Genomic DNA, 126,850 nt, shown 5'->3' on the forward strand with positions numbered 1-126,850 from the left:
CGGATTTGAATTCCCGTCACACAAAACATGCTCGCCCTTTCTGCAGTGGGGGCGTTATAATGTGACGGTCAGTTCCATTAATTGTTGATAAAAGAGTAGCTCAAGAGTTGGCGGTGGGTGGTGATGACTAGCTGCATTTCCTCTAGTCTAACACTGCAAAATTAGGGACGGCTAGAGCAAATAGCCCTCGTGTAGCTTTGCGCGAAATTCAAAACAAACAAACAAAACCGTCCAGGAAACGGATACATCAACTAGTATTACAATAGCCCCCCGCTAGTACAGCGGTATGTCTCCGGATTTACAACGCTAAAATCAGGGGTTCCATTCCCCTCGGTGGGCTGAGCAGATAGCTCGATGTGGCTTTGCTATAAGAAAAAAAACACAATATTACAATATGATTCTCCTTAAACGTATGAAGATCTTATAAAGTTTCAGCTACACCACTTACATGAAACGTAGATGTATTCTTGTTGTACTTCTGGAAGCATCAGTTTAACTGCAACATAATTGTATTTTCCAATTATACCAAAAACTGTCTGTAACCCTCACGATCAACATACATTCGATGTCTTTACACACAAAATGTTGACAATTTCACCTTTTTCGATTTCTGAAGAAACAATTTATAACTACACTAATGTTATGTTAGTCTTATAATTTGTAAACGGCATGAAAATTTGTTGCGCTTGGTCGTCATTTTTCATTTATTTGATAGATATCTCTTATATGACTTTGTTCAATTTCGGTTTGTTTTGAATTTCGAGCAAAGCTGCACGAGGGCTATCTGCACTAGCCGTCCCTAATTTCGCAGTGTAAGGCTAGAGGGAAGGCAGGTAGACATCACTATCCACCGCCGACTTTTGGGCTGCTCTTTTACCAACGAATAGTGGGATTAACCTTCACTTTATAAAGCCCTCACGGTTGAAATGGCGAATATGACTGGCATCTGCAACTCTCAGATTACGACTCGAGCGCCCGAACCACCTGGTTCTCCCGCGCTCATTCTGTTTCAGACCAAGGTTGTTTCATTAAATATAGGCATTAAGGGTTTTGTTGTTTTTGTTTTTTAATTTCGCGTAAAGCTGCGCGAGGGCTATCTGCGCTGGCTGTTTATAATTTAGTAGTGTAAGACTGGAGGGAACACAGTCATCACCACCACTCACAGCTGAAAGGGCGAGCCTGTTTGGTGTGACGAGGATTCGACCCTGCGACCCTCGGATTACGAGTCGAGTGCCTTAACCACCTAGCCATGCATGAAGGAAGCATAAATCTCTCTGATTAATTCTTTATAAACAGCAGTTAGTGCTATCATATCAAAGAAACATAATTAGAATCCATATGCTTCAGTTATTCTTTCAATACAGTTTCTTCTTTCTTGTTTGTCAGATTCTTTTGTAGTACTTGTTAGAAAAAGTGCAGACTACAATCTACTTAATGATGATTAAACTGTTTTATTTCTTGGACTACAATGTAGCTTAACTGATGTTTTATTGATACACATTTCTACAAGTTAGCTTAACAGTCCCTGTCACACATAAACATGCTCGCCCTTTCAGCCATAGGAGTGTTATAATGTTTCGGTCATGCCACTATTCCTTGACAAAAGAGTAGCCCAAGAGTTGGCGGTGAGTGGTGATGACTAGTTGCCTTCCCTCTATTCTATTCTTACACTGTTAAATTAGGAACGACTGTTGTAGATCGCCCTCGTTTAGCTTTGCGCGAAATTTAAAAACAAAGAAACAGCTACCTGACCTGACGTTTCACTGACAGGCTTAAGTTTATGCCAACCCAACAATTTTGCTTGTTAATTTCCTATATCTATTTCTTCGTGGAAACGTAACCATCATATTTACACATTACAACTCGTGACTAACTTATTATCTCTATAACTCTCTTAATGGATTCAGTGTAATTTACTAAAATACTTAATAATCAATAAACACGAACACTTGCCCAAACCTAATATACTGCTCAACTGTTTTAAAACTTTTAAAACCTTGGATAAATTTCGGTCGTTAAACCACATTAATGACGCTTTGTCACACCTTTCTCCGGCCAAATATACAGTAGAAAGGTTTAGTCTAAAAATTAACGCCACAGCAAATAGATCGTACATATATGTATAGTATACATTCAGAATGTTTAGTATATATTGCATACGTGGTGGATGTAATATTTCTTTGCAAACATTGACAGATGACCTTCCAGTTGGCTACTATCTTACTGTTGTAAACTAGCTTATTTATTTATATTTTGAAAGGCACTCTTCCAATTCTTCATCAAGTATCATCATAACTTTCATTTTCATCTTACTTTACATCACTAACAGTTTATTGAATATATAACTTATATTATGAACTACCTGAATCCTCAATAATACTTTAGGCACCATAGATTTGGCAGTGTAGCTCGTTTTGTTTTATAAAATGTTCAGAAGGAAGCCGAAACTGAGATGAATTTCACACTAAAAGCTCTAGCCTTTTTTAAAGTGTGAAAGATAACTAGTGTGATACTATAAGAAATACTACTCAATCTCATGATTGTTGAAACACTCAGCGTAACTAACACACGCAAAATATTTAGGTTACATCACTATTAACTGTTATTCAACATAAGTTATATATATATATATATTGTAAGATTAATTGCAACATTTATGGTACATTTGCTTAATTTGTTTATGTGTGTATATGTGACATATTATAAGAAACCATGTTACCAACAAACTTGTGAACCCACAAATAATGTGATAATATATTAAGACTCGGAATTAAAAAGCTAATGGGATAGGTTATTCTTGGATTAAGTATATTTTATATTCCATACCAACCACTTACATTTTATTTTTCAATACAATTTGACCCAATAGGATACGATTGAACGTAAACAAGCAATACAAAATCAGGTACTGAACGGAATGGACATTCAGACACCAGATGTGAACACACATACAACCCCAGGTAAGACATTAGAGTATATTAATAAATATACTTTGTATATTTTGATAGTGTAAACATCATTGCTGTTATATTCTTATAACAATCTATTGTTTCTATTCATAAACAGTATATTACAATTTTTATAAAGGAAATAAGTGTATAAACTAACAATTATGTTTAGATAATTAGAAAAAATGAAAATCGAAGGTGAATTAATAACTTGTTTACTCTCATGAGCTGTATATGTCCACGTGCACTTTAATATCACACTTTTGAAACCTATAATTCATGTTTTAACATTCAAAATTGTGATATTAACCACATGAAAGTTTGGAATTTTATACTATCACGAAGAAAGAATGTACCCCTTCTAACTTCTCAAAGTTTAACAGCTTCAAAACAAATAATGGAATATTAAAACGTCTTATTTTTATTGTACGTATGGCAGAGTTATATATAAAAGTGGCAATAAAAGAAAGTGTCAGTGAAACTCTAACTTATACACAGTTAATTTTAGGTTTGTGTATTTAAACTACAACCTATATTATTTTGTTAAGATATAGAAACGCAATTAAACAATTTCAGTTTTATTTAGTCACACATAGTTTGCGATAGAAATAACTTGTAGTTAAAATAATTTTTCCAGGTTTTAGCATTACAAACCCATGAAAACTTCGTTGTTAGGTGTCACGAATATCATTTGCTTTCTCTATATACAGCAGATTAACTGTAAATACACTTGTTACATCATTTGAGATGCTCAAACTGTGCATCACCAGCATTCAAATAATAATGGCATACATGAAGGAGCACATGTCGTGCTATTACACAGTTTTTAACTCTGATTCAATGTAAAGCATTCGTGACCAGTTGTTGTGATGCATCAATGGTTTAGGTTTACTTTTACACATTCTTTAATATTATCTGAGATAAAACGTTTAGAATCGATATACATAATCTGCATAACTTAAAGAATGGGTACATTTTTGGGCTACCCAGAATATATAAGGCGGTTGATGATTTAATAAGTTACTGAAATTAAGAGCGTAAAACCTAATTTTTTCATTCCTTATTTATATGTACGTTTGTATAAGTACCTGATGTTTCTTTGTGCTGATTGAAATAGATATGGGAGCTGGAATTCCAGTTTCAAAAAATATATGATATATTTATCACCCCTAACGATGTGTTTTCGATACTTTTTAATGCTTATTTCTGTTGTTGTTGTTTCAATAAAAGTTACTGTTTTTTTTTCAGAAGTGGCTCCAGAAAGTGGATAGTGAAGTTGAATGTGGAATACTGTGTGATTGAGCGCTATTATCTGTTCCTAATTTTTAGTATCAAATTAATTTCGTTTGTGAGGGTTACCAATAGAGAGTAAACTCGTCAGACACTGTACCTCAACCACTGTTCAATCTTACGTAAATGCTTCTGCATTAAAATATTTTTTATTATTATTACTTTCTAACTTTTACCATTATTTTATTTTATTGTTTCGATCTCGTTTTGGAAAAAAATGTTATACATGATTTATTTAATTAGGATACATTAAAAACGCAGAAATATTAATCAACAAAAGTCATCACAGTTCTTAGTCGTCTAAAAAAGCTTGTTTGTTTATTTCATTCAAGAGCAAATTTTTTCATTCGAACTGTGAAGCAGGGACATATTAAAACCATGCTTTTGAATAACATAAGAAAGCTAGCTAAGTGTATTCTAACTGAATACAATATTGTAAATTATTCAAAGGGAAGCCTAATTACACGAACAGTTTTTCAATAAACCTCTTTCCTTTTGATAACCTTACTTTCTTCATTTCTAAGCTGCATAAGAGAAGTTAAAAACCTTTGTTATTAGTTAAAATAACCTTTTTTTTTCAGAACTTGTTTCAGAATCTATGACAACGTTTTTGTACATACTTTTTAAGTGATTGTTCAAACCAAAACATCAATTGAACGATATGTAGTTTAAATGGTTATTGCAGAAGAAGAGATAAATTTGATTTTTTGAAATGTTTCGAGCGTAAATAGGTTATACAGAAAGGAAAATTTGTATTTCTCATAGGTGTTTCATCTGTGATTTATTTTCCTCTTACTACAACAACTTCTAATGCTAGTATGATATCTTCTGGTCAGACGTCGGATGTATTGAACAAAATACAAAAATGGAACTCGCCGAACTGCTCCTTAAATCAAGGCAATCACATTCAATGTAAACAAATCCAACCCTCAAACACTTTCCAAGAATCAGTTCAGTTATTTTGTGGTAATGGAACCTCATGTTCAGAAGCTAATAATCAAGTAACTCAGTCTTCTTTGATCAACGCTACAGTAAAAAATAATGTAAATGCTGCTCAAGTATTTCAACTGAATCAAGACCTTCTCCCAGAAGTATCACAAAAGAACGACGCCCAACAAACGATAAAGACAAAGTTAATGAAGACCTCATTAAAGCCTGAAATACAATATTATGATTTTCCTTATACTATATCAACCAACCAGCCTCTTGCAAAATCACAAAATTCAGAGCGAGCAGATACTATTAAAAGAAACATCCAGGTAAAGTCACGAGCAAATGACACTTATATGTTTCAAAATGGAGACGTAAGCGGTTGCGCAGCTAACAAAGGTTACCCGTGTGAAGATATGGGAATGTCAACAGGTACTGCAAATGTGAGACGAACGTTTGTCTCGACCAAATCAGATGAAATACCACATTATATTGAAGGTAACGTAACATCTTTATAGTGTTATTTTCTGTTATTATTTACTGATTTTTGGAAGCAGGGTTTTCATACGAAAAAGATTAACGACAAACACGTACTGTAATAAGACTACTGTTTTTTGAACGAAATCTACGTGCAGTTGAGGTAAAGGTTGTTTGTAGTTAAACACAAAGCTACGCAAAGGGCTATCTAGATATCGAAACCCGGTTTCTAGCTGTAAGATATACAACTGGAGGGATGAAATAAACTAGTCGCTGTGGTGTAGATTTTAGATTTATAGCTAAACTAATTAAAAGCATTAAGTTGCGGTGTGTCGCTCAAGTCACATTCTTACCCAACCGCGTTAAATCTAACATTTGGCCACTAAGATATATTCTATCTGAAAGTTAAAATAAAAATAACTAAAAACTGGCAATGTTGAAGTTACTGCTACTCACCCAACATCAGAAATTTCAATTAGTTAATCCTGTTTATGTACTTGTTGAAAGGAGAACGACTTTATAAAACCCTTATTTAAAAGTCTGAATTACTCATCCACATTTTTGGATTTATTAACAAAATTATCAGAAGTCTTGTTTGTTTGTTTTTAAATTTCGCGCAAAGCTTCACCAGGGCTATCTGCGCAAGCCGTCCCTAATTGAGCAGTGTAAGACTAGAGGGAAGGTAGCTAGTCATCACCACCCACTGCAAACTCTTGGGCTATTCTTTTACCAACGAATAGTGGGATTGATGGAATATTATAACGCCCTCACGGCTGAAAGGGCGAGCATGTTTGGTGCGACCTGAATTCCAACCCGCGCCCTCAGATTTCGAGTCGAACGCCTTAACCCAACTGGCCATGCCGGGCCTATCAGAAGTCAACAAAACATTGATTTTTAAACAAAATTTTAAATATTTATGTGCAAAACCAATTCTAAAATAAAATAAAAACAAAAAGTGTTCGAACATGCATTTTCATAAATATGCCAGAGAATTGCATAAAAATTATGATTTAAATATTTTGCAGCAGAGAAAAGGTTTTTAAATTTTGCAACACATGCACACGTAAACTAACATTTATTCATACGAATTACGTTAATAGGACTTAAGCTATAAGTATAATTGTTTTTGTATGTCTTTTGCTATTCTTCATATTCAAACGCAGTGGATGGACGGACGTCTCTTTTCCCAAAGTATATTATCGATCTAGTAGAACGTGTTGTTCGACAAATTATATTGTGTTGTGGTATTTAAAGACGCTAAGGATTATCAAATTTATATTGAAACAAACTTCCTTGTGAACATTTTCGATATTTGCACCTCCACAGAAATAATTATTTTGCGATCGAATGAAGCTATCTTTGATAGAGTTGAACCTGAGAAAAAATTGGCTCAGCCAAGTACAAGTAGTCTTATATTTTGTTAGAATATGTTTTGTAAATGTTTATATAAATCGATAGTCATGGTTTGGAATTTCTCGATTTTATATAAACACATTTTGAGCTAACTCTGTAATTTGCTTCCCACTGTACTACCTGGTTCAATGTGATCAGAAAGGTTTATGTGCATTCATCTATTGTGTTGCTGGTAGAAATACTTAATGAAGGGTTAGTCAAGTAAAGCAAGCAAAATGAAAAGTTTCAAAGACTCTAACAAAAATAATGCTAGACTTTTGATACTAAAGTTTGAGATAAAAATCACTTTAACTGCAATCCCCCATTCGCATATTTCTCTAAATTTTTGACGGATTAGTATCTAATGTTGTGCTAAGTTTCACGTTTAAACCGTAACTCTTAAACTACTAATATAAAAGCCTGTCAAAAACGACGGAATATATTGTTGGATGGTTAATGAAAATTACAGAATTTAACTAAAACCTAATTGTATGTTTCTCCCATTCTTCACTACGCATCAGTCTTGAAGAAATTCTTTAGTCAACACATCCTAGGTAAAATATACTCAATAAAATGAAATGTTATCGCGAACCAAAATACCCGTGCACTCTGAAGGAAACTAGAGTAGCACTGTTGAGTTTTCTCAACGTCGGACATTCCGACACAAATTATCAATTATTTCAACCATACAAAGGATAAAAGATATTGGTAATAAACGTTTATTTTTGTATTATATGTGTTAAAATACAAAATAATGTTTATTAATTAACATTTATTCGCCACCTAAAGGTTTTAAACACCGACACAAATTTTTAACTCTTTCGACTGTACATAGGATAAAACATACTTAAACTTAATTTGCAGCAGTATAAGTCGGCAGACATGACGCTGTGTCAATAAGGAGGTGTAGTTGCTCCAATACATAAACGTAACTTACGGCTTAGCTCAAACACTATTTTTCTTTTGGCTATAACTTAGTTTTATAAAACGTTTGAATTAAATTATTTTCCTGTAAAATCACCGAATTTGTAAAGAAATAAAATAAAACAAAGAATAAAAACAAACATTTCAAACAAATCAAAATGAATAGTGAATATTGAGCATTCAATATGAACACTGTAGTTTGCCTAAGAACAATCAGGTGATAGATAGTTTTGTCCCTAAACAACAATGTAATTTGTTGTAGGAGGCAAAATGTAGGTCTGAAGTGCAATTTCTACACACATCTGTTTTTCGTCCGTAATATACAAATTAAAAAGGTGGGAAAAAACTTATCTGAGGTTAATGTGACTTTTATGCAAACTTGTAAGTCTATCGGTTTATAAAGCTTCTTTAGCTTTCGGCGTTTAAATAGGAACCTTTAATGTATTAAATTATTATCGTAATTTTGTAATTTTTTATCATCTTCTGTAATGAAAAGTTAAATAACATCTTTATTTATGTCCTGAAAATAACGAAACATTACAATGGTGGCAAAGTTAGATTAACACAGTTTGTATTTCAAGTAACCATTTTTTTTTTTATAAAATACGTCTAAAGTGTTAAAGTTTGATGTTTGTGGGAAAGAAAATCTCTTGGAATTTAGTCGACCCTAAAGGAGCTGTTATTGCTTGACGTTATTTGTCGGAACGAAACTTCTCTGTATAGAAGGGAAGAAGAAAACAGACTTCAAAACTTGATACAAAAGTAAAAATAATACGATAGACACTTATGTTGCTGTAAAAAATCTGATTCATGCAGTTTTACTTCATTTATTTTGTTTTTTCTTCTTATACAACATGCGAAGTTAAAACAAAGCACTGTAACGTGAATCCAATGATTAATAAAAATTTGAATTCAAAACAGAGCATTCTTTTTGTCTGCTGTTGAAGTCATAAATATTAATAGTGAAACTTTTAACATTGCTGTTTGCATGTTAACATAAGTTGTCTTTTCTCTGAAATGAATTATTTTCATTGTCATATTGTATATTTTTAATTCTGAATACTTTTTTTTTCCTTTGATTAATCCTGGCAAAATACGTCTATATATAGCATAGTAGTTAACACTGCATTATCAGATGTAAACATTGTTGATTCTCTCTTGTAGAAATAATTTTAATTTTTATCTTTTTTTTCAATGTTAGGCCAACAAATTATTCTACCTTCTGGGCAAAGCACGTTTACGCAGTCCAGTAGAAAGACTCCAACTTGCTACTGGGCTTGGAGATACTGGACTGAAAAAGGCTATTCTGTACCTCCACAAACTGCTACAAAATGTTCGTGCAACAGCTGTTATAAAATTCCTTCTTTCAGATCCTGTTTTCAAAACAGATGTCACCATCCCCATCCACACCGAATTTACTGGTCCAGTGGAACGCCCCATGGAAAAATTCCAGAAGCTTTTCTACCAGGAGAAATAACCCCTGAAGGCATCAAGGCTGTAAGCACAGTGGACGAAGGAGCTAATAGAATTAACCCAGTTCATTGCAGAAGAAATTCAACATTCGTAAACCGAGACACTCCCAGTACATCTTATTCCTTTCCATACTCTACGGAAAATTATTATGACACTTATTGGTACATGTATTCACCTATATCTCAAGGACCAGTATACCCTGATTGTACATCGTACAAGGATGGAAGAGCTGAGGGCTACAAATATCAGACTCTCCAACAATCCGAACAAGAAGGAGTGCCCATGAACCAAGTAAACTTACAAGATATATCAACACCTCAACAGTACCCAGCTGTGAGTGAATCACTGTACACACAACTCACTAATGTCCATTACTTGGATAATGACATTGGTTGCCAAACAAACGACGATATTTGGCAGGTATCTCAAGGGATTGATGCTGTTGTCCAAGGAAAAATAACAACCGACTTTGGAGATCCAGATAGTGCCAACGCTGAATATAATACTTACAGCAGAAGGAATATTGCAAGTGGAAGAGATGGAGATGAATCAAATACTTCCATTTTGCCCACTACTTTAGAAACAAACCATGTGCTCGAAAATAAGTTGGAATATACTGGACAGGTTAGAAATGATGTTAATGGAGTTGATTCAACTGCCTTGCAAACATTCGCCTACTCTGGAAAGAGTGGTAACAAGGAGACTCATCAACCAATGGATTTAACTGTTGATGTTGCCCCTGAGACCTTAGCAGGAAGTCAATCTAGTGAAAACAGGCTTGTTATCGATCTTGAGTCGCGCTCGCCAGTAGCCAGAGCAGACCAATAATAGAACATGTTACATTTTTGTGAGATTCTTGCTGTTCAAGACATTTTCTTTTTTTCTTTTAACACGCCTTTTTATTATCTTCATAATAATCGTTTAGATGCTTAGTGCAGTGTTATTATTAAAAATTGTTTATGTTTTATCTTACAAAATTTTTACGATATGTTTGCTTACCATGGTTGTTTATTTTTATTGGAAATTAATGTCCCGTACTTGATTACTTCATTCATCTGATCTGTTGCACGAGTGAGTGTAACGTGATATTTTAATTAACTAATTAATAAATACAACTTGTTATATTTTCTGACTTGGTTTTACTTTGCAAAAGTTTTGATATACTTTATCCTAATATCAATCTAATTATTACTGTAAAAAAGTAACAGAATTTCTTACTTAAAGATTTGTTTGCTGCTGTATCTTTTAAGTACCTTTTTTACAGCGAAACAATTAGAATTTTACCCCGCTGGGACAGCGGTAAGTCTACGGATTTACAACGCTAAAATCAGCGGTTCAATCCCCTTTGTGGACACAGCTGCTAGCACGATGGGGTTTTGCTACAAGAGAAAAACACATACGCACAATTAAAGCTAATGTTTTATTTGATCCTGTCTTTTGCAGGCATAGTAAACGTAAAGCTACACTGCTGAACAAAATCTTAAGCCCAATGAACATAAAGAAAAAATATGCATTTTGTGTTGTTAGACTCAACCACTTATTTGAGTAGAGCTTTGAAAGATGAAAATAAGAAAAGGTAAAATAAAAAAATTTTTAGCATTTAGTAGGGAAAATGTGAACACTGAAATTAGCCTAAATACTAGCTGGTCAAAAGTTTAAGACCGTACCAAAAAGAAGTCTTAAACAGGGTAGAAAATACCCAACAAGAGGTCTCAGTAGTGAATTGCACATCCGTCATTGCGAATATCTGAAAACATTCGCTTTGGCATGGCCGATATAAGCGTTTGCAGAAGGCTGGATGGAATGTTATTCCAAGTGGTGAAGATGGCTTCGCGAAGATCATGCACTGTTTGGAATTGACGTCCATTTCTATAGACTTCCCTTGCCATCCACCCCCAAACATTTTCAATTGGGTTCAGTTCGGGCGAACACGCTGGATGGTCCAAAAAAATCACGTTATTCGCCATGAAAAAGTCCTTTGTCGTACGGGCATTGTGGATTGCAGCATTTTCCTGCTGAAAGATCCAGTCATTTCCACACAAGCGAGGGTCTTCAGTCAATAAGGACGCTTTCTTCAACATGCCAATGTAGCCAGCTGCTGTTTAACGTCCCTGTATAACCTGAAGCTCCATTGTTACATGGAAGGAGAAAGCATCCCACATCATGATGGAACCTCCTCCTCTGTGTCGTGTAGAAAATGTCTCCGGTGGGATATCGTTATCGTGCCAGTAACGTTGGAAGCCATCTGGACCATTCAGGTTAAATTTTTTCTCATCAGAGAACAAAACCTTCGTTCACTTTTCCACGTCCCATGTTTGGTGCTTCTCAGCAAAGTTTAACCGAGCTGTTTCGTGGTGTGGAAGGAGGCGTGGCCTTTGAAGACGTTTACGGTTTTTTAAAGCCTCTCTCTCGTAGATGCCGTCTTATTGTTCTTGAGCTGCATTCTGCGTCTGTAAGGGCCTTAATCTGTTTCGACGATCGGCTGGTGTCTTGCCGGACAACACATCGAATCCTCCTGCTCAACGCGTGAGATTTTCTTGGGCTGACCATTTGAAATTATCGTTCCGTATCCATCAGGGTCTTTTAAGAAATTTGCAACAGTAGTTTTACTACGACCAATCTCACCAGCGATGGCACGTTGAGAGAGACCTTGCTTTTGCAGCTTGACAATTCTGCCACGTTCAAACTCTGTCAACTTTTTAGCCTTTGTCTTGTTTTTACCCAATGTAACACAGGAGATGTCAGTGGGAGATGTTGACAACGCTAATGCTTGAACACGACTAAATTTCGTTACGTGCTAACCGATTAACGCTTCGTTTCAGTATGGTCTTAAACTTTTGACCAGCTGGTATTTAGGCTAATTTCATAGTGTTCACATTTTCCCTATTAAATGCTAAAAAGTTTTTTATTTTTATTTTCCCTTTTCTTATTTTCATCTTTCAAAGCTCTACTGAAATATGTGGTTGAGTCTAACAACGCAAAATGCATATTTTTTCTTTATGTTCATTGGCCTTAAGATTTTGGTCAGCAGTGTATGTACTACTAAACTAATTTTGACACATTTTATTTTCTCTGTATATGAGAGTGTATTGTATTATAGCTTGAAATGAAGTTATAGTCGTGGTCTTCAGATCCTTTCTTGGCTGTATTAGAAGCTATAATTAGTTGTATATGTAATGCCATTTAAGGAAATAAGTCATAAACTTAACCTATAAGTTACTGAAGGACATGAGGTATTCCAAATAGTTAGCAAGTCTAATATTATTTTGGTTACCTTCCATGTAAAAAAATAATAGTAATTGGCATTACACATATTAACGTCAAATTGCATGTATTTTTTCTCGTCACTAAAATTGTTAATTTCAGCAAGAAATAAATTCAAAGCACAATATTTTATCCGACTTTATCCTTTAAAATTGTGTTGCATATTGTTTTAAGCAAAGAAAACTGACTGCAATGCAGTATTGGCAAAAATATTTGGGTTTCAATGGAAAGGAGGTACCCTGCACAACAGAGTACTCAGCTTCGCTAAGTAGACGGGGGAAATTATTTTCGCTGGTTGCCACCATTCCTTGTTGTTCTACTAAGCGCAAGAATATACCGTTACCAAAATGAACGCTGTTTTGACACTTGCCATATCTATAAGAAATTTCAAAGGGGATATATTTATTTCATCTCAATGCATGTATACATAATACTGGTATAAAACATATACATATATAAATTGAACAACATCATATATACACTCAAAGACATTCTTCTCTTTATCCTTTTTCGTTTGTTTATGTTCATCTTTTTTTTTAGATATTTGTTGTACTCAGTTGATGAGAAAGTTCCTCTTTTTAATAAAATTTCCTTATAAAAATAAACGTATTTGTTGTTGATGAGTTTATTTATTTTTTTCTCCAGAACATGCGAAGACTTACAGATCGATCTTGCTTTGGATACAAAATTTTAGGAATTGTAAAAAAATATGAACAATTTTCCAGTAGTGTCCTCTTGAAAATGAACATTGATAGATAATTTTATTCTACAATTAAACGTTCAGGAGATGCAGAGCGTGACAGTTGTTTTGTTATGTTATACACATTTTTCCTCTATGATCCTAACGCTCTGTTTACGAAAGAAATTCGTGCGTCTGAAGTAGACTACTATTCGAAAATTTCTAAGGTGGGAAAAAATATCTGTGTGTGCGTGTGTCTGTGTATATACTTGGCATATAGATTAAAAGTGTTAAAATCAGTGAAATACATTATTATTTACAAAATATTGTGCACGCCTCTGTTATAGACTTATAGGAACTATAAGTGCCAAGACTGTAAATAACGGTAACAGTACCATTTATTATTAGCAGTAGTAAAATTTGATGTATTCTGCATTTATTTTACACGCAACATTTATTTAAAGTAAAATGTGTATGGAATTATATTTCCCAGAAATCTTTTATATTGTATTCATGATTTTCCAAACATATTTAAATTAAATTGGTTATAGTTATGTATATTACTTAGAGCTGTCAGGTTTCATATTTTTGATGGTACCGTGTTTCTCCGATAATAAGACCTACCCATAAAATAAGACCTAGTGTGATTTTTGGGGATAGTTTTAATATAAGCCCTAGTTAAGAGTGGCAGGAAGAGGAAAGAAATAATAAAAAAATTAATTTATTAATTAGTTTAATAGTTAGTTAATTAGTTTGTTTAAGTATTAATCAGTTAGTTTAATAGTTTAATAATAGTTTATTTTAAATGGTTAGTTTAATAGTTTTACTTTGTAACTTCATTTTTTTAATATATCAAAATAAGACATCCCCCGAAAATAAGCCCTAGTGTCATATTTTGGAGTGAAAATTAATATAAGCCCTGTCTTATTTTCGGAGAAACACGGTATACTCCAAGTTTGTTCTCATTAACCTAGCTCATGACAAATCTAGTAGACTTCTAATGTTTTCGAGGTATACAGCTTTCAACATGAAGATCTGACATTAAGTATTTATTTAAAGATTTATATAGACTCTCAGTTTGATAAATGTTCTTAAATTTTTGTAAGCTTTCTGAAAATGATATAGCTTGTGTAGAGTAATTTTTGCAGTATTTATCAGATAAGTTTTTGTTTGTTGCGATTCAGGACGTTTTTTAATTGTTTCAACCGTGAAAATTTAGGCAAAAAAATCCAGAGAGCTTGTTTACCTAAATTCAGAAAGAACTTTTAAAAAATGTCACGCAAATTGACGCGATTTCACATGACATCAGAGTAGCTCTTGAAACTTACTTCTATTACACACTGTGTTATTGTTATTGTTAGAAACACAAAAACACTTCATTAAGAGTGTATTTTCGAAATGTGCACAACCTATTAACTACTCCCCAAATTCAATTAACTCCATAGATTTAGAATCGTTGAAAAGTTTTAGAGAAGTCCATGCACCTGATTGCATTGGATGAAAACAAATGAAACTAATTATTTTTTTCAAGTTGTTAATCTACGTGTAGCTTTGGTATTATCCTGATCAACAAGGAATGGACCTATTCGAATGAACAATTTCTAGCTTTCAGATATATATTTATATTTGTGTGTGTGTTACAAATCTAATGAAGTAGTACCTTGGTAAGAGATCAACGATTTAATCACACAGAGAAAAGTCCGTTTCTAATTCAAAGTATTGCCAAAAACTGGCAGAAAGAATGGCTTATGAATAAAAATGAAATTGGATCAGCTCAAATTTCTTGTACAAGATAGATTGGATTAAAGTAATTTTGGAATAGTTTGTGTTTATTTATTTAGTTGTTTTCACGAAATCTGAGTAGTTAAACTCTAAAATTTGAGATAATCCTCCAAGTTCTACAAAACTTTGGAAATTAACTCGTCAAGCAGCTACTAGATGGCAAAACTTGCGTTATTCTCATGAGGCAAAAATTTTGGACACGTCTCTCTTGTAATCGTTTACACGACACGACAAAAACAAAAAAATAGCATTAACCGAACCAGAAAATGGTCCTTAGATATCAGGTGGTATTTTGTGTTGCAGGTTAATGTTTAATTACATAAGTAAAAATACTGAAAGAGAGAAAAAAATGTTCGTACTAATATGATTCACATATTTATCTGCTTTCTGTTGGAAAGTATTTGCAATGTTCCAGTAGCTTTTTATTTTGTGCTCGTTCACTTAATTTAAATAAGAAATGCACCGCATTAAAATCTTGTTTTGGATAAATTCTAAGGATTTTCAAACTAACTGAAATTGTAAACCAGCATCTATAAAGTTTAAGATAAGGAAGAAACGTTATTGCACAAAAGAACCTTGTTTGTCAGACAAGGTTATCTTTCTCTTTATTCAGTATATGTATATATATATATAGATCTATACACTATCTTGTGAGCTTCTTTGTAGCTCATATTATCAAGTCATTTTTAATGTTGTAAAGAATATTATATTAAATTCAAGTTGCATTTGAGGAGATTATTTGTTTTGAAGTGTAACTTTATGATTAATCTATTTAAACACTGATTAAAGTATACTGAACTTTATGTACAATTATTAATTAACCTAGCCATACAGAAATAATCAGCATAATTAAATACTTCTGCTTCTCTGATAATTAGATCAGTTTAATAGTACCACTACAGAAAATTTCACTTTATTACGTCTCGCGAAAAATACTATCTTAAAGTGACGAAAAAGTAAGTTTGAACAATATTTTCATCACTTTATTGACTTAATATACAGTAACTCCATAGCTCTAGGTAGAGTAACTTAAATCTTTAATACGTAAGAAATTACTGATTCATGATTTAATTGGATTTGAAACTTTAATATGCATAAGGCAGATGTCACGTCAATATAAAATTAATAAGATAACGTCTATGACGAATAATATTTAATTACAATAAGTTTTCTTTTTCTTTTTTAAAAATTCGTAGGTAAAAATAAATCTTATAACCAGCTTTTTTTCTGGAAATTTATTTTTCTGTATTATAAATATTTAATTAATTTAAAAGAAAATATGTACTTATCAAACTCGCCGCTAGGGGTCAAAGATTAAGTCAAGAAACAAAATCAAACTCGTTATATGGGTAGTGTTAATTTACGTAACAAGTGTACAAACATACCTAAGTAATCTGAAATGTATAATTTAATTATTAATTGCAAGTCAAAAGTAGTGATAAAAGATAAATGCTGGTTACCATATTTTATTATTCACACATGAATGAAATAAATCTAGAAGGCTCAAAAATTTGGATTTTCTAAAGCTAGTACTTCGAAGTGGCAGTTTTTATACATTCTTGAGACACTATAGAGTTAGCGAGCTACGCCATAAAAAAACTTTGACTTTTTTTTACGCTTGTATCCCTCCGTAATGGTCAAAGAATCCAGAAAATAATCACAGTATAGGCATATCTAAGATTTAATTATTTCTTAACAACGTATAGACTTAATATAAGGACGATACCAGTTTGTGTAAGCTTTGGCGCCCGTCCAAAATGACTGGGAGAACCTGTAAGTTGACTGGAAAACGATCTAATTAGCGTCCTCGGTAGCTGAAAGTAACAAAGCAAGAAGAATGGTGTTGTTGAAGTCAGACGCTTCCACGATTTTTTTTTTTCTTTTCTGTCGTCGTTACTTGAATGTACTTTCATTTACACTGTAGCTCAGCGACAATGATCAGTAAGTGTAATTACGTACCAGCTAAAGTAGAATTTTGCGCCCAGCTGCGATCCTCCTTCTTGCGAGCAGCAGAGCCCGCCTACTGACAGTGGAGCGCTATCTCGTCAGAGAAGATGATGGTAGGGAGGAGGGGGAAAGAGGTTCTGTTGGAGAGGATATTGTATCCATAGTGTTGTCGAGTGACTTCTAACTGAAGATGTGTGGAAGTGTGGAAAGCTAAACATCTAACTTAGTTTATTTGTGGACAGAAACTTCTCTCTTAAAGTTACCCATCATCTCGAGACACGATATAAACAGTTCTGGAACCATTTTCCACGCCTCGACCAAGCTGATTCACGGCCCGTTGCCCTGCCGGGAACCATACCGCCCTCCCTGATAGCCGCTTTAGTCAACCCGTCGGTTTTACGACAGTGCGAGTACGACCAGCTGGTGTAGCTGTACGATCGAGTAGCGGGAAGTGTTGAGATTTATACGTATCAACAGTATATCACCATTGAGGTGAAATACCTTACTTATGTGGTATCATTGTTCAATAAAGTTCACAGTTGCGGTAAAGGGTGAGTACGAAACATTTTATAATGGTTTACGTTCAACAAAGTTTTTATTAAAAACAAAACTAGCCAGCCACAAGTACATTTAATAATAATGATGTAACGAGAGAAGATGTCAGAATTATAAGAACTGCGGATAATATTAGCAACTGATGTTAATTGATATTAACTTCCGATTACAACGTCCTATTTACTTAGAGAAAAATTAAACATCGGCCTGGCAGTCGGTATAGTTAATTAAAAATGCTTATTTTCTATATAAAAAAATTAGAATGCATTGGTTCATCATTTTGGTGTTCATGCTATTAAGGATATTTTCGGCCGAAGGATAGACGCAGTTTCTTCGTACACACATTTTAAAAACGAATGTAATATATAAACATCATATTGTAGATATTTTTGAAAAGCACTTGTTGTTTCATAAAGCTGTCTTTGTGTGTGTCCGTAATCGCCCGTTTATTTGTCTTATAACTCATCCACAGATTTAATATATGTTTAACGTTATTTTTAAAACTATATTTACTATATGTTAAATTGTTATGCAGTTACCGTAACTCAACAATAAAGTCATGAAACGGCCTACTTCAAACGAGAGTATACAAGTATATTTAAGGTAATTTTATTTGGTTTTTAATATATTTTGAATTTGTGTAAATTTGCTTTCTTTCTTTAGTTTTATTACGCATTACTCAACATGTCTATCAATTAATGCAGCGAAGCCAAAATATACAGATATTTATTGGATTTTTTAAGGCTTTTACATTCGGAGTTATCTTCGTGAAATATATAATATAATGTACTTCAAATTGTTTGGTAGATGGCGCTCATAACGTTATACGAGTAACAGATTTTGGTTTAAAAGGATTATTATCTTTTCAAAACAGATATTTGTATGTATGAGACAAAAAGGAAATTAAGCATTTAAGACTGAAATTTATTGTTGCATAGTAAGGTTTGTTCTTAAATATTTATCATTTTACAAAGGCTCTTGTTTTAGACTTTATGAATAGAAGAAGCCAGACTTTATCTTATAACCACCGTTTATGTTTATTTCTTCTTGTTGTACTTTAACCTGCATATCTTCTTGTGCTTATTTTAACATTCATAGTTAAAGCAAGCACTTTAAAAGCCAATGAACTCAAGCGCTTGTAAGTGGTTATGATTTAAGCATAAATTACTTTGTTATTTGTCAGGTGTCAGTAACAGCGTTTCTTAGCCAGCTCTATATATGCGTACATATATGTATGTACATGTCTATGTTAGAACTACAGAGCGAATACAGTTTAGCATAATGTGCTTCACATGTCATTAAAATGTTGCACATACGTTACCTTCATCCGGAACAAAGAGACCGAAAATTATGAAAATAATTGTACAAAGAAAGCGAAAATTATGAGCGCGATTATGGACGGCAAGAATCTTGTACCTCTTATCACCCTGAGGCTGTTTAGCTCATAGAAAAGTTTCTCTGTGGTCTTAGTATGTACAGGTAAATTATACGTGAGCTCATATGTTGCTCAATCTTAGATTTCGTGGAAATACAGCGTTATCTTTATAGACTTTGATGCGAAATTTCTTATTTTCAACAACTAGTTTCTTTCTGGCTTCCTTATGTTAAGCTATATTGAAGTACCTTTACTCTAATGCAATTTGTCTCTGCCAGCATTTTTAAAGTTTCAGTCGCTTAGCTACACCTCGAGACAAACTTCCGGAAGCGTCTGTTTGTCTAAAACGCGAGCGTCACAAACTCGCAAGACTGAGAAGTGACGGGAACGTGCGAATGCTTCATCACTGCGCAGTCTTTACAGGAAGTCAATAAAAAACATGGCGGCGCTTCGTAGGCGAGGGAACATGTGTACAGGCGCTCGCGATGGAAGGAGAGCGAAACCTGATACTTGTGATATATTATCCTCTCACTTTTCACCATTTTAGACAAGGTTCTCCTGTGAAGAGCCCACATCAGGGCCAATCGGTCCAGGCTACCGCTGGAAAAGAGGAAACTCGCCAAAATCCAGCTGCCCACAAAGGCTCTGCCAGGAATGAACGCCTCTGAAACTTCGCCTAAACGACGTCGGATGCGGGGTGAAGCCGGAGAGCCGAGCAGTGTACGAATTAAGCAGGAGCCTGAAGAAGATATAAAGGTAAACGTAGGTGATTCTAGTACTATCATAAGTGTGAACCTGAGAAGTTTTCACGTATATATAGGCTTTATGAGTATACCATAAGAGTAAACAAATTTTGTGTGCTCGGAAAAGAAGGAAGTCCACTTCATACCACTATAAGATTCAATACATGTAGCCTACTAGTGTGTGTGAATGTGTTTACTTGGAGCTAACGTAAGAATGCCTGTTCACAGATTTAATCTGTTTAAAGATACCATAAGTCTCTGTAGATTTGTTTTGCTACTAAACGCAAAGCTGCACAATGGACTATATTGTGATCGAACTTCGAATTTTAGCATTATAAGTCTTCACGTTTATTTTGTCAGTGGGGTAGTTTTAATAGATATAGCATCGTTACAGGTAGAACCAGCTTATACAGCCATAACAGACAGCTCAGACATATTGTAATTCAGTAATAGCATAAGAATGACCACTCGAACATATTTATTGATGCATTCAGTGATAGCATAAGAATGACTGCTCAGAAATATAATCCTCTCAGTGTCAACATGAGAAAGAGTGCCCAAGGATATAACTTTGCTTAGTGACAACATAAGAAAGAGTGCTCAAGGGTATAACTCCGCATAGTGACAATATAAGAAAGAGTACTCAAGGGTATAACTTCGTTCAGTGACAGCATAAGAAAGAGTGCTCAGAGCTATAATCCGTTTAGTGACAGCATAAGAAAGAGTGCTCAGAGCTATAATCCGTTTAGTGATAGCATAACGAAGAGTGTTCGCTTAATCGTGCTTCAAGTTTCAGAGGTATAGCCTGAAAAGTAAAAGAACAAATCAAAATAATATTGTGTTTCTATATAAGTATCGTATTGTACACATGTGGCAGAAACAAATAATCTGAAATAGTCCGATAGTAATATAATGCGATGAATTAATTTGAATATGTTCAATGTAACACAGATGGTACTTTTGTTCCATACGTTTACAATACATTGAATTCTTTCCTACCACATATTGTCTGGCTGTCAACTGTGTAGCTCATACTCTAAGAAACACATTCGTTATTAAGGTTCTTTTTTGGGGAGTAACATAGGTTTATTCAACTAGCGTTATTAACCGTAACTACTCTCTGTATTTGTTGGATTTTTACAGATTTGCATCGCCTTAAAAACACGCGTCTCATCTAAAAAAATGAACCCACAGAAGAGAAGCATGACTGAGCTCATTCTGTTAATTGTTCTATAACATTCTTCATATAAACCTATCTCCAGACTGTGTTTTTAGCTTTTAAGGGTTATATCTGTTAACGTTTCGTCTTTTTGTGAATTCTAAAATAATTCATTAGTGTAGAATATATATATATATATACAATAAATGTAAAATACTTTAGGCACATACATAGACTGTTTATAAACTGTACTTGTTGTGTAAGTATAACTAATTGAAATAACTACTTATTTATATATCATATTTGTTAAATGTAACTTTTAACGAAGTTTGACTTTCATTTTCTGTGAACTGGGAAAACTGTTATGGTGTTTCTCTATATACCATGTTTTTAAATAAAAATTAGCAAAATAAAATAGCTAGTCTTACTTCATTAAATGTTTTATATGTCTGAAGATATTTATTTGTAAATGTAGAATTTTCAGTAAACACTTTAACAGTTTACTCTAATAACAAAAACTGAAATCTTAAGTTGTTTGAAAGCATAAAGTATCACTCACAGTTTTAGTTTTAACATTAATATTTCACTTGCACAAAAACAACATCTTTACGTTAACCTTCCTTTGACAGTCTCTGTTTAGCTACTTAGTATCAGTTTTTAATATATGTTTCTTATTACATCTGGTGTGGACATCAAGTTATATTCATAAACTATTATTACCCACACTTAATTATTCCTTAGAAGAACAAATATTACTACAAGTAAGCATATGATATTATCACCAAGAAAATTTTTTATCAAAGTGTTTTGTATCAAAGTCTGAAAACGCTAAATCATGCGTACTAACTATCATTTCTACTTGTTCTCTGTTCGGACGAGGATATGTTTTGCCCCCTGCTAGTACAGCGGTATGTCTCCGGATTTACAACGCTAAAATCAGGGGTTCGATTCCCCGGGGTGGGTTGAGCAGATAGCCCGATGTGGCTTTGCTATAAGAAAAACACACTCACTTGTTCTCTTCACTTCTCAATAAATGCCCGTATTATGAACGCAAACTAAACGGTTTTCTCATCAACAAATACCGTAATTTTCTCTTCTTTTCCTGGTTATGATAAAATTTCAGTTCCTTTTACTGTGTACACATACTTATAAATACATTATCTTAGTTAGATATTCTTACGAAAAGCTGAAGAAAACCAACAACGTCGAAACCTCTGTTAAAAGAGTTAATACAAAGATAACGAACAGATTAACGTGGTCTCTATGTGTCGGGTAAAGAGTTCTGAACGAATGATGCACATTCGGAAGTCGCATTGTGACAATCAAAATATAGTGATTTGATATTTGTTTGTAGAGTTTTAGTATATTTTAGTCAATAATGTGCTTAGTTTTGTGATGTAACTTCCGAAAATAAACCCTTCGAAACAAAAAGAAATTCTACGTGCCAACGATCTGTGTGTCCTGTTTACCATCTTTAACGTTTCTATATTTATCGGGTCCATATTCCTGTGGTTTACTTTAGTGGCAATTTTCTTTCTTTTTTTTTTTTCTTGTAGTTCATGCTAAATTGGCTCTTGAGCACTCAGAGCACATGTAAGGTATATTCAAAATGAAGGGAAAGAAAGCTTTAGTATTTCTGACAAAGTGGGTTAAGTTGATTTTCCCACTGTTATAATAAGCTATCTTTTAGAAAGCGCTTATGGTACAAAAAAGCATGTACAGTAAAGTAATGTTTTCGTTTATCAAGCAATCTTGCGACGTTATTATTTTGTGTTTTGTTACTAGCAAGTCGCTACCATAATTTTTTGTTATTAATATTAACTAATTATGTGAGAAAGAAGAAGTTTCATCTCAAAGTCGTTCTATTTAAATAACAAGCACCAAATTAAACAGAATATTTGATTATCATAATGTCAGGAGATCTGTTCATGCATGTATTCAGCGATAGTTTTACTGACTAAACAAAGTAGGAAATATCACAGACAACCCTTAAAAATGACCATGTACTTTGTCATCTGTCCATTTTTTTCTCCCAGTCCTCATTTTAAATTAAAACATTTCTATAATCTGTTTGTTTATCTATGAGAGTAGAATCTCAATAAAATTATTAAATGAAATATGCGTTCAAAATCAGTTATTGGGTGAAACGTTTTCGATACCTTATCGGTACATACTGGCCCTGTGGTAGAGTTCTACATTACAAAGCTGGCCAGTCGAGCTCAAATACAGTCGATACCGCAAAAATATCCCACACTTTTAAGTTTTTAGTGTGTTATAAGAGTAACAATCAATTCCTTAATATAGATAATGGGTGGTAGAGTGCTATTGATTGGCCGCCTTCTCTCTGGTCATTAGTTCATTATTATGAACTACAACAGATATCCTTGGTACGTTCCAAATAACATTAATATAGCTAATTATGAACAGCGACAAACTTCCTTGATAGCTTTACCAAAAATGCATATACAGTAAATTATAAACAACGACAGATAGCCTTAGTAGCTTTACAAAAAACACATATACAGTTAATAATAAACGGTGACTAATTGCCTTAATAGCTTTACCAAAAATACAGATACAGTTAATTATGGACGACGACAGATAGCCTTAGAAGGTTTATCTAAAATACAAATACAGTTAATTATCAACATCGACAAAATGCCTTAGTAGCTTTATAAAAAATACAAATACAGCTAATTTTTGACAGCAACAGATAGCCTTAGCAACTTTACTAAAAATACAGACACAGTTAGCTATGGACGACGACAAAATCAGAGAGAGATTTAATTATAAACGACGACAGATAGCTTTAGTAGCTTTACCCAAAATATAAAAATGAAAAGACCTTAGTGGGTTTACCAAAAATAACAATACAGTTAATAATGGATAGTAACAAACAACCTTATTAACTTTATCAAAAATATAGAAATTAACACAACCACAGAAAACACCCAGATACTAAGTAGGGAAACAAATACAAGCAAACGCAAAATTAAAGAAGCGTTACTTATACAGCAACTAAAACCAATATAAAGGAACACCTTTGTACCTATACTAATTAATAACCTAACATCTAACTGCAATGCCCCCTACAATCCCGTAACAGTTTATACGCTAGTCTCTAAGACATGCACCTGGCAACGGTCACTTGCAAACTCTCTCTTTCTTAACCTGAAAATGACCTAGAAAGGTCGAAACGTTGTTCTCTCCTTATCAATAAAAGTGCTAACACCCATATCAGCCATTCTGTAATACATTTTTATTTCAAGTGGGTTTATCGTCATCAAGAAGTATAGCACATTATTGTAAATATCTGATGTTGCTTCTGTATAAATCCTTGAAAGGATAGAAACTGTATGAAATTTAAAAGTCCGTTACAATTTCGTATTATTGTTGGGAAAAATACCAAATATATACATATTATTTGTACTTTTTAATTGAACTTCAAATTAACACCGCATTGACTCCAGGGAAATGCCCTCAACAGTTTGTTGTTGAGACGAGAAGTGTGCTTTCATAACTGTACGAATATGTGCCAAATTTTGTCATTCTTTATGGATGTTGTCCACGCCATAATACTAGTTATACATTTTACTTGATTTATTATATCTGTTTATTCTTATTTAAACTTTCCAAATAACATGTCAGATACAGTAAACATCCTACTTAAGTTTATAGTTAAAATTGCTTCTCACATTACATTGCTTGAACTTGCTGAATATAATCAAATTACATTCTGACCTTTATAGACGCTTAAGTTATACAGCAATGTTGTAGTACCACATTATGTAACAATTATATTTCTGTATGTTTAACTGCGTATACTGTTTGGCAAATAAAAACTTCACATTTGACACAAAACAGAACAGCCAGCGTCGATATACGAAAAACATACATTCACAAATACATAATCACGCATTGTCATTCCTGGTTAAAATATTTCAATCATACAATGTTTAAATCAGTACAATAACATTATTTCACTCCCTCTGGAAATTGTTTTATTGCGCTGTGTGAACGTTTGTTGTTGTTTTTTTTCAATTTCGCACAAAGCTACTCGAGGGCTATCTGCGCTAGACTTCCCTAATTTAGCAGTGTAAGGCCAGAGGGAAGGCAGCTAGTCATCACCACCCACCGCCAACTCTTGGGCTACTCTTTTCCCAACGAATAGTGGGATTGACCGTCACATTATAACGCCCCCACAGCTGAAAGGGCGAGCATGTTTTGATGCGACCGGGATTCGAACCCGCAACCCTCGGATTATGAGTCGAACGCCTTAACACACTTGGCCATGCCGGGCCCGTGTGAATGTTAACTACGACTGTGATCAAAAGTATGAAACGCAGATTAGGAAAAGCTTCTTTTAGTCCTGTGAATAAGCTGAAACCTTTTTTTTTATTGTACCACAATGTATCTGTTTATCTACAACTTTTTATAGAATTCCTTAGATGATTCTCAGTATATACAAACAAATATATATAATGACTATCGAAACCTCAGTTTTGCATTCCAGTTTTTTTAGAAATGTGCAATTGATACAAGAAAGCTGAATAAGTTGCTTTGGGGCTAAAACTGACTGGCACTTTTCTGAAGTTAAGCTAAGAAGTGTAAAAAAATCACTTTTTTTAAGAAGTGTAAAAACACTTAAAGAATCACTTCTTTTCAGTGAATTATTAAACCAAAAGCTAAGTTACTTTTTTCACCTTTGTTAGTTCTGATGATAGGGATTTGAAATGTGTATCGATGTATATTATTTGTGGAAAAAAATCCTTCATCGATTATTTATCTCACTGAATGAAACTCAAGAAAAGCATAAGATTCAATTCATTACTTTTCATCTGTTTCACGTGTTAATACAAGACTTTGTTTTAACGGTACTTCTGTTATTGACTTTTCGTCTTTTAACACACTCTATCAAATAATGGCACTAGTATCATTCTGTATTTGTCTGTTAACACAAAGTATCTGTTATCATGTGTCAACGCAGGGTTGTCTACGTTAGTATAATGTGATGAGTTCTATTACATGTTAACCGGCTGTGAACGTGTTAGTATTGTAAGTCCTATTGCATTGTTCGTCCATTAGTTATTATTAACTTATGATCAAAACAAATACGTGTGGATACATAGACCACAAGTAAAAATGAACCCAAAAATAAATACAATTAACTTAATATATCATTAATTATAATTATTCGAGTGTATTTATTCATCAATTAGGTATCCTCGCTATGAGTGACATTTTAAGCTGTAGTCCAGTATCTTACGATGTTCTACCAGCCTTTAGGAGCTAGATTAGCCCTAAATTTGTAAAATAAACTATGATTATAAAATAGGCCTCATAATAAATAATAATGTCAAAACTATAGTAAACACAAAGTATCCAGTTTAATTGGTTAAGCCCTGTTGTCTGTTCATTTATTAAAACTCATTTCTTGTCGTAGTGCTGTTGTCTTTTAACACAGTATATTATGTATTGTATATCAAGAGGTTTTCTCTGCATCTATAACGTATTGTTTCCTTGCTGTTGTCTGTTAATCTAATAAAACATATTAACTAATATTATCTTTAGCCATGTAGTGTATTTTGTCTGTTATTATATAAAGTACCAAGTTTCATGTGTTAACATACGTATTGAGTATCATGTTTTCCTGTTTGTTGTCTGTTCCGCTGATCATGTGTTCACATAAAGTTTCAGTATTCTTCTGCCAATATGAGATATCAATCCATGTGTCATAGTTTAGTTATTTGTTCAACTGTCATAGTTGCTGAGAAGTACTTATGTGTGTGTATTTGCTTATATTGCTGAATTACTGAATGTGTATGTATTTCACGAGGTTCGACCACCTAGTAGGGTTAGGTTAGTCCTAAATTCATATACTTAACTAGCATTGTAAAATAGTTCCTATAGATTTTGTTTATGTTTAAATATCTATTTGTTCTTGTAATTAATCTGTAGTCTTTAGTACCTAAATTCTCCTTAGAAACGAGTTTTGTAGAGGTATTAATCTTGCTAGAAAAATAATGGATTAAAAGTTATAAATCCATATTTGATGAGAATATCAAGACTTTCGAGAAAGTAAATAATTTTATAAAAGTTTGATTTGTTTGAATAGACGAAATAATAGATTTAATTATTGTTATTTTACTTATATGTATATATTTCACAAACAGTCATGTTTGGGTGTAAGTATATATATTTTTCCACAAACGTCTGAACATATAGTTATAGATGAAGGTCCTAGTGATGACCATCTTAATATGATGTATCCATTGCCTGTTTCTTGAACAGCCTTGGCTATTCTGTGAAACAGGCTTTCTTCTAGTCTCGGACTACCTACTAGTGTAATTTGTTTCATTTGCAATATCGAAAGCTTATTTAGTTTCTGATGGCTTAAGAACTGTAGTAAACTTTAAAATTGTTCTCTGAAGGGTGAAATTAAAGGTATTTTAAAGGAGCAGACCTAGGAACTTTGTTTACTCTTCTTTTTTGTTTTCAGTTATTGATATTTCGAAATCATGCGAAAGAGCGAACTATCGTGTTAGAACAAAGGAATGACATGTGGTTCGAAACATTCCACACGAATTATAAAATGGATTTCTTAAATGTATTCTCATCCACGGGCATTAAGACTGCATACATTTCGCAAGAGAATCCTATGTGCACTGTGAAGAAGGTGGCCAACTCACTATCATGCTTACTCCAGGCCCAAATTTGGTCATCTCTTCAAAACAGATTAAAGCAGCTCTCGTCACTTCACATACTTTTCGACCAACTATCGTGACTACAAAGCTGGCAGAATTTACACACACACACACAAAATAACTGATTATTTAGGAAGTTATAGACGATTTGTCTATCTTGTTTCAACCCTCCAAAGTACCCAAATTAATGACAATTACTATGGAAGGACCACGCAGATGGTTCTCTTTCGTGATTTTGGAGCGAAGGTGATTTCAGTGTTCTTAACGTGTGCCGACCCAAACTTTTGTTTACATGATACGTTATCTTGTTTACAATACAACTGAATGGTTCGCAAGCGCAATAAATAAAGCGGATTTATGGTCTACAACTATTTGATGTACAGGTTTTCCACACGACTAGTAGTTTACAATTTGTTCTCTATCAGCTTATTTTAATTCACGAAACACTGGCGTACACCGAAACTCTGTTAATCTACGTACTGGTTAAGTTTGTATATACAACGTCCCCTTACCACAGGTGGATAAATTCTTTCTAAAGGGGAGTGTGTTATATATATATATACATATATATCACTTTGTTTTCTTTCCAAGTTATGGCTTTCTGTGTCAACCAACAGAACGTACCTTGTGAAGTATTAATAACTAACATAGCATAATGTTTATTAATTTTTCGAAAATTAAATCAGTTCTATATGTGACAATTATTTTACTGTAATTACAACAAAGGGTAATCACAAAAAAAAAAGTCATTTTATCTATGTGTGTTTTTACTATAACTGGAAATTTTAACCACTAGATTTCTGTAGAATAAATGAGTAGCTTGTCTTAATATTTTCAGAGGACAGCCTTGCCAAAGTTTATTCGATTTTTAAGAACTGGACCATTGTGCTGTTTTATTAAACAATCATATGATTTTCGTTTGACATAATAAACATTTAAACAAATTATAATCACGCGTAGCAGCTGAATAAGGTCCAATTTTTCCACTACAACATCATGTATATACGAATTAGAAAAATGGTTATTTTTAGAAAGTTCAGTCGCAAAGTCATAGGTAATTTAAAAATTCTTACAAAAATCTTTCATGTTATTTAAAAGTAAAAAAATAATAATATCATCATAATAATATGAGAATCAATAATGATATCACAATTTTAAGTTGAGAATGAATAATAATATCACAATGATAAGTTAAGAATGAGCGATTATATCAACATGATAAATTAAGAATGAGTGATTATATCAACATGATAAGTTAAGAATGAGTGATTATATCACATTTTAAAGTTAAGACTGAGTAATATATCACAATTTTAAGTTAAGAATGAGTAATATATCACCACGAGAGATTAAGAATGTAAGTGAACGAAAGTAGCTTTATGGTTTGGTTTCGCGTCGCGTTTTTTTAAATACATTTTATATTGGTATGAAGTAGCTTTTAGATTCAACCTTTTTCTGATTTAAATTGACCCATTTCTTGTATAACTGATTGAGCAGCTGTTGTTATCCTACACATATATATATACTTATATTCTCTTCCTATTTAATATTTATTTTACTTTTGGTTCTGAGTTTCTTGTTTTCCTTCGCCTCGCCTACACTGGTATATGCTGTCAAGGAGGTTGACATCCTTTATATTTCCCCGAATTATAAAAAGCTATCATACAAAATAATATGCATGCAATTTTATAATTATACCCTTAGCAAAACTGACCTCACCTTTGTCGAATTTAACAAAGAACCTCTACTAGGTTGTGAAATTAAATTTTAATATTTTTTAATCCGTCGTCTTTAGATCAAACCTGGTCTAATATTGTCAAGAAATGTGTTTTTAATATGCCGTTAGTCGTGACGCAGTGTAATTGGATGACCTATTTATGAGAGGAATGTAATATACTCTGTGTAGTGCAGATCAGCATGCCTTAACTTCTAGAAAACAAAGTCTTGATGTCTCTTAGGGTGTTTTATATGTGAACAGCGTATGTAGCTGCACTTCTACAATTTAATGGGGGGGGGAGAAAGTAGTTATAACAAAAAGAAAAAAATGAACGTGTGATTGGAACACGAATACTTTCACATAATCTAACGGAAAAGACACCTTCTGAAGATGAAAATTTTCTTTCCCCGCAACATTCATGAAATCCCATTTGTTTCTATTTAATGAAGTAGGTTAATTACTATAAGGATATTTATTGATCACACTGTTTCTTCCCTCTAAGGTACTACGTAAAGATTGTCATAATAATTCATATATGCAATAACTCCTGGGAAAATTCCCACACAGTGTGCTGCATATCTGAGTAGCAACCACTGGATGGTGTTGTATACTATGATAAAGAACAATATATGTGCATAGCCAGGTATGTAACTAAACATTACTACTGGGTGAAAAATACGCTTCACACCCTTTTTTTTCATGAAGATATGTTAGTTTTTCACATTGTAATTAAGCTAGAAGGAACTTTTACGTCGTTCTCTTTGTAAGTCTTAACACTATACACCGTAGCTATTAAGTGATTGAACGTAAACGTCCATTTGTCACGGCCTTAGCATTTAACAATAGTCATAACGTGACATATTTTTTGCATCGGTTTCAAAAAGTCTCAGTTTACCATAGAAAAGTGGATGTATTAAGTAATGGATTCCATAGATGTTTGACTCATTTTAGCACCAGAGTGCAATGAGTATTATATAACTAATTCTGTATTTTCGTTGGTTACAGGTCTTGAAGTCGTACAGTGAAGTGCATTAACTGTTAATTCTGAAAGTTAATTTATTTATTCCTTCACGTGTTTCAGTTCGTCACTATGGACCTGTAGTGTATTAACGTCCTGAGTGCAATCTTTAACTTAACTGACGGCCTGGCATGGCCTAGCGCGTAAGGCGTGCGACTCGTAATCCGAGGGTCGTGGGTTCGCGCTCGCGTCGCGCCAAACATGCTCTCCCTCCCAGCCGTGGGGGTGTTATAAGGTGACGGTCAATCCCACTATTCGTTGGGAAAAGAGTAGCCCAAGAGTTGGCGGTGGGTGGTGATGACTAGCTGCCTTCCCTCTAGTCTTACACTGCTAAATTAGGGACGGCTAGTACAGATAGCCCTCGAGTAGCTTTGTGCGAAATTCCAAATTCTATCTATCTTAACTGACAGTTGGGTACGAGATGATCTTATCTGTGTTTACCTTTGGCACCATCTTAACATTGTGTATGACAAAGGGTATTACGTGATTTATCCAATTTATCCGTCTGTGTGACTACAGTGTAGAAAGGGAAGTATGTTAACTGGTTTATTCTGTTTAACAAAGTATTTATAGTATATTCTATAATGGTATTTTTATTTCAACATGTATCCCGTATAATACCTTAATACTGTATTGCTAACCGTATATCCTGCTCCACTGGTTTTTGAACATTGTATGGCAGGCAGAACAATGTTATATAAAAGTCTCTATATGTTCAAAGCATCTTACGAGTTGGTATCACCTATGTAAATGACATGACGTAACGCCATATGAAGCTATTTCTTTCAAAATTATGCATAAAGTTACACAACAATTACCTGCATTTAGATATCACTAAATTTGAACTGATAGACTAGTTAACACCGTTTATCACATACTGTTGTCTAACTGTAACCGAATAGTGGAGATTGACCGTCATTTTTCTACTCATATGGTTAATTAATCAAGAAGCTTTCTATTAAATATTACAACTTAGCCTTCATTGTGTATATACTGTTTGGTTTTGTGAAACAAAAAGAAGGTAAAAGCACGTATTTCAAAAGTAAGAAATCTCGGTGAATTTTTGAATCGTTTATACCAAGTTATTAAAATTCAAAGCAAATAATCGAATTTATCCCATGATCTTTATTGTAGGATACTGATGTTATAAAGAGTATCCGTAATGAAAATGTTTACATTTTATATTTTTTATCCAGCATGAGTTTTTGTAATAGATTCAAACTATCAGAGGTGAAGGAAAATAAAGAAACTTCGCGTGTCAGTAGACTTCATTAGTAGAGGTACCATAAAAGTGCTAATTAATACAGTCTAATTATCGTTGTCGCTACTGTTATTGCAGCTTAGTTGCAGAGTGATGGTGGTTAATTTAGCTTGAAGTTATCAAGTTAGTTATTCATCATATGTCGTTTCCAGGTGGGTTACTTTTCATGTGAATCGGAAGTCTTTTCATTAAAGAACTTAACCATGCAAGAACAAATGTATATTTATATCCGAAAAATAAAGGCGACGGTGAACAAAAACCCTTTAAGCAAGCATAATTTTGTAAAGTGTTCATCAGCATCGTTAAAAATACTGTAAATCCTCGTATGTTCATTTCATAAAGAATACCTATAAAATCTTCTTAAAGTAACCTTGATTTCGTCATCTTGAATGCATTATCTGTTTGTTCGAAGTGGAAGTTGTTAGCATAGAAAAAATATAAACTGCCTTTAATATTTCAACATCCGTGGCATACACTGTAGCAATTAAACGTCAGTACTTTACCAATGCGTGTTGCTTTTATGCATTATACCAAACGAAGACTATTAATGGAGTAATTTAAACACCAACCAGAGGTAAAAACTTAAGCATTATCTTTTCTCTTACCGGATACTCTACTTATGTAAGGAAACATTTTTTGGTAATAGATAAGTAGATAAAATGTTCTTATGACCTATTTAGGGATGAGGATATTATTTTAAAGATAGTTTAATTCATTTATCCTGTTAAAAGTTACACTAATACAACCCACATGGTGAAAATATTAGCTTGAAATCGGTTGATATAAGTACTTGAGCAAGTATCTTTTATGCTAGGTTAGGAAAATAATCTTAAAAAACTTGATATTGGTTTTAGAGTAAAGTCACATTATGCTATCTGCGACGTCAGATGCAAATAACACTATGTAACAAAATATTTACTTTTTGTTGTTCCTGGGCAGAAAGTGTTATTTCCCTATTGCTTATGCCTAAAGTAAATCGAAAAGACCTATTTTTTTCTTGAAACTTTGCTTTTGTGACCTGGGAGCGTATAACAAAAACATGATAATAGACTATATTTGGGGGCTGATACGTGAAAGTGATCTACGTTACAGTCGCAAATCTTGAAAAACTACTCACTTCTAAACATTTTTGTTCATTTTTGTGTAATTTGGTATAAATAGGTGTAAATCTTGATCCATATGTTTTTTATTTAGACCTTATGTAAATGAAAATGTGCACATTTGCCCGCTTTTACTTAGAAAACAGGTTAATTTCTAAATTTTATTATCCAGGTGAAAAAAGCAAATTTTAAAGGGAAATATGGCAATTTTCTGTAGTTTTACAATATAAGCAATTAAAAAATAACACATACTATCCAGGAACGAAATCTGTGTTACATAGTGTAATTGAACCCGCAGTTTTGCGTTGCAAGTCCATAGACTTACAGTGTTCCACCAAGAGACTTTGATGCTGGATGTCTAAAACAAATGTTTGAATAGGCTAGTAACTATTTAAATACATTGATAAAAAAAATTGAATTACCCAATTTCTTTTCTCACTTTTTTAAACTTCTGTATTTTTTACAAGATTTTTGTGCTGTGGAAGTGTCGAGACTAGTGTCAAATGGTTATGTAAATTGTGAGATGTAAGCTGACTTGTATTTCATTCATCCAAACACATAGATACATCTTTATTACCAAACCAACCGTGACAAACGTATTACAGCAGATGGTCAACAAATACTTGACAAATACGAAAAGAATTCCTGAATAAGAAATCCTAGATTTAAAAATTTAATGTAATCAACCAAAATTTACCACAGAGTGTCTTTCATATTTGATATTTGGTTGTACCCCTCTGGCCTTAATAAGTAAATGACATTGCCGTGGTATAAATTGCACAAATGTCTGAATGCAGGCAGTGGCGAGTTCGTGATGCAACATGTAGATTAGGGCTTCCTGCAGTTCCAAGATGCTTCTCAGTTCCTTTCTTGCAGTCTGTTACACATTGTCCTCCAGCGGCTTTATACAAGGTTTAGATCTGGATTATTGCCTGGCCATCATAATGTTTAATCCTCTCCCTTCGAAGACAGCCTTTCACTTGAAGCATTGAAATAAAACACAAGAGTATTTTTATAGACTTAGGGTGAAATTTCCTTTCATGTCACGTTTGCTTTATAAAATGCATGAATATTATCAACTCTGTTATCCTTGTGGCAACCACAGTCGTCCTGGAACGTGCACTGATCAGCCCAACCGAAGTGATTCCGAATTGGTGGCTTTAACCGGAACTGTATGATCTCGATGTACTTTTCGGTATTGAGAATGTCTTTCATAAAATTCCGGTGTCCAACACCCTGGACAGAGATGCATCCCAATATAACCTCGCCCAGTCCAGTAAATATTTCACAGTTTCATTCAAACAGCTCCGTTGTACAATGTGCATTCCATCAGACTCATGCAGATTAAACTTTGATTAGTCTGAAAAGGTCACTTTACTCCATATATTTTCAGTCCAGTCAGCATGCTCTTTGGCCCAGTTGAGCGTTATTCACCTCGTTTTGTTGGTGAGGAGAGGTCTCTCATTTTTTGGTCATCTTGTTGGAAATACTGGCAAAACCATTGAAGATTATTTCCATACGTATCATTTTGAGATCTGTAGATGAGAGCCAATGATTCTGCAGGTTCGTTTGTTTCAGAACACGGTTTTCAGCTGCTGTGGAACCTTTCTTCCTACCCACTCCTACTCGCCACCCACACAACAAGTATCTCTATATTTCTGCACCCAGTGGCTTACAGTGGACTGGTTAAATTGAACTTTTCTAACAGTCTGCATTGTCGAAATCCTCACTTTGCTCAAAGGAACAATGACTACTTTTTTCCATGGGGTAACTCGCAATTCTTGGACGTAGTAGCATCACACGGATGTTGTAACAGATAAGAACCTCTATGTATAGCCACAAGCGGCTGATGCAATAAATACACAGACAGCCTATAAACTTGTTGATATAATTATTAGATGGTATTGCATCATCCATGAAACAAACTTGCACTTACATACTTTAAGGCCTCAAAACAGGTGATAATTCAGATTAAAAATGAAAAAAAGGTAGTGCATTTTTTTACATCAATTTCTTCCAAGCATGTTGTAATGTTCTTAAAAATAATACTTTTTGCATTCTATTGTTAATATAAGTCTTCAAGTAATTTTGTTCTCAGAAAAATCCTTTTTCTAAAGCCATCGGTATATTAACTTCAATTGAAATGGGGTGGCCTAATTTCTACAAGGGAAAAATAAGCTTTAAAAAAGTATTCGTTCATTACTGTTTTAAAGAATGGCCCTAAATTACATCTTAAGTACTTATGATAAGGGTCTGGCGATCGGATATCTGTCGTTGTCATGGTTAATGATCACCTAAATCTAATTATTAATTAGCTATTTTTTATTATCACATAGTAATTACTAACTAGTTTATATTTCATGTTATATATGTTGGTGTCCTTCTGTCTTCAAATTAATTCTGAGAAGGAATCTATGTAGTTGTATAAGCTGAGTTGCAATCCTTAGAGTTAGTTGAACCCATTTATTATACTCTTACCTTACTTGGACTTGAATCAGGTTTTACATATTTCTGTGGTACTACAACTGAGTACATAAGCAGTTAATTGGATGTAAAAAGCTTTTCCCTCTTTAATTTTTCCTCATGGGTTATACATACCCATATTCTTTCGGCGTTTGGTATTAGAGGATATTTTATGTTCTTGAACATTTACTCTCGTTAGCTTTTCAAATCCATATTTCCTTGGGCGTCGTATGTGATATTTTTGCCTTCTTTGGATCTTGTGAAGTGTTTTTTTCTGTTTTCTTATTATCTTCTACATTTCAAATTTCATTTTCTTAACAAACATTTTCTTTTAAAGGTTAAAGTTCTTGAATTTTCAAAAACGTTGTAAGTGACTGTAAATATGTATTTTTTTAAAAGAGTGATGTCTCCATTTAGTACCCTTTAGAAATAAAATGTATGTTTTTTTATACCAAAGCCACATCAGGCTATCTGCTGAGTTTACCGAGGGAAGTCGAACCCCTAATTTTAACGTCGTAAACCCGTAGACTTACCGTTGTACCAGCGGAGACTATAAATAAAAGCTGGACTTGTAAGTCTAATATTAAAACAGTGTTGAAGAATTACAAAGTAGATTAGGATTTCAACTTACCGTATCTTAATATTTAGAAGTTTATTTTGTTTCATTTAAAGACCTATCTTATTTTCTCTCCCCTCTTCCCTGTTGCTCAGTTGAGTGCTGCACAAGGTAGCCAATTGTGTGACTTTGCGTTCAACAACAAATACTCTTTGTTTCGTAAAATTTTAAAAGAATATTTTCGTTACAAAAATTCTATTTTACAAGTCGTTATAGCAAAGTTTTGTAATTTTTCTCAATACTTCTTATTAATAATGTAATTTTTTGTTTTGAAGAAAAATACTCAAAAACAGATAATTAAACAGAGCACGCACTGATTGTTACAAGTATTACCCTGATGCGTGTTATTCACAATACAGCATACGTATTCTTTCATTTCATAATCATTAGCCCTACATTGGCGACCTGGTGTGGCTTAGTGGTTAGGGTCACGGGTTCGAATCCCCTTCACACCGAACATGCTCGCCCTTTAAGTCGTTGGAGCTTTATAATGTGACGGTCAATTCCACTATTCTTTGGTAAAAAAAGAATCTGAGAGTTGGCATTGGTTGATGTTGACTAGCTGTGTTTCCTGTAACCTATCACTGGTATATTAGAGACGGCTAGTTTAAATAGCTTTCGATAACATTTATGCCAAACACAAGACAAACCAATGGCTCAGTGGTCAGTCTCTCTGCTTATTACGCTAAAAACTGAGCTTTATTACCTGTATTGGGCACAATACAAATTGCTCGTTGTTTAGCTTTGTGCTTATTGACAAACAAACGTATTTACTGGATTTTATGACAGTTTTACCCCACCTGCATAATTAGTGGGCGTCTTTTAATTTTACTTTGTTCACAAGATTTAGATAATTATATATAATCTAACTATGAACCTTTTTTTTTCACTTTAAAGGAACGTTTAATCAGTATTACAGCAAAACATATTTGTATAGCAAAGACTTAAATTAGGTTGTTAAAAGATACACCAAAATATGGAAAAAATAGAAATACTTATATTTACATAAAATTGATATCATCAGTCGTTTTGGTAGGCCTGATATGTTGAGACACTCTACCCGTAACTTCAGAGATGAGAATTCGGATTTCGTTTCGGAATATGGTCTTTTTTGCTTTGTGTTAGCGATAGATGTTGAATAGCAACATTCCCTTTAGTCTATCATTTCAAACTTTGGGACGGCTGGCACAGATAGACATGGAATAGCTTTGCGCAAAGTTCAAAACAAACATTGTGAATTTTTTTCACCAGCTTAACGAAGTATTATAATATAATTTTCGTTATTTCAATTATTCCCTTTTCTTCCGACAAGAGAAAAAAATGTCGTTAATTTTACATTTTACCTTGCTTGCAATCATTCACTTTCGAAAGCTACAACCTCTTCTATAATGTTTAAATAAAACAAATATGCAATCAGTACAGACAGCTAAACACCATTAAAAAGATATAACCCCATTTTATTCAAGTAGTCACGGTAAAAGTCACTGTTTTTCTTTATAACTGTTTATTATTTCCCATCATATTGAAAATACGGTGATAACAGGTAGCACAGAAAATAAAATTAATAATAATATAAACTGGCCGCATGCTGTATTATAAACAGGTTGTCGAAATACTAAAGGTTTAAACCTACTAGTCTGTGACTGTCCATTGAACCAGAGAGAGACTGATGGAGGTATGTGAAAGGTGTGATAAACCTGCTTCAAACACTATTGTAGCTCGCTAAATTTATTAAAACACGGAATGTAAACTAAAATCTATTGTACTTTTTTTTTCGGGAGTCAGACGAAATGTCTCTTAACTAAATTATAGAATATCTCTGGAATTAGACTTTGAGTGTTATCTGGAAAACTGTTTTGTCTTTCTTGCTAACGTTATATACTTAATGTGTTTATCGTATAGTTTTTTTCAGTCATTTTACCACAAATGTTTAGAAAGTAAGAATTAATTTATGTTGACTGTTGTTATGTAATGAATAACATAGAACAATTCAATTTTATGATATAGAGACTTTCGTTGTTTACACCCTGTTTTACCCATTGAGGAAATGTAATTACACTTGTCTATCTATACCCGGATACTCCAAGAAATTTTTTACCACAAAGTAACCTTTATTTATGGTTACGGCTACTTGTTTTTTCGTGTGTGTGTATATGCGTATATGGTTACTCTAGGCGGAACATTGACAGCTGTCAGAAAACTTAGTTTGATGTTGTATCTGTTTACCTGACATATAATACACGCCCACGTGCATATTTTTACCTCCATCATTGAAAGTATAACGAAAGGTAATCATTCACTTCTATAAGTGTGTACGTATATGTTAATTGAATATCTCAGAAATACTTTCATGTATGTTGTTATGAAGTTCTACAGACGTGTTAGTACGAACCACTGCTCTGAGTACGTTTGAGTCAAAACATACTATATCACATATAACAACAGCTTTGTATTTTTCTATTAGGTTTTTTATACATTTTGTCTTTTTGTTGGTGGGAAGGCAAACAACATGCATCCTTTGTAAGAAAATCTAATAATAAAACGCCTTTGTTTAGACGAGGGAGAGATAGGACAGTGTTTTGTATAATACCCAGTAAGCTTCGTTATACAAAAGGGTTAATGGAAATACATTTCTGTAACGCAAAAAAGAAATTACAACTCACGTGGAAGTTATAACTGCATCGAATACATTCGTCAAAGTTGTGGATTCTACTTTCTTTTCTCTTCCTTTTTTTTTTTTACAATAAACTCATATACCTCTAATATTTAGGAAAATAAATGTTTGTTGGTTGGTTGATTTTCGCGCAAAGTTACACGAGGGCTGTCTGTACTAGCACTCCCAAGTTTTGAAGTGATACACTAGCAACTACAACTAAATAACATCTACCACCAACTCTTGGACTATTCCTTACAAACAAATAGTGGTGGGCTTCGATGTTACTATAAGACTCTCACAGCTGAAAGTATGAACACATTTGACGACTCGTTTCTTTCTCACAATTTGAATATTTTGAGTCAAACGCCATATGTTAAAGTAATATGGAAAAATATGTGATAAGTGCACAATATAACATTATCAGCATTGCTGTTATCACACTTTTAATATTAAGATAAACAGTTTAATATAACGTATATCAGTGTGTGTATAGTATACAAACATAAAATTTACTCAATTTCTTGATATTACACAATAAAAATTGATTCAGATGACATATACGGTACATGAATGTAATATTTACCTGCATGTTAACTTTTATCAAGCTAAACCAAAATATTTATAGTCCATAAAGATTAATGATCCTACATATGTAATTTTTACTGTCACATTCCCAAGAGGCATCGAAACACAATATAACGTGTTCATTTAAAGTTACCGAAGGTTCATAAATCAAAAGATCACAATTTTACAGCTACAATTCAAAAGTAACATTTTTTTATATAAACAGTATAGAAAATTGAGTCATAGTAGTTCCGTTTAATCGTATACCTTTCAGATCCACTGAAACAGCTACAATAAACTCTGGGGACCTTGGTCGGCTTAAGATAAGTTTTAGGATGTGACGTCCACATACGGTAGAGTTTTGTGGAAAATTTATCAAGATGTATGGACTAGGACTGCATCACTGTACTTCTAAGAGTTTTGTTTCGTTTGTTTGTTATTAAGCATAGAGCTATACAATGGGCTACCTGTGTTGTGCCCACAGCGAGTTTCAAAACTTGAATTTCAGCGTTATAAGCCCTCAGACACTAGAAGGTTAGGATCTTGTTACAGTCGACACTGAATGGTCAAGTAATCATGGCTATCAAACTATAAGCGGTCAACAATGATGGCAGTTCAAAGAAGAATCTTGGGTCCAGAAACATCGTTCTTATAGCACACTGTTAATAATGTCTAGTATTAGTTATTAATACATAGAAATACTTGAAGTGATGGTGTATACGTTAGTTAATTATCATTTATTTCGTACGTATTTCAAATAAATAGTGTGCAAAAGTGTCATTTTAAAGGCACTGATCGAGAAATTTGTTGTTATTGCTATATCTCTAGAAATTGTGTGAAATAATCCAAGAAAACTGTTCTTTCTTAACTTGAAACAGAAAGAAAATACTTATTTAAACTGTTTCTCCAAGTTATCATCATTATTTAAGTTTTAAACACAAATGTGGACATTCGACAATTGTTAAAACTTCCCAGCTATTGTGTCTTGTACATCAATGATGTAGAACGTCAAGATACTGTGATACTTAGGTTAGTAGATGAGTACTTAAATAGAATCATATTCAAGTCACTAGTGTGGAGTAGAAAAGTACTAAATCATTAATGTATGGAGAACATGAGATTAGTGTGTTAACAAGAGTATTAAATAACGTCAAACTCGGGTACTTGATGCAGATGGTTAAGATGCTTCTATACTTGTGTCAGCGATGTAAAATATGATAACATCAGCCTTTCTTTTTTGTATTTAATTGTACCTTAACAAAAGAATTCCATACATAGACTGAAATTGCTTAAATTTCCATATAAATCAAGACAATGAAATTGCATTTTGGACACTTTCATATATTAAACAAATCAGCACATTGGTACAGACATCAAGTTGTTGAGACATATCTTTATCACTCTAATCATTCCTGTATCCATCACACAGAGGGAACGCTGTCATGAAACTTACAGATAAGATGGTCTGTGTTAAATTATTAGGTTTACTTTAAGGACTAAATAGAGGAGAAGTCACAATTGTCAAAAAACTTCATATTCACTGTGCAGTAAAATATAATTACTATTTTATAAGTTAAAAACCGTCCACTCAATGGTGTAAGATGTTCTTTAGTTAACTCAGGTGTTGTTAAAGCTAGGAGATAAACAAATAAGATAAACCGGTTTAGAATTCTTTCTCAGTTGAAACTTAGGCATATTGTTTATATAAAAATACGGAAAGGTTTTAGTACATGGAAAGAAAAATTCCTTAAATCACAAGACACGACGAATAGGTTTGAAGTTAAAGGGAATATTTTCAAGAGAATTTATGAGGTGACATCATTGTATGTGAATAACTATATTTCTCTTTTAATCAACTTTGCATCAGGGAATTGTGTAGACCCTGATATCTTTATCAGTAACCGAACAAAAATTCTATATAACAAGTACCATAAATTATATCATTTTTTGTTTGATTGTACCCTATGTTGACCAATAATCTAGAAATTAGAATCAAACATCATAATGTATCTCAGAACGGATGGTATAGGTATTAACACTTTTCCTATTAAAGAAAAGAACAAAGTTTCGACCTTTCTAGGTCATCTTCATGTTTTTGTTAATCTGAAGATGACCTAGGAAGGTCGAAACATTGTTCTCTTCTTTAATAGTAAAAGTGTTAATACCCATACCAGCCGTCCTAACATACATTTTTATTTCAAGTAGATTTTTTCTCATCAAACATTCTAATTTTCTTCTTGGTATTTTTTCTTTCGATCGTTTATATCTTTTCCTGTTCCAACAGAGAAAACTGCAGTGAAACTTTCTAACTAAAAAAAAAATTCAGAATCCCCACGTTCACAACTGATATCTATCAATAATATTCATTTGTTTGTTTTTTTAATTTCGCCCAAAGCTACACGAGGGCTTTCTGCGCTAGTCGTGCCTAATTTAGCAGTGTAAGACTAGAGAAAAGGCAGATAGTCATCATCACTTACCGCCAACTCTTGAGCTACTCTTTTGTCAACGAATAGTTGGATTGACCAACACATTATAACACCCCACTGCTGAAAGAGTGAGCATGTTTGGTGTGACGGGTACTCGAACTTGCGACTTTCAGATGAGGAGTCGACCGCCTTAACCACCTGGCCATGTCAGGATATTCGTAATTCAGAGATTCATTATTATTATTTGCAAACATCACGTACTTGAAAGTGAAACAGTACTATATACATTAATGTACAAAAACTTTTTTTAACTAAAGACGTTTGCTTGTTCATTGTTAAACACAAATCTACACAACAAGATAAGTGTGATTTCTACAATGCAGAGATTATGTCCCGAATTTTTAGAGTTTTATATCTTCTAATTTATCGCTAAGCCAATTGGAGAGCTTAAATTAAAAAAATAAATATCTTTATTCTCATATAACTGAATTATTTTTTTATTTTACAAGTTGTTTAGGTTAACACATACAAATACAATAAAAACTCATTTTTGGAGGAAGTGTTTAAAATACCACAGTAAAAGTTTGAAAATAAAAGACTGAGAAATGTGATGTTGCTAACATAATCTGATAACCTCCCGATGGCTTAGCTGTAAGTTTGACAATTTATAATGCTAGTAATCGGATTTCAAAATCTTTGGTGGGCAAAGCCTAAATAGCCCGTAGATTTTTGCTAAAAATGTAAAAAAAGCTAAACTAATCTGATGATTTCTGATCTAATGTCTCCTTTCTATATCAACTCCCATTTTAACCTTATTTGATGTTTGATTATCGAGATCAAACGGGAGTCGAAACGTTGTATGTCCCAACACCAGTTGTATGTATTTATGTTTACAAAAGCACATAAGCTAAATTCATGTCAATAAATTACTCTCATTGTTATAATATTTAACAAAGCTATTTGGTCGCTGTTTTTAATTAATGACCTATAGTTTATTCTAAACTACAAAGAAGATATTTACACTATGATAGATCGTACACCAGGTGTGAATGATGAGTCATTCATATCTCTTCGAATGTGTAGTAAAATATGTGAACTGTTTTAAAATGCACGCTTTTCTTTCTTGCATTTTCACTCAGATTATGTGTTTTTTATCTATTACTACATAAATTTATTTATACAATGATATGTTTACAATAAACTATTAAAGATAGAGTTCAGTAATATTGTAAGAGCTTAAAATGTCTTTATATTATACTTTATTATCGCTGAAAAAAGGCATGCACACACACGCGTACAAAACGTTATATAATATATTATATAATAAGTTAATTCTATGCAATGTATTGAATGTTCTTAACTAATCTTAGGACTTGTAATTTTTAGTTTTAATAAGTACGGTAAAGTGCTTTTATTTGCGAATGGAAGTGTGATGTACGAAAGATGAAGTCATTCAAAATTTTCCTGAAGCATATTATTAAAACCCTCACTAAAATTGCATCGTTTAAAAATGCTAATAATATACGACCTGGTGCTCCATCTCAATATAGTCACCTATCATTCGCAACGACTTCACATATACTGCCACCTATCATTCACAACTACTCCGCGTGTATTATCGTTATACCACCTACAGTTCAGAGACGTTCTTCAACTGAAAGTATATTTTCACAAGTAATTTTCACTCTCTTAAAATAAGTCTACACCCTTTCTGCTAAGTAGGGTGTGCATTTTTTGCCTTTTATTTTTTTACGCCCTGCACCATTACATTGCTCCGAAAAGTTGTTTTTTAACAACGGCTGACCTATCATGATGCTGATATATATGAATAATGCATGGTTTTCCAATAAATAAAACTTTGACTTGGTTCGACATACCGCTATATCCTCTTTTAAGATGTGAAAGAAATTCATATATTTTCGGAAAGTTTATTATTCGTGACACTTAGATGTGCTAACGTGCTGATTCTATTGGACACAAGAACCTACGTCTGATTCTTGTACTAGTTTTAACCGCTTGACATGTACGACTTCTATAGAGAATATGAATGCAGGTATTACCCGAATAGAGGCCCAGCATGGCCAGGTGGTAAAGGCACTCGACTCGTAATCTGAAGTCGCGAGTTCGAATGTATGCTCGCCCTTTCATCCATGGGGGCATTATAATTTGACAGTCAATCCCACTATTCGTTGGTAAAAGAGTAGCCCAAGAGTTGGCGATGGGTGGTGATGACTATTTGCCTTCCCTCTAGTCTTACACTGCTAAATTAGGGACGGCTAGCACAGATAGCCATCGTGTAGCTTTGCACAAAATTCAAAAACAAACAAAAAACTTCATAGATTTTTTAACACTGGAAGATATTATTTTATCTCAAAGTATTTTTAGTATTCATTAATTAAATGACTAAGTAATTTTTTTCCAAAAATTAGTCGTTTTCAAACGTTTCTTAATAACATTTTACAAAGTTTAACTCGGTGTCTCAGTTGTGTGATTTAGGACTTAAAATAGTAAAATTCAGGATCCGATCCCTGTAGTGAGTATAGAAGATACAATTAAGTTATTCTGCAATTTTATGCTTAAAAACAAATAAATGAACATAGTCTAAAGAACCATTATTTAAAGATTGCAACCTAAAGCCTGGTTTTATGTGCTTGTATTTAGTTATACTACTAAATAATACAATACAATATATATGTATATAGAGGTCTGAATTCACCTGAAAATTAACTATTATAAAACGTATAAGTATATAGATTTGAATTTGTTTGAAAACTAGCTACTACAAAAATTAGGAGAGTTATACCCTGAAAGTAAAACCAAAGAGTGTAAGTATTATTCTCAAAACATTACATTTTTGTTTGCAAATAGCACACAATAACGGCTTTAACAGCCTTCAATGACTCAGCAGTAAATTTGAGGGCCTGTAATGAAAAACTTTTGAGTCTCCATAAAAAAAACCAATGTGTAGTTTTGCACTTTAGAAACACACTTATATTTTACTTTATTGTTTATTGATATATAAGATATCAAATAAACATTAATTTCTGCATCTAAAATTATTTAACGATTTATATGTGTGTGTCCTTGTGTATACCATAACTGCTATTCATAAACAAATTTAATATGAAAAGCTGCGTAGTGTATGAGCTGAAATCTATTGTGATATTCAGCCGCTAAAGAATAAATAACAGCTCACTAACGGTATACGTAGACAATATGCAGTGTAACATACTTTCTTAATAAATTATAGGTCATCATCTTATAATACCTTCTATGGAAACAAAAGTGTAGCGCTAGTTGAGAATTTCAATAAAATTATCATGTTGTTATCAATTAAAACATTAATTGTTGTTTTTATTTTCCGGTCTAGCTGGTTGTTTAGTACTATGATTCATTTGATCACATTCTCATCAAATTTTTCACAGTTTTACTTCATTTAAATGCTCTTTAAACCTATGGTTTTGATCGTATAATGGAATTTTGATATCTCAATTTCAATGTATAAAATAACAGCTAAGTGTAAATACAATTATGAGTTATAGATAGAATGTTATCGGGAGGGAGGGAAGTTAGTAAGTTTTTTGTGTGTCATATTTTTAATGTGGTTAATAAACAGTTATCTCAAAAACTATCGCTTTTACGCTTTAATTTGAAACTTTTGACAATCCTTGTTAAGGCCTCTTCTTAATGTCACTATTTTCGCCTCCAGAAGGATTTGTTACACAGCGCACCCTATAACCAAGGGAGGATTTTATTTGAGGAAAGAAAAATTGTTTTGCTTTCTTAATTGAACTGTACTGTGTAAAGAAAGTTTCTCTGGCTTTATAACTTTAGGAAGGCAACTTCTTTTGATATACTTCTAGCAGGATGTCCATGTTATCAAGATTACCTTACTAATTTATGTTTCACATTAGATTCGTTGGTTCTCATAAACGACACCAGTACTGTAATAAACATATATATTACGTAAGAGATGTAGGAGAAGTTAAAATATAAACAATCTGAAATCATTAGGTATCACAATGTTTTTATGAATTAATTATTGTGAAAGTGTCGTCTTCTCAAGAAGAATATGAAGGAACATCACGTTTCACTGCATTAACTGCTACTTCTTTATTTTTAAAAATTGATAATATTATGTCATTTTCTGATTTAAGTACGTCTCGAGGCCCGGCATGGCCAGGTGGTTAAGGCACTGGACTCGTAATCTGAGGGTCACGGGTTCGAATCTCCGTCACACCAAACATGCTTAACCTTGCAGCCGTGGGGGCGTTATAATTTTACGGTCAATTCTATTATTCGTTGGTAAAAGGGTAGCCGAAGAGTTGGCGATGGGTGGTGATGACTATTTGCCTCCCCTCTAGTCTTACACTGCTAAATTAGGGACGGCTAATGCAGAAAGCCCTCGTGTAGCTTTGTGCGAAATTCAAAACAAGCAAACAAATAATTAAGTAAGTCTCAATATACGTTAAAACAATACATAATAGATTAAGTTTTACAATAAAATATTCCCGAGGTTGTCGGTCACCACCAAACAAAAGAATGGGAACATAATTAGAGGTTGACTTGTAACAATCTGTGTTATTCATTTGGAAAAATAACAAACAAACGTATTAATGTACAAAACAGTAAAAGCGATATATATAAAAATACTAGATTGAGGTATAAGTTTATATGTAGAATGATTTTTACTCAAGTGAATCACACCTACAGTTGCTAATCGTGGAAGGGCTTAGAAAGTAGAAGCCCTTGTTCCAATCTCTTTAGAAGTCTTCTTAGTTCAAAATTGCAGAACAGGAGAAAGAAACGACTTACAGAAGTGTATATCTCGAAACCTATGTGAAATAAAACAATTAAAATATATGTTTCCCATTAATATACTTGCACACTGTTTAGATACACTTTAAAGAAAAAAAAAAGACATAGAGGACAAGATTTTCGGAAAGTTAAACTCAGTTGACTTTTTTGACAGAAGGAGTCTGTGACACGAATCAAGATTGGCTAGATTCCAAGGGTTTCTGGGGAAGTACGCGAACGATCTGAATGTAATACTAACACGTCAAACAACCAAATACATCTTTGATTCAGGGAAATTAGTGGTTTAAAAAAACTGGTTCAAGACAGTAGGAGTAAACGTTTTATAAATTGTACTATTCTAACAGTGTGTCTAAGTTTAAGTTATAACTGAAATTTGGCCAAAGAAAGACTTCACTAAACGTGTTTTGAACTTGTTAGATATTAATATTAATAATAATATAAAAAACATTGAGCAATTCCAGATTCATGGACAGTATGTAAGTTTATTGGACTAAGGATTATGTTCTTCACTATATTCATGTTTTGTTTCGTCTTGTGAAGGCTGATACAGATATGCGAGAATACATCCATTTCTGTTGGCAAACTTACTATAGCAAAATGTTAGAGTCTTTCAAAAACATAAAATAGTTCATTTTTCTCGTTTATAATATTTCAGAACATCACATAAACCTTTGCATCGATATAATATGAAGAAAATGGCATGATTGAAAATTCATGTGGCTACTCTTGATCTTGCAATTCTATAAATAGCTATGTTTAATTCCCTTCCAACACAGTTTATCTGTTTTAACTTTTATACTGTTTTGTAACATTAACTGTATAAAAAAGTTCATTGATTTCAACACGTATATTTTATAATACATTTTATTAACAGAGGTTAACCACTAATTACTCACTCAGATTTGTTTATTAGCCACTCACATTACTTGCATATCACTTTTATAACTGCTGACCACAAATAATCCTTGTATGTTACTTTATTAATTTCGAATTACTCAAATTACTTGCGAATTGCCTTCATAACTTCTAATTACTCAAACTACTTGTTTAATGCTGTGTATTATTTCGAAATGCTCCAATAACATTTGCGTTATACTTATAACGTTTCATTAAACATAGTACTTAAATATTGATTTGCTAATTTCATATTACTCAACTTTCTTGCTTATTACACTTACATATTCTCATAACTCAGCAGTATCTTACTAGTACTCTAATAATATTCTTTATATAATAGGTATTTAAGAGTAATAACAAATCTGAATCCTTTAGGTTGCTTACAGCCTGAAATTCATCAGAACAAATTTCAGTTTCTAAAGTTAGTGACTTCCGTAAAATATCACAGTTGGTCAAATGATTACCAATGTGATTTCAACAGCAGTGAATTATTTGTATGATTGTGGTTGGTTTACCTGTGAAAAGTATGTTGGTCAAATGTAATGCTTTTGAATTGTAATTGCTCTGGATGTTTTAAACGGAATAGAAGTTAATAAAACAATTGTCCCATATTTTTTGGTACACTTTCATTGCGTTCACAAATAAATATGCACGTTAACAGTACTTCCTTTAGGAGTTTTTGTGAGGACTGCCTAACTAGATTTCATAAAACATAAAAATAGACTTTGTGGCCATATTCAAATTGCTCTTGCCAGTGATTATTCGGTCAATCTAAGTTTTTTGACGATTCATAAATTCCGGTTAGCAACAAGGCGTGATAATTAATGTATGTACAGTAAACTGGATGGCGTGTGCTGTGAAAGATTTTCAAAACTAGATACTGAATATTGAGGATAAACTTCATTTTTTTTACATGGTAACATTTAATACACTGTGAGCAGCACAGAAATAGAACATAAATGATAACTTCGTGAAACCCAAGATGAAATAAATGTTGTATCTACTTTCAAACAGCCCAGTGATGGCTCAGCGGTGAACGTGAGGATTTATAACGTTAAAAATCTCGTTTAGATACAGGTGATGAGCAGATCACAGGTATGTATGAAGTTTTGTGCTGCTTGGGGCTTAACAGCAAATAAACTGAAACTTCCACACAGTATTTAAAGTAAGAACATTTTATTTATTGACTATGGCTGGGCATGGATGTACTGTGGATCCGTGAGTCCATTGTTTGCATCCGTTCTGGAAAATTACGCTTTTCACTTTGGGGCCGTGGATGTATCATAAAAGTAACGGTCAAATCGCACTATTCGATTAAAATAGAAAATAACTGGCGCGAGTTGCTGCTCACTAGAAAAGATCACTCGTGGATACATGATCTATATGAGCAAATTTGTACGAACTTAGGTTTAATATATAAACTAAAATTCCTCTGTTGTAGTTTGAGTTACGAGCTAGACAAATCTTGATACTGTCTATGTACCATAAAGAAAGAAACTTTTTATAAGGTAGTTTGGACCCAGATAATCATTGGCGCATATATTTTGGACACACACACAAAAACGAATATGGATTTTTTGAAACTGCGAAAAATGAGATACAAACACAAACACTCATAAATAATTACGAGCAGCTCATAATTCAATACGGTTTAAAATAACAGTTAAGAAAAGGTTCACGGGAAGAATCGACGATTCGCAATATTTTTGTCTTTACGTAATATTGTTTCTTCGTAACGTGATCGACTTATAAATCAATTATTTTATCATAGCGATATTGTTCTATATACTAAATTCATCAGATTGAATATCGTTTACTTTATCACTTAGACTTTGTGTTATAACTCCATAACTCAAAATTGTACTTGATTTATTGAACAATACATCTTTAATCTTAACGCATGTTACACGATATGATTACAACGATGAAAATGTCACTGTTTGAAATACAACTGATCCTTCAGCCTCGTGCCACTCCAGGGACCGTTCAACAAACGGTGGATTTAGCTACTATTTTTTAAAGCAAGTTCCTATAATATTAAAGTTTTTATTATCTTCTTGTCTAACATTAAGGAGCAAATTTTACTCTCCACTTTGAAGTACGTTTTTTTTTATTTTTCGCTAGTATAAAGAAAATTCAGGTATTAAACAACAAACTAAGTGTGATTCAATATTTTAGAGGTAGCAACTGTTACAGTAAATCATGTTCTGTTCAAAGCAAGTTCAACCATTTTTGTCTCTATCTAAGAAATCTTGAATATTGGAACTAGGTGGGGTACCTGTACCCTGGATGGAAGTTATGTAAATTCATGATAAATAAAAAGTTATCATAGGACATGAAAATTTCTTTCCTTTGTGTACAATTTGAAAAAAGACAAACCCAAAACGCCCATAAAAACACCAAAACTCAAAATGTGAAAAAATAAATTTGTATTTATCTCCTCATTGATCAAACAAACCATCATGCCAAATTTGGTGACGATTTCTAGAGTGGCGAAGTAGTGATTAAAAAATTATAAAAACAATCACAAAACCCGCAAAATGTAAAATTGAAAATTTGTATGTATTTCCACATAGACCTAATGAACTTCCATAACAATTTTGATGAAAATACCTTCACACCCTGCGAAGTATTTACATAGGCATATAACAGACAGTACTATTAAATTTGTATTGATAGTGACAAGTGCATCAGATCCTCGTATGATATATTAATGACGTCATATCTGCACCCTGAGTATGAAGAAGAATAAAGTTCTCCGTGATGAGAAACGGAGGCGAAACAGAAAATCGTGACCCCATTACAAATCTGCATGCACACAAGATAGAAAGTTCGCGAAGCTAGGGTTTGCACATCACGTAATAAAAAGGTTTTTCCAATATCATATAAGCAAGAGTTCCATTATATTATGATTTGTTACTATACGTTGAAAGAAAGTGAAACTATATACTATAAAAGAGGGTTAATAGCGACACATCATGCATGGATCTCAATAACGCTAAAAACCAGGTTTCGATACTCGTGATAGGCACAGCGCATTTTGCCCATTCTGTATGTTTGCGCTTAAGAATAAACACTTATTTCTCACGCTAATGCTTTAAAGATTGGTTGTGTTACTGTCTTTTATTGATAAATCTTTACCTTCAGATAGCACTTCTAAAGAAATAATGAGATGGGTCAGTACTCTTTGTTTTGTAAATTAAAACAACATGATTCTAAGAAACCATGAGTGAAAGCAAAGAAGAATATATTATACCTAGATAAATACTCATTGAAAAGTTCTTGATACTAGTGGATTTACTCGTAATTATGGAAAGGGTAATAATTTATTGTTCGATGTTAAAGCAGGGCATTGATATTTTACGCGAGATGCATAAATTTAAAGTGGTTAAACGCCCAAACTTTTAAGTGCTATCTTGATGAATAGAACACCTTCACGAGGGTAAGCGACGTATTTCTCGTTAAAGCAAACCCGTGAATTTGATGTTGTCATGAAGCAACGTCCAAGTTCTCCATCACCCCTGGTGGGGCTCACACCTGCACAACACGTTAATCGTGTCAAAACACGCATGGAAGAGTTCTCCGCCTTCCTCACGTGGCATTTCCATGATCTTTTCTTCTGCTATTACTTCTGCGATCAGCTTGGTTGCCGAGGGGCGGAGAGATACAGACTTCATGGCAGAATCCACTGAACTGTTCCTCCTAGACCTCGACCTCCGCACGCACTTCACGCGGAGCCAAGATTTTCGTTAGAACAGGTTAAAACTCTATGAAAAATTAACCAATCAATTCTTTTGGCTATTGTTTTCGATCTTTGTGTTTATAATTACCTCATTGAAAGAAACTGATGTTTTGTTAGATTTACATTATACTTTATGGCAGATTATTTAAAACAAGAAACAGAAAGTAACTGCGGAAGTTAACTTGAAGTATTTAGTTAAGTTTGTATGAAAAGTTACTGAGTTTATTTTCATAGCTTGATAACCCCTAGTTGTTGACCGTAAGAAAAATCTAATGTGATTACATAAATTTTGTATTAGTCGTGTAGTTTTAAATAAACCAACCGTGGAGTTATATTGGTATAATCGAGAGTATAATAATAAAAGATATGCATATCCTAAAAGAGAGAGATATAATTTAAAGTGGTACGTTAAGAATACGTTTTAGCAGATACACTGTGTGGGGTGAGAAACCGATATTGAGGAAAAGCAAAGAAGTAAAAAAGGTTCATTTTTAGGGAACTACACATTTGTTCCTGTGACACATTCACTGTTCAAAACTTCCTTGTGAAATCTGAATAAAGTATCTTAATTAACTACGTTTTACTTGTATTCGTATTAAGATGAATCTTTTGGTAAAAGTAAACATCTCACAGAAGTTGTATGGAAAGTGACAACATCTTGAACTTCAGAGCAAAAGACAAACCTTTTTCATCCATGTTTCTCGTATTTTCGTCCTGAAATATATATATAATTTTAATTATAATGTGTTGATTTTATTTATCGCTACTATAAATATTGGTGAAAAGATGCATATGTGTATTCAGCTTTCTGCTAAACTAAGTAAATACATCATATTCACACACCACACCACTGACGTCGGCACCAACCAACAAGAACAGCAGTGGTTACCTGTGACTATGTAAGAAAATATAACATGTTGCTTTTCTTACTTTCGTGCTTGTGTATAATTACAAATGTGTTTTTCTAATATTAAACACACATTTCAACTTTCGTACAGTCTGAAGATATGAATAACATAAATCTATTGTTTGTTTTGTGTTTGAATTTTACACAAAGCTACACGAGGGCTATCTGCACTAGCTGTTCCTAATTTTGCAGTGTGAGATTAGAGGGAAGGCAGCTAGTCATCACCACTCACCGCCAACTCTTGGGCTACTCTTTTACTAACGGATAGTGGATTAGCCGTCACATTATAACGCCCCCACGACTGTAAGGACAGATGCAACGGAGATTCGAACCCGCGAACCTCAGATTATGAGTCCAGTGCCTTAACCATCTGGCCATGCCGGGCCCATAAGTTTATTACAGATATATTTTTACCTTGTGTGAAAGGTTGCTATTGAGATAAAAACTATGTTAAATGAAATCGGTTTTACTGATTAACGAACAATCTTGCTAATCGTTTGTTTTCGTTCATAAAGAATGTTTTCCAACTCTCCGACCTCTGATCATCATTAAATTTTTATGGGTTCTTCAGTATTTCCTAGAGGAACTCTTTAAAATCTTATTTATTCTTCCAATTATTGAGTTTGACAACTATTTCAATTTTTTTCCCTTATTGCTTTTTCAGTGCCTGCAAAGGACGCACACGCAAGCCATCCCGCTAACCACTGAAACTAATAAAATAAGTGCCACGCCTGATGCGAATATCTTTGCTTCTGGTAACAACACTAGTGAAACATTAAGGTTATATCGAAGTGAAAGCGACGAACAAAGAGGACAATTTAGTAGGGAGGTGTATAAGAAACTTATAAACAAGTATGGACAAAGGGGACTGACTGTTAACATAACTTGAAACACGTTATCATTCCTACACTTCAGAGAAGTTTATTTATTTCGGGTATTGCTACACAAATATTCTATGCGCTAGCTGTTCCTAATTTCAGACTGATAAACTTGAGAAAAGGCAACTAATGAATAACTTATCATGAGTTCTTGGGCTATTCTAATTAAATACTGGGATTTGACCATCACTCTTGTAATGCACTTACGGTTGCTAATTGTCATGCGAAGTTCTGCACAACAGGTCGTGAACCAGGAATCCGCAGTTAGCAATTATTTACTTGTTAAATTACAAATCATGTGCAGAAATATTAGTCTAAATTGACACTTGAATGTTAATCTCTGGCTAGAAAAAATTGTTGCTATCGATAAAAAAGGAAAACTATGTATAAACTTACTAAGAAAACAGATTTGCGTCGCAAGTTAAAAGTAATAAATTCTTCGGTTACATTGCACGTTGGTGGTTAGATTACTGTAGAAAGAAAGATAAAATTTTTATTGTAGGTCAGTTTTTGGGGCGAACACTTTCTTAAGAAACATATTTTGTATACATAAGAAGTAAGTTTTACCTGAGTCAAAATGAATGATAATTTATGTGTGTGTGTGTTTTCTTATAGCAAAGCCACAGCGAGATACCTGCTGAGTCTACCGAGGGGAATCAAACCCCTGATATTATCGTTGTAAATCCGTATACTTACTACTGTACCAGCGGAGGACATTTGTAATTTAAACAGATGATAAATCTTATTGAATTAAAGCATTTTTACCATGAAAAACCAAAAATTGTAGTTACCAGCTCATTAAACCCTATAGATAAGGTATGATAAATGCTATCTGACTTAATTTCGTGTATACTTAGATTTTCAAACAACCTTTTCTTGTACTCTCTCATATTGAAATTATTTAAAACTCTTTAGCTTTCATCTCTGTTTAGTACTGGAGTTGTTGTTCACCTTGTCGTGGAGACCTTTAAAGACTTTTTCGTTTATGAAAGAATACCAAGTTGTTTTGCATAAAGTCTACACCACACTGTTTCCCACACCTAAAGGCATATGAATAACATCGTTTATTATCATACCTTAACTTGGCAAATGCAAACTGATATGTTTAGAAAATCCATTTTTTAGCTTGTCATAATATAGATACGTTATCCAATACCAAAAAATATTTCACATTTCGGATTATACCACCTTAACCTAAGAAATAAATCAAGTTGTAAAAGTTAATAGCCTCAAACTTATAAAAGACAAAGGTGTACGTTTAAAGTTAATCTACACTGGCCGATTAAGTTCTAGTTCTAGTAATTTGCCACTAGAAGCAGTTGTGCGCCATAGCTTGTAATATCGTACATAACTAAGTATCAGATAAGAGTTGTATTTAATTTTGGTACTTATTACATTTACGAAGAATTATACGTTAAACATAATCGTAGACATTCTGAAATAACTGGAAAAGGTAAGAGAAAAAAGTTGAAATTTAATGACAAAATATATGTTTTTGTATTAAATAATACAAAATATATATTTTTGTATTATTAATAACCTTAATACGAAGTTATAGGACAAGTGTATTAAAATGAATTTTTACATCGTAAATTTTTAGTTCACATTTCCATCAAGAAATATTGTTGTCGTATTTGTTTTCCTGTATTTCATTTTGATTATCATTATTGTTTCGCCAATGAAGATAATTTATTAATTTCTTTGTAAAACTTTTTTTTTTCATATTTTATCTTTTATAAACTTTAAAGTTTTCCATGAAATGTTTCCATACTAACTTGAGAGTGTTTGTGTGTGTGTTTTTCTTATAACAAAGCCACATCGGGCTATCTGCTGAGCCCACCGTGAAGAATCTAACCCCTGATTTTAGCGTTGTATACTTACTTGAAACTTAACCATTATTCACCATAGACTATTTTCTACACGTTTATAATAATATTTTTTTTTCCATTTTATTTATTACTGTCCAGTGATTATAACCTGTATAACCTTTCAATATTCTTATCTCAATGACAAAAATTAGTTTTTGCTATATTCAGTAATTCCATACAATAGGTTTTGACTCTCAATGAGACATCGGTTAAACTTTCGCTTGATGTAATCGATTTATGTGTTTTCTGCAGTTGCTAATCATTAAAATTTAAATGTCTTCATTTTTACAATTTTCTGTGAGTTATATATTTAGAACTATAAAAGTTCAGTTTCATCACGTGGCTGTCTTTCTTATCGCCTGCAACTGGCGGAATACTAGACAGTTTTTCCTGCGCCCCCGCCCTTTTTTCCTTTATACACTGTATTGTTTCAAACAGTTTTATGACAAGTTGTGCACAGTCGTTTTTAAATACTGTTTTATACGATAATAGTAGAAGGATACCATATGGAGTGACATAACTGATAAATCTTTCCTAGAAATTATAAAAGGTTTTCTGTAAACCGAACACTAGAGTACTTGATCAACCACGCCATCTCCACGTCATATGTGAGCACAAGCTTCTTGGTGTCGGGTATATTTGTTTGAAGCCGAGCTGGCACCCAGAGAGGTGTCCTCTAGTACAGCACCCCTCTCATATTACAAGTAGTGCAGACCGACTCTAAAAGGTGCAATCCAACCCCTCCCATGAGCCTTCAAAGTGCAAGACTCAGCTAACTAGGTATACAAGCAACGAGCAACCACTCCACAGAAAATAGATCCTATAAAAGAAGCGGTAATACGAGCCAGCAAGTGCTCGAAATCTGTCCGATAAGGTTTTTATTACAAGGCCTATAGCTCTGGATTCTCGTAGCGTGTTGGTGGGACAGTATTCAGTATAGTGAAGGAGTTATGAAGAGATGGAAAGTTCAGGTTCCATAGATTTCCCTGAAACTGGGTAATTTGATCTTGGTGCTTCTTGAAGTCAAACACAGACAACCCTACTACCTCAGTAAACTAATGAGATACCAGATATGCCCGGCTTAGATTTCTGTGCAGAAGATATTGGCAAGGCCTGTGTCGTTAACTGAGCGAGGTTCAAGTAACACAAACGTAAGAAAGGCAGCTGTAAAGACACAGAGAGAAACACTAGCTCCTTCAGAAATGTGACTAGAAGTACAGAAAAATTCTAAAGAATAATGACAGTAAGATGAATAGAGCCTAGAAGAGAGAAAAAATAGAGATGCAGAATCAAGATGATAAATTAAGTAAAAACCCTGCAGAAAAGAACGGAGGATCTGAACTAACGTTTCTTGATTGATTAACTATGCAACAGATAGGTATGTTGGCGAAATTATAATGCAAATTAATTGTTGTAAAGAGCAATGGCCCAAAATTTCATGTAGTCTTTTATATACATTTCGTTTTATAAATTAGCGGGTTTTATTTTAGTTGGATGTTATAATGTTTTATTGAATGTATTACTGGCATTCAAAAGAGGGGCTGTATGCTGTCGTTAAATGTTTCTTTGGTAAATGAGAATAAAGCTCATTTAATGAGATCCTAAACTGACCACTTTCAATTTGAAGCTTTTCTTTTTCCGCGAGGCATACCTAAAGATGTAAATGAACTGAATAAATGATGTTTTTAAAATAATATATTTACATACCTAAAGATGTAAATGAACTGAATAAATGATGTTTTTAAAATAATATATTTACATACCTAAAGATGTAAATGAACTGCATAAATGATGTTTTTAAAATAATATATTTACATACCTAAAGATGTAAATGAACTGCATAAATGATGTTTTTAAAATAATATATTTACATACCTAAAGATGTAAATGAACTGAATAAATGATGTTTTTAAAATAATATATTTAATTTTCAGCTCTGTTGTTCATTTGGTTGAAAAATAATGTCGATTTGGAATACTTTTATGATTAAATATCAGCGAGGTTATAAATGTAATTACTTGTGTTTATATGTGCTATGTTTGTTGCTATAATATCTCAAAAATGCTTTTACCTTTGAACCACAAATTCTGTATATATGATACTCCAGTCATCGCTATGAAAATTAGCATTAGTTCCAAGGTAAACGTTTTTACAATGTTGTATAAGTGTTTTGCATATGTTATGAGTATTTTAGGTAAGTATTTTTAAAATATTTTTATATAGGTTCTTCACTCATTACACAAGTCCATAAGCCTTACAAACAGAATTTGCGAATTCAAATAATATGTTCTCGTCATCTTAGCGTGGCACCACTATTCTAAAATTATATAGCAAATGTTAGCGAAAGATGCTTATTAACTTATGGAAAACAGTTTATAGTGAATTTTAAATTGCTATTTATGTAAAAAATCTGTTTTACGATAATGCTTAATATTTAAACTTCCATAAACAATGAACACTTGAAATCATTTCCTCTTTAAATCTTCACAGCAGCTTTTCAGAACATTAAATACGAACAGGAGGATCTATAAATATATGAACATTAGATATTAGAATATTCATTTTAGCGAATGATTTTATAACATCTAGTAATATAAATATCAGAACAGCTCGTATAATTACTCGATTCTGTAAAGTTCGTTACCTAGTGTCAAACTATTCAATGCCTACGCCTCGTTTACAGAGAATATCCTTTCTAAATACTCAGTTTTCTAAATATCGTTAACATTTGTCAAACTATTGAACGTGAGTACCAGTCAGGTTCCAAAAACTCCATTAACATATAAGATTGAATCATCAAGTCTAAACACCTAATATTTTGAAGTCAGTTTACACTTGACATAAAATTTTCCAGTTTAATCACATTGCTTTGTAACATCTTACGTCAAATTATTAACTGGAATACATGGTTCTATAAATTTCACTAAAACCTAAAACAGTTCCATATTTAGTTCATAATTTAACAAATTGTTTGTTTGTTTTGGTTTTTTTGAATTTCGCACAAAGCTACTCGAGGGCTATCTGTGCTAGCCGTCCCTAATTTAGCAGTGTAAGACTAGAGGAAAGGCAGCTAGTCACCAACACCCACCGCCAACTCTTGGGCTATTCTTTTACTAACGAATAGTGGGATTGACTGTAACATTATAACGCCCCCACGGCTGGGAGGGCGAGCATGTTTGGCGCGACGGGGATGCGAACCCGCGACCCTCAGATTACGAGTCGCACGCCTTAACACGCTTGTCAATGTAGTGATGGACAATACTTGTTTGTTTGTTTGTTTTGAATTTCGCGCAAAGCTACTCGTGGGCTATCTGCGCTAGTCGTTCTTAATTTAGCAGTGTAAGACTAGAGAGAAGGCAGCTAGTCACCTGTAATTATTTTCATCAGAACAAACTCTAATCCAATTAAAGTAGAAAAAAAAGATCAGGTAACTTGGTCCAATATCACGTCAGTAGATTGTGAATAACTAATTCATCCCACTGAAATAAAGTAAGATATTTAAAACTATACTGATCTTCCCACACATCATAACTCATGTATCACATAAATAAGTTCATATTCCAAGAGGTTGCATTAAGCCTTACGTTCATTTCATCTCTCTCCATACACATAAATGATAACCATTTGGTGAGGATATGAAATATTAAGAGTAAAGACGTCTCTGTTAACTCTAATTTCGATAAAAGTTCTAATGAACCGTGCGGTGAAATAGCGGGACTGAAGTATATTTCCTTGACCTTAAAGTCTGGGCCAAAGAGTCTATTCCTATCCAGTCGATCGATTACACCAATGACTTCTCAAAGTTCAGCCTAGTAATACCTAACACTCATGTTATATGATGTCAGTCACTATCTGGTGCATAGATGAACTTCCATGATCTTGTATAAAATTTTCTAAAGTATATAGACCAGTTTTCCATTAGCTTGTCCACAAATAACCTACTACGAACCTCAGTACATTACAATGAGTTGGCTCTTTGTACTCTCTTTATCCGATTTCAAACTGTTCTTACAATGTGCCTAGAACCTCTGTTTGTTACCTACAAATGACATTATCATACGACAATATGTATGTTTGTTTAGGAATTTCGCGGAAAGATACATGAGGACTATCTGTGCTACCCGTCCATAATTTAGCAGTATAAGACTAGAGGGAACGCGGTTTTTTATCACCACCCACTGCCAACTCTTGGGCTACTCTTTTACCAACGAATAGTAAGACTGACCGTCACATTATAATGTCCCCACAACTGGAAGGACGAGCAAGTTTGGTGCGATGGGGATTCGAACCCGTGACCCTCATATTACGAGTCGAGAGCCTTAACCATCTAATCATGCCGGGCCACAACAATATGAAAACAACAGCCAAAACTGAAGTTTCTCCAGAACAGTAAATAAAGAAAAGTATCAAAGCTTAAGAGGAAGTCAAGCAATGTGAGGGGCAAGGAACTAGTCCGTAGTTTTCTAGATTGTTTTAGATTTATTCCTACATTTTAGTCTAAGTGATTAAGCGATAAGTTTCGGAGCTTATAACGTAAAATATGTGTGATTGAAAATGTATAAAGCTAAAGATGCAAATGTTGAAAAAAATGCCTATCTAATTAAATATCCTACAACATTAAAAGAAAGAAATATATAGATTTAAAACGAATTGCAAAGTATTTCTAAGAAGTATTATTATTATTTCAATTAAATAACTATCTGTAAAATAAGAGAAGTACATTATGGTGTTATACTCTATATAAACAATTTTCTTAGGATGAATCATACTCATTAAAACTAGGAAAGATCTGAAAAACTGACAAGAACGAATTTAATGAGGTTTGTTCGATATCATATTACACATATTTAATTTCCTTTGAATATAATCTGACAAACTTAATGATATGCATCACATAAAATACATACATAGGTACACATGTATTGGGTTTAGTATTTGTTCTTATGGTATTAAATTTCTATAGCCTACGCTGATTCTGATATTTGACTGCTTTTTCTGTTATCTCTGAAAAGGTTTGACCAGAATCAAGTTTCGGGCATTTCATGTTGTGCGGGAAAAAATCATTAGTACTTCACATAAGTATAGATTGAAATTGTTTCAGATGACATAACACGTAGGTTTCGCACATCACGTATGTAATAGTAAATGTCTCGTGAGTACCCGGTGTCACCTTATTGAAAAGTGTGTGTGATTCTTATGATGTGTATGACGCAGTTGCACTTGATTGTTCAGAGTTCTAGATTACATCTGGCCTCTATTAAAAAAAAAAAAACCAGCTTGAGTCATCAAAACACGTGTTAAAATAAGCTGAAAACCTCTTGGTCGACATGTGACAAGTATCTCCTGATGGGATTGGTCTGCAGCCATTCAACGTTCTAGTCTTCTTGGCCGCCAGTTGAAAATGATACCTGGAGATTGGATTACCAAAATAACATCAGATCGAGAGTAGCCAACTTGGTTTAACACTCTGTACGACCACAGTACGTAGCCCCAACATCGTTTCCCTCCTGTATTCTAACTCAAGTGAGAACTCTGAGCCCTCTCCTATTTCCCCCTTCAATTTTCCTCAACTTCGGTGCTGCTTATTTCTTGAGAAGACAACTATAGATCTATTGAGGTTGTACTCAGGTGCAACAAGTTGATTCCCATTATTGGCACTGATCTGGTATGGTAAGATGTAAATATCTCTATATGTATAATTGAATTTTTGCGTGGGCGGATAAAATTTTATCTTTGAAAATATAGGAATAATGTAAGTTCAGCTTGTTAATCAGACCTTCACTTAGATAAATCGCTTGATTGGATTTTCCGTTTACTGTACGTATATGGATGTATTAGAAACATACCCCGGTAATTCATAAATATTGGTAAAACTGTTTATTGTCAATAAAAACGTCGACATATTTATAGGTTAGCAACTAAAACAATGTGTATATGTTTCTTATAGCAAAGTTACATCGGGCTATCTGCTGTGTCCACCAAGGGGAATCGAACCCCTGATTTTCGCGTTATAAATCCGAAGACTTACCGCTGTAACATTGGGGAACAATTAAAATAATAGAGATAAGTAAAGGACTATCTCTTCGATCAGTTAGGGAGGTGTATTAACTTAAGTTATGTTGTGCATGTGAATCTGAGAGTTTCATGTAATTGCAAAACACTTTATTTCTCTACCCAGTAACTAAGAAATAAGTCTAAGGGCTTATAACACTGAGACTTCCAGCACTGGACAGATCGCTGAAAGCAAATTGTGTAACTTTGCGCTACAAAGAAAGCAATAACCCAAGCAGTACTTATTCAAACATTCAGTTGAGCTGGCATTATTGTAATTTTAATATATAAAAGTGTGTAAAAAATTTTTCACAAGAAGGTGATAATTTGTATAATTTATTCTGAAAGTTTTGAATTATGTTATAATCGACAGAACTTTTGATTAAATGCATTTTTCGTTACAAAAATTTAAAAAAATTACAAAAAGAAACACGCTGAATATTGAGTATTTCAGTATTTAATGATAAAAAGATAATTGTGTAATATTGCTACCAGGGTAAAAGAAACCCTTAAGCGGGTTTTGCGAATAAGATCAAGTTAATAGCGTGGATAAACAGACTACATCATCTGTACCCATACGGACCTGTTAAACGTAATGAAGTCTGTATGACTCACTAAGTCTGTTAATAACGGAAGTGTACACTTAGGACGGAAACAGGCTCTCACAACATCTCTTAGTTGTTATTTTTTATTATTCTATAAAAGTAAGCACAGCTTACATATTCTGTATAAACACATGTATTTGTTCTTACATAAATAAGCAGATATGCAGTCAGGTGGATGTACAAACAAAGGACAGGCACTTGAAGGCAAAATGCTTAGCAAATCTGGGTACATTTTGTAATAATTTTATTTTAAGTTGCACAGCATAATACAGAATTTCTTTTAGTTATAACATTCTTTCAAACGTAGGAGGATGCGAAATGTTTCACGCAGATATTAGCAACAACGAGGACGGTTATAATTATAAAAGTATTTGACTCAGTAAAAGAGAAATCAATTTTAGATTACACAAAGAGTTAGGGAGATATGAATAAAGTTTTCCTCCATCATTTGGATTTTCTTCTAAAAATACATTGATAATTATCAGGTAATTTTCGCTTACTCAAAATAATCTCTCATTAGAAAAACGAAAAAGGGTTGTTCAACCCGTACGGCATAGTAGCAGTTACGTTACACGTCATCTCTTTTTTGATTGATTGTCAAGTTACCGGGAATTTCTTTTGAATCACCATATTGAGTTTCGGTAAAAGTGTTAACACGATTTCAACTCACGTTCACTGGTAAGTCACGAAGTTTTAAGTCAAGGTTGAACTAAGAAAACATGTTAAAGTAAACAGTATGTGTTTTGAAACTGTGCGTAGTTTCATTTGCGTTAGTTCTACAATTAACCCCACCTGAGTTAAAGCTCGTGTTAACAGTCTAGTTTTTGCTGTTTTATTAATGAAGTTTATAAGAAACAGTCGATGCTTTGAAACAAAACATTACTGAAAATTTCTCTAAGATCACCTCTAATATGTGAAGAAGAATGTCACATCGTACATGGACATTTATCATCTTATGTCACGAACAATGAAGAAGACATTTTGGTTTGCTAATCAACCTTTTGTTAGTCTGTGTCACTATGAGTTATGTAAGCGTATCAATATGCAATAAATTATTTTTTTCATGTGCAATATCTTTATTTGAGGAGGATGCAAAGACTTTTTGCCCGCACTATACAATGATGCAGTATATGTGTATCGTATTCCTTTATGTGATGCATGTAACAACACACAAATCTATACACATACATATGTGTGTGTGTTATATACATAGAGATAGACGTAGAAAAATAATTCAGGGGAGTTGATTTTTGTATTTTAACCGTTATTTTTGCGCAAAAAGAAAAATATGAAACAACATAAGACGGTTGGCAAAGTTTAGGAGTAAAAAAGTATACAAGCATGTTTGTATATTTAGATTATTATATTTTGTAGTGTCATTCACACATGATCTTTTGATTTACAATATTTTAACATTTGTTTTTATTGTTGTCATATAGTCATGTATCATGGTCTTAAATGAGTCACTTTTGAGTGATGTTGAATCAAAAAGTAACACTTTAATTGTTCTTTGTGAAACAGTACCTTAATGCTCTTTAGTTTCTTAAAAGTTTGATTGAAAATAAACTAAATTTATACTTGTGTTGCCAAACCTTTATCACAGTTATTTAAGACTTTTTATATATTTGTATATATCTAGGCTTTGTGTTAATTAATTTTGTTTCAGACGTGGTAATGTGTTTAAAGTTATTACCCGAGGAAAGTTGATCTTCAGTTGTACTTTTGTTTTCAATCAGAATGATGTACAAAAACTTCATCTCCTTTTATTGTAATGCAAAAATGGAATTATAGAAGTTAATTACATATAAAATTTAAGATACTAGCTAGTAGAACTTGATTATGTATGCAATTTAAGATACTAGCTAGTTTGCTAGCTCAGTTTTGTGATACCAAGAACCATTTACATCCTGATTATTCTAGTATCATTTCAAATTTTTCTTATTAAATTTATTGAATTAAGATAGAAGTCCACCAAATATGGCTTGTTTTTATTTCTTGTTTATGCATTAAAATAAACATGGATCTTACTCCTTGTCACATTATGTGAAAAAGAAATTTAAATTAATGAAAAACTTATAAAAGTGCGGACGAGAAAGGCTTCGCGAAATTTCTCTTACACGAATATTTCTAACAGGGCTGCATTTTAATTATATGTCATCACATCCAATAATAATAACGTTACGAAATCTAAACACAAATACTTTAAGTATATATGTTTATATATCTAATAAAGTAACATTTTTATATTAAAAATCCCTTTTAGACTTCATTGATATTATTCAATTCAAAATATTTAAAGTAGATATATAATATTTAAGAAAGAACTAGGTAAAAATGTTTACTATGTAATTAGTCTATGAAATTCTAGGGTGAAAGTAAAATACAATATGTTATATCATTACATACATAAAAGTTTGAAATGTATATGATCAATTGTTGCATAAATATTTGTAATATTACCTTAAAAAAGGTTAACTTGTGTGGTTCTAATGCAAGATCGAGAATGAGAGGCTTTCATAACGCGATCCTGTTAGGGATATCCGTAGTACATTTCTCTACCGAAGATTAGAAATCTTACTACCTCATCAAGCTTTTAACAGTAATTTTTTTAAACTTATAATTTCTGTAAGTTTCTTGCAAAACAAAAAATAATATATGAAAGTTCAATTTTGCGAATGCATAAAGCTTACTAAAGCTGACGTACTTATATATCAAAGACTATATATCATGTATTATATATTTTACCCCATATTGTTTTCAGTATAGTGTTTGTTCAGTGTACATAGATGTTTGAAGAATGTTTATACAAAGTTGGGCACTTGTTCTTAGTGCAACACGGTGAGGTGAGGTGTGAATTTTGCGCAAAACTATACGAACGATAACTACACTAGTTGTCCCTAATTTAGCAGTGAAAGAGTAGAGGTAAGACAGCTAGTCATCACTGTCCCTCGCTAACTCTTGAGCTACTCTTTTCCCAGCGAATAGCGTGATTTTTCGTCACTAAATAATGCCCTCACGGCATAAAAGACGAGTATGTTTTGTGGAATGGGGATTCGAACCTGCGACCTATAGATTGCGAGGCAAACGCCTAACCACCTGGGCATGGCGGGCTGTACCAAAGCGGCAAATATAATTACGAAAACTCGTTGTTGCTAAATATTATATATTTGTTAAAGAAAATGTGACTAAGGTATAAAGGATTAGATATAAAAAGCTCACCAAATGTTTTCAGGAAATCAAGTTTACTGGGAGGGAAAGCTTTTACTGATTAAAACATCGCTTTGGAGCTTCTCCAGTTACTCTCATTTTGAACGACTGTTTTCTTGAATTTTCATGTCAAACGATATGCAGTGAAAAAAATAGAATCTTAAAATAGTAAAAAATACGTGTGCGTATCATATATTGCCCTGAGGAAATGTCTTTCCTTAACAGTTCCAAATGTTCATAATTGCTTGGCATTCAAAACTACGTTTATTGTTATTAAGTTTAAAAAGTTTGAGAAGACTAGTTTTACAGTATGGACTACAGAGATCATTGATTAAATAAAAAAAAAACGATACATTCATTATAAACCCGTTTCCGCCACTCTTACAATATTGAAGGTAGAGACGAAAAAAAATGTAGAAAACCCTACAAGCAATTTTTTTTTTCAGAATCCAAAAGCCTTCTATGGTTTGTAAGAGAAGTCCTGAATTGTGTTTTGGAGCTTACACAAAAAATATAATTTCCAAAATGCGTCGTTCTATCCTTGAGATATGTCAGTTGCATTTTATTATTTAATTCACATAACAGAAAATATGTTTTTATTTTGTTTTGTCAAGGTTCAATTTAATTCGATAGATACAACAAATGTTTTTTTTGTAAGATACCCCTCATACATGTTCATGTTGAACTTAGACAACCGTAAATAAACATCTGTTTTCTCTTCTTTCTTTTTTCAAGATATGCTATTTTGTTCTATAAATACTTGCAGTGGTTTTTCGTGGTTGACCTTAGCCAAGGAAATTTACAACTACAAAAACAAATTAAAAATGCGTGTACAATTACTGCTCTCATTATCTACCTCGTTCCTCTAAAATATCACAACTACAAGTGGATCAGCGATAAGTCTGCAGGCTTACAATGTTAACATTCTGGCTTCTATACCCGTGGTGGGCAGAGCATAGATTAACTTATTGTATAACTTGTAACTTTGTTCTTAATAAATGAACACAGAAAGCTGCATTTCGTAGTCGTATACTCACAAATGCACGCCTAGCGTAATGAATACTTTTTAAACAATTATCTGTTAATTTTTTCAAGTTTATACTATGTTCTTCCAGACGAAAGAGAATACATAGCAAACGGGTGCGTAGACAGTAATTTTAATGTTTCTTCTATTTCCAAAAATAATAAATTATAATAACCAATCGGTGAATTTAACAGTTTGCAATTATCTTTATAATTATAATATTCTAAATCCAGTTTATTGTGTCATGAGCAAGAATACAGAAAGAGACGCACAATTACACAAAAAAGGTGAGACTGACATTTCAACTGGATGTCTTCCTTCACTGATGGAATCAGGTTTTAGTTTCAAAACTGGTCTAATCTTTGTTTCTTTCTTTTTGGTCGTATTACTTAGACCTAATACAGATATTTTTAATAATATTGGTGGAGAACGCTATGTACCATAAGACTTAGTAATATTAATATAAATACCAGAAAGCTCTTAGATGGTGAATTGATGTGCATGAAAATTTACTTGATTTCGCTGTAAAAAAACAAAAAAAAAAAACAGTAACAACACAACATGTTTTTGAAATGCAGCTTTTTCTCTCTCTTGTAAAAGTCAATTATTTATGTATTGTTTGTTTCTTAAAATTCTGCGCTAGCCGTCCCTAAATAGAAGTGTAAAAATAGAGGAAAGGCAGTTAGTCATCACCTCCCACTGCCAACTTATGGGTAACTCGTTTAGCAACGAACAGTGGGAATGACCGTTACATTATAACGCCACCACGGCTGAAAGAGCGAGCCATTTCTTTATGTATGTGTACAAACACTTAAATCCAAGTACATTTTTGAAACATTTCCTATCTGTTTATTTATTAGATATTTCAACTTGAAGTACATACAATTTCCAGCCTATAACTTGTTCTTAGCTTCACTGTTTTAGGGTGTTATTCAAACTTTATAAGAATGACGATCCAGATCATGTGTGATTCTGGAACAACTCCCTCCATTGTCAGTTGTGGTGAGTCTGATATTCTGATGACGTTTTACTTTCCAACACCCACTTCCACTGTATAACAAACTTCTAGTGGACAGCAAAGAAGTTCTTAAACCATACATCTTGATAAACTCTTCACAAAACTTCATACTTGCGGTTTACCAAATTATGTTTAAGCATAAAAGCTGAATGGAGGGAAGAGAGACTTCACAGTCATTGGTAAAGTGAGGTTGTTTTCCTAGTTTTCCGCTATCTTTCTCACGACAAAAACAATAAAAAACTATTGTTTACGAAGTAAATTGGAAATTGGAAGCTGCAAGCTTTGGATTACAAACCTTCGTTAACTTCAAACATTTGTTTTTTATTTTGTATATATTGCTACGAGATATGCTCAGCTTCATCTGATTTGCTTTTTATTTTATTTGATCGTAATTTTCACTTTACCGATGATTTTTGTTTGTTTATTGAATTTCGCGTAAATCTATACGAGGGCTATCTGCGCTAGCCGTCCCTAATTTAGCAGTGTAAGATTAGAGGGAAGGCAGCTAGTCATCACCACCCACCGCCACCTCTTGAGCTATCTTTTACCAGCGAACAGTGGGACTGACCGTAACATTATAACGCCCTCACGGCTGAACGGGCGAGCATGTTTGGTGTGACTGGGATTCGAACCCACGACCCTCAGATTACGAGTCGAGTGCCTTAACCATCTGGCCATGCAGGGCCACTTTCCCGATGAAAGTAGTTTTCATAGATGGCTTGGGGCTGTGATTTCTGAGCCTAATGCTGTTCTAAGCATTAGATTTAGATCCCTCGGCAATTTCGCCATGTGGAATTTGTTTTAGAAAAGATGGAGAAAATCATTTTTTGTCGAGGACGAAATATGTAAATACTAAACATATTGCCCGCAGAGAAGTAACTAATACGAGGCAACACTCAAGTCCAAATCGTTTACATGATATTTTTTAATATTCTGTATTTTTTTCATATAACAATTTCGCTTTACATTGCTGTTTTTAAAGGAACTACAATACTTCTAATCAATGTTTAATAGTAAGTTATTTTTTAAATAAATGTAATTAAACCTAAAAGTTACTGTGGATACATTGAGGATATTTCTTTCTATGAAGTGAAAGAATATGATATTGACTGAGCTACAACTACTAATGATCTACTCAAGTTTGTAACTGAAGTGACTAAGTTGTTAATAAAATAAAAAGAAAATATATTACAAAACTAATGTTACAGGTCAGTCAGTTCGAGGATCTTTAATTTTTATTTAATTTCAGAATTCGCCTTTCCGTCAAGTTATAATTTAGAATGTCATACGCATTTTTACAAGAATCGATATCTCAGAGAATATATATAAATAATTTTCAAAAATTATTCGTTGATCGCCAACTTTTTCTATCTTTTATAAGAATAATATTCAATTTTTATCTTTTCAGGTGTGCATGAGGTTATTTTCCCCTATATTAAACTACTGAACATGATTTACGCACTTTTTTATGATGACCATTGATGTTAATATAGTTTCCTCGACATCTTATTAACGCAAATAATTAGGTTTGTTTGTTTTTGAATTTCGCGTATAGCTACACGAAGGCTATCTATGTGTGCCGTCCCTAATTTAGCAGTATAAGACTAAAGAAGGCAGCTAGTCGTCAACACCCACCGCCAACTCTTGGCTACTCTTTTACCAACGAATGGTGGGATTGACCGTCACATTATAATGCCCCCAAGATCGAAAGGGCAAGCATGTTTGTTGAGAGACATTTGTTGCATATGTAAATTGCAGAAACTGTGCTTGGGAAAATGCTGCTTTGATTGTTTTGGAATTAAACACAAATCTACACAAACGGTTATCTGTGCTCTGTCTACCACGGGTATTGAAACTTGGTTTCTAGCGGTGTCAGTCCGCATATATAATTCTTTATGCATCCTAATTTATTTCTCTCAGCAGATAGCCCGATGTGGTTTTATTATAAGAAAAAAAACACACACACACGCCTAAGTTATTTCTACGTACTTAAAGATTGTATCTAACGTAGGAATGCAAAGACATACTGAAATGGTTAACTGAGTTTCTGTTACCATAGTTACCAATGTTACGTCGCTTTAGAGTAAGTCAGAATTACAAGTTATTTAAAAATTTGACAACTTTCCAGAGAATCCGCATTTGTCAGGCATGTGAATTTGCTGCTCGTGTAAGGTGTGACACAGATGTTTAATGAAGTTTAAATAATTTTATGACAAAAGGTACTTTTCTAAAGCTGTATAATATTTATAGATACAGGATGTAGAAGTAACTGACAAAAACGAAACAAAACGGTAAGAAGCGGCCTTATAATTTTCAAACATATTTAAGCTTGTTATTTGATGCATATTATCAATCCTTAGTTGTCTGAAGTTAGCTAAGCCTTAAGAATGTCGCTCATTAATCACTTAACACAGAGTTGTTCTTCCATCTGCCAAGCACTGAAGCCATGCTGTGCTCGACATTGGCCGAATCTCACACAAGCACCCGAAGCATGATTCCCGCTGAGGATCCCCCTGGTGTTAGACGATCGAATAAAACTATAACCAAAAGAAATAATCCTCAGAAAATTTGTTGCATTGCCGCGTTTCTTAATTGTTTATTGTGTGTGTGTGTTTTTTCTGTCAACAAATAATATTTTATGGTGAAAATTAAGGTATAGAGCTTATCTAATATAATAATAAAGCAACACCAGTTCAAAAATAGAAGTCACACGTCATTTGAGTAATGTTAAACAAAAAGAAAACATAGTGTAATTAAACAAACATACCTACATTTGTTTCGTAGATTTTTGAAATTGTTTGACAGTGCAAATAAATCTGCTGGTAGAAGCGAACAGTCGGTTTACTGCTGGGTGACCTTTGTTAGGATGGTAGAAATAAGGACTAGATAACACTATTGGCGTCTCCGCCAGAGTAGAAGTGAATGAGTTTAAGTAGAGTGGAATAATGGTTTTGAAATTATTCTGTCTTTCATCGCCAACTCTTACAAAACATTATCAAGAAATCAATGTGATTAAACAACTCGACTAACTCATCAAACCAGCGTTTGACGCTCCTTTCGCACAATTTCTGTTGATGGCCTTAATGGAATCCAAGTTTGGGAGAAGCAAGGGCAGATGGTAAAGAGGGACTCCTCCCCTTCTCCTCAATGAAAAATTGTTCTCTAAAGAATTTTTCCAAACTTACAAGTAAACTCCGAAATTCTCTTCCATGAATGTTTTCCAACGAAAGAAACTAAGTTAAGGAATATAAACTCTTGCCTTCTAGCCAAGGATAATAGAAAAATACTAACAATAAAACTAGTTTGATTCCACCGTTTCCAAAACGTGTTCCGCACCTGTTTTATATATACCTGTTTTGAATTTCACACAAAACTGCACGAGGGCTATCTGCGCTAGCCGTCCCTAATTTAGCAGTGTAAGACTAGATGGACCACCGCCTTAACCCACGTGGCCGTGTTAGGCCCATGTTCTGACCTTCTATAAAAGCTTAACTGCGAGAATTTGAATTCCTCAAATAAGGTAAAATTGAAATTCTATTTTCTCTTACGTTTACAGTGAGAAATATTTTGTTTTCTTAAGAAAGGCTTGGGAGGGTCAGGTGGTTAAGGCGCTCGACTCGTAATCTGAGGGTCGCGGGTTCGAATTCCAATCACACCAAACATGCTTGCCCTTTCATTCTTGGGAACGTTATAATGTGACGGTCAATCCCACTATTCGTTGGTGAAAGAATAGCTCAAGAGTTTGCAGTGGGTGGTGATGACTAGCTGTCTTTCTCTGGTCTTACACTGCTAAATTGGGACGGCTAGCGTACTGTAAGCGTACTGAGAACGGACTAAAGTTTTCTTGTTCTGCTCTTTACAGGACGAGGAACGTTAATCTTTAATCTTTTAAATAACTAGCATAATCAAGTAGAACATTTGTTCTTTAGAAAAAAGATGAAAAATAAAACTAGTTAGTTTGTCATCGCTTAACTTGTAGAAACAGACAAAAGATGTAAATTTTTGATTAAAATGACAGGAATCATTACTGCTTTAAAAATAAGTAATATACTCTTTTTAATCATCATTTGTTTATTGTATTAGAGAAATATGCATTAGTAGTTCCTTGTAGAAAGCGGTGAGAATTTTAGTCACTTTTTCAGATTTCTATTCAGGACCTCTTACACAAAAGAATGGAATAACATACATTTAGTCGTTATTGGATTATAAGAGATAAAAGGCTAACAGTAGAAACTAGATATTTTTCGTTACACCCCGACTGACTAGATAGACATCTAATAAAAATAGTGTTTTACAATATTTTCTAGCAAAGTTTCTTTAGACAAACAATAGTTTACTGAGATTTGCTACATATGTCCATCCAATGACAGCCGTGGGTATTAATTCAAAGATAGAATGTAATGATGTGTCACACATGACTGAATAAGTCTAATCGAAGTGTAACAAAACATAATCAAAATCAACATAAAAACGTATATGAAGTTTGACTGCAGAATTTTAGATGTGTTTTTGTGTAATTCGAATATGCTAAGCATACGGGTAAAAGAAGCTTCTGTTATTTACAACTGGTTGTCTTTGGTCCAATCATTTTATTTTTTCTATAATTTAGATTCGGGCGTACTTCAGAAAATTCATTATCTCACTTCTAGTTTTTATGGTTCCACTCAGTTTATGTGATGCTTCCTGCGGTATGATGTTATTAATGACATAGTGTATTGCCGCGAGGCCTCGGAGCCTATCCCCTCCACTGCAGCACCGCCTCTTTTCCTCTCAATAACCGTGTTTCACGCTTGGCTAGCCGTTGTCCACCAGGGACATCGTTGGCTTATTTTCTTAGCACTTGCTAGGATGGCTAGGACTCAACGGTATAGCTATCGAACAACTATGATAAACACTTCTCCGTTACCTCTTTCGGTTATTAACCCTCATTGCGCGCGTGTCCTGATCTCGTGAAGAGTCTTCACACAGAGCAAAGAAATCTAGCGTTCTGAAAAAAAGAGCACAAAGCCAAGAGAACGCCGATAAGTGGGCGGACTTGGAGCCTGCAGTCTTCTGGAAAATGACATGAAACGTCATCAGCTCTACGGATTAATGGCAGTCACTGTCTCAGTTGAACAAAGAAAGAAACTGCAGCCGAGTATATCCTTTTAGTAACTGACCACATCTTCGTTAACGTTGTCAATCGATCTATAACCACGTGGCAAGAAGTGACAGTAATTACCTAGAGTTTAAGTATAGAGAATGCTTACCTATGTGAAAGTTACAGTTCCTGATTCAAAAATAAATAATCTCGCATACGTTAGCCAATTCCCAAATCTTACCATACCTTTGATGACGGTTTGTTGGGGTTAAGTGAAATTTATAGTGAGTATTAAGACTCTAGTAGTTTTATAATGTTTGTTATATCCTACAATAAATGTACGATGTAGTTTAATAACGTTTGCATTAATGATAAAGAAACTTATTAAACTGGACTTTCTTACAAGGTTTCTGTTGAATATTGTACTGTTAACTTAACATTACAAAATATTTCTCCAGCATGAAGTTTTCTAGATGACTAGTTGCAGTTATAAAAATTTGCACGGATTGCTAAAGTAAGCACTATACTAGTTTTATTACTATATAGCTTTACTTCTATATAAAATATATATATATAGCGTCTGAACGTTATAACGATTGTTTGTAGTTTAATTTTTACATATTAAACTTAAAAGGTGTTATATGCACTCCGGCTTTTAAGTAATCTTCATTGGACAGTTTGTCTTTTATATTTAAAGGAATTCAAATTTCTCATTCAACTATGAACAAATATATAGAATTAACGTATTAGTTTATATATTTCTTTTAAACACTGTTTCTCTAATCATCTAGTTGCATCCTCGTATATCATGCATCAAACATTATAAATCAACTCATTTGATTGTAGATACACTAAAGCATTAGTCAGTAATCTGGCCCTCAAAGTTTTCCTGTAAGTTGATGTACCAAATACTGATTAATCCCAGCAATATACAAAATACCTTGCTACATTTATTATTATTATTATTTTTGTATTATGAATATGTGGCAGCAGAATAACGTATTTCTAAGATGAGTTATCTGTAAATAAATACTATTAATCATTTTTCGCGCGCCTGTTGTATAGCACAAGTATATTTCTCTTCTTTATGATATTCCTACAGATTCAGGCTTTCTCACTTTAACGTGTAAAATTAGTTCAAACAAAACCCTCTACATATGTGAAACTAAACTTGTCTCTGTAGCAATAAAACTATTTTCTTATTACATAACTCAACCTTTTGTACGTCAGTTTCCATATATTAGAGTGTGTGATGAAACTAAAATTGAATTTTACAGAGAAATACATATACCATTAATGAACCCCAGTCGTAGTATATATATTACCTTTAATGATATATGTGTATTAAAAATATTCGCATAGTTCATTAACCTAACAACCACATTCTGTAAGGTGATTTATCTCAAAAAGTCTAAATTGTTTATTTTATCACTTCAACACCTTTCTACTAACATACACGTATATAGTTGTAGAATATATTACAGAGATGTAATATTGTTTATATTTTTGGCAATAGTTTATAAAAGATAAATGGCCAAAGACTGTATTTAGTTGGCAATCATTAGTTAATTATGGAATATATAAGAAACAGGTTGCATGTCTGAAGCTAAAGATACTTGCCTTTTCAGCCGTGGGAGCGTTTTAAGTGACGATCAATCCTACTATTCGTTGGTAAAAGAGTGGTCCAGGCGTTGGCGGTGGGTGGTGATAGTTAGCTGCCTTCCCTCTAGTCTTACACTACGAAATTAGGAACGGCTAGCGCACGCAGCCCTCGTGTAGCTTTGTATGAAATTTAAAAAAAACAAACACATGTCAACTATTCTTGATGTGAATTTACATTTGGGGCTTTGACCATGTAACACGACACCGTCCAAGATTCTCAAGAGATGTAGATATAGATATGGTTTATGGAATGCAGGATAGAGACCCTGTCAGTTTGTTAATGTTTGTCTAAAACATAAATTAAATTTATTTGTTTCACTTCTTTAGTAACTGTAAATGACTTAATTTATCATTGATTAAAAAAACACTTAACTCAAATATAAAATTTTAATCAATGATATATGTTTAAAACTGATCATTGCCATTGTTTCAGCTCAATATAATGTTAACAATATAATATATTCATGTATCACATTAATTGTATTATGGATGTCTCGTTTAATTTGCATTAGCATTGTAAGAAAACACTTTCCACCAATAAAAAGCACAATAATAAGCAACTACGATTGTGTGAGGTTATAAACCAAATAAGTAATTTGTGGTCATAATTTGTAGGTATTCGATTTTATTTTTATTATAACGTTTTGAAGATAGTAATCATTTTTAACGAATCATTAGGACTACGCAGAAACTACAATGAACGAGCTCCTTGGATGGTATGGTTATGAGAAGTTAGACAGTAGAGAAACTCAGGGACTTAATCTTCAACATTTCACGGCTGCTACTTCACCAAGGACATCATCGACTCCAGATGGCAGTGGTTCTGAAGATACCAGCCGGGATGTCTCTTCTAACCAGGGTGCAACTCGAGTTTTGACTCCTGGAACTACAAATAGTGAAACAAAAGATTCTAGCCCAAGAGTAGAAGGTAAAAGATTCTCGTCTCTGTTTTTATAGACTAAAGATTACTTTCATAAAGTAATATATATTATTCAACGTGATACAATTACGTCCCTGAGTAACTATAACAAGCATTAAGAATTCTGGCAAAACAAAATAGTGATTTTGTTTTCGTCATTTCTATGTATCATTTTAGCCACGTCGTAGGATGGCTTTGTGGTAGAGCTCAGGATATTGGAGCTAGCAGGCTAGGAGTCCTACAAAATATTCCCTGCTGTGGGTGCGTTATAATAGTGGCTGTCAGTCACTTACCGTGGATGGTGAGAGATACGGTCACTTACTGAAAATCGTTGTCGTCATTATCATCTTTGCTATAAATACCAAATGCAAACCAAGACTTGTCCTGAAAAAACATTTTCCATTGGTTACATTCTAACATGTTTGTTTTTTTCTCTCTACAAACCTTTAACAACAATAATCTTTAAAACTTATTTGAAAACAAGTTTCCTGTTGCAAACAAAGATCTATATTTCTATATGAACTCTTTCTGTTTTAGTTCAAACCGAAGTGTTAATATACATACGAGCAGTTGGTGAGTGATCAAATCTCTGAAACAATGGGTGATATTTTATCTTAGCAATAAACATAATATTGTTCCAATACTTATACACATCAAGATTTTTAGAAGTTGACATTTTCTTGTCTGTAAGTATCACGTTATATATATATATAAACCTGCTGTTGTCTCATTTCTATATTCAAAGGGAATAGTAAGAAATCTCACTATTTCTAAAATGTCTGAGTATTCTAAAAGTAGCTAGACTACGAAAAAAATAAAATACAAATGTTCATCCAACTGTTCAGGTTATATCACAGTTTTAAGCAGCGAATATTAATGTATCATAATTTCGTATAAATTTAATTACAGCACCGAAGTGGTTAAAACTTTCTGTACAAAAATAACTTTTCTTTGAATGTTTGATTATTAAACATAACTGGAATGTAGATCAAACTGATCAAGCTTCACAGTCAAAGTCACTGTACCAGCACCCCGCTAGTACAGCGGTAAGTCAACGGACTTACAACGCTAAAATCAGGGGTTTGATTCTCTTCGGTGGGCTCAGCAGATAGCCTGATGTGGCTTTGCTATAAGAAAAACACACACTGTACCAGGGATAAAGTTCATCACAACTGGATTGCTTTGCTTCTTTCTGTTTTTTTCACTGTGTTTGCTTGAATGGTTTTCAAAACGTAAAATAAAGAAATCATCGTAACAAATATATCTTTTAACATTAAATGGTACAGATAATTAGAGGAAAGAGTGTGTTAATTAACCAAGAATGTATGCATTTTAAAGTAGCACCAAATTCATAGTTGCTTGTGCCTGCCCAGCTTGGCCAAGTATTTAGGGCGCTCGACTGATATTTTGCGGGTCGCGGGTTTGAACCCCGTCAAACGATACATATTCGTCATTTCAGCTGCGGGAACGTTATAATGTGACGATCAATCTCACCTTTCGTTGGTAAAAGAGTACCCCAAGAGTCGGTGGTGGATGATGGTGACTAGCTTACTTCCCTCTAGTCTTACACTGCTAAATTAGGGACGGCTAGCGCAGATAGCCCTGGTGTAGCTTTGCGCGAAATTCAAAAACGAAATTACTGATGCCTATACATATGACATTACACATATTTAGTGGGCGAAATAATGGTTCTCCACGTTGGGCAAAACCATTATTAGTGGAGTACCAAAGTTTCGAGAAAAAAGGCATTGTTCGAGCATAAACTGTTTAAGAAAAGTTGCTGAAATTACTGATAACATTTTCTTCACAGTTTTTACGGTGCATTTCACGTTTTACCTTTCTACAACTTTAACAACAATAATCTTTAAAACTTATTTGAAAACAAGTTTCCAGTTGCTAACATAGATCTATATATCTATATGAACTCTTTCTGTTTTAGTTCAAAATACAGTAGATGGTGGACACAGTAGATAGCCCAATTTGGTGGCTTTGCTTTAAAACAAAAAGTCATAAGAAATAACAAACGACATTAGGCAAAAATACACCATTAACACAACTTTTGTAAGAGTACGAAGTGACTGCTAATGTTTTAAACTAAAATTTGTTGTACTTTTATCATAATAAAAAACATATTTGACCAAAGGATGCTAAAGAAAAATTTAAACTACACAATACAAATACAGAAACTAAATTAAAACATGTTGAAAAGCTTAGTTCTTATTAGCGACGTTAAAATGGTTATAACACACTTTGCACCTTCAAAAGAACTATGTTTTTAAATTAATTTACATCGAGTATTTGAAACCATACCTGTTGTTTGTAACATATTTTAATAGGCTATGATGGACACACAAATTTCATGTTTTAATTTGAAACTAGAATGCCAAAAACTATTTCAGAAACAAACGTAATACTGAACAGACTTCATGATTTCATTGTAATTATATGGACTTTTAAAATTCCAAAACAATTTGTCAACCTTCTGCTGCTCTCTTACAAACAAACGTGTTATGCGATGTTGGAGTATTTAGGAGCTAAACTAATGCCTTTATGGTAGCTCTCTTTGCAGCATATTCATATTGAAATTTATAACTATATTGAAAAATAAATTGAAAGTCGTGTTTTATTTTCTTTTAATTAATAATTGTTTCACCGTTAAAACCCTCAGAACAGCAAAAGACTTCTGAATATCAACATACGTATGCTTAAGAAATTATTTTAGGTGCCTGTAAATGTACAACAAAGCGGACAAATAAAAGTTCATAACCAGGATTGTAACATCACAGTATTATTCTTTTATTATATCATTTCAAATAATCTAGTTTACAGCAAAGACAATGACATATTTCCAGAGCTTTAACTATAACGATTTTGTGAAATAGAAAAAATTGGAAAAACCTACTCTATAAGCTGTTTAAACTAGTTTTATGTGTACAAATTTAACCTGCGTGTAAAGTGATTTTACGATCTCTGAATTATCTAATCAAAAAATTATTTTCATATCCTTTTGTTAATTTTCTTACATCATCTGAAAGATAAAAAAAAACAGTGATTACGGTTAGGGCTCTAAAAAAGTCCAACCCACAGCATAGTTTCTTTATTTTTAATTATCTGTGATTACTGGTTAACTTGGCACTTTCAGGCACTTATGGTAATAGTCTCTTCAATGAATTTGTCCCTAATAATCTGTAATAAAAACTTGACTATTTTCTAACATTTCATGATCAAAATTAGTCCATGCAACAAAGGCAAATATATAAATATAATATTCCTGCATATTGACAATGCCTTGAGTTACAATAATATCACGTTTTTCTTTGTCAGAAATGGCCTTCCTTTGTTAAGCCTTTCATTAGTGAACAAGTTATAAGGCATTCCATTCTTCACAGGCCTAAATGTGAACTCCTCATAAGAGATTAAGCGGTGGATGTAATTAGTAGGATGGTCAGGATAGGATGGTTATAATAGTCAAGCTTTTTTGATACGAATAAAGTGGTTTTGGGAGACCTGAAAAGCAAGAAAACGTGCGATTCGTTCGTTTCATTTCCATTATTATAATAAAACCAGTTGCACGATAGGTGACTATGGAGGTGGTGTAATATGAAGTTGCGTGCATTACATATCTCAAACTTCGCCCTTCCCTCACCCCCCCCAAAATATATATAAGTTCATTTAAGCACCGTGCAATCATTTAATATGCAGTGTACCTTAGATAACAAACGTTAGGTTCGTTGAATAACAACCAAATATCTTACTAGATTGTCCATTCTAACTGAAATACGTTCAGTTAGTAACAAAATAACCAAATATTTCATCAAATTTTCCATTCTAAATACAAATATTGGATTTATATTAAAACAACCAAATTTTATATTGCATTGTTTATTATAACAACACACTTTATGTTTTCAGCAATACAACCAAAGTTCTTATAACATAGGCCTGGCATGGCCAAGCGCGTAAGGCGTGCGACTCGTAATCCGAGGGTCGCGGGTTCGCGCCCGCGTCGCGCCAAACATGCTCGCCCTCCCAGCCGTGGGGGCGTTGTAATGTGACGGTCAATCCCACTATTCGTTGGTAAAAGAGTAGCCCAAGAGTTGGCGGTGGGTGGTGATGACTAGTTGCCTTCCCTCTAGTCTTACACTGCTAAATTAGGGACAGCTAGCACAGATAGCTTTCGAGTAGCTTTGTGCGAAATTCCAAAAACAAACAAATCTTATGACATATTGTCCATTATAATAATAAACTTTATGTTCTAAGCAACACAACCAAAGTTTTCATTACGTTGTTCATTATAATAGCAAAATTCAGATTCGCAGACAAAATGGTGTTTCTTTATAATCAAACACAGAGTTACAGAGTGGGTTATCTGTGCTCTACTTGCCACAGGTATCGAAATCCGGTTTTTAGAGTTGTAAGTCTACATACATACCTACTTTCTTGTAATATTACTAGTAAAGTAATAAAATACGGTATTACATTACACGGTATAGCAACAGGTGGGTTCCCACAAAAACAATCAAATATAATGTTCCATTATTCATTCTAATAACAAAGGTTACCTTTCTAGCAAAGTAGCAGGATATTTTACTGAATTAAAAGTTACGATATAAATATGGAAAGTTGGCGAAGCATTACAAACCAAAAGCCTAAAATATTATGATAAAATAACATTTACTGTCGATTTCTTTGCATTAATCCTAATTTGTCTTCTTTGGATTAAAAATCAAAGTCATGTAAAATAGCATTTCAGTTCTATCTTTTGTTTTCCACAAGTCACTGCCTAAGGAACCTCCCGTACAATACCAGAATTCGTCTCTAGACAATGAGAGACAAACGATTCCATGAAACGCTATTTATATATAGAGTATAAAACTTTACAGGGCACATCATTATACTGTATATACACTGCTGGCCAAAATCTTAAGGTCAATAAACATAAAGAAAAAAATATGCATTTTGCGTCGTTAGACTCAACTACTTATTGGAGTAGAGCTTCGAAAGATGAAAATAAGAAAAGGGAAATAAAAATTAAAAATAAGTTTTAGCATTTAATAGGAAAAATGTGAACACTGTGAAATTAGTCTAAATACTAGCTGGTCAAAAGTTTAAGACCATACTGAAACGAAGTCCTGAACAGGGTAGGAAATGCCCAACAAGAGGTCCCAGTAGTGAGTTGCTCGGCCGTCATTGCGAATAACTGCAAACATTCGCTTTAGCATGGTCGATATAAGCGTTTTCAGAAGGCTGGCTGGAATGTTATTCCAAGTGTTGAAGGTGGCTTCACGAAGATCATGCACTGTTTGGAATTGACGTTCATTTCTATAGACTTCCCTTGTCATCCACCCCCTAGATATTTTCAATGGGGTTCAGATTGGGAGAACACGCTGGATGGTCCAAAAGAATCACGTTATTCACCATGAAAAGTCCATTGTGCTGCGGGCATTGTGAATTGCAGCTTTATCATGCTGAAAGATCCAGTCATTTCCACACAAGCGAGGGCCTTCAGTCAATAAGGATGCTCTCTCCAACATGCCAATGCAGCCAGCTGCTGTTTGACGCCCCTGTATTACCTGAAGCTCCATTGTTTCATGGAAGGAGAAAGCACCCCAGATCATGATGGGACCTCCTCCACTGTGTCGTGTATAAATTATCTCCGGTGGGATATCCTTATCGTGCCAGTAACGTTGGAAGCAATCTGGACCATCCAGGTTAAATTTTTTTCATCAAAGAACAAAACCTTTTTCCACTTTTCTACGTCCCATGTTTGGTGCTTCTCAGCAAAGTTTTACCGAGCTGTTTCGTGATGTGGAAGGAGGCGTAGCTTTTGAAGACGTTTACGGTTTTTTAAAGCCTTTCTCTCGTAGATGCCGTCTTAGTGTTCTTGAGCTACATTCTGCGTCCGTAAGGGCCTTAATCTGGCTCGACGATCGGCTGCTGTCTCGCGGACAACACGTCGAATCCTCCTGCTCAACGCCGGCGAAATTTTCTTGGGTAGACCACTTGAAATTCTCGTTCCGTATCCATCAGGGTCTTTTAAGAAATTTTCAACAGCAATTTTATTTCACCCAACCTCACCAGCGATGATACGTTGAGAAAAACCTTGCTTTTGTAGCTAGACAAGTCTGCCACGTTCAAACTCTGTCAACCTTTTAGCCTTTATCATGTTTTTACCCAAAGTAACACAGAAAATGTCTGTGGGAGATGTTGACAATGCTAGTGCTTGAACACAAATGACTAAATTTCGTTACGTGTTTACCGATTAACGCTTCGTTTCAGTATGGTCTTAAACTTTTGACCAGCTAGTATTTGGGCTAATTTCATAGTGTTTACATTTACCCTATTAAATGCTGAAAAAGTTTTTTATTTTTATTTTCCTTTTTCTTATTTTCATCTTTCGAAGCTCTGCTGAAATAAGTAGTTGAGTCTAACAACGCAAAATGCATATTTTTGTTTATGTTCATTGGCCTTGAGATTTTGGCCAGCAGTGTGTACTATATATTATCTCATCGCCCAGCCCAACTAAGAAGTTCCATTATTAAACCAAAGGCTTCATCAGCGGTGACCTGTGGGACAAAAAGGATATATCTGAAATGTTATTTTACATACTTCTGATTTTGAATCCAAGATGAATAAATTAAAAGTAATAACAAAACATCTGCGGTTTACTGGTTGTTTTGTTTTTTATCAGAGACTTTAGGTTCATAACAGATCAAGACCTTTATTACGTTTTTCATTATAACAACACAGGTTAGGCTCATAGCAGATCGAGACCTTTTCTACATTTTTCGTTATATACATATATAACAAGACCAAAAGTCATTTTTATGACAGGTTCTTCTTTTCATATAAATTAGACTGCGCTAATGGCTGTCATTATCATTTTTTATAACTTTATCCTCTTCCGAATCTTAATAGTTATCACAGTTACAGCTATTATGTCGTACAAACCCATACGTTTATATATAAAGTACGGCTAAGAAACTACATGCTATAAGAATTAAATTTATCAAGCACAATCACTTTTGTCTTTGTAGCGAACAATATTTATGCATTTCCGAAACGTTTACTGTTAATGTTCAAGAGAAGAACAACTGTTTAGTGTCAACACTACTAACAATTACATTGATCAAGTTCATTAACTTCAAAAACTGAAATAAGTTTCACAGTTTTAAAGGTTGGCACGCACAAACACACCTACATAAATTGATTTTAATATGAACATGTGAGAAATTTATAACGGATTCTAAGAAGTTCTGAAAATTGATCAATGTCAGTAATTTCATCTTATTTTAATTTTCGACGTTTCTGATAATGCGTAAAACGACGTCAACATTCGGAGCATAAAATAATTAATTAAAACACAAAAATTATTGAAGATTAATAGAAATTAAAGTTAGCAGTACATGCCTAGCGTATTGAGTGGTGGTTTCTCGCTTTTTTATTTTAGCTTACACTAATTATTATAGGTGAAAGATATGCTTGAGAAGAAAAATAGATGCAAAGCATATGTATGAAGCCTAATGCAAAATTTTTCAGAATTTTGAAAATCCCTATCACACATTTCATTTAGTACTCTTTCGGAATTTCTACTTTTCAAAGGTTATGCCCCTAGTTTCCTTTAGATAATATGTTTCGTATTCATGGCAGAAACCACAAACTACAATTTCGTGACAGTTTACAAGATTTCATATATTATTTGTTGATTTTTCCAATCATTGATCAGAACTTGTTTTGACTGCAATAACGCATTAATGTGTTAATTACCAAGATTATGAGTATCTCATGATTTTGTTGTTAGTGTAATTTCTAGTTGTTTTTATTTCCCTGCTTGTCGTTATTTATTTTGTAGGAGGGGGCTAAATTAATGGTTGTTTTGTTTGTGTGTTGCTATACACAAAGCTACACAAAGGGCTGTCTGTGATCTGCCAACCACTGGTATCGAAACCCGGTTTCTGGTACTAAAAGTCCGCAGACATACCGCTGTGCCACTGGGAGTGGTCATGTAGGAGGGAATGTAGTGAACGTTATACTCTCGATAGCTATTACTAAGTTAATGTGAGTGTACGTGTGTAGTTATAAAAACATCCACTGTTATACATTTTCGTTTTATGAAAGATTTCGCTGTCATAAAAGTGTAAAATGCCCTAACAGAAAAATCGGTTGAATTTTACGAAATGTGACACTATATTAGAGAACTCGTTACAAAAAGCCTGGAGGAGTTTTTAACTGAATACTTTACTTTTACTCAACAGTAAAACTAGGAGGCCTATAAACAGGTTAAAAACAATTTCCTGGTGCCTTAAGAATCTTTTCCGCGTATTTAATTTGATTATTGTGCCTATGGCATTTTCCCGCCCCATTGCTTAGAAAAGTATTTATAGTTTTCCTGGCATCCATACATTCTTCATAGTTATTTTCTTCTAGTTGACTTATACAGCCTGCTAGGCGTAATTTTCCCCCTATCTTTTTGTGACCCTTTAGTTATCGTGAGAATGTGAGTGTACTTACATAGTGTAATTCTCCCCGTCACATACACATAAACAACAACTACTGGATTTTAAATCCCTTGATTAATTTAGAAACTTTAAGAAACATGTCGTCTTTGATCCTTCTGTTTTCCTTTCATGATACAGACATTCATCTTCGATATTATTATAATTTTGTTAATCCACTCAGTAGATTTTGAAAATCGAAACTCTAGAAAATTATATAAACTGTTTCTCGCTTTTCAGAAGAAAAACATAAGTTGTAAACCTGAAAAGCGGAAACTTTTACTAGGAACTATTTGATCATTATAGAGCCTGATTTAAAACTCTCTTGGACTAACGTAGACTTTGTTTTTCTTTACTAAAGTTTTTATTGATTTATTTATACATAAACTATAAATGTCTTGAAACTTCGAGCTCATGTATTAGTTAAAACATTTTCGCTATGAATATAATTTTTTACACGCACATACCCTTTATCCAATTCATATATGGAGCATTAGTACTACTGTAATGCTCTACCAGCTAATTAAGGATGTGAATTATTATTTAGTTATACCCTCCATGTGGCACAGCGGAATGTCTGCGGACTTACAACGCTAGAAACTGGTTTTCGATACCCGTGGTGGGCAAAGCACAGATAGCCCTTTGTGTAGGTTTGTGCTTGATAAAAAACAAACAATACTTAGTTATTTTTTAAATGTGTTGATTTTTTATATTAAATACCAAACAAATATTTAATTATTAATTATAAAATTTTATCTTGTATATTGCGTTTTTTTTATTCTTTGGGTTTATCCATAAATACCCAAATTTAGTATCTATTGTTTCACAATCTTTTTTTATCTCAGCTTTAAACTTCGATGATAAGATGAGATTTTATACAAACAGTTTTTACAAACAAACTTTTTTACAAACTTACACAGTTCTTATTTTATTTTTTAAACCACTATTAATACGAGTTCATGTATAATAATAGTAATATGTTGTTGTTAATATAAAAAAAAACATCTCACATGACTTTAAATGAATAATGTCTACAATATGATTTTTCACTTTCTTTTTTACTAAAGCTTTTGCTGTTCTGGGGTTTTACTTTATATATATTTGTTACTTAACCTTAAATATCAATTTTTCTTTCACCTACTCTATACCTGGACTTCTTTCAAAATGAATTTTCCACCAGGATATAGAGATGAATGTGTCTTTTCTGACACTTCTGTATCTCCCTTCTATAAAACTGAACCACGTAGAAAGAAATCCTGTCTCGAATACAGATTGTAATTAATGTAATTATAAAGTAGCCAGAACCTATGTCTCCCTCCCCACGTATCTCGCCCCACGGCAGGTGACACTAGACGATTTATTGCTTGTGGGGAGGAGTTATCAGACGGTAGATCGTGATTTTCCAAACCCCAACTCTGTATCGTCACCCCGCCCCCTCACTGACGAGATTCCTTTTCCTTGCAGTGCAAACGCTCTTGCATAGCTTGAGCATTGCTTATTTCATACATTCAAACCAGCATGTATTAGCTACACCATTAAGGTAATTTGCAAATTTAGTATAGAAATATTATTTGCAATAACTAAATCTCACATCTTCGTAACAAGACAGTCTACTTAGGTGTGTGTGTGTGTGTGTGTTATTGCTCTTTCCATTCTGTTACGATAGCAACTTAGAAAACAAAGGTCTAATTATCTAATGAAAATTTACCTTGAGAAATGCATGAACTATTTTACGTTTTATTTCTTTAATATGAATTCGTAACACCTTTCGACCATTATTACCGCTGACAGAAATGGTAACCAAGGTGACAGTGCCGTGTAGTTCAGACCCTTCCCAATGACATATCTGTGAGCTTACGGATTTATATCCTTAAAATGGGTGTTTTAAATTTTCGTGGTTAACAGACCGGAAATATCCTACTGTATGGCTTTGTGTTAAAACAAAAAAGTGCATTTATTATTATGTTGACTGCAATGATCCCTTACCGTGAATTTTCTGGCTTCTACGAACCTATTTAAATGTCACTGCCACTCTTTTATTGATTGAGTAAGATATATGTGTAGTTATTTAAACACCAATATTGCTCTATCCTAACGGTTAGATGAGACTTCTTGTGAACTTGTGAGTCTAGTTAAACATCGCTACTGCACTTTCCTAACGGTTAGATGAGACTTCTTGTGAACTTGTGAGTCTAGTTAAACACCACTATTGCTCTATCCTAACGGTTAGATGAGACTTCTTGTGAACTTGTGAGTCTAGTTAAACATTGCTATTGCTCTCTCCTAACGGTTAGATGAGACTTCTTGTGAACTTGTGAGTCTAGTTAAACACCACAATTGCTCTATCCTAACGGTTAGATGAGACTTCTTGTGAACTTGTGAGTCTAGTTAAACACCACTATTGCTCTATCCTAACGGTTAGATGAGACTTTTGTGAACTTGTGAGTCTAGTTAAACATCGCTACTGCACTCTCCTAATGATTGAATGAGATGTTTGTGAACTTGTGAGTCTAGTTAAACATCGCTACTGCACTCTCCTAACGGTTAGATGAGACTTCTTGTGAACTTGTGAGTCTAGTTAAACATCGCTACTGCACTCTCCTAATGATTGAATGAGATGTTTGTGAACTTGTGAGTCTAGTTACTGTAACTTGTGAGTCTAGTTACATCGCTACTGCACTCTCTAACGGTTAGATGAGACTTCTTGTGAACTTGTGAGTCTAGTTAAACATCGCTACTGCACTCTCCTAATGATTGAATGAGATGTTTGTGAACTTGTGAGTCTAGTTAAACATCGCTACTGCACTCTCCTAATGATTCTTGTGAACTTGTGAGTCTAGTTAAACATCGCTACTGCACTCTCCTAATGATTGAATGAGATGTTTGTGTAGATTTTATTTGTTTTAGAGAATTAGCTAAACTGAAAAAATAGTTGTTGTTGATTTTTTGATTGACCATGCGTAAAACAAATGGAAAATTGAACTCAAAACTGTTAATGCAATTGTGGTCTTCCAGTGGCACATTGGTAAATTTAAAGACTTATAATGTTAAAAAATCGCATTTCGAAATTCATGGGGTACACAGCACAGATAGACTAGTGTGTAGCGTTGTGCTTATCAGTAAATAAACAAATAGAACTGTTTAAGTTTTTATTTCATCGTCTTTTTTCTCCTTATCTTAGCATACTTCATGATAGGCTTCTTAGCTTTCATGTAGGACTACAGATATATTACAGAATAAGATTTTACATGAATTCCACTACAATTTGACAGAAAAATATAATCATTGTATAAGACCTAAAAACTCGTAATTAATCCTGAACTTTGTTTGATTTTTTTTATTCTTAAACAAAGCTACATTGGACTATCTGTTGTGTCTGCCACGGGGAATAGAACTGTGGATTCTAGCGCTGTAAGTCTGCAAAGTTACCAATGTCCCACCAGGGTATATAAACTTGAACTCATAAAGGCAAAACAATGCGCCTGGAGGATTGATTCAACAGCGTTTGCGCGCAAATTTCAAACTTCATATACTCGAAATATGGGTAACGTAAGAGTATGATAACTGCATGGCCAGACAGTAAACTCAATTGAGTACACTAAATTCTCGACCACCTAGATAGCGATAGATACTAAGTTGACCTGTTTTTCACTTGAATCTCTCTCTCTCGGGATTTAGGTGATCATATGTACCCTGGAGGGTCAGATGCGCTTTGACCTCTTTCTCTTTCCTTTACTTACCTAGGGTAGGTTGGTATGACTACTACTTTAGGGTCAGAGTGGTCTGAGTTTACTCCAACCCGTCTCAGGGCAATGTCCATGTACTAGTCTCATACATTTATAGATATTATTTGCCCTATCAGTAGGAAGTCTAGTTTGATGGTGACCTCTTTTTTGTTTTGTTTTTCCTTCCTTTATATATATATATATACTATTTTTTTAATTTTATTTAATTTTAATTTATTTTTGTGTTTAAGATATATGTTGATCGGGGAGAGATATTTAGGACTATCTTCATCATGTATGCGGTACCTGTTTAGTTCGCATAATAATTTATTTTTCATCCAATTTTTATCAAAATACGTTATTGTACTATGTAGGAGTCTATCTGTATAGTTGGTATGTTTGAATATTTGTGTATGAAATTAGATTATGTTGTCATGGAAACTCTGTATGCTGTGGTGAGGAATATGTTTTGTATTGTTTGTAGCTAGGTTCTGATTATTTTGTCACTTACAGTAATCCAAGCTGGAGCTGCATAGTCAATTACAGGTCTAATATATGTTTTGTAAATTTTTAGTATGTTGTCTATTGATTCTGCACTGTTTTTGCCAGTTAGATTCCCAGCACAATAGTTGGTTCATCGCCACACTTTACTTTTAATTTTATTTAAGTGGTTAATCCATGTTAATTTTGGGTCACGGTTAGACCGAGAAATTTTGCCGATTTGACAGTCTAAAGTAATGTTCCATTCATATATATTTTCGGCTGTACTTTTTTGTGCATTGTCAGCTGGGTAAATACGACTAGTTGTGTTTTTGCTCTCTTTATTTTTATTCTGTATTTTTGGCAGTATTCACTTATTCTGTTTAATTGTGGTTGTATGTTTGTGGCTGCTATTGCTGGTGTTGGAGCATTTTTCCAGAATGCCACGTCATCAGCAAACTGTGAGGAGAATCCATTTCACTTGAATGATTTGTTTATTTGTTTGTTTTGAATTTCGCGCAAAGATACACAGGAACTATCTGTGCTAGCCGCCCCTAATTTTCCAGTTTAAGACTAGAGGGAAGGCAGTTAGTCATCACAATCCACCACCAACTCTTGGGCTACTCTTTTGCCAACGAATAGTGGAATTGAGCGTGAATTATAACGTCTTTACGGCTGAAAGGGCGTACATGATTAGTGCGACGGGGATTCCAACTCCCAGATTACGAGTCGAATGCCTTAACCACCTGGCTGTGCCGGATCCACTTGAATGGAGTCACCTGGTAGATGTGAACGTGCCTCAGTACAGAAACATAAGGTATCTTAGCAGTATAGAGAGGAAGTTTGCTGAGGGCTAACTCGTCTAACTTCCACCAATTGTGTGTGTGTGTGTTGGTTTGTTTCATAAGTTCTCAAACTATGACCGCAATTTATGGAAACAGATACTACAAATTCTTGAATATAATGCGTTAATAGAAAACTCTTTTGTGTGAAGTATTTTATCTCTAAATCTGCAAAGGAAAATAACACGTAAATATCTAATTTTAAAACGAAGAAAGAAAGAATGAAAAAAGTTCAGTCTTTACTGTTTAACGACGATTACGTGTGGAGAATTAGCGGCGTTCAGTCTAGAGAAAGCTGATCGAGGTGATAAGTTCTTGCATGCCTGTCACGTACTTGTAACAAAAACACGTGGCTCAAGTGAGAAGCTATATCATGACATCCGTCTTTACATCACTGGACAACACCTTGTAGACATTATATCCTTGTTGTTGTGACACGTGATATTGGATAATAGTATCCTTTAGTAAAAAGCATTGCCTTAGGTTATTGACCACTTCGCCTTCATATATTCCCCGCATCTTCTCTTCCTTATTTTTACAGTTAGAGAGAATACGATCTAGTTAGACACGTAGGGTGAGGTTCTGAGGAAAAAGACTCAAGTTAACACAACGTGACAATACACAAGTCGCTTAAATGTGGTAGGTAACTAGTGTCTTCTCCGGATTTTTTTTTTTTTTTCATATACATATGTGTTCAAAGGATGAATAAAAAACCTCATTAAAAATACTTACCGCTGGAAGTACAAGTCCAACTTGGGGAAAAAAAGTATACAAGTGTAATTAATTATTGCGTTTTAATAACATTCACCTTGATGTAAAATATTCATCTAATCATAGACAGAGCAAAAAAAAATTAGAAATTTCTTTAACATTTTTAATTTTAAAAATCACACAGGCAGCATTAAAATTTGTTAGTTTTGTCCAAAAAATGTCGAATCGAGTTTACTTCCTTTCATGGAGTTAGTGCCCAGCACAGCCAGGTGTTAAGGCACTCGACTTGTAATCTGAGGGTCGCGGATTCGAATCTCAGTCACACTAAACACACTAAACATGTTCACCCTTTCAGCCCTGAGGTCGTTATAATGTGACGGTCAATCCCACTATTCATTGGTAAAAGAGTAGCCCAAGAGTTGGTGGTGGGTGGTGATGACTAACTGCCTTCCCTCTAGTATTACGCTGCTAAATTAAAGATAGCTAGCGCAGATAGTCCTCGTGTAGCTTTGCGCGAAATTCAAAAACAAACAAACAAACAAATCATTGAGTTAATTAAACATTTGAAGAGCTGTGCTAGTACAAAAGTTCTGTGAGAAACCTGAATTAGGATACGTATCTAATCATTGTTTAAGCGCTATTTCTGTCTGAGACGTAATTGATCTCCATACTCTTAAAATTTCTTGCAAGATAAACGTGTTGTTACTGTAGATTAATACTTATTTTTATTTATTTATGGATGCTACATTTGTGAATGCGCAAATATTAAAAGGCAGCGATCAAAACGTGAGCTTATCCCACTCGTTGCAATACTGCTTTCAAACCGCTGATGTTTAGATCTGTACAATGGGTAAATTTTCTAGTATTCTAAATCAGTGCATTCAACATTTTTCAATACGATTTAATCCTTTAAGTTTTACACAACATCTCTATCACCCCAGTTCGAAAAAACACAAAATAGTGCTAGATTAAAATGCACAATTCATTATTATGACTTAAATATATGTAAAACTACATTAATAAATAATAATTAGTTTTGTTCTTGAATATTTTGTTTAATTGATAATACTCATTCACCATGATTCTGGTCTCATTAACCATGAGTGAGCCATTCATCTGGTTGAAAAGTATTGTTCTAAATAATTCGATAAAAAATACGTTAGCAACTTGCTTAACCCCTAATCGCTTAAATAAAATAATGGGCAGGGGCGTAGATGTTGGGGGAATGGAGGGTATATATACATTCCCCCTTCATTTTAGGTGGGGGGTATGGTGCATACAATCATCCCCCCTACAGTTTGGTCTGTTGAATTGTTTTATTGCATCACAGGCCTACAAATTGTGTGTTTGTTCTTGTGATTCTCGTGTTATTACCAATCGAATTACATAATTAGGCCTAGATGTAGGCTTTTTCAGTAGCCGAAGTGTACATTTTTAATAAAGGCGTGCTTCTAAGCTTCTCGATCAAAATTATAGTTCTTAACTTCGTAAGTATCAGTCAGTAGGCCTAAGTATATATCCAAGTATCATGACAACAAGATTACTCTGTGACTGCATGTTTACAGCTTTCAAGTTCACGTAATCAGAGATTACCAATTTGCAAATTGAACAGTCTACATAAGTAGTTACAAAAATCATCCCCCCCATCGGGTGTAAAAAATCTACGCCCCTGATAATGGGTAAGTATTAATTCAAAGATGTACATCTGTAGTATTATAAATTTGAAGCATTATGTAAATTCCTATAGCTTAATCGTGTTTCAATTACTTACGAAAATATAATATAACTTAATAATATAAAACATCAATTATACACCTTACAACTGGTGTTAAGCAGCTGTTAGGCGGTGTAAAACTGTGGTGACCTGAAGCTAGTTTGTTAGCTCTTTAGTGAAAACAGATACAATTTGTAATAAAATGTATAATAAACGTTACGAATAAATTTAAAGGATAATTTGATCTTCAAGGATACATTTTCACTTAAAATGTAAACTCAAGTACGAGTGTGAATTTATTTCTATTCAGATTTTTATGCTGATAAAAGAAAGTAGCTAATTACGCTTTTACAACCTCTCAATACATGTTTACAATAAAAAATTATATTATTGTTCGCTCTTACCGAAATGTGTGTGTGTGTTTTCTTATAGGAAAGTCACATTGGGTTGTGTGCTGAGTCCACCGAGTGGAATCGAACCCCTGATTTTAGTGTTGTAAATCCGTAGACTTACCACTGTACTAGCGGGAAAATGTGACCGAAATACCTATAACAACTAGCGTGGAACTAAGAATCCTGAGTGCGAATGCATATGGTGACTGTAATTTATACCATACTTATGACTGTTTATGGTATACTATCAAAAATTAACCTTTACTATATCTGGTCAACTATCCTCTCTGCGTCACTTAAAGTCCGACTAGGATCATTTTGTTCTAAGTACATCCTAACACCTGTATCAATACACAAGAAAATCAGGTGTAACAACTAAACGAAATTTCAAATTCAGTGAGCCTATGCGTTTTATGTCTACAGGCATCTTAGTTGAACATAATACACCATTTTTTAAACTAAAACTATGTAGATAACCAGCTCCTCGCTATTCATCCATGACTGGAAACTAACTCCCCTTAGCCTCATACACTGAGGAAGTCATATGAGCCTACCTTATATTACAATGGTGTTCCTTTTCAAGCCAGCACGCCTGTGTTGATAAGAAACATAAGATTTATGTTGGGGAGGCAAGATAACTAATGCGTCAATACCTGACATGTTGGGTGCTACAAAGGCGGTGACCTCGCCTAGAGGGCGCTATCAGCTATGCAAACCATAGAATAGCGGTACAGCTAGTTCATAAGGACAGAGGTCGCCATTACACAATGTAAGGAGAAAGTATAGAGTTTTCAGAGCCCAGTAGTTTTATTTGACGACTTTATATTTGGCTAAAAATAAATTTTAGAATTTTTCAACAATGATAGAAACTGTTGTTGTTGTTTTGAATAAAGCACTAAGCCACACAATGGGCTATCTGTGCTCTGCCCACCACGGGTATCGAAACCCATTTTTTAGCGTTGTAAGTCCGCAGACATACCGCTGAACCACTGATAGAAATTATCAAGTTGGATTGATGTGATGAATTATAACGTTGGCCACTTGTCGGTGTGTTTCCGGACTACAAAAGAAATTGGTGATCAATTGTACATGAACCTACTAATATACAATTACCCGAAATCTGTTGGAGAAACTTGTAGTTTCTAGACAAATATTAATATCTTATACATCATGTGTGCAGCTAGTTCTTTTACTGATTACTCAACATTCAATTAGTATAATATCACTTTAATTTTTATTTAGATATGTTTTGTTTGTTTTTCTATTTCTTAGAATTTGCAGGGTAACAAGTAAAGTCAGTGGGAACTTTACATAATTAATACTCAGAATGTTTGAGTGTTAGAAAATACATTACCAGCTTTCTTTGGCAGGGTTAAAGAACATTGATAGTGTCAAGTTCAAAAGTGTGTCTTTGCTGACTTTAATTTATTTTTATTCAAATATTTGATAACGTAAGTCACACTATATCCTTTCAAATTAATAAGTTCTTATTTTAAATGTAAAGAATTATTTTTAAAATGAACAATTGAACAACCTTAATTCATTTAGGCCCAGCATGGCCAGACGGTTAGGGCACTCAACTCGTAATGCGAGGGTCGCGAGTTCAAATCCCCATCACACCAGCTTTCAGTGATGGTCAATTCCACTATCCACCAAAAGGTTTGGTTTGTTTTGAATTTCGCGCAAAGCTACACAAGGGCTATATGCGCTAACCGTCCCTAATTTAGCCGTGTAAGACTAGAGGGAAGGCAACTAGTCACCCACCGCCAACGCTTGGGCTACTCTTTCAGTAACGACTGTCCCACTATTCGTTACGCCCCTACGTCTGAAAGAGCGTGTAGTTGGTTAGACTTGGTGTAGAGAAGAGAAAAACCAATTAACTCTTGTTAATTTTAGGAAAAAATTGAAATTATATTCTTCTTTTACATTCCTACTCACAGAGCAGACAATCAGTTACATTCCACCTTGATTAAACATTTTTAGTTATGTAATACAAAGTTGTGTGTTTCATTTGTTGTAAGAAGTTTCTAATTGGGTCTTAAATGATGTAGTGGAGAATCAATGCTCACCAGATGAATTCGATGACTTGTTATGCTTTGAACAATGTAGAAATAGCATTTATAAGATAAATAACAAAATATGTATTGATGTAATCAGAAGAAAACGTGGAGTTTTATTACAGAAAATAATGTGAAATCAGATGGTTTTATTTGAAGAATATACTTTTTTTTTCGGTTTGAAAGCTCAAGGTAAAACATTCAATATATTTTGTTGTAAATTGATTGGATAAAGCATATCACACATTAGCGATGCTTAAGCATATGTTGGCTACAAAGTACTGCCTTAGAAGGCATGGAAAGTTTATTTAAGAGAAATGCGGAAGTTCACGTTCTGTAGTGATATTTTCTTACAAGTTCTTTTCTGCATCTCTCAACTAAACTGATTCATTTCACACTTGACACTCTAGAGCTTTAAAGCTGGTATTTGTTTCGCTAGAGGGAGTTAAAATCACAACGAACCCATAAAAATTAATTTGTCCAGAGAAGCATCGCAATTATTCTTTGAGGATTGTAACAAGCAAATATTAATTATTCACTGAATTTGTGATTTAAAATATAATAATAAAATTTCCGCGATGTTTCGATGATGCTTGCAGTAAGAAAAGGTGATGAAGTCACTTTTAAATACAAGAAGAAATAACATTTTATTAACTCTATTAGTTACTTTTTATGCTGTTTAAGAAACTGAACGTATTTATGAAACGGAGCAACTTTTAAGTCACTTTTTTTGTAAAGAATCAGTGAAAAGATATACCTAGGTTTATAATGGATGTTAAACAAGGTCATTAATATGCATTGTCATGAGCATTGATAATATGCATGCTTAATTATTCTATTTTATTTATGGAAAGACGTTACGAGCTAACGTTAAAAGAGAGTTAATAAAAATAAGTCCAAGCCGATAATTCTCAAAATTATTCAAAGTAGATTCCGAGCTATATGTGTTTTTCACGAACTATATCGTGACTCACAGGCAGGCCTGGCATGGCCAAGCGCGTAAGGCGTGCGACTCGTAATCCGAGGGTCGCGGGTTCGCGCCCGCGTCGCGCTAAACTTGCTCGCCCTCCCAGCCGTGGGGGTGTATAATGTGACGGTCAATCCCACTATTCGTTGGTAAAAGAGTAGCCCAAGAGTTGGCGGTGGGTGGTGATGACTAGCTGCCTTCCCTCTAGTCTTACACTGCAAAATTAGGGACGGCTAGCACAGATAGCCCTCGAGTAGCTTTGTGCGAAATTCCAAAACAACCAACGACTCACAGGCTTGTGGAATTGATGGATCACAGAGAAATATGTTCCATTAGCACTCCCTAGCTATATCGACATTTGGGCAAGTGTTGTAGCGAAGATAAAGGATTAGTGTCACCAGGCTGAAGAGATTCTACGGTGAAGCAATACCACATCACTGTCTTTTTCATGATTACCTATGATTACCAGATAATTACAACGTCAAGCCCAACATGGTTTGCGAATCTTTTTTTTTTTTTTCTTTTGATTCTTCTTTAATTAGGTGGTCATTGTTGTCAGGGTGATGCATTGTGTAGTATGTGGCTGTAGACGCGAGAGTCTGGACGATTTATTTAACGCACATACACACACACATATACACGCACAGGCACAAGGAGTAAAAAGTCCATCTGTCTTGAATGTGTTCGTGCATATACATACATACATATACACACACACACATATATATATAGAAAACTAGGCATGAGTTGAAAAACAAAAAGCACGAATCACGTTCAAGTTCCACAGCCATTAATTATTCATCCATTCCCTGAATGATCCACAATCAAAAAGAGAACGCAATCATGATGAGTCTGAGCTGACGGAGCTTGGGGTCAATAAGATATCATTTCTCTTGTCCTCCTCTTTATCCTTTTGTGTGTTTCTGCACCACTGCCTTCAAGAAATGAGGGGTTAGACTTTATACTGTGCCCTGGGGTGAAGTCTAGGTTCTTTGAAAGAACAGGTGGGGCCTGTAGTAGCTCATGTGAAAAGTAACTCCAATTCTACTTCTGTCAAACCAATAACCTAGCGAATCATTATGTCTTAAAAGAAGTGAGTCTTGACTCTGTGAAAAAAAAAGTTTGTTTCCGGACTCTAAGAAAAAATATTGTAAGTTATTTTTGTTGTAGTAAACCGTTCTTATTTGATGCTGCACTTCAGAACACACATTAATCAGCCAATGATTTTGTTTTTGTTTTCTGCGCGTTAATAAATCGTTATTGAAATTTTCTATCAGTACTTAAAATAACAAGTACACTGAATTAACTTACTTGATATTCCATGCATAATTATATAACATTAAGATCTGGTAGATATAGGAGCATATGGTTGATACATTATTATAAATTGTTTGTTGCTGGCACCCACAAATTCTTATTAATAACTAGCCAAAGTACTCGGCTTCACTCGGGTTATTAGGTTGATAGTGCGTGTATTCCGAACTCATTTTAGCATGAAAATGTAACCTATATACCTTTTCTAATTTAGCAACATGCCATAAAAGCCACTGCTGGAACAAATTGTTACCGAAACTCAATGACTCATTAAAAAGATGCGCACATGCGTGTGCATATACATGTATATAAGTAATAATACCCAGGTGCACACCCTCAGCATTTAGCAAGTATGCAAAATTTCAGGTTTCTAGGTTTGCTCGTCTTAGAGCTATGGCGACCACACGCACAAACAAACCCACAAATACACAATTTTATTATTATAGATTTACCTTTAAAAACTGTTATTTTAGTTACAATAAAGAATTACTATGTTTTCGGTTTGATAATGTTCATGTAGATGATTTGTGATTTGTTTCTTGATTACTTGTGAGTCTCATAACTGTACTTAATGGGCAGTTATTGTTGTCAAGTGGGGGCTATTAATTCTTCATTTTGATCTAAATATGTTCCGAGTTCTGGATTTCTTGTGTTTAGTCATTATTGAGTTTTATATTATGCATTTCGGTAGTGGATACCTTAAGAGAAAAAATACATGATGACGAAGTTATTGTTATTTTGACGACTCCTAAACATGGGACTTGATATAATAGGCCGGGCATGAGTTAGCGGCTAACATGTCTGTCTGTGAAATAGAGGGTTCATTGTTCGCATTCAGTCACTAAACAATAACACTTCACATTTACGGACTCTGAGTACGCCAGAAGAGTGGCGCTCACAATCCACTATTCGATCGCAGTATCCCAAGAATTGGCGACTAGTGCTTGACTGACTTTCCTCAAGTTTATCAGGGATGACCAAGAGAATTGGCCCTTGTGTAACTTTGTACGAATATTCGATGCAGGTAAACAAATTTAATGTATTGTATAGAATATTACTAAATTTTTAGAATGTCAGCCAATAAAAAAAAAGTAAACACATTTTTAATAACCTTTAGCATTTACCGCTGTGCCATTTGGCGATACCCTTTAAAGCACAGAAACCTAACATATAGAACAGAAGGCGCACATAACTCCTCTTTTTCCAGTTAGTGTAAGTACACTATTATTAACAGTTCTTTCAGATTTATTTCGCTTCTTCTTTGCTACCCACTTTCATATAAATATACTCTTCAAAACAAGAAACGCAAAAGGGATATTCTTGTTATTTTAAAGAGAAATATATGTAATAACGTTACAAGCTCAGAGTATGTGATGTTACATGTGTTAAGGCACTGATTATCAGTCCAAAATGACAATAAAAGTTGTGCACTTTGAAAACGGAGGAAAACATCGGATTTTTCGCCAAAACGCATGCGTGTCCAATAAATTTGTTTGAGAGATCTGCATGTTCTGCAAGTGCAACATGTGCAAAATCCCTATAAAAGTGACGGGTTCTCGGTTTCCATAGCTCAGTGTTAAGCCACCGACACGCAATACAGTTACGCCAAGACTGACTGAAGCACAACGCAACAACGCCATTGGTCGATTGGAAGCAGGTGAATCTCGATCAGATGTTGCCAGAGCTGTGAATGTCCACCCAAGCACCATCACAAGGCTATGGAATCGTCACCAACAACATGGATCAACTCGTGACCGTCCACGATCTGGCAGACCTCGTGTGACCACGCCAGGACAAGATCGCTACATCCGGTTACGTCACCTTCAGGATAGGACTACCACTGCGACGTCTACTACCTCAACCATACCAGGGCTGCGTAGGATTCCCGATCAGACCGTACGTAACCGTCTACGAGATGCAGGAATCCGACCTCAACGTCCAGTCAGAGGCGTCATCCTCACCCAGCAACATCGTCAAGCACGGCTGCAGTGGACTCGAGCACATCGGGTATGGCCTCATCGACGATGGAGGCATGTTTGGTTCAGCGATGAATCACGTTTTATGCTTCGTAGGCAGGATGGAAGAACCCGTGTTTACCGTCGCCGAGGTGAACGTTTTGCAGCAAACTGTGTGCAGGATGTTGACAGATATGGTGGTGGCAGCGTCATGATGTGGGCTGTCATCGCCTACAATGCCAGAACAGGCCTTTTGCACATTTGAGAGAATCTTACGGCTCAACGATACGTCGACGAGATTCTTAGGCCCCATGTGCAACCCATCATGATGAACGTCAACGACGTTTTTCAATATGACAACGCCCGTCCTCACACCAGCCCGTCTCACCACTGTCTTCTTCAGACACCACAACATCAACGTTCTTCCCTGGCCCTCCAGATCACCAGATTTAAACCCCATCGAACATCTTTGGGACGAGTTGGACCGACGTCTGCGACTGCGACAACCTCAACCTTAGACTCTACCTCAGCTTGCAGCAGCTTTGCAGGCTGAGTGGACAGCCATTCCACAGGATGTGATTCGTCATCTCATCGCTTCCATGGGCAGGAGATGCCAAGCAGTTATTGATGCTCACGGGGGACATACTCGTTATTGACGTTGAGTGACGTTAAACTTCACCTAGTGAGCATGGACTTCGCCTTTGTAGACTTTGAATGTTCAGCAGTGAATGTGCAAAGTTTAACACATGTCATACAGAACTACCCGGAATAAACTTGTTAACAATTTGTCTCATATTTCGTCTTTTGCGTTTCTTTTTTGGAAGAGTGTGTATATATATATATATATATATATATATACTTTTTGTTACCTTTCAAATAACACATTAACAAACGACTGAATTTTTGGTTATATTGTGTGTGTGTTTTCTTATAGCAAAGTCACATCGAGCTATCTGCTGAGTTCACCGAGTGGGTGTATGTGTCCTCAGGAGAAAACAAATATAAATACATTAGAATCTTAAATAGAATGTATCTGAAACTTGTTTTCGGTTTGCACGATTTTTAGATTACTTTAAATTTATCTTCCTAATTACATCTTTACAATAAGAATTGAATTATACTTTCTTTATAAACGAAGTTAAAGAATGGTTCGTATTTATTGAAAGCTTAAAATATCAGAAGCATATCATTAATTCATCATTTTATGTCATCTAAGTACAGAGGTTCTCAAAGTTTTGTCCTAGGATCCTGAATGTTCGCAAAAAAGTGTTTGGAACCGTAACAAATACACAAAATACGCAATACTATTAAGGTATTAGTACCCATGAATTCATTTAGTAGGGCCCTTAATCAAGATGACAAAATTATTAATCCACAAAGTCAGTGGTTTTCATAATCTTAATTCATCTTATGAATTGAAAATCTAGATTAAATTGTGTGAAGCATTTCTTTTATTCGTTTCTTTTTTTGTAGTTAATTACAAATGACTCTTTGGTGTTTCCTGTAGAGACCACCCACTGGCACAGCGACATGTCTGCGGACTTATAGCGCTAGAAATCGGGTTCGATACCCATGTGAACAGTGTATAATTCGTCATTTGTGTGTCTTTGTGCTTCACAACAAAGAACAGCCCTTTGTATTTTTTATTCATTTGAATTTTATATGACACTTTATTCTGGTGGAATGTTAGGTTGTCCAGAAATAAATGTCGTTTTTAAACTTCAAAGTTTGGAAAAAATATTAACCAGTGCTGTAAAACATGTTTTAATCAAATTAAGCATCATTTGCTTCAACACATTTTTGCCAACCTGTAACGATGCTGTTTATCCTCCTGCTGTAGAAACCAGAGTTTCTATGGTCAGTGAGCTTCCTGAAAGCTACTTTTGTAGCTACCTTGTTTTGAAAGCGTTTATTGTTAAAAAATTTGTCAAAGTGATTAAAAAAGTGAAAATCTGTAGAGGAAAAGTCTAAGAAATAAGGTGGACGAGGCAGAATCTCGAGTCCCAGTTTGTTCAACTTTTGAAGCGTCATCCTTGACAGGTTTCATGACGTCAATTTTGTTGATCTTCAGTCAACTCATACGGAATCCACTTATCCAACTTTTTCGTTTTTTCCAATCACACTCAGGTGGTTGGCAATGCTTGATTTGCTTGTACCTAGCTTTTCTGCAAGCTCATGTGCTATTGTGCGACGGTCTGTCCTAACTGCTTCCCTTAATGTGATTTTATCTTAGGATGGCTTCATTCCACAACCTTCGTGGTCTTCAAAACTTTCATCTCAATGTCGAAACTTTTGGAACTAATGCTGAACTGTACGTTCAGTAACAGATACATGGCTGAATATCTGTTTGATGTTCCATGTAGTTTCGATAGTTTTACGTCCAAGTTTGAAGTCATAGAGGAAAATCAGACGAAAGTCATTCTTGTATATGCTGTCTTGGGGATTACGAAACTTACTTTGAGTAGAGCTGAAACAGCAGATAATTAAACCACCTAGTAAGCGATAGACGTTGGATTAAACCAACCAATGATAAGTTACTCAGTATTCAGCTTCTAAATATCATCGTGTAATTTCTGAAATTTATTTCTAGACAATCTAATACAATTTATTTTTCAGAAAGAGAACTAAAATATTATCTGTTAAGCTAGAAAAGTTTCTTTCAAACATTTAGTAGGAGGAATTTTTGGATAGAAAGATGTAAACTCATCAACTGAATGAAGACTGTTCTAGTAAATCAGAAATTTCTTTATTCTATCAGTTGAAGACAATTCAAATAAATTAATGACGTTTTTTGACTTATCACCTATAAGCTGTATTGGTAAAATAATGCGTTTTTATGACCTATCAGTTGAAAACCACTGGTAAATCAAGGACGAATTTGACCAATCGTTTAAAGATTGTACTAGTAAATTAGGGACTCTTCTTTAACCTATCACTGAAAGTTCTTTTAGTAAATCAAGAAATTTCTTTATTCTATCAGTTGAAGAACACACTGGTGAATCAGAGATTTGTTATCCTATCAATTAACGGTTTTGGAAAGTTGGGTATTTTTGTGATCTAGTAGTTGAAGTTTGGCCTGGCATGACCAGGTGATTAGGGCTCTCGACTCGTGATTCGAGGTTCGCAGATTCAAATCTCCGTCACACGAAACATGCTGGCCCTTTCAGCCGTGGGGGCATCATAATGTGAGGGTCAATCCCACTATTCGTTGGTAAAATAGTAGCCCAAAGCTTGGCTCTTCGTGATAATGACTAGCTGCCTTCCCTCTTGTCTTAGCTGCTAAATTGGAAACGGCTAGCGCAGATAGCCCTCGTGTAGCTTTGAGCGAAATTCAAAAACAAACAAACAAATAAACAGTTGGTTGAAGCTCACTCTGTGAGATTGAATGTAATAACTTAATAAACCTGGATTCCTTATTTCTTTTTCTAATGTGTGAAGTTCTCATGTGGGTGAACGGTAAATTTCGTGGTTCGATTTTCCTCGGTAGACATATAGCCACATTGCAGCGTTGCGCTAAGAAAACAATAATATATGAAAGTCTACTTTAAATTATAAACAGCCTTAACGTTCGCTCTTGATATCGTACTTGTGGTTATTTCTTACCATTGACAAAATTGATATACTTAATTAATATATATAAATACTTCTCATATAATACCAGGTACATTTAACGGATTATGAATTACCAGTCTAGGAGTTTTTTTTCATTTTCATACGATTCGTACCCATTATTTGTAAGAAATTTTATTTTTTATCATAATTCCCTTTTCTTCCTTCTTTATTTAAAATACTTGTTAATTTTCGAATTACCTTCATGCCAAACTTTTATTGTAAAATGTGTAAAGGTTTAGTTTACCTAGGTCATTGTGTATTCTATGCCACTTCTCAGTTATAAGTAACATTCATGCACGTCAGCTTAACTTAAGCTTTTCAACAATAAATAAATCAAAGAAAATGAATGAGTAGGCTTTGTTAATTGCACAAAGAAAGTACGTAATGAGACATATTTCTGGTACCAGCAGGCTGGCTTGCCTAAGCAAGGGGTGGATCACGAAAGATATTTTATGGGAGCACGCCCCCTAGTTGCCATAATTTTGTACGATTTTTCTTTGGGTTCTCCAGTCGGATTTTAGGTGAAGGGTTTGTTTCGTGACTTTAGACGGAACTCAAATTCTAACTCGTGTGTTTCAAACGGAAAATTACATTGTGTCATTGCTAGAGGTGGATGCTGTTATTTATTCCTACGTGGTGGCTATGTCTTTCATTAGTCTAGGGCGTGAGGCGCTCCCCCTCTTCTCTTCTATTTCGTATTTATAAGTAGAAGGGAATGAAATAGAGCCCTGCCCTTTTGCAGAGTCAAAGAGAGCACGAGCTCGTATTATCCTGGTATTGTGTAGGGCATGATTTAAATGATGAGATTTGTGAATGCCACTCAGTCAAACAGGTTCCACCCTCAATAGAGGTGTTTTGCTGACGGGGCGTAACCTTTAAAAATGGTGATAACTTATCTTAGATCTCTTCTTCGTGAATTACCCCTTTACATGACGTCGAAGAAAAGTCCGGTATTCAAGAGGCCTCTTGTGGATGGCACCCTAATAATGAAATCTAATCCGTGGACGCAGTGATACAGCTTTATTCGTTTGCATTCTACCGAGTCAGGGATGTACATGATTGCGAACATTACGTCAACGGCTTCTGACCTTGTTCATCGTTCGTTCACATTTAACGAAATTCACAAATTACAGTGTTTGTTCTGTTGAGACTGGTCTGAAACAGAGATACGTTTTTAATTGAGGGTCCAGGTTTCTTCCCCAAATAAGCTTTAACAAATAACCACAGGCAAGGGTGTTCTTGGTAGTTCTGAATGTTTATATAATATTCTCTGTATTGCACAAAAGTAGCTCTATTTCGGTGTCAGTTTCTTCAGAGATACATTACATTCTAACAAATAGTTACAAAGAAAACTGTAGACTTCCAACCGAAATCGATAAGTATTTACTACCGTAGCAAAAGAGAGAGAAAGAAAATAAAAAGAGTTATTCACTACTTACAAGCAAGGAACGAATAAAACTAAGGTTAAAAATTCGTTTCTAATGCTCTCTAACGTCATTGATTAGTTTCTATGTGTTAGTGGTAACAGATTAGCAAGCTTTCTTTTAGACATTCTTTAAAAAAAAAGTTTATTGTTGTTGTTTTTTAAGAAAAAATATTGTTTGTTGTTGAACACAAACCTACACAATGGGCTATCTGTGCTGTGCCTACTACGATTATCGGAACTATATTTTTATATAGTTAGCTTTCGAGTTAAAATGCTGAGTCACCGTGGGCGTGAGAAAAACAGAGACATGCGAAGCGAAACTAAAATAGATTCTAAATACATTCAGAACCAACCAAGTTGTTGATACTTTCGATGAAAAAAATAATGTATACTGGCATTGCACGAGAGTTAACAAAACTTAGTTTTATTACAATCAAGTAGAAAAATGAAATATAAAAAAAAGATGGTTTAGAATGTATTTAGTAAAATACCTAAGAAAACTAAAGTTTTCCTCTGTTAACAAGTCAATCATATATTTGAATTATGAATTGTTTCTCATTTGCGTCTCAATAATCTTCCCAACTATTTGACACATGCAGGTTTACTTCAGCCAAATGTATAATACAAAACTCTTGGAGAATGTAGCCTGGTTCATATAACCCGCACTATTGCAATACGTAGTTTGAACCGTTCTGCTATAATGCATACATTGTCAAATTCCTCTATATTCATCGTATTATTTCAGCATAGTCATTATTGATTGCAGTAACTTAGGATGGTGTTTAATCATTATGTACTGCATTTTAATTCAATATAATGTGTATTTAATACACGCTATGTTATTTCAGTATGTTATTTAAAGGCTTTATCTGTTGGTTTATTTTGTTTTCATTATTAAGAACAAATCCACTGAATAAGCTATTTGTGCTTTCCCCACCGCAACATCGAACGCCGATTTTTATCATGGTAAGTCTTTAGGCTTACTACCGATTCACTGTGAAGATTGCTTAAAAACAATATGCAAAATACATTACTGTTGCATATAATACAAATTTTCTGTGAATATATTACCACATATATACATACTGTATTACAGAGAGTTGAGTTGAGCATGTTATGCTAATACGAATATGGAGTCTTACCGCATCATTAGTCCATATCGCTACGGTCGATTATTATCTATCTGAAGACTGTGTATTTTGGTAATAACCCTGCAGTGAAGTTTCCATTGCAAAAGAATCAGTCATAAGGTAGTTATTTTCAAAGCAAACCATTCCTCCCTGTATGACTTCATAATCCATCTAGCTCATAAAAATGTAGGTTTACCAACTCACCTTTCAATATATGATCACAGAGAAACACATAGGCGTTGTCACCAGCGAACTGGCGTAATGTTGCCTAGGCACGTGAGCTGCTTTTACCAACGATCATTGTGTTTGTAGATTTTCACCTCACTTTGCTTATTACGGGTTTGGTACAGCTTGTTGCAGGTCCCATTCTAGATGTTCATAATTCCCGAAGTTAATCCATATTTATTCATTATCCAGTGCCATTACGTACATGAGCTATCGCATCTTGTACATTCTACATTCCCGAGCTAACGTCTTCATGAACATTTTATATCGTAAAAGCTTCTTATATACGCTTTCCAAAAGCGACCGGTTGCCAATGACATCATCCGTTACTTATCGTATGTTAAACAATGTAGTTTTGAAGCGTGCCATTCCATATCGACCTTATTTGTATATGGTTTTCTCATGACTTGTTCGTTTCCATAAGCATATTCAAAACTGTTTATATGTAACATACCCAACCTTTCCATGTGTGTATAGATACGCACAGGGTTGTGTTTGTGGACTAACAGCGCTAAAAACTGAGTTTTGATGCTCCTGGTGGGCAGAGCATAGATACCCAATTTGATAGTTTTGTGCTTAACTTCAAATAAACAAACATTACTCAACAAATGTCGAATCTGAAAGGTTAACACTTTGCCTAGTATGGGGAATGTCTGACAGCATTTTTTTAACTTTTAAAGATATAACTAAAATTATTTATTTCATTTTTTCTTCTGCAGCAGTAATACTTTTAAAAACAAACAACTTTTGAAACCTTCTTTCTTAACGTTTTTCATAATTCATGGAAATAATTTTGTTTATGTATTGTTTTACAGATCATATTATGTTTTTAAAGCTGTTTTACAAGACAATTTTCTCTAATCTAGTTTTCTTCTACAAAGTGTTTAATGACATGGTAAACAAATTTACATTCAATACCTCAAAAAAAAATCCATTCCAATAGTTGATTTCTTAAAACCCATTTCATTGGTTATGGTATATGGTAAAGATTGCTGCTAAGAATTGTCTCGTTAATTCATTCTAGCACGTCACTAATTAAGCATAATAATTCATAACTTGTCACTCTTTTAATCCTCTTTTTATTCTAAAATAATTGAACATAACAACTAAAGTAAAACATATTTATCACTTTAGAGAATTTAACATTTGACACATAAATTACAATTCTGTAAATGACAGAATATGTTTTTTAAGAATATTATTGTTTATTACTGTTTGTGAAATGTTAATTTTTCACTCGTTTCTTTTGACTAAAGTTTCTGCTATTTACAAAACTTTTGTGTAAGCGAATTCAGTTTGCATAAATTTAACTTAGCATGAATTATAACTTTTCATTTGTATTTTCAGAGTACACCAATCTTCCATCTGGGTGCATAATTTGTGCATGGTGTCAAAAAGTGGGAATGAAGCTTTTTACTTTGAAAACAACCAATGGCAGTAAAGCATTTTGTAGCGAACTCTGCTTTACTCAGTGTCGAAGAGCTTCTTTTAAGAAGAACAAAGTCTGTGATTGGTGTAAACATGTACGACACACTGTTAACTACGTCGACTTTCAGGATGGAGAACAACAGCTCCAATTCTGTAGTGACAAGTGCTTAAACCAGTACAGAATGAATATATTTTGCAAAGAGACCCAAGCTCATCTCCAAATGCATCCACATTTGAAAGAAGCTGCCTGTAAAATATCAACTAGTGGCTCAATGAACCTGATTACTCCTGAGCTTTGGCTTCAAGACTGCAAAACACCAGGTTTCACAAATGGTCATGGTCCCAAGAGCTCAGAGACAATGGAGGATCGAGATACTCCACCAGCAGAAAGAAATAAAAGGACGACGTCTTCCACTCCATTTTCCCTCAGCGCCTCAGGAAACTCCTCTTTCAGAGAGAATGAAATACCAATTCGGCAGTCTTCCAAAGGGAAAGAACAAGATAAACCACGTCGATCTACTCGTAGCTCAACAAAACATAATTGTGAAACAACACTCACACCGTCCCATCGTCACACAGTGCGCTCTCCAAGCATCACAACTCACAGCCCACCCAGTATGAGTCTTCACAGCAGCTTGTTAAACGGTCCTTGTTCAACAGTCAATTCCCACCCAACTCACCCTCCTTCGAATGTGCCTCCTCCTCTCCCTTTTGGTCCTGATCACGTGCGGCCTCAAATGATTTCTCCCAGCATGTATCCGTCACCCCTAAATTTAATGGCTCAGCAACAAATGGAAGCTTTGTTTCGAATGCAGCATGGATTAGGGATCAGACCGAGTCTCGCGCCACTTCCTGTTCCTCCCAGTTTAATGCCACCCATTCCACCCTTGTCACAAACTAGTGTGCCCTGCTCGTTTCCGAGCCCTCAGCCTCATCTACTTCCTCACACTCAAACACACAACTCCTCCTCATCTCATCTCTTTCCTCCAGTGACAGTGATGGTTCCTTGCCCTATTCCTTTTCCTATTCCTATACCTATTCCTATTTTTCTTCCTCTTTCACCTAAACTTTGGGAGAAAGCTAAATCTCAATTTTCAAGCGGAGAAAACGAGTGTCAACCTCAAACGTCTTTAACAGAGAGTTTGGGTAAGCTTCCAAACAACAAAAACGATAAGACCACAAAAACAACTGAAGTTTCTTCTACCAAAAGAGTTGATTCTGTGATAACGAAACTGGTATCTGAGCAGCGGATTCCTTACTCGAGCACGTACTCAAACACTTTACGACTAAGTCCAGGAGGAACAGATAATGTCTCTCATTTTTCAAGCAGAATTACACAGTTGGTTCGTCGAGGAGAAAAATCGTTCGATGAATCCACATCCAGATGCCGTTCTCTCGAAACAGTAAGTACGGACGATGATAATTTTACATCAGAGGACAGCGAATTAGGCGCTTTGGGCACTTCTCGCTTAGACGCCAGTCCTGTTTATTCCTATTCCTTTTCTAACGTCACTCTCAGAGACGAAGACGATAGATTGAATGTGGATCAATCTGCAAATTGCTCTAACTCGGTTGTTAAACCAATCTCTCTTAAACAAAAGCGACCATCTCCAGACTCTGTGAATTCAACTTCCACGTACAAAAGAAAATGTATACAAGACAATTCACCAAAATAAGAATCAAAATTGAACTAGGATAGACTAATAGCATTATCTCATAATTAACGGATGCCTCGAATAATTTCGTCTGTTTCAAATTCGCTCCCTACTCAATTCCTTTTAATCATTTCATACAAGACCAAATCACTCCAGCCTTTGTCTGGTAGTAATTATTCAGTTGTCCGTCCGATACTTCTAATTATTCAGTGTTATAAAGTACAAGCTACTTAGACAGATTAATAAAGAGATTCATTGATTTAATTTATTATATTGACAAGAAGTAGGCATAATATTATTAAATTTAGCATTTTAAAAACATAAACTATGAACAGTTAAACTGTTGTCCTTATTTTGTGACTTCTCCAACAGTTTTAACACTTTATCAGTATATCGTTTTCTGTTGTTTGTTCTGTTTTATGCGCTATCTCAACATTATCTTGGTACTACTCAGTTATAAGAAAAAGTGAAAGACGACCTATTTAAAAGTGGCATTTAATTAAACTGCGTCAGGTTAAGATTTTGTTGGTCTTTTCAAAATTGTTATATTGATATGCAACCAATCCGCATTATTATATGACGTGGGTAACGCTGAATCGAAGCATGATGTTTAATGAAACATCAAACAAGGCTGTATCCACTTCATTCAGACTAAATATATTTAAATGGTCTGAATGAAAATATCTTAGGGTAAGGTTGAGAATGGAGTTTTAAAAACCTATTAGCAGATATGTTTTGATATATAATTTCTTGTACCTTGCAATCAATACTGTCTCAAATGTTAAAACCTGGTGATTTATTTAGTTATATAAGTATTTCATACCTTAAATTTTGTATTACTGGAAAATATTATTCTTATTATATCAACAAAATATCTAACTGTTTCACCAATGAGTTATTATTTTCCTTCATTCACATAGAAACAATTGAATGTTGCATTATGAAATCTGAGCTTATATTTACAATCATTGCAATTTGACTGAGCTGTGTAATTCGCTCTTAGTTATCTTTAATATTTGAGAATTTTATTTCTGACAAACAGTTCATAACCTTGTGAAATTAAAAGTACATTTTCAGGCTAGTGAACACTTACAAACTGTACATAATTAGAGTTTATGAAAATAATCCATAGTGTGCAATTAAATTTAATTTTAATTTTAATGGAAACTATTTTGGTCATGAAATTTACAAACTGTACGTTATTAGCTTTTATGAAAATAACGCATAGTGTGCAATTCAGTTTACTTTTGTTTTCAATGGAAAATATTTTGGTCATGACGTTGTTTCTGTCCGCTGAAGGAATAATCTTTGTTCCAACATTGTAATTTTTACGGTTTAGGAAGATTTTAATGTAAATAAGTATATTTCAAGCTGTACAGACTTTCGTGTTTGTCTTTGTGTAATATATGTTTATAAAGGTTCCATTTAAAATACTTCGGAACTTTTTAGACTAAATTCTTTTGCTTTTGTTTAGTAGTGAGCTGTTTAATATATCTATCTATCTCTATATATATATATAATGCTTCAGACATTATATAAGGTCTTTGTCATCTAGAACCGATTTGTAAATAGGTTAAAAGCAGGCAAGCTTGAGCTCATTTTATTAGCACAACAGTCTCAAAGATTTAAGCTTCGTCACGAAACTATATATACGGTTGTGAATGTACATTTAAATGTGTCATATAAACTCTTGTTTCTCTCCTCGACCTTTGGGAAATAAAGTAAGTTTTACAGTCATTTAAGTCATTCTTTATTTATTGATTGTACTAAAGAACATTTTTAAAGTAGCAAAATATCTAGGCCCGGCTCATGCTCTAAGGGGTTGAAAGAACAAGCATGTTTGATGCGACGGGGAAGTAATAATATTACGGTCAATCCCACGGTTGGTGAAAGAGTAGCCCAAGAGTTGGCGGTGGGTGATGATGACTAGCTTCCTTCCCTCTAGTCTTACACTGCTAAATTAGGAACGGCTAGCTTTCGTGTAGCTTTGCGCCAAATTCAAAAACAAATAAACCAAATATCTTACTATAAGCTATGTTTTAAACAACAAAAGGAATTATGAACATGCCATTTTTTAATCTAATGATTATTTTCTGTGCTAAAACTACAGGAGTTATTTCTGAAAACAAACTACACAAAATTATTCTGAATCAATTTAATATTTTTTCGGAGTTCTAAATCTACTATCGCTGTATTTTTTAAAACAATTTATTTAACTGAGATCTGTAGAAATTACTGGGGGCTATCTGTGCTAGCTATCCCTAATTTAGAAGCAATAAACAAGAAAGAAAGTAATTAGTCAACACTACTAAATGCTGGGCTACTCCTTACCAAGGAAAAGTTGAATTGACCAGCACATTACAACGCCTTCAGGATTGAAAGAGCGAGCACATTCGGTAACTGGATTCATGCTAGCATCCCGCAGATTGCGAGTCGAGCACTCAAGCAACCAGACCATTCCAGACCACTCAAATATAGTATTTATGATTCACTGTTTTTTAATGTTAAATTTACTATTAATTACATACCAACATGCAATGTATTTTATATTAATTACACATTGTCGTGTGCATTACATTTATCCCAGTGGAAATATTGTCGTTGAAATATATTATTACGCCGGTAGAACTAATTAATCAAAATAAAATACTCGAAGATATCCAATTAATAACAATAAGTATAAAATTAAATAAAATGTTGTGTCACAAAAAGAATATCCGATCGCATAATTGTATAAAAGATTAGCAATCTCGTGCATTCATTGAATTTAGGCACATTCCTGTTTTGGTGCGACTATCAAGTACATTTTATTTTATACTTTACAGACCTTCCAGAATGTAACTTTCGAGAAAAAATGTACCTAATTTTTGCAATGTAATTAAGCTTAAGAAAGTAATTTTATGAACCTAGATTGTCGAATGATCTCGTTTCACTATTCGTATGACCAATATCTTTCTCTTACACAACTAAAGTTATTATTAGGTTTTTTAATAAGTGAGGGTTTATTACATGAATCGTGTCCAAAGGAAATTTCCTTCAACACTCGTAATTATTATCAGTTAATCGATTTTTTTGTTTAGTTAATAACATTGACATAAGAAACAACATAGAACTGTCATCTTTATCGACTAGTTATTCACCTTGTTAAGAAAATATTAAATAACTAAACATCACTGTGGAAATTGAACGACTCAGAAAACATTGTACCTGGAATATTAAATGCGTGTACGCGTGTAAACAGGAAAATCTTATAATAGACTCGTGATGTCATAGGAACATAAGCTTGGAAGGTTTTATTAAAAAAAAAATTCTATGAAAATCAAGCTAATATATGTCACTAAAGTATTTGGCTCTCAATGTTTGATCTTATTTTAATTATTTATATTCGAGGATTAATGTATTTTATTTAGTTTTTCATCATAGATAGATACAATTTTCACTTAATGTGTTACACAACTCACATCAACGAGTGATTTGTCCCTAGGTACTATTGTTTAAATATTTAACAACTTGAAACACAAATCCAATATATTTAACTATACGCATCAGCTGTTCTAAAACTGCGGGTCACAAAAGACAGGCCCGGTATGGCCAGGTGGTTAAGGCACTCGAATCGTAATCTGAGAGTCGCGGATTCGAATTCCCATCATACCAAACATGCTTGCCCTTTCAGCTGTGGGGGCGTTTTAGTGTCACGGTCAATCCCACTATTCGTTGGTAAAAGAGTAGCCCAAGAGTTAGCGGTGGGTGGTGATGACTAGCTGCCTTCCATCTAGTCTTACACTGCTAAAGTAGGGACGGCTAGCGCAGATAGCCCTCGAATAGCTTTGCGCAAAATTCAAAAAACAAAATATATCTTTTTTTTTTTTGTTGTGAAATTATCTACAAAATAATGATCCTAAATCGATTTTGAACAAGAAAAATACAGAAAATATATTTGATAGCAGTACTAGACTTTAATGAAATTTATTAGAATGGTAATTCTAGTCGTCCAGTTAAGCAGAAGCCCCAGAAAAACTGCCTAAATGCTCAGACGGGTTGTGTGTAAGTTCGAAAAGTTTGGGAATAGGTACGTGAACGCCATCAGCCTTCTCCAACAAAGACCTGATAGACTAGATGGAAGACAGATTTCAATAGCACCCACCGCCTATACTTGGTTTATTTTAATCGAATAGTCGCCGTAAGATGTGACTGTTTATTTCGATTATTTTATTCTTATTATTATTTTGGTTAAAACCTATATTTACTATCGGAATGTATGTGGACTTTTTCAGCTTTTTAAGCAAATGGAAACTATAATACATCAAACTGCTTGTCAATCTATGAGTCTTGATTGATTACAACGTCACTAATAACATAAGACTAGCGAGTATTCAAATGTAGTTACTACTAATATTGCAATGAATCCCATTAATATTTTTGTCTTTGTCCTCTGTCCCCCAGTAGAGCAGCAGTAGAGTGTTGTAAACTCACAACACTAGAAACCGGTTTTTGATACCTGTGGAAGGTAAAGCACAGATATTCCTTTGTGTAATTTTGTGCTTAATTTCAAACAGTCTTAAACTTGGCCCTCTAGTTATTGTAACATAACTGTTTGTTTGTTTCAGTACAAAGATACACAATACACAATGGATTATCTGTTCAGTCCACCACGTATACTCGAACCCCAAATTTTAACATTCTAGGTTCATAAACTTACAGCCAATCCACTGTAGAACATCATAATAGGACATTAGTGATTTTGCCTTCTTTAGATCATATCCTTACACTGAATGTTGGTAAAGGCAAAAATATAAAATGTCTATAAATATTGCTGTATGTGGATTCTACCGGAAATGAATGGTGAGAAAGCAAGTCAGCAGTCTTCGTGATCAAAGACGTTTAACTGATATTTTCTTATGAAAATTCAGTACAAGTATACAGAAATAATGACTGGGGCAACAGGTCTCATACGAATAAAAGCTGCAAGGATCATTTCTAACACCAGTTCTCTGAAGAACTTTTATTTATTTTGCTAAGCCTACGTGCTTGCTTTATTTGACTAACTCAGCTTTATATAACACGATGATTTTTCAATTTCCAAACTTTTATTTTGTTCTGCTTTTTAAAATCATTAAACTTTATTATCTTGTTAAGTATTTTAAACAGTTGATTTTCTCCATCGCGTATGCTATTATCAAAATGGTATCCCCATAACAAGAGATACAATTTTTAACTTTAATCAATAATAACCTACACAAAGAAAAGGCACCACACCTGACCCAGCAATAAACAAATGAAATTATTTCGAAATAAAAATTAGACATCTTGAATATAGTTGTAATTAAGTCAATCTTCATAAAAAGTCATAAAGGTGCAATATCACAATACTTCACAGCACACACTTCCTGTACTCAGCCTTTTAAGGTCTGTAGGTACGAATTGTAAAGGCAATTGCTTAAGCTTCTTCAAAATTATTTGTTGAATGGTCACAAGCTCTCTGATCGTTGGTCATTCTTTTGGTCAAGTGACCTGGGAAGATCAAGTACTTCTTGGGTCTCTACCTCCATCCTTGACTGTTGGTTTAGTCCTTGATCAGTCTTGGACGAAACCAACATAAGTTCTCTGGCATAATTCGTTCCGGTAGTTAGGAAAACCCATTATTACATCATGCAGCCACTGTATGCGTGCAACAAGTCGTTTTCGCACGTGAATGACCCTTATCAGCCATGTCCATGAAGTACGAACCAGATTTTCCTTGTTTTCTGATAAATATTTGGTTTTTTTTTTGTTTGTTATCAATGTAAATATTAGTTCACAGAAACAGTTCCATAAATACCGATGGAGAAAACATGGAGTACTAACCTTATTTTTGCACATAAAAACTCTTTTAAAATAAAATTAATTCTATATCCAGCTACCGAACCAACCAGTAGTAGGTGGCCTTAGGTTATATAAAACATTTACTAGTTTTAATGGTTAGAGATACTTGTATCTATTTTTATAAGGCAGGATTAAGTTTTCAGGGTTCTTAATGATGTAATATGTATTTATTTTGCCAATATAATCCACTGATTTATTTTGAAGTCTGTCTTACAACATATGGATGTTTGGTTAATTGTGTAGAAAGATTGTAAAATAATTTTATGTGGCAATTCTGTATGCTTTAGTGATTATTGAATTTTGGATTATCCGTAAACTGTGTATGTGTGTGATTTGGTTTCAATGCTGGTCAGGCATACTCAACCACTGAACGTATATTTTATAGATTTTGTGTACGTTTTCGGTTCTTGCGCTACAAACCAGGAAAGGTTTTTTTTTTTTTATGAACTTCGCTCAAAGCTACTCGTGAGCAATCTGAGCTGGTCGTCCCTAGTTTAGCACTAATAAATTAGATGGAAGGCAGCTAATCAACATCATTCACTGTCCACTCTTGGCTTACTCTTTTATCAGCGAACAGTAAGATTGACCATAATTTTATAACACCCTCATGGCTGAAAAAGCGAGCACGTTCGGTGACGAAGATTCGAACCCGCAACTTGCTGATTGCGATTCTTAATTGCGATTCCGCTTCATACCAAGCGGAAGAAAAAAAGAGCTCTGTGATGTCTATCAAGAAGAACTCAACGCAGAATAGTTTCGCAAAGTGTGATAATTATGATATATTACGAAAATATCCTTAAATTACTACACACTGATGACATTAGTTTCTGATCATTTAATTTATTTTATAATACATGCATGAAAATAACGACATTTTAAGTAACTGAAATTTTATTTCACAAAGTTGCTTTGTTTCAGTTATTTTAGGCTTTTCTCGCAAAATTACACATACAGCTGTCCCTAATTTTGAAATTGTAGATTAAATAAGGGGAAAGCAAATAGGCTCGACATGGTCAGATGGTTAGGGCGCTCAACTTATAATTTCAGAGTCGCAGGTTTGAATCCCCGTCACACCATACATGCTCGCCCTTTCAGCCGTGGGGGCGTTATAAAGTGACATTCAACCACTCTATTCGTTGGTAAAGATAGTCCAAGAGATGACGGTGGGTGGTGACTACTATCTGCCATGCTTCTAGTTTCACACTTCTAAATTAGGGACGGCCAGCGCAGATAGTCCTTGTGTCGCTTGGAGCGAAATTAAAAAAATAAAAACAAACAAACAGACCGAAGTCAGCTAGACAACACTATCCACCACCAACTCTTGGACTATTCTATGCTTTTCAAATAATGTTTGAAGATGGAAACTGTAGTATTTTAAATGCATTATACTGAAAACGAGTAATATTATACTAAAACGAGTTTGGAGTCTAACCACATCGTTGCAGTCCATGTCAACAGTTTTGGTAACGCTCCATCTGTATTTTTTGATAATAGTACTGCAGCGTTCGTAAAACTTTAATGAAAAAGTATACATTTCTACCTGCAGGATTTTCATAAGTCATCTAGTATATGAGGGTGATACAATTTTTCAAAGCCCATTTCAACTATTTGACCTTAAAGATATCAATAGAAGCTGCATCTAGCAATTTGGTCACTTTGTCTTCGTATGTAATAGCATGAATACCAGTTTCATTCCCAGTCGCTTGAGGTATGAAACAGTTGAACGGATATGTCTCAGAAGCAATGTGTGTATTCGAAACTTTATTCGCTTTTCTTGATTACGTTGAGCATTGTTACCTGTGAAAAAGGGCGGCTTTTGTTATTAAACTTAATGTTTGTAGATTCTGTATGTTGCAAGATGCAACGTGAGGAACGAGTTGTTGCAGTACTTTTTTCGATTTTCCTTGTTCTCAAATGCGATATATGTTCACTTGTTTTGCAATTAAGTAAAGGGAATATCTCCGTCTTGGAAGGCCCAGCATGGCCAGATAGGTTAAGATGTTCGACTCGTAATCCGATGGTCGCGGTTTCGAATCCCCGTCGCACCAAATGTGCTTGCCCTTTCAGCCGTGGGGGCATTATAATGTGACGGTCAATTCTACTATTCGTTGGTAAAAGAGTATCCCAAGAATTGGTGGTGAGTGGTAATGACTAGCTGCCTTTCCTCTATTCCAGCACTGCTGAATCAGGGACGGCTAGCGCAGATAGCCCTTGTGTAGCTTTGCGCGAAATTCCAAAACAAATAAACCGTCTTGGAAAGTTTAAACCTTTGAACTCTAAACAGCTCTTTGTGATATTAGTGTACGAATATTTTGCATCGTTAAGAACTTTTACATACCCATCATGAACGAGACCACAGGCTCACAGAATCTTTGGGTTTAGAAGTAACTATCTTTTCTACTGTTTGTTTAATCTGGCCCTTACCCCAGTAGCGGATCGGAAGGTTCAAGGTTTAAACCGCAATGTTATTTTAACACTGGCGATTTAAAGCAAAGACAGTGAATCCTGCTCTTTGTTTAAGAGTAGTTTCATAAATATCATAAGTTGCTAGCTAGTTGTCCTCACTCTGAATAACTTAATTCATGATACTTATTCCTAAACCTTAGATGTCTGTGACCTGGACAATTAATCCATTGTACCTTACAGGATAATAAATAACAAATAACCCAGAAATCAAACGATATCATATTTAATGCATGACTTTTGTGTGTACAATCATTAACAAGATGTCATTGCATAACTTTATTTGGAATAATTTATCATCAATTAACCTTAGCTTCAATAAAAATACTTTTATATTTATATTTTGTACAGCTACATGTGCATGTACATTTATCAGTAGCAGCAGAAATACTTTAAAAATTGCCTTATGGGATGAAAGAAAACAAACAAAGAAAAATTAACTTTATGTTTCTATAAGATACTAGTTTGTTGTTAACACAAAGCTACAAAATGGGCTATCTGTGCTGTGCCTACACCGTCTCCAGTGGCACAGCAATATATCTGCGGACATTCAACGCAAAAAGCCGGGTTTCGATATCCATGATGGGCAGAGCACAGATAGTTCATTGTGTAGCTTTGTACTTAATTCAAAACAACAACAACAGTTCTAACCCTTAAAACTTACCGCCGAGCCGTGTGGTGGCTATTTGTATTTTGAAATAAGATACCTTTAGAAACGTATTTGCAAGCAAAAAATTGTATTAAGTCAAGCTAAAAACATCTTCGAGTACAATCCTCCCAGCCTGAAAAAAATATAATCAGGGATTTTGTTTAGGAATTGATATTTTTAAAAAGTTTAAAAATTGCAGGCTTATGCAATTTTTACGACATTGATAGAATAAAAATGAATCAGTTTTGATAAAACTTATGTTTAATGGAACTTGAAATTGCTTCTTTGATATTGACTTAGAGATCTTTCTTTTTCATTCGGCGACGTTAAACAATATAAAAAATCTGTTGAGCAGTAAATCCAAACGAAACAAATGGATAATAACAAACTGAGTGCACATTATCCCTTTTAAAAACAATGGGTGCTTACTTTGATTTTATTGTAAACTTTTTACTTTTGTACATATATTATCTGAGCAATCAAGTATTTTTCACTGAGCAAATAACAAATTTTCAAATAATAATTTACTCTTTTTACTAACGTTATACTTTATCTATCCAAATTCTTATACTTTTATACATTTATGAATACTGTCTTGAATCTTCCCGAATTACTTCTAACATAATAAAAGACCAATAAGAAAAATAATAAATGTTAGAATTAAAACTAATCAGATCCAAACAGAGAAACTAAAGAAATTTCAAGCCTTCTCTGTCTTACTAGTTTTCTTTCTTTTTTGTGAATCAACAAAGAAGTGTGTGTAACAAAACATCACTCTGAGCCAACACAGTCAAATAATATTGTCTACTCAGTGAAATGGGAGTGAAAGAAAGAAATTTTATTTTTATATTTATACAGTTGAGTAAAGTATAACGTTATTTTTCTGCCTGTATAAACTAGCTAGAGGCAAAATATTAAGTTAAATCACTAACTTAAAAATAGCCTTACAACCTTTGCAGGTTTAATAACTGTGCGTAGATTGTGGTGCAGTACCTAACTGTTTTTCCTGTAGGCTTCGGTGTTTGAATGACTTCGAAGAAATACATGACCAGTAGAGAAAAAAAAACTGATAAAATTTCTCCTTCTCTGTCAAGAAATAATGGTGGTGATGACTAGCTACCTTCCCTCTAGTTTTACAATGCTAAATTAAGGGCAGCTAGCGCAGATAGCTCTGATGTAACTTTGGGCAAAATTCAAAACAAACCAAACGTAGAAACAGCATAAAAATAGTCCTATGGCCTGCACAGAAGTTTTTTAAACGATTTGCCTAAGTTTGAATCAAATAGTCATAAACTTTTTTTCTGTAAACTTGTGAAACAATAATAACAATTATATGAGAACAAATAGATGAAACCGAGAAACTATTCAGTGACTGTAAGAAAGTAACAATTCTTGGAACTTCTTGTCCTCTCCACAAAATTAAATCATTTCCTTTTTAATGACAAGTGGATGAACTTTGAATTTTTGCTTAACAACTGGAAAATAAGTTATTTTTTGCTATTATCAATATTTTAGCAGCTTTAGCCATTAATATAGAAGGTAATGACTGTTGTTTCAAGAACAAGTCTGGTGTTTGAGGTGGTTTTTGCCTGTATGTGCTATTATAATTTTTCTGAAATTCATGAACGAACCCTGATACAAATCAGTATCGTAGTTCATGATAAAAGTACATCATAAACCTAAAGTTTGGCTCAGGATCAAACACAAAATTTATCACATAATTTATTGATAGTAATGTACCAAAAGTTTGTCTTTTATGTTTGGTTAGCAGTAAAAACAGCACTTAAAATTTATTAACAATTACACCCAAACAGGTATGCTTTAAGGATTGGATTAGCAGAAAACCTACGTTTAGTTAGTTGTGAACATAGATTATTTATCCTAATCAATAGAAAGATAAATTTCATTAACTGTTTAATTAACAAGTATATTAATCTAGGAATACCCGATTTTTTTTTAAGTGTATATTAAACAAAAGAATATAACACAGTTCCGAATCACTACTGAATTAATGTGAATTATGTGGTTAACTTACCAAAACTACTATATTCTTGACATAACAGAAAAAGAAGCTAGATGGATTTTAGTTTACACTTTATATTCAATTGTTTGTTTATTTGTTTTTAAATTTTACGCAAAGCTACACAAAGGCCACCTGCGCTAGCCATCCCTAACTTAGCAGTGTAAAACTAGAGGGAAGGCAGCCAGCCATCACCGCCAACTGCCAACTCTTGGGCTACTTTTTTACTAGAGAATAGTGGGATTGACCTTCATATTGTAATGCCCCCCATGGCTGAAAGGGCGAGAATGTTTGGTGTAACGGAGATTCGAAACCGCGACCCTCAAAATACGAGTCGAGTGCCTTAACTAGCTGGCCATGACGGACCGATATTCAATTGTTTTGTTAGATTTTGCGCGAAGTTACACGCTAGACGTCCCAAAGTTTAAAGCTATAGATTTCTTTGGAAGGCAGCTAATCAATGCTATCCACCATCAGCACCTGTTCTCATCACGCCTAATACAGAAACTTTGACTGTTACTCTAATAGTGTGCACACAGCTTTAACGTGTGTGTTTTGTTTAATTGTTTTTTTTTGTTTTTTTTCTGTATGTAACGTGCAGCAAGTCTCAGAACCTCAGATCCAGAGACCGCCAGTACGCTAACTACTGGACTTTTCTCGCCTTATATTATATTAACTAGAACAATCTCTTCAGATGTGTTACTCATTTATATTTGTATCAGCAAAATCGTATTCTATTTGAAAGAATCACGTGGTATTTATTCAGTTTGGGCCACATTAATTAATTTAATCAGTCACATTTTGTATCTCTGATATGTTATGTAATATTTGTGAAAACGTTAATATTCCAAAACTTTGAGAAAAACAAATCAAATCTGAATTTCCCGTGTGGAGATTTTAAAAGTAATACATGTTTCTATTCTGAAAAGATCACAAATCTACGTGACTCTAGAAAGAAGTGTATATTCATACGATGCTTTCCATGTCCTCTTACTTTAAACAACAAACGACCATAGTTTAGAAAAAGCTCTAAATGGATGCTTTCCAGACCCTGTCATAATAGGCTATCTTCCGACGTTCATTTTTCGTACCTATTCAAAAAGGTTCTAGTTGGGCTTTGAGGGCCCGCTGTGCCGCTCCTCTGGTTCGTAATTACTAGAAATAAGGCGAGGGCGTAGCTACAGAGGGGCGGACCAGCCGCGCGAGCCCTGGCAACAGACAGCTTGGTGGGGGAGGTACAGTGGTCATCTGAGCTACAGATCTGTCTCATGAGAAGTGTAAGTAAATTAGAGGGTTCCTTCTTTGTAGCGCCCGAACGGCGCGGTCGCTACAATAATGAAGGAGAGATAAGTATTTTTTAGGTGTCGTGAACCTAATGACTAGCCGGTAGCTACTGACAGTGTACTGTAACTACCACAATGGTGGTCCTAAATCCCCTCCTTCTTCCGACACGATATTGTAAACATTACTGGTTATGCACAATTGAGGGTGACCACATCTTGAATTAAGTTTTGGCACATGCTATAAAGGTATCCTGCCAAGCGGTTTAATTTCGTGGTCGAACTTCCATCCGATAATTCTTATCCAAAACTTCTGTTACAGAGCTCCAGAAATGAAATACATGTATTATATGTAGTTTGTTTATCTTTTCAATTTAACTAAAAAGCAGACATTAATTTGTCATTCCTTACCTCCAGAAAAGTGATACGTTTCTAAAATCTATGTGACATTCAACATTAAATATGTACTATTGTTTTAAGAACTTAACAATTTTTGTTTTTGTTTTTCCTGCAAATAACTTAGTAGTTTTTCTAACCGAAACTAAGTGACAGATAATTCTCAAATAGATACAAACGAAGCCACTAAAAGTACTTTGTACTTATACGTGCGTGGTGTTTTTAATTGAGTATTACTCACCATGGAGAATTTATGTGTATAGATTTATATTGATGAAGGGAGGAATTCCCAAAAACCATATAAATCGAATAATAAATTCAGTTTTATTTTGATTTCTAGCACTTCATTATTAATTTTATTGTTTCAAACTTGCGCCATCTATTGACAAATGTTTTGTTCTAAGATTTAAGAGGAAATATGTCACATATCGTGCTGTAAAAAAAAAAAAAAATTCACAGCTCATTTCACTTCACTGTGTGCATCATTACACTAGTTCTTTGGTTTATTTTTACTACCATTAAGTCATATCTTTCAATTCGTCCACAAAAGTGACATTTTTCTTTTATATAAAGAAAATAACTTGGCGTAACGTAATTCTTCTATAGTACATTTTTATGTCTGTGATTAAAAGTATTCTAAGGAATATAAATAACTTATGTACTGAAGTACTTTTACTACTTCTACAATGTAAAACAATTACAATAACATAATAAACGCAAGTGTTTTATCTGTTTGAGGGAATGTTTTTATACTTTGGTTCATCTGTGAATGATTCATAATTTATGACACTACATTTGAACGAGTTTTTTTTTTTTGTTCTTAAAAAGTATAGTACAAAATAACACAATGGGTGATCTCTGCCGGGCGCACCATCTGCATCGAAACCAGGGTTTTAGCACTATAACCCTTCAGATTTACAATTGAGTTACTGGGAGCAGAATTAGAAAGAAATATTATCGATTGAAATTCTGTAGAATTTAATATTGCATGAGGATCTTAGAGGGTTGGGCGCTGCTTTATAGTTAGAATGTACAAATTGTGAATATGAGGTTCGTAATTCTCTTGATGTTACCGTGAGTATGCTATAAGTGTAACGGTCAAATCCTACTATACTGTCAAACAAAAGTAGCTTAAGAGTTGCCCATGAAAGCTGTCAATCAGCTACCTTCCTTCTAGAGTTTTCAGTTCCAAATTAGAGAATGTATGCGCATATAAAGTTATGTACAATGTGCGCAACATTTTTGAAGCATACAAACCAAATTACCAAAACTTTCTAGCGACAGAAAAGAAACAACTAAATTAAATGATTACCGGGAAACCTTTTCCGTTTGAAGAGTACATTATTTTGTTTACTGTTGTTTATACAAAAGTAGTTTTTAACTGATAAGTTATTTCAGGTCCCCATCTGCAGCACGAGTTATTTTACAAATACGGAGGATATGGTGTTTGCGCCTCTGTATACGTTTTAAATAGCTTAAATTTTATATAGCTATACAGCGGGATTTTTTTTAAAGAAAAATATTTTTGTTAAAAGCAAGAATAAATCCTAATCTATGGTTAATTTTTAAGCATTATAACTATCAGTTTCCAATATCTATATATGACGTAACCCCTTGGTGAATAGGAAGTGATAAACAGTGTATTTTTCTTATTGCAAAGCTACATCGGGCTATCTGCGGAGACCACTGAGGGGAATCGAATCCCTAAATTTAGCGTTGTAAATCCGTAGACTGACCGCTGTACTAGCGGGAGGCGTGATAAACACAATAGTGAATAACGTTTCTGTTACCCATAGATACGTAATCTAAAAGTCAATAACATTTGTAATAATTATATTGAGTTTGTTTCTTAATTTTTCGGAAAGCTACACGAAAAGACAAGAGAGAAGGTAGCCAGTTATCACCACCCACCGCCAACTCTTGGACTATACTTATACTGTGGAATAGTGTTATTGACCGTAACATTATAACGTCCTCACGACTGAAAGGACGATCATGTTTAATGTGACAGAAATTCGAACCGCGACCGTCGGATTACGAGTCGAGTGCCTTAACCACCTGGCCATGCTAGGCAATTATATTTAACATAATACATTAGTATGACGTTAATTATATTTTAACGCTACACTGTTTATTAAACTCTTTAGGGTTTTCAAGGAAAAGAGGAGTGCGAAATAATATTTAATCCACATAATGTTCATCATACACTAGTATATTAACATAAATATAATTATTTATAATCCTGCTTCTCCAGCTTAGTAAAACACGTTCACGTCATAACAATATTTATAATGTTGTAAAATCATGCACAAACTGGAGAGGAAGGACATTTTAATAAACAATAAAACTCAAAGAAAATCAAGTTAATACTTTATCTCTCAGTTACTAGCTGCATGACTGTCACATTATAATACCCTCACGGCTGAAAGGGCGAGCATGTTTGGTGCAACCCATTTTAGTTACTGTAAATATAAGCGAACCCAAAAACGCTTGTTAACACAGATATGTAGAGAAAAACATGTGTACATAAATTAACACAGTGTCTTTCACTCACCTATGTAGCGAGTGATGCTAAGAAAACAACACTAATAAACTGATATATTTCATATCAACATAATTCAAACTGAAATTTTGCGAAAAACGATTTATGCAAATAATACATGCATTATATACATTTTCACATTTCTGAATAATAGAATACGCAGCAAACTGAGCAAACAATGTTGAAGAACATTTCTTATTACTTGTTCTGAAATCATTACATTTCTATGGGATCATTCTTTTTGTTAAAGCAGGTGTTTACAACATTTTCCCCGAAAACAGAAATTAGAAAATCAATTATTTTACTCTTCTGTAACACTTCATCGAATTTCAGATATCATTAGTTAAAACACTATTATTGTGTTTGAAGTGTTATCAGTTTACAAACCAACGAATCAAAATTTCTATTCGGTCTAAACAAAACGGCCATGAAAGACAAAGTGCACACAAAACAGAAAGAAGTTAAGCTTTCCAGTACTGTGTATTTTGTTTATATATACGTATATAATTCAAAATGATGAAACTGTCAATTTCTCGCCCGTTTAATCAAATATTTATGAAATTCTGTAATAGAATATTATTGTAAATATTTTCCTTCGAAAACTACCAGTAAAGTGGGAAACACTAAAATAATGTAAAGAAAAAAAAACCCTATATTATACGTTCATTCATTCATTCACTGTAACTCATCACAACTTTCAAATTACATATGCTAAAATGATAAGTTGGACTACAAATAAATATTTACAAAGCCTTCAAATAAAGCAACTAAAAATAAAAAATCAAATTTTACCTTAGTTTTTTTATTATTTCCTCATTTTCTCAATATTTCTATGAATCTGTATGTTACTATATCTCATTATCAAATATATCACATGCTCTTAACAAATCTTTATCAACACTTGTAACATTACTTAAATTCGTAAATCCCATATTTCTGTACTGTTTCATCGAACCTAATTAGAAAGTTTAATGTAAATGAAATTAGTATTTCATCTAATATGAATTTCATTATTTGTTTGTTTTGGAAATTCGCGCAAAGCTATACAAGGGCTATCTGCGCTAGCCGTTCCTAATTTAGCAGTGTAAGACTAGAGGGAAGGCAGCTAGTCATCACCACCCACCGCCAACTCTTGGGCTACTCTTTTACCAACGAATAGTGGGATTGACCGTCACATTATAATGCGCCCACGGATGAAAGGGCGAGCATGTTTGGTGCGACGGGGATTCGAACCCGTGACCCTCAGATTACGAGTCGAACGCCTTAACCCACCTGGCCATGCCAGGCCGCATTGATTTCACATACTGTTATTTGAATATTTGCGTAATTTGTGCTTTTCGATATTTATGTAAACGCAAACATCAACCACCATGTAAGAAAAATTAATTTCTCTTAGCTAACGATGACTCCTATCGTGCCAAAGTTCATACTTGTGCCCCCTAATCTTCCTATTTTAGCTGTTATATATTAAAAAAAAATGATGAATGAACATTTTAAATTCATTTTACAATTTAAACACCTCAATCAAGTCTTTCCTAACTCTCCTTCTTTAAAGAGAAAGCAATTTAAAATATTTCTGCCTTCTCTCCTATGACAACCCCTCTATCCCAGAAACCATTACAGTAACTCTTGTCGGAACCATTTTTAACAATTCAATGTCTTTCCTAAGGTATGGATCCCAAGAGTGAAAACAATATTCCAAAAATTGCCTTAATATCGGCCTGTAAAATGAAATTATAACCTCTTTTGGCTTGTATTCAACATTTCTAAATACAACTTAAAATTATACTTGTCCTACCCTAGCAACAGTACACTGTTTGGATGACACATCTATATTACACTTATAATTAAAATTATGATAACCAACATGCATTATCTTACACGTATTATAATTAAAATCTATCCACCATTTATTTGTCCAACTCAATAAATGATCTAAATCTTTTCGTAAATCAGCAACAATAGCTAGCAACACCCAAGACCTAAATACCACCTGCAAATTATGTAATTTATTGACTATTCCTTTATCTTTTTCAGTGATGTAAATAAAAAAGCAAGGATCCTAAGAATGAGACCCCACTTGAGACATTAATCCAGTTTGATTGAACGTCATTTGTAACAACCCTCTGCTTTTGGTTATTCAACTACTCTTTTACCTAATTTACTAACGTTTCACCCAACCTATAGAGACAATTTTTACAAACCATTTATGTGACGCTTTATGAACTGCTTTCTGAAAAGCCAGATACACTAAATGTACACCATTAACCTCATGCACATAAGCAGTAATATTTTCAAAAAATGTCAAAAGGTTTGTAATACAAGACTTCCTTCAGTGAAAACACATTTACTGTCCAATAAAATTCTAAACTTTGTTAAATGACTATGCAAAGCATCTTTTACCAGACTTTCCAGAACTCTATCCATAACTGATGTAAGATGAAGGGGTCTATAATTACTAAATTATTTTTATCACCTCCATTGAAAAGAAGAGTTACATTAGCTAATTTCCAATCTTCTGGTACCTGCCCACTATTCAAGGACTGACAATATATAGTAGTAAGTAGCTCAAATATTCAATTTTTAACTTCCTTCAAAACTCTTGGTAAAATATTATCTAGCTCAGGAGCCTTATCATTTTTTTAAACATCCCTATTTTTAATTAACCAACTAAGAATTAATGCAGTCATCTTGCTTGTGCTCATTACCATTTGCTAGCTACCCAAGTTGTGGAATACTGTGTAAATTTTCATGAGTAAAAACTCGGGAAAAAGCAAAATTTAATAACCCAGCCATTTCATAATCATCAGATAATAGCCTTCCTCTATCATCTCTCAGAGGTCCTTCCCTCATTCTAACATTTTGTTTTCCATTAATGTGTTTTAAAACATCCTTACTGTTAATTTTTCAAATATTCAGCCAACATTTTCTCATACATCCTTTTTCAACAAATTTCTTTGCATTCTATAATCTTCTAAAGCTCCTGGCATAACAGTCAATTTAAATTTCTTAAATTTATTATGTTTTTCTTTAATTCTCCTTCATATACTCTTTGTAAGAAAACTTGGTTCTACTTCCAATTATCCTTTTCTTTCTATAAAAAATACATTTATTTTTAATATTTTAAAATTTCCACATTTGCTCAGTATCTCCAAATAATTCAGCTAAAGAGATAAATTTTGTTGCATCCCTTCAAAATTTACTTTTTTGAAATTTATAATCAAAATATCATAATACCTTATGTCCACACCTAGCACAACATCTAACCTAATGAAACAATGATCACTTGCACTCAGACATTCCCTTGTTTATACCCTCTCAATCATTTTTATATTTGTGTTAACAATAAATCTAAAATAGCATTGTTTCTAGTAGGTTCCTTAACCAACTGGTGAAGAAATCCATCCTGAACAGTTTCCAGAAACTGTTTTCCCTTATGGTTTGACTCTAGCATTTTACAATCTATATGTATAAAACTAAAATCGACCATAATTATGATTTCATTAACAACTGAAATCTTAATTTCATTGTAAGGTTTCTAACTAATTACATCATTATCCTTCGGTGGTCTGTAACAAATTCTTACTAAAAGCCTTCACCCTTTACCTTTTAAATCCAAATGAATTCAATCTTCTTAGTATTAATTTTCATATTCTCAACTTTAACACAATATAACTCACATTTCACATATAAAGCCTCTCCTTCTTCTCCACTTTAACACTCTATCTCTTTTAAATAACCTATAACCCTGTTTCTCAAAGAAACTTCTATAATCAAGATCATCTATGTTTAACCATGTTTCAGTTATTCTTATAACATCAAAATTTACCATTCCTCCTAACACTTTAAAATTATCTATTTCATTCCTTATACTTCTAAGTTTTACATTGCAATAGCAATAATAGACCAATAACTACTTTTATACTCATTTCCTATGCTAAACGTTTCTCTGCCTCAGCTATTCTTTCTGTATTTAGTTTTTCTGGCCCTCACCATTGTCTAGTCCTAGTTTAAAATATCCATTAGAGGTAAGTTAATAGTCTTAAAAAACAAGACAGACCCTATCCTATTTAAATATAGACCATTCATTCGAAAAAATCTCCTTTTTTGCACTGAGCCTATCCCACAAGTCCAACCAACCTATCTGCTCATCCTTACATACTAACCTTACATTCTAGCATTTGACCATAGTGGTCTACTTATAACTTCATCCTCATGGTTAATTCTGAGCAGTATCTTTAATAAATTTAAATTATGGCCTGTTTCTTTGAATGCCTTTAATAATCTTTTGTACTTCTTGATTAGATACTTTAACCAAGCTTCCCGTACATATTAGTCCTTACATGCACCACAAAAACTGCATCTCTACTAGCCCAATTTATTGCATCTCTTGCTCCGTCAGTTATATCCTCCGCCTATGCTCTTAGGTAGCATAATATGATTCCTTTTCTCCCTGTTTACCCCACAGACTAGTTATTTATGTCTTTTCAAAGAGTCACCTATAATTATAATTTATTTATTATCCACATCCTTCTCTGATCATTTTGTTTTCTTCCTTCCAATGGTTTCTTATCTGCAGAAGCTAAAGAATGAAATTTGTTGCTTAACAGATTAGGCTCGTTATATAACTATTTTTTTTACCTTAATACTCTTTCTAACTTCCTGAATGTCATTATTAGCAAATGTATCCCATGCATGTAAAGATTCATTCAGTTATAAAACAACGCAATGGTTTATTTCTTTTTTCGTATAATATATCGATTAAAGAAATAAAAAAACATTGCACAGACATTAACATTGTTATTGCAGACCAATAATCTTGATCGACAGACGTTAATACATTTGAGCTCTATGATGAATTCAAAGCACTGTCAGCATTGAACAGATCCAGAGCGACCAAATTTCATTTACACATTACACTAGAATCTCTTAAGGTATTGCCAAACGTGTTTACTAGTGAAGAACAAAGTTTCTCAAAACTGGCAGAAATTTAAAAAAATCCTGGATACCACAGTAAAGTAGCGTAATTTTAGTTGGCCTTTCACATCAACTGATATCACATTGATGAATCATTGTACTTGAAATAGCTTGTTCAACGATTTACTTCATTAAAAGCATAAAAAGTGAATTTAAGATAAATTTATTTTTTTTTGTTGTAAAAATTTGATTTCCAATGAAAACTTCAAGTTCAAAAGTTAAATTTTTTGTAGATCCTGTTACACCTTGTAAAATAGTTCACATTTGCTTTATGAATTCGTTATTTGATTAGCTTTATCCTATACAAATTCAATAATGTTTTTATGTTTTGCTTAGGTTATTAGGACATTTATATAAGTAGCTTGACGGTAAATAATAATTAAAAGCCTCTGGT

The 126,850-nt window shown here is 33.9% G+C and overlaps 2 protein-coding genes across 9 annotated transcripts; both read left to right on the plus strand.

The window, feature by feature from the left end:
* Nucleotides 1-5,016: 5,016 nt before the first annotated feature.
* Nucleotides 5,017-10,316, plus strand: LOC143224110 (uncharacterized). The gene is made up of 2 exons (XM_076452568.1): nt 5,017-5,666; nt 9,163-10,316. Exons 1-2 carry the CDS (start codon nt 5,057-5,059, stop codon nt 10,260-10,262), a joined length of 1,710 nt encoding a protein of 569 aa, XP_076308683.1. The 5' UTR covers nt 5,017-5,056; the 3' UTR covers nt 10,263-10,316.
* Nucleotides 10,317-16,901: 6,585 nt separating this feature from the next.
* Nucleotides 16,902-108,004, plus strand: LOC143258648 (uncharacterized). Of its 8 annotated transcripts, none has more exons than XM_076517913.1 (4): nt 16,902-17,657; nt 19,584-19,792; nt 73,899-74,148; nt 104,532-108,004. In XM_076517913.1, the coding sequence occupies exons 2-4, from the start codon at nt 19,691-19,693 to the stop codon at nt 106,286-106,288; spliced, it is 2,109 nt and encodes a 702-aa protein (XP_076374028.1). In that variant the 5' UTR covers nt 16,902-17,657; nt 19,584-19,690; the 3' UTR covers nt 106,289-108,004. The 8 variants fall into 8 exon arrangements, with proteins under 8 accessions (XP_076374028.1, XP_076374033.1, XP_076374031.1 ...); XM_076517916.1 differs by lacking the exon at nt 16,902-17,657 and adding an exon at nt 71,088-71,842 and having other exon boundaries at nt 19,179-19,792; XM_076517915.1 differs by lacking the exon at nt 16,902-17,657 and adding an exon at nt 72,017-72,072 and having other exon boundaries at nt 19,179-19,792.
* The last annotated feature ends 18,846 nt before the right edge of the window (nt 108,005-126,850 follow it).

This window comes from Tachypleus tridentatus, chromosome 8 (assembly GCF_004210375.1).
Source record: "Tachypleus tridentatus isolate NWPU-2018 chromosome 8, ASM421037v1, whole genome shotgun sequence".
Classification (NCBI taxonomy): Eukaryota; Metazoa; Arthropoda; class Merostomata; order Xiphosura; family Limulidae; genus Tachypleus; species Tachypleus tridentatus.

Bases quoted from the DNA above. Each gene is read 5' to 3' on its own strand.
- LOC143224110 (XM_076452568.1), top strand. From the start codon at position 5,057: ATGATATCTTCTGGTCAGACGTCGGATGTATTGAACAAAATACAAAAA. The intron at 5,667-9,162 runs GTAACGTAACAT...TTTCAATGTTAG, and splicing joins AATACCACATTATATTGAAG to GCCAACAAATTATTCTACCT.
- LOC143258648 (XM_076517913.1), top strand. From the start codon at position 19,691: ATGAACGCCTCTGAAACTTCGCCTAAACGACGTCGGATGCGGGGTGAA. The intron at 19,793-73,898 runs GTAAACGTAGGT...ACGAATCATTAG, and splicing joins AGCCTGAAGAAGATATAAAG to GACTACGCAGAAACTACAAT. The intron at 74,149-104,531 runs GTAAAAGATTCT...TTGTATTTTCAG, and splicing joins TTCTAGCCCAAGAGTAGAAG to AGTACACCAATCTTCCATCT.